This window comes from Vicugna pacos, chromosome 27 (assembly GCF_048564905.1).
Source record: "Vicugna pacos chromosome 27, VicPac4, whole genome shotgun sequence".
Classification (NCBI taxonomy): Eukaryota; Metazoa; Chordata; class Mammalia; order Artiodactyla; family Camelidae; genus Vicugna; species Vicugna pacos.
The window spans coordinates 20,324,090-20,445,985 of NC_133013.1; the positions used below are offsets into that span (position 1 = coordinate 20,324,090).

At 42.6% G+C, this 121,896-nt stretch overlaps 1 protein-coding gene and 1 pseudogene across 4 annotated transcripts; one reads left to right on the plus strand and one right to left on the minus strand.

The window, feature by feature from the left end:
• The first annotated feature begins 15,162 nt into the window (after positions 1–15,162).
• On the plus strand, positions 15,163–119,924 carry SH3GL3 (SH3 domain containing GRB2 like 3, endophilin A3). Of its 4 annotated transcripts, XM_072950887.1 has the most exons (10): positions 15,210–15,400; positions 73,245–73,313; positions 78,744–78,816; positions 81,356–81,499; positions 83,594–83,727; positions 86,964–87,122; positions 96,264–96,367; positions 99,342–99,451; positions 108,626–108,676; positions 109,797–109,948. In XM_072950887.1, the coding sequence occupies exons 1-10, from the start codon at positions 15,356–15,358 to the stop codon at positions 109,823–109,825; spliced, it is 918 nt and encodes a 305-aa protein (XP_072806988.1). In that variant the 5' UTR covers positions 15,210–15,355; the 3' UTR covers positions 109,826–109,948. The 4 variants fall into 4 exon arrangements, with proteins under 4 accessions (XP_006198462.1, XP_006198463.1, XP_072806988.1 ...); XM_006198400.4 differs by lacking the exons at positions 108,626–108,676; positions 109,797–109,948 and adding an exon at positions 119,655–119,924 and having other exon boundaries at positions 15,163–15,400; XM_006198401.3 differs by lacking the exons at positions 108,626–108,676; positions 109,797–109,948 and adding an exon at positions 119,655–119,924 and having other exon boundaries at positions 15,163–15,400; positions 81,363–81,499.
• LOC107035092 (actin-related protein 3-like) lies at positions 30,814–50,216 on the minus strand (annotated as a pseudogene).
• Positions 119,925–121,896: the final 1,972 nt, after the last annotated feature.

The window sequence follows — 121,896 nt, forward strand, 5'->3', positions numbered from 1 at the left end:
CCCCAGGCCCTCACTCCAAGCTATTGAAGAGACCAGGAGTACAGTAACAGAAGGCATTAACAAAAGGCTTTGAAGCTGAACTATTTCTAAACTATCAGTACTAAAAAATGTATTTCCATCAGGCATGCTATGCGAAATACTGAATTACTTTTCTGGTCTCTCTTATAGAAAATAATATCACAAAATCAGTGTCATATGAACAAGCAGTCAAAGTCAGAGAGTACGAAGCCAGAAAGGGTAAGAAAATGTGTAATAGGGTTGTGTCGAGCAATTAGTGGATGGTAATGTTGATGATGATAAGTGATTTTCCTAGATTGTCCAGTCATTACTTTATTGCCTCTCAGTTCCTACCCATCCTTCTTTGCTCTGCTTTGTGATACTGGGATGGGCCGTGTAAACATTTCTCCTTCTCCTGCTGGCATAACGTCCAGATTTGCCAGAGAAGAGTGCTGGAGGGGCCCTGGAGGACAAAGGTGCTTCTCTTCCTGCTGCTGGATTTTCCTGCTTCTCCTCCCTTCTCTACTCTTCTTGCTTCTGGGGCTTTTGGCCAAATCCTATAGTGCTTATCCCCATGCACATTTCAGGGCCACCCCAGTGGGTAGTTCCAGCACTTTCTGCCAGCACTGCAGCCAGCTTCTGGCAAGTCTCCCAGGCACCCAGTGGGAGGATGGCCAATAAGTCTTGCTGGTGCCCTGATGGGCAACTTTCCAGTGAGTTTCCGCTGCGGAAGCTTTTCTTTCTTTCTTTGTTTTTTTAATTGAAGTACTGACAGTTACATTGTGTCAGTTTCTGGTGTACAGCACAATGTCCCAGTTATGCATATATATACATATATTCGTTTTCACATTCTTTTTCATTAAAGATTATTACAAGATATTGAACCTAGTTCCCTGTGCTATATTACACTAGTTAACATATATGCACCCAATTTAGGAGCACATAAGTACATAAAACAAATACTAATAGACATAAAGGGAGAAATTGATGGGAACACAATCATAGTAGGAGACTTTAACACCTCAATAACATCACCGGACAGATCTTCTAGACAGAAAATCAGTAAGGCAACAGAGAAACTAAATGACACAATAGAACAGTTGGACTTGGTTGATATTTTTAGGACATTACATCCTCAAAACACAGAATATGCAGAAGCTTTTCAGCAAGTTCTCCTCACACCCCAGAGGGCAGCTTCTCAGTAAATTTAGTTCACACCCTAGCAGGTGGTTTACTGCTTATCAGACCTGGCCTGAGACCCCCCAGCAAACTTCTCCACCATCCAGTGGGCCACACCCATACTGCCTCCATCGAGGTCTGAATCTCAGCCCTGAGGGGGTGAAAGGTGGGAGGTGGGGAGTTCTTCCAAATTTTTTCCTTCCTTGGGTACTCAGCCCTAGAGGCTGCAGTTTTCCCCTTTATCCACTATTCCCGTACTCCTCAGAGTTCATCAGGGAGGCTCCTGTATTCACCAGAGAGTCTGAAGGTACACTGGCCATGGACTGTAAAAGGAGAAATTGAGGTGAATTAAACACTCCTAGCTTCTTATCCAGCTCTTCGGGTCTGGTTCATTGTTAAGGGATTTGGGACAAGTATGGAATTGGGAGCAAACTTCATATTGGGCAAAGGTTTAAGCTAATAAAATCTTTGTGACAGTTTCCCTTTTTGAGAACTTGAACTTATGCTGGAACATTACTGCCTACACCATGGTCAACAAGTTCTCCTAGATTGTGCAGGCCAAACAGTGTCTTCTAAGTTACCTTGGGAAACTACTAGGGGCAGAGCAGGGAGGCAGAAAAACTTGCAGGAGAAAACAGATGATCTACCCAGACCTGCAAGGTGACCACACGCGTTCCTTGGGGAGCATGCTAATTTGGTTTAATGAATTTTGGTATTTTCAGCATATTCATGTGTGTGCATTGAGTATCCTTAACAGGAAAGCAATTGGCTATGTGTCTTAGTTGCCCAATTCACTTTAGGGAGATGACAGAAAACACTTGAAATGGGAAAAGTAGGGCTTGGGGAACTCCCGAGGTAAGAGGAAATTGACAGTGTTGGGGAGAGAATAGTGCCATTGCAGAACAATCAAAATCATTTTTTGATGCCAGATTTTTCCATCCCATCTTAAAATTTGGGTGTCTGCACCATTTCTCTGAGACTACAGGGAGCTGTTACACATTTGAGTGAGGAGCATGAAACTAGCACCCCCTCTCCACTCAGTCTTCATTTGGGACATCAGTCTTGGGTCCTCAGAGGCACATGGGTCAGTGCCCCTGACCCACAGTCATCTGCTCACAGCACTGTGAGATCCAAGTCCAAGGGAATAGTCCACACAACCAACCACACCAGTGGCTGACCTAGAACTGTAGTTTCAACCAGAAGAACTTTCTCCAGTGGTATTTCAATGATCATCTAGACTTTCATCTCCTCAATTAAGAGCCTAGTCTCAATTTTTACTTCACTGACTCTTTTCCATGGATCAAATCTCCTATCTAAGCAGTACCTAATAAAGAATCTGTGTGTGGGATTCACCCAGATTAGGTTACTTTAGATGCAATTATATTAGCATGAATGATGGACTAATGTTGATGGATTACAGAACAGTTAAACTGGCCCTTCAGTCAATTCTTAACTTATGTTCAAATGATAGACTCAATCTGTCTGGAGTAAAAGGGGTAGTAGGGAGTAGTCTACCCAGTTCATCCTCATATGCCATTTAGGAGTGGCAGGCGCTAGTTTTAGGGGACCTTTATGGACAATCGTGTTTATTTGTCTTCTCAGAATCTCATCCATGCTTGACCTCAGTCTGTGATAACTACTTAGTGTATGAGCAGAAATAGTTTCCTCTGAAACTCTTCCTTGTCACCCCCACCCCCCATTCCCAGTCCTTTTATCCCTCATCTTCTCCCTAAAGTGGCTGCTCTTGGCCATGGCCCTGAGTGCACATTGTCAGTCTGGGGATTAGCCCTCTGGAGTGGATTTCTCTCTTTTGCTCATTGCTGGAGACAGGGTGGAGGGAGTCCCAGATCCTGCTGGAAGTATGGAAAAGGGCCATTATGGTCATCTGGTCTCCAGGTGGATTATCTGAACTATATCAGATATCTTGTGTTGTTGGCATATCTCCTGTATTTTATTATCCCGAAGAGTGTCTGCCTTCTTCCCAGATTTGGGTTATGTTATGAGCCTCCTTTTCAATTATCATGGCCTTGGAAGGCATGGGCTCTAGAAAGAGAATGGAGGAGAGAAAACCCACAAAAATATTTTAAATATATTGGATGTATTAATTAGTATTTTATGATCCCCAATCTTTTTATTTATTTATATAACTTAAAAAGCAAACTTCAGTGGAGTTGAATACACTTGTGTAATAGCTCTTGCCTCTTTTCATTCTAACCATCTGGGCAGGCCTCCCTAATTTGGTGTAAGCCCTTTGTATGCTATATAATTTGCTTAATAATTCCCTATGTTGTACCAAGTTCTGTTTAAACAGTAAAGTGGAATTAATACACTTAAAAGAGGTAAATCTGATACCTTGGGTATAAATTCTGGGAATCTGTTAAATATGTATTAGAAACATGAAAATAAAGTTGAATTATCCTTAGAAGGAGTGGCTAAAAAAATAGTAATTGATATGATCAAAAGAAGAGGAAGCAGAAAGATATTAAAATTTACCCAAAATATCTCCAATAGAGTGGACAGGGGTGCCATGGACAGTTGTGCAGGTTGTCCAGTTGAGGAAGCAAGCTTACACTTCACTCCCCTGGTTAGGTGGCCATGGGAATGCATGGATGCTGCAGGGGTTAGGGGCAGCCCTGAGAGCAGAGACTGCTTTATCATATGTGAACTAGAACAGATCATACAACTATGAGTTTTGGGGAAATGTATCATTAAGAGAATGGATATTTTAGCTCTTAGGCAAATTGGGCTTCTCCGGGGCGCTTCCAGCAGGCTGGGACCCAGATTGGAGGCACCTGGTACTTCCTTGCAAGGCACTTTATCTAGACCTTGTGGAGAATAGAAAGACCAGGCCTGGACCTCCAACTTTCAGATTACACAGCTGAAACGCCCAGTTTAAAGAATAAAAAAGTTTTAGGTATTCAGAGCAACTTGAGCATTTCAGGCCATTCAATTAAATTATTTCCAAAAGCCCGAACATCTAAGCTTCTAAAGCTACTTAAAATTACACCCCATGTATGTCTGGAAATCAAGGAAATATAAGACAACAATAAAGGGTAAGACTGTATAAAAGGTGAACTTGGATCTCAGGGGAGGATCCTGCCAGTGCCCTGAAGAGATGGGGAAGTGGCTCAGGTTCTTTTCCTGAAACTGAGGACTTTGGAAACTAGCTGGGGCCACGTCTGGAACATCTGGCATTTGCTGCCTGTGGGAAGGGGTTGCTCCACGCCTGGAGGTGTGTGTCAGGGCCAGACTTGTGGAGAGCTGGCTGCAGAGAGGCGAAGAGGAGATGGGGCTCCTTTTCCTCACCATCAGAGGGAAGCAGGGGAGGAAAACGTGGGTTCCCAGGATCACATTCAAGATGAGAGGAGGGGGCTGGAGGGAGCAAACACCAGATGGACTCAATTTTCTATATAAAAATCAGGTGAGGTCGTCCAGCAAGCCTCAGTGAGGGGAGAGCAAAAGCAGAATGGAAAACAGAAAGGAGACGGGCTGTTTTTGAAGTTTTTAGCCTTAACCGTATTGCACAGGGGTGGCCAGGATTAGGTAATTGGTGATTTGTTTTTAAGCAGAAGTGATGGATCTGCAAAGGAGAAACTTCAGGGCATTTGTTCATTGTCAGTGATTTAAGCATTATGATTTAATTCCTGTTTTTAAAATAGCTGCTCTATGTAGTCAAAGTCTTTCAGTTATGAACTTTATGTGATTCTTTGTGCATTTAGAGGAGTGCACATATTTTAAGAGTACAGCTTAGTATATTTTCACAAAGTAAACTCTCTCATGTGCCCTGCACCCAGACTGAGAAATGGAACATTAGTAACCTCCAGAAACCTCACGGTGACCCCTTCTAGTCCTGACTGCCCCTGGATCACCAGGATCCTGATTTCCTACAGCTTAGATCAGATTTGCCTAAAACTAAATGCACTTTAAAGTCAATCCATGCATGCTCTGCAAACCCATGGGTGAGATCTTCAGTCACTCATTTACTTCTCAAATTTTGTGGGGTGACAGAATTCATCAGGTTCTGTGCTGGTCGATGTGTGTGTGCATGTGTTTGTGTATCTGTACAGACATGGGCCAGACAAAGCTTTGTCTTCCAGAAGCTTGCCTGAGCTGAGCTTACAGTCCGTGAAGAGGATGAGTGACAACGTGTATGTCAGTACCCCAGTGGTCCTCCATCACTTCAGCTGCGTTGACTCTCTTGCTGCCAAGCATGAGTGGGCAGACGGTGTGTGAGAGTCAGGAAAGATCACAAGGATGAGATGGTGCCAGCCAATCCAACATATGCTTCCTAAGCTATGTTTTCCAGCTCAGAGTCTGGTAGGGAGGAGAATAAAGCCACAACTTACTACAGAAATAAGGGTCATATTAGGGCACCAAGTAATCCAGCCACCAAATGCACACCATGTGATACCCGAATGACTACCCTGGTCAGGGAAAAGCACCCTGAGGGACAGTGGTAGGGACGGATACTGGCCAGCGCACTAGGTTCCAGCCTCTCCTAAGGCTGCATGGGCCTCTCCATGGAAACCTGCTCACAAGTTTAAAATGTCTGCTCCTGCCGGACAAACAGATTCATTTCTGCTGGCCCAGCCCCCAGCACAAGGCCAAGTGCATAGCACGTGCTCAACAAGTGTGTGTTAAGTGAACGAACCCTAGTGTACTTTATTGTTTGTTGTTGTTGTTATTTGGTGGTGGGGGAGGAAGGTAATTAGATTTATTTATTTTAACAGAGGCGCTGGGGATTGAACCCAGGACCTTGAGGCATGCTAGGCATGTGCTCTACCACTGAGCCAAACCCTCCCCCTCCCCCTCCCCTAGTGTACTTTAAAGCAAGGAGTATTCAAATACATCAAAGTTCTGATTCTCTCCAGGCCGACTGGGCCAGTCACCTCTTGTTGCGGTCACTTTGTCTCTCCGAGCTCAGTCTCATCCCTGAATGAGAGATTGCACACATCTACAGGGTTGCCATGAGAGTGCATAGTGGGCCTGGCACGTCCCTTGCACACTGTGACTTCTTTCCCTCTGCATGTCCAGGGGCCTCCTGTGGCCTGGGCCACAGAAGGTGGCTGCGGATGACTGGTTCCATGCTTCAGGGGTGAGGGAAGTCTATGGTTTGGGCAAAATCTGGCAAAATCAGGCTCAGAATCCCACATCCACTTGGGCCAAGGTGATGACAAATAACAGCCTCTAAAACTTACCAGCAAAGTTGCTGAGCCACAGGAGAGAAAATCCTGCTCCACAGCCAAGGGAAACTCAATTGTTTTCCATCCATCCAGTGCCTTAAACACCAGAGCCGTGTACGGTGCGTGTCCACTGTTCATATCGTGAACATGTGTTACATTTAAAAAGCTACACCCCGGGTCTCTACAAGACTGTTGAGGACTTTTCATTTTCATTTACAGCCTTGCTACTCAAAGTGTGGTCCCTAGACCAGCGGCATTGGCATTACCTGGGAGCTTGTCAGAAGTGCAGAATCTTGTGCCTTGGGACCTACTGCAGACCCAGGGAATCAGAACCTGCATTTGAACCAGATTCCCAGGGGGGTTGTGTGTACCTTAAAGATTGAGAAGTGCTGCTCTAGAGAGGTGTGGAATCACACATTTATTTGACTTTGACTGTGTATTAAAATAAACTTCTGCTGTTTCACTTTGAGGTCCCTCACTGCCCCCTATAGACCATAATCATAACAGCAATAATGAACCTCAAAATGCAAATCAACTCAGACACTACATAAACTTCTCTTGTATGATTAGAGGCACATACAGAACAAGTGGGAAATTCTTGAAATACCACATGCTAAGTCCATTTCTGTTACATTTGTAAATGCACCAAGTCCTACACTTAAGGGGAGCCACAGTTTTTTCTCACAAGAGCAGTGGAAAGAGAAATAGAGTCAATCTGGGGATTGATTTAGCTCCTGAAAAATGGAGGCTCTTAGAAAAATGGCTCGTAGAAAAATGGGTGGAGAAAAGTACCCTTTTTAGTAGCCAAACAAGCATTCTTTCCTTGAAGTTGAATGTGTCATCCTTTTTGGATTTTCTTAGAATGATTCAATGATCTACAATTTCATAATTGTTGCCTCTAAGTCCTGAGAACTGATGTCCTAATGTTCTTCAGTGCTTCATTTAGAATGTTAAAAAAGGGGGGTTATAAAGGGGGGGAATTAACGTTTTTTCCTCAAGGGGAGTGGGGACAATGGGCATAGTCAGAGCATTAGTCCCAGCAGGTGCCTGGAGTAGAGACAGGTAGAGGATACATGCAAGCTTGGACTGATGGGGTCTAGGGCCAGAGTCTCCAGCAGAGAAGGGCCCACAGACTTCTGTGCAACCCTGAGTAGTGACCAGAAGAGGAATAAGCCATGTGTAATAATGATATTAATGAGAATGTCTCATGATTTTAACAAAGCTTCCTTGGGTCCTACAACGCCTGTGAGGTTATTGTTATCGACCTCATAGTCCACTTAAGGAGCTGGGTCAAGGGCAAGGGGAATTCCCTGTCCTCCATGGCAGCACTGCTGTGGACACCCACCGAGGTGTGCCCATGGAAAACCCTGTTTCCTGTGCTCCCTCCCTCTGCTGACCATTCTGGCAGGGTTTCTGGCCCTTAGTCCAGCCTCTGGCTGCAGAACTGACTCATGCCATTCCACAAGAGTCGGTACCAGAAGAACCACTGCTCACATCACCTAGAGTATGCAGCACAAACAGCAACCCCTCACATTTCCTTGGCCCTTTAATGCCATTGGCTTTGACCACAACTCCTCCCTCATCACCCCCTCTCCAACTTCTTGTTAAATCTAATACATTACTTTGGGTCTTCATCTTCCCTCTTCATTGTTATTTATTCCCTAAGTGAATATGTTTAGGGAGTGGCTCTAGGCCTCCGTGTCCTCTTCTGGTGCTGGGATCCCAGCAGTAAATAGAGTAGAATAATCTCTTGCCTTTCTGGAGCTACTCTGTCCAACACAGTAGCCACTAGCCACATGCGGCTATTTAAATTTTAATTAATTAAAACTAAATAAAGTAGAAATTGAGAGCCACAGCTTGCCTAGTGGTTATCGGTATTAGACAGCACAGATAGAGAACATTTCCATCATCACAAAGTTCTGTTGCCGCCTTAGAGCTTTTATTCATTCTGGCAGTGGAGTTGGATGATAAAAATAGATATTATTAAAATATCAGGTATCTAAAGAGCTAAGAGGGAAAGATAGATGGAGGAAAGGGGGATAGATAGTGATGGAATTGGGATGCAGGAGGCTGCTTAGTAAGCACTGGCTCTACTGGCCACTTCCCCCTTCTTGAAATTCCTCCTTTGGTACCATGACACTGTTCTCTATTTGTTCTTCTCCTCCCTCTCTGGATAGTGTTTTAGTGACAGAACCACCCTTCTTAAGATTCTAACACAATGAGAACTGAAAGAGGACCACTGATTAGCTAAAGTCACAGATGCAATCCAGAATCTCAAGGTATTCAAACTTCAGCAACATTTTTGCACTCAGATCATTCAGATGAGCTGCTGTGACAAGACTAGCGGTGCTAGTGTGCTCTTAAACAGCTTTGAAATACAAGTAAATGACATGCAACTGACCACTGTCTGAAAAGCTAATGGTTTCTAAAGGTTTACTTCTGCCCCTTCTCAGAAGCACCACAAGGTGGCAGCAGTAGTTTACAAAAGCCGTCAAGTCATTCATTCCTCATCCCTGGCATCTATTAGAAGTGAAAAGTAAATCTTCTGGAGTAAAATGTGAAGATGAAATCTGCACCTATGTAATTAACAAATACTAATTAGAATTACACCGTGACCTAAAACTCTAACTGGAAGATTACAGAGTGCCGAATAATGGAGTCATGTATCATGTATAACCATTAAATGCATTAACCCACCAGTTAATTATATTTGCTCTCACTGTATGTTGGTTGTAGCCTTCAACCCTCATTTTTAAGTACACAAAAATACTTCAAATTTTTCCTCTTCATTTTGAAATGGAAAGATTTCCCTGGCCTTTTCTTGAACTGATCAATTGATTTTCCATCCGCTTCATGTAAAACAATAAGTGAAGAAAATCTATACATTTGTTCCCAGTTGTGATCTTGCAAGTTCAAGGCAAATTGCCATGTTCGACATCTGGGATTCATCATGTCTGCTGTTACCTCATTGATGGGCACACATCTTTCCCAGATGTGCAAAATACACGGTCTATGAAGTTACAAGGAAAGCAAAATAATATCCATGCTCTCAACTTTCTGCTGCGACCAGGTATGTGGGGATATTAAACCAAAGGAAGGAATACTTCTAGGTCTGGTTTATCTAAATACTTGGCACACTGCACAAATGCCACATAGTGAGCCAAACCCCACCCTTTCATGCATGAGTAACCCCGGGTGTCTTCCCAGAAGGCAATCTGGGTGAGAGCTTTTTTTCAGGAAAAATAAAGCGTAAAGCTGGAAACTGAGAGGCCATGGTTAAATCAACATTTTAGGCTTGTTTAAGACGTTAGTATTTGAACCCAGCTCTCCAAAGCCTGCCAAGAACTGCAATCTGGAGCTTATATCAGGCCACAGGCTTAATGTCATGGAATTCAAGGCAAATGGAAGGCATAAATCCATGTCTCTTTCACACCCCTCCCTTTTATAATATTATTCTCTAATGACCATGGTTGATGGGAGTAGTTACAACCGTGCTGCATAAATGGCAACTTGCACTTAGAACTGTTCAGGTCTTTGATGCACTAATTTCACATCTGGGAATCCATTCTAAGGAACTACTCCTAACTACAGAAAGAAACCCTAATATGGAAAAAGATGTTTAATGTAGCATTATTTAAATGATGAAAATGGTGGGGGGAATCCCTTAAACGTGTAGTAATAGAAAATGATCAATATAATTTGACACATCTACATAATTGGTTATTAAGTTGTCATGAAAATAATGTATGTGAAGACTAGACAATATAGAAAATATTCACGTAATTAAGAGAATAAAGAAGGAAATAAAGTAGTATGCATAGTCATGACCCTGCTGGGTTTAAATTTTGCATAAGAAAAAAGACAGTAAAAGAAAAATATGCCAAAATATTGAGCAGTTGTTTTGATGGTGATTCCAAAGGTAAACCTTCCTCCTGTTTACTTTTTGATAGTTTCTAAATTTTTAAGTGTTATTGTATAGTGGATACTATATACTTACGAAAACTTTTATTTTGAATTCAAAATAACTTCACTATTCTTTCATCTCAAAATTTCTGTTTAAATTGTCTTCTCTCCATCTTTGCCTCCCTGGCCTAAAACCAGCACCCTGCACCCTGGTCTGGTTCATTTGCTGTTTCAGACAAAGGAAACTGGACCCACTCTGGTCCCTGCTGGAGGCTTCTCAGGTGGCTGGGGCCAGAGCATGAGCTGGTTTATGCTAAAGGAGATGATAAAGTGGCCCTTGTCCATGTGCCCTGGCCATGGCTCATTCTAGTTGTGGCTTCCCTACAACATTTAGTTATTGATGTTGATAGAGAATCTAAGTTCAAATATTTTATGAAATAGTGGTAACCACTGGTTGGGTAAAAATTGTGTGTATATTTTACAAAAGTAAAGAGGAAGAAAAAGCAAAGGAAGCCCTTGTAACAAATAGATGCTAGTGAGAGGAGTATTTGAAAGGGGAAAAAATGCAGATAACATGCCATAAAAATGACAAAACTAAGACCAAATATGTCCTTTTCATAATAAATGAATGAATGCTTTAAATTTCTCTAGGAATCTAGGAATCTCTCTAGGAAATCTTTGGGAAAAGACATTTAAGATAGATTTTGGCTCCACAAACAAAATTAAATTTTATTCTATTTATAAGAGCAAATGGCTAAAACAAAATGAAAGGTCAAAAATAAGGGATGTATACTTAAAATTTCTGAGAGAGTAGATCTTAAATGTTCTCATGTCACCAAAAAAAAAAAAAAAGGTCATTAAGTGAGGTGATGGAGATGTTAACTAACCTTACTGTAGCGATCATTTTGCAGTATATATGTGTATTAAATCACACTGTACACTTTAAATTTACATAATATTACACTTAATCTCAGTAAAGCTGGGTAAAAGAAGATACAAGAAGAAAAGGACCAATTAGGACATATGAAGCACAAACAAAAAGCAGGGACACAAGAAATGACACATGACAAAGTAAATTAGAAACAAAAGCCATAAGTAGGACAAAATATGTTATTTTATACTCATAAAATTCCAATCCACAAGGAAGATATGACAGTCATATCAACACAGGTAGAATATGACAGTCCTGAAATATTTAAAGCTAATCTTCCAAATGTAAGTCACTGCAGACATAATCATAATTGTAGAGAGATGGTAGACTACCTCTCTCGGTCTTGGGTAAGTGAAGTAGAAAAAATCAGGATGAAATTTGAAGAATAAACTCGGAAGATTTACGAGGTACATGATGGGATACAGTTGGAGACGTTGATCCGTATGCTTCAATCCCTGCCCAATATTCTTCTGCTCCTGCCCACCCAGTGAGATTTGTCACTCACGACAGGACCAGACTCAAGGACTGCAAGCACTAGATTCACCAGCTGGCCTGACCCCAGGACAGAGAGATGTGAATGCACACTAGCATAGCACTCTGTGGACCAGGGAATGGAAAGGGGAAGTAAGAGCCAAGGACCACAGGAAAGGAACAGAAGAGAACACCCAAACCTCTGCCAGAACATGGGCCATCTGTCCAGAGTGCCAGAGACAACCACAGCATCCTTCTTGTCATTGACCTTGAAGACCACCGAGTGCCCAGAGATCCTTCAGTTTAGAGTGATGATGGTTTATGCCTCAAGACTCTCCCATTGGTTTCATTCCATGTAGACAACTGTGAAATAGCCCAAGACATCTGTATACTCCTTCCCCAAACAGACTGAGGAGCTATGGGCTGTTGAGTCCTGGAGGGGTGACAGTGATGTAAGAGACAAGCCTTGAACTGGCCAACATGGCTCCACCTAGCATGAGACTGAGGTCTCCCTAAGCTAGGAATTTCAGTGGAACACATATTCCTATTACCAATGAACTGAAAAACTATACCCTAGAAACCAAGACTATACATTATTTCAAGCCTTTATGGTACATTTATAAAATGTAACATAATTGGCTATGTAAAAAAATTCAAGATACATTATTTGACAATAGTACCACAAGTCTAGAATTTAGGATATCATGAATTAAAAAAATCAAATCACCTAGAAAAGATTTTAAAAAGTTGTCCTGAGTAGCATTTGGATTAAAGAGGAAATTAAAACAGCAATTACAGTGGGGAAGGTATAGCTCAGTGGCAGAGCGTGTACATGCACAAGGTCCTGGGTTCAAGCCCTAGTCCCTTCATTAAAAAAAAAAAAGCCTAATTACATCCCCCACCAAAAAGAATCCCCAAAAAACAAATTCACCAAACCACATATCGAAGATTTATTCACTGTGTGTGAGACAAACCTCAGTTTAATAAAGTCATTGAATGAATAAAATTTAAACAAACTGCAGTTACAAACTTATTTAGAACACAATTAGAAGAACTATCTCACATAATGAAAACAAGATGTGAAACCAAAGCCATACCCTGGAGGGAAATTCATAGTTTTACATGTGCCGATTATAAAACAAGAATATATGAAAAGAAATAAAACACACATTCAACCAAAGAGATTAAGGAGTCCCTAGATAAACGTTAGTGGGCATTTGTGTTGCTGTTGTTTGCAGATAATTTTTTTTTGGCTGCTTAGCCTCCGAAGCTTCTTCCTCTATTAGGGAAATCCACTGTGGTGTGGGTCTTATTAGGGAAATGCCACTGGTCATATCATCTAGACTTAGCTAATCAGATGCTGCCCCCTGGAACTTTGAATCTGGAGCAAGTGCCTGAAGAAGCAGGGAAGAGCTTAGCCTCCATTCTAATGGTAGTTGCAGGCTGTGGATCAGTGGCGGAGCCAGCACATCACAACAAGTTGCCCGTGGACATGCTTGGGATCTGACTACTTGGATTCCTAGTTCCTGCCTGATCCCCCAACCTGGTTCCCCACACCCTCCCAAACCTCTGGGCTGCCTGATATCCTTGTCCAATACGTTCTTTTCCAGCTTAGGGTCAGTTTCTTTTGTGAATAACTTCAATCCCTTGAACAAAACAGAAGGAAGAAATGTATAATAAAGATAGAAATTTAATGAGAGGAAAAAAAAATCTATGGCCATGATGAATAAACTCAAGAACTGTTTTCTAAACAACCAGTAAAATTGGCAAACCTCTGATGAGTCTTACCACCAAAAAAAATTAAGAAAAATCACAAATACTTTTACAAAGGAAAAATGTATATGAAAGATTCTGAAGTTTAAAAATGATGAAAATATGATGTATAATTCTATACTTGATAAAACGAAGAGATAAATTCACTGAATTTGAATATACTATCAACCATGGAAAAAAGGCCAAAAAGTTTAAAAAAAAAAATCATCCCTTCTCCAAACAGCACAGAGCCAAACTGGTTTAGGGGGAAGTTCCTTCAAACCTGTGCTATTTAAATAACTCTTGGGCATGGAGAAAGAAGGCAGGTGAGCCTGTTGCAGGTAGCCCTGGACCCCAGTTGCCCCTGCATTAGTAGCAGTTCTCCTGGGGGGTTCTGCCTGTTGTGTGGACAGGCCATCTTGCTATGCTGTTTGAACTCAGTTGTCACCACCCTCGCACCTGCTAGTTACCTATCTGTGGTCGGTGTCAGCTGTATATAGGCCAGTCAAGCCCACAGCACTCAAGCAAGTCATTACTAATTAACCCTTTGGATGGCCTTTTATCTCCTTCACTAAGTTCATTAATTTTCTCCCATATCAGAGGAAGAATGATTCTGTTTGCATCCACTAGGGGAAAGTGAGACAACTGAGGCACAGGGAGATGTAGTCGCTGGCCCAGTCCTCACTGGGATGAAGTCAGGGACAAGGGAGTTGGGAGTTAATGGCAAAGGAGAGGCTGCATGACTTTTATTCTGGAGAAATGCAGGACACCAGAAGTGGACGCCAGGGAACAGGTGTATATTGGGACTAGGTCATCCCACATGGGATCTGTGGAGGGTCCAGAAAAAAGGAGCTTCTTTTGTTTAGGTGGAGAATGGAGGAGGAAGGTGCTTGTTTCTTTCCACGGTAAGCATTGCTAAGAGTGGGTTCTAGGTCTTGTGAGCCTTACGGACCTTTGGTAGCCAGATTCCCCTCAGATGCTGACCTGGGGGTGGGGGCAGCTCTGACACGACAATCAACAGGATGCTCCAGACCCTTGGCCGGGCCTCCGCGCACGTGGGCGCTTTGGCTTCTGTGCAAAAGGACGCTCTGTAGCGGACACAACTGGTAGGATTTACCGAGGGAGGTGGATCTCTCGTCGGGTGAATTTCTCCGGGGTGCAGAGCGCGCTGTTTAAGGCTCCTTAACACAGTTGACAGTGGGCTCAGCACTCTCTGGAGGCGAGCACCGTATTTATTAAATTGCCCAATAACTCCTGGGCTCCTAGAGGACCAGAATGTATCCAGATCACCGAGCGGAGATAAGAAGAAATAGCCCTGCCTCCCACAGGCCGCTTTCTCTTACCCCAAGTTCCGGTCCCGTTCATTTCTCTCTCCCTAGGCGTATTTCGGAGCGTCCCTTTCTTAAAACAGAAATCTACCGAAAATGCGCCTGAGGGAGGCGATATTGCCCGTGAGCAAAAGCAGATTTCGCACCAAGTCCCAGAAGAACAGAGAGGTAATACCTCTCTCCCCATCCAGGGCAATCGTAAAGCCAGATGCATCACGCCCTACGCCCAGCAAGTGGCCTTGTGTGGCTCTGCTCTCTAGACCCCGGGACATCCCCACGCCCAGCTTCTTAGGCCCATTTTCCCAGCCACTCGGGTCCTCCGGGTCTCCACGCAACAATGAAGCGTGGGCGGCCCCAGCGGCCTCATTTGCATACCTCCGCGGCTTGGCCAATGGGCTGCGCAGGGGCCTTAGAACGCAGTGTTGCCATCTGCGTGCGCGCGTGTGTGCGAGTGTGACAGCGGCTGCGACTGTGGCCGTGGCCGTGGGAGGCGGGCCTGGCGGAGCCCAGCAGCGCGGGGACCGGCCCCAGCGCCCGCTCCCCGAGCGCGTCGCGGCCGCGTGGCCCGGTGGAGCCCAGAGACCATCCGGCCCCGGCCCCGCGCTGTCGTGATGTCGGTGGCGGGGCTGAAGAAGCAGTTCCACAAAGCCAGCCAGGTAGGGAGGCACCGAGGAGGGAAGGAGGGAAGGAGGGGGATTAGGGTCCCCTCGAGGCTCCAGGGGTCTTTGCGTCTCTGTCCCCCTGAGGGGCTTCTGTTAGGGCTGGATTTCTTCCCGCCTAAGAGGGCGCGGGGGTGGAGTAAAGGGCCGCCTGCACTCTCCTCCGCTCCTTGGCGCCTCCTCCTTCCCAGCCCCCGGCCCCGGCTGTACCCCGGGCCACTGTAATTCCGAGAGGTTCTGCGGAGGAGAGAACTGAGGTGGCGGGCCGCAGGGTCTCGGGCTCAGGGGAGAGAGTGGGCGTCCCGAGGCCTGGAGGCTCCACTCGATGCCTCTCCCAGACCTGCGTGCGCGCTGCAGGAGGACCACAGAGAGTGCGGAGCCGGCTGGGCCTCCCAAAAGTCCCCCGCCTTTTGGTTGGGAGCCCCCAGGGCACGTCCTGACACCTCTGGGTAGCCGTGTGAGCGTCGGCGGTTCCGGGGATGCGATGTACTTGGCACTCGGCTGGGCCCCGCGGCGCTCCCCGCGCGCGCCTCGAAATGGACCCCGCCTGACTGCGCCCCCAGTTCCCGGGCTGGGAGAGGGTCTCCACAGTCGTCCTTCCTCGCCCCACCGTCTTCCTGGTGTCATTCTGGGGCTGGGCACAAGGCTTCTGCTCTTAAAGAGCTGTCAGTCTGGTAGGGAGATACCGAGACCTACACGTAAACAAATAGTATTAGACACACCTCAACGCACAAGGGATGGCAGATAATATAGTAGGGGCATCAAGGAAAGCTTCCCGGAGGAAGAGTCATGTCATTTGAGAATTAACAATGAGGAGGAATTGTAGTAGGGGATGTGGGTGGAAAGGAGGATAGGCATTCTGAGCAAAGGAAATGGGAAAACAGGCAGGGAGGCATGAAATTGAGGGGGGGTGTTGACAAGCAAATTTGTATTCCAAGACTGCAGTCTCTTCCAGCCATGGGCAGAGCTCTCATTGTAAAATATATCCCACATCTTCACTGCTGGATCTGTTGCTCTGTACTTACCTCTAGTTTTGCTAGAACCAGGGTGGATAGATTTCATTCAGAATTCATGTTTCTGATAAGATCTCAGCCTGCTTCTTCCACAAATTGGTCCCTGAAGAGCAGCTGGAATTAGAGGATTCTCTTCTTTTGGCAGGCTCAGGCTGAAAGGCACTGCCATCCCCTCACTCTCATCTCTTCCATGAGGAAACTGGGTGATGCCTAGTTCCCTGCTGGGATCACTGGGTGGACAGTGGTGTGGATTAGGGTGATAAGGGGTCCTGGATGAGAGGTCAATTAAGTGACCAGGGAGATGGTGGATTCACTGTGGGCTTTGGGCACTTTGAGAGGTCTGTAGGACATTCAGATGTCCACAGGCCTGGAGGGTGAGGGCAAGGCTGGAGCTATAGATTTTGGGGGTTTTTCAGGCTAAACAGAGATTTAAAAATACAAGTGCAAATGAAAGAAAATGCACAGTGAGCTACACATAGACTCTAGGGAGCACCCACGATTAGGGATAATGTTTAGCCCAGGACTTGATAAGCAGTGACCACTCAATAAATATTTATTGAATAAATGAAACTTTTGGGGTGGAGGAGCACAGAAAGGAAAGAACTACTAGAGTGCAGGAGAGAGGAAAGTGTCATGGAAACCCAGAGAGGCAGGAGCATTTAAGGGTGGAAGCAGTCAGCAGGTACTGCTGTGAGCTCTGCACTGAGGAGCAGGCAGCCCAGGGGCTGAGTGCCACTGTGGTCAGGGGGGTGCCTGTGTGATTGCTGGCTGGCTTGCTACACTAGCTTCCTTAGCTCCGGGAGGGAACTAACCTCTTTTGAAAAATATTCTTTTATTGGGTATGGACTTCACAGGAGCAAATCTCAGAGATGAACAAGACACAGCCCTTGGATGATTGAAATTGGTTTCTGACTAGTAACCAGAGTGAAGAGTTGAAATCCCAGGAAGTTACTGGCATTGGTGAAATATTATGCTAGTGATGAGGTCGTTTAGTTTAGCTACCCATAATCAGTCCGTTAAAAAAGAAATGAGCAGAAGGGCTAATTTATCCTTTTTGTATGAGCTGAAAACTTTTGTGACTTTACCTGAAAAGAAAGACATCACAGATTCTTTCTGGGCTTTATAAACCACGTTTTGTGGTCAAAGTACCCAACTGATACAATTTTATCTGTTCTAGAAGTCTTTCTAAGAAATCTTGCAATGTGACAGAATTCATGGAGATATTAGATTGGGCTTAATATAATAAGAGGGGAGCATGATAATAAAAAATGCCAGATGTTCTTCTCAGACAACCTTTTAACAGCAGGTTTTAATTCATGGAGAACTTTCCCAGAGCAGGGGAAAGGGAGTCCCGGATGATGTCAATGGCTTAATGATTCCCAGGGATCCAGGCTTGGCTCTGCCACTGACCAGCTCTGTGACCTTGGAAACATGACTTAACCCATCTGGATGTTAGTTTTCTCTCTGTATAATGAATTAGAGGATTTAGAAGCTTTGTTCTAAAATTGATTATGGTGATGATTGCACAACTCTGTGAATATACTAAAAATCATTGAATTGTACATGTTAAGTTGTGAATTTTATGGTGTATGAATTATATCTCAAGAGAATAACATCTCTATCTCTAATCTATCCCAGTTCTGAACTTGTTAAGTAATTCACTAAAGTATTTCAGAGAAAGACAAAGATTATAAAGTAGACCTTTTACAATTAAGGGAACCAAGACCATGACAAACTGAGATGATTTATCTCAGTAATAGGCAAGGTGAAATAACTTATAACTTCCTGGTTAACTGGTCCTTCTTTCTTGATATCTTACCTATCTCTGCAGAAAAAAAAGAAATCCCCTAACTTCACAGAGAATGAAAAACTGTAAACCCCAGGGATTGTGCATCATTTTGGCAGCGCATGGAGACTAACAGGAAAGAGGAAGAAATAAACTAAAATGAGAAGAGTACAAGTTGAATTAATAACAAAATTTAATTAATCCTTTCCTTCAGCATTTGGGACTGTGTAACCCACGTGTCCCAAGTTTGTAATGAAATACCTTTTTCTCTTGAAAAGGTGTTTAAATAGAGCAATTTACTCTTCTATTGGTAGGGATGCAGCTTGAGTTATTAGGGATAAATACAAATAGCTTTGAGCTGGCATTGTGGCTCCTTGCTAAACATTGTGTCTGACCGATAAAAATGTAACTTACAATAATTGTATCTCGCACTCATGAGTTTGTATTCATTGTGTTTATTTCCCCGTAATTTTCTTGACAGCATTTATTGTTGGTGCAGGTTGCTTGGGCCACATCTGTGCTTGCTCTGACTTGGACACGGTGCTAGAAGCATGTTCCTTCCCTTTCTGGACTTCCAGGAGCCCTGTCCCCCATGCCATGAAAGCCTAGTTTCATCTTTCCTCTTTTTCTTCTTCTCTCCACAAACTAACCATCTAGTGATGACAAAAGGTGGTGATGACACTTGTGGGCTTCATGTTAAATTTACTTCTTTTTGCCCTTATGTAGCAGCACCCTTTAACCTCTGTCATGTGACCCAGAAACACAATAGGGACTAGGAACCCCCAACAAAGCTCTTTTTTGTAACTTGCCTCCCTTTTGCTTTTGATGCATTAATCAGAAAAATGATGAGTGGTCATACAGGGCCAGGACATTCTCCCTGTAATGACTGCACAGACTGGCCGTTAATGGGTAAACACTTCAGAGAAGGATATTCTTTGTAAATTATGAGAATCTCAAGGGAGGCAGTGAATGTCTCTTGTTTCACTTCCTCACTAGAGAGAAAGATAAAAATGCACTTTGAAAAATCCATAATGATTAATTTTTTTCCTCTTAGATGCATCAGAAAATATATTAAGCTAAAACATTCTTACTTCTTTCCACATAGATTGCTTGATAAATTAATCCATAAATCTATGTGTTATCCACATATTTTTAAGTCAGGGTGCTAGAGTAGATGCTCAAACTAAATTGATTTTAATTCTTTTTAATATCTGAAGAATACAGTGTAATCCAAACTTTTTTTCCCATTGATGACTTTTTTCCTAAAGTAATGTCAGTTAGCCTATCACTTGGAATTTGATTAAAATGCATTTAAAAGCAGGGATTTTGTGTGTGTGTGTCCCACTTTTTCAGCTTTATTAACAAATTGACTATAAATTATATATCCTAATGTTAAATGGGGGGGTGTATCACATGTATTTGAAGGAAGCTATTATTGGCATGCTTTAGCCAGAAAATAAAACTGCCAATAAACAGAGCTGATACATGACTTTATTTGGCCAAATAATAGGTGAATGTATTCTGGAGATTCTACATCAGCAAAGCATGGATAGCTAGATTTTGCTTTTCAGTAGAAACCTGGGAAAGTGTTGAGTTTGTGGGAAGGATCTGGAGGAAGCACTGGAGGTGGGATTAGGAAAGCATTGCTGCAATTCTAACTATTCTGGTTCTTCCGAGAGATACCTTCCCAATGCACTCTACCCTTGCAGTTCCCGGGGTCATCCCCACATGTTTTTACAAAACACAGCACCAGCACCAGTGACCTTCCTGAGCCCAGTCTTGTTCCTTCTGACTTTCTTTCTAATTCATTGGATGATGCTGTCTTTCCCACTGGCATTGGACAAACCTTTCTCAAACACTGATGTCATCCAGTGCTTTGCTCGATCAAGTCATCGATCAGTGATAGGAGCTGCTGCTGTTTCAGGCTGGATGACTTGGGTACTCCCTACTGAACCTGATATCTGAGTCATACCTCTTCATCTACATCTGTTCTTTCTTCCTTCTGGGCACAGTTCAGAGGTCTGGAGAGACCTGTCAGTTAATGCACTGGTGCTCCTCTGTTTCTCCCAGTGTAACAAGGACGGGGCACACCTGGCTGGCCTCTCCACTCTGCTTTGAACCCTGTCTCCTCTCATTTTCTCAGTGATTTTTGCTACTGGGTTGCATCTCTCTTCACCACTGCATCTTCTTCTTTCCTGGATCATTTCCACGGCATATGGAATGCTCTTTAGTATCGCCTTTCTTGAGGAAAGAAAGGAAGAAACCTTTCCTTGGTCTGAGATCCCACTGCTCTTCTGGCTTATTTCTTCTCTCCTCTTCGCAGCAAAATGTTTTGAGCAAGTTGTTTGTTGCCCCATCTCTACTTTCTTTTCTCCCATTCTCTTCTCAAACCATCCTAGGTGGCTTTCTTCTCCACTGGTCCTAGATCACCTTACCTAAGTGCTGAGTGGCCTCTAAGTTGCCAAGTCTGATGGTCACTTCTCTCTTGGCAGCTGATGGACCATTCTCTGCTCACAACTCCTTCTGCACTTGCGTGGTTTTCGTCTGGCCTCAGTGAGTGTTCCTTCAGATCTTCCTTTAATGCTTCTTCTCATCCTCTTGAACCCCAAACCCTGGAGTACCCCAAGGCCGTGGCTTGAGGTAACTCCCCTTTTTCTCAGCCTTGCACTCTGCCAAGCTGTTCTATCCAGCCTCACGGATTCGTATACCATCTATACTTGATTACTGTCTAAATTGTATTTCTAGCCCAGACACTCCTCCTGAATACAGACCCGTAACAAACTCACAAGTCTAGCTGCCTAGATTGCCTCATCTTTTGGGTATTTAAAAGGTTATCAAACTTAAGCTGTCCAAACCTGAACTCTTAATTTTCTCCACCCCAACCTGCTTTTCTGCTGGTGGTTTCTATCTCAGTCAATGGTTTGCTAATATTTTGTCATGGATTTTTGTTTCTGTATTCATGAGGGATTTTTGGTCTTTATTTTTTGTATTGTCTTTGTCTAGTATTGGTGTCAGGTAATACTATAATGAAATGAATTGAGAAGTGCTCATCTTGTTTTCTGGAGAAGATTATGTAGAATTGATATTAATTTTTTGTATACATGTATTATTGAAGTATAGTCAGTTTGCAGTGTTGTGTCAATCTTTTTTGAACATTTAGTGAAGTTTTCCAGTGAAACCATCTGGGTTTGAAGAGTTCTTATTTGGGAGTTTCATTAGTTTGTGTTTTTTAAGGAATGAATCCATTTCATTTAGGTTATCAGATTCATGTGTGGAGAGTTATTAACAATATTCCCCTATTAATCATTATCATCAGTTCCCTTGCTGTAAGTGTATAGGATCTCTTTCATTTTTGGTATCGGTAATTTCATGCCTTCTCTTTTTCTTTGTCAGTCTTGCTAGAAGTTTGTCAGTTATATTGATCTTTTCAAAGAACTAGCTCTTTGTTTCATTTTCTTCATTGTTTTGCTGTTTTCAATTTCATTGATTTCTGCTCTTATCTTTCTTTGTCTTTAGTTTTTAGAAGTTTGCCTATAATGTGTCTTGGTGTGGATTTCTTTTGCTTTATCCTGTTTGGGATTCGTTCAGCTTCTTGAATCTGTAGGCTTATGCATTTTACCAAATTGGAGAAGTTTTTCTAGTGCTTTTTCATCCCTGCCCTCTTTCTCTTCTTTTGGGACTCTGATAATATGAGTGTTAGATCTTTTGTTATAGTCCCACATGTTACTGAGCTCTATTCTTTTTTTTTTTCAGTTTATTTTCTCTCTATTGTTAAGATTGGGTAATTTCTATTATTGTATATTCCAGTTCACTGACTCTTTTCTGTCTCTTCCTTCTGTGGTTGAATTGCAGGTTGAATTTTTAGTTTTGGTTATTGTATTTTTCAGTTTTATAATTTGTATTTGGTTCTTTATACCTTCTATTTCTTTGCTGAGACTGTCAATTTTTTCATTAGTTTCAAGCATGTTTATAATTGCTTCTTGGCTCCTTTAAAATCTTTGTCAGATGATTTTAATGGTTTTGTAATCTTGATGTTGACATCTGTTGATTGTCTTTTTCATTTAGTTTGAGATATTCCTAGTCTTTGGCATGATGTTGATTTTTTAAAATTGAAGTATAATAGATCTACAATACCATGTTAGTCCTAGGTGTAATGTCTAAACATTGCAAAATGATCACCATGATAAGTCCAGTTACCATCTGTTACCATACAAAGTTATTATAGTCTTATTGACTATATTCCCCATGCTGCACATTTTATCCTCATGATTCATCTATTTTGTAACTGGAAATTTGTACCTCTTAATCTTCATTGCCTATTTCACTCATGCCCCTACTCCTCTCCCCTTTGGCAACCACTCATTTGTTCTCTGTATTTATGAGTCTGTTTTTGTTTTGTCATGTTTGTTCATTGGTTTCATTTTTTAGATTCCACATGTAACTGAAATTATATGGTATTTGTCTCTCTGTCTGACTTATTTCACTTAGCATAATACCTTCTAGGCCAATCCATGGTGTTGAAAATGGCAAGATTGCATTCTTTCTAATGGCTGAGTAATATTCCATTGTATGTATATACCACATCTTTTTTATCCATTCATCTGTGAAGCATTTTGGCCTTGAAATTTTGTTTGTTGGGAATTTTAAAAAATTCATAATTAATTTCATTACTGGTGATTGGTCTGTTCGTATTTTCTGTTTCTTCCTGATTTAGTCTTGGAAGAGTCTACATTTCTAGGAATTTATCCATTTCTTCTAGATTGCTCATTTTATTGGCATGCAGTTGTTTGTGGTAATCTCTAATGGTCCTTTGTATTTCTGTGGTGTTGTAATTTCTCCTTTTTCATTTATAATTTTATTTGAGCCCTTTCTTTTTTATTCTTGATGAGTCTGGCTAAAGGTTTACCAATCTTGTTTATCTTTTCAGAGAACCACCTCTTAGTTTCATTGATCTGTTCTATTGTTTTTTTAATCTCAATTTCATGTATTTTTGCTCTGATCTTTATTATTTATTTCCTTCTATTAGCTTTAGATTTTGCTTATTCTTTTTTTCTAGTTCCTTTAGGTGTAAGCTTCGATTGTTTATGAGATTTTCCTGGGTAGGATTGTTATCACTACAAACTTGCCTCTTAGAACTGCTTTTGCTGCATCCCATAGATTTTGGATTATTTTGTTTCCATTTTCATTGGTCTTCAGGTATTTTATTTTCATTTCCTCTTTGATTTCTTCAGTGACCCATTAGTTGTTTAGTGGCATATTGTTTGGCATCCAAATCTTTGTGTTTTTTGCAGCTTTTTCCTTGTGGTTGATTTAGTTCCTTGTGGCTCAAAAAGATGCTTGATGTGATTTCAGTCTTCCTAAATTCACTGAGACTTGTTTTGTGGCCTAACGTGTGATCTGTCCTGGAGAATATTTTATGTGCTCATGAAAAGCATGTGTATTATGCTGTATTTGAATGGAATATTCTCTCTCTGTATCTATGTATATATCTGGTATATGTGTCATCTAGTCTAATGTGTCATTCAAGGCCAGTGTTTCCTTGTTGATTTTCTGTCTGGATGATCTGTGCATTGACATAAGTGGGATGTTAAAGTCCCCTACTATTATTGTGTTACTGTTAACTTCTCCCATTATGTTTGTTAATATTTGCTTTATGTATTTAGTTGCTCTTATGTTGGGTGCATATATATATTTACAACTGTTGTATCTTCTTGTTGAATTTATCCCTTTATCATTCTGTAATGTCCTTCTTTATCTCTTGTTACAGTCTTTGTTTTAAAGTCTATTTTGTCTGAATATTGCTACTCCAGCTTTCTTTTTCGTTTTCATTTGCATAGAATAACTTTTTCCACCCGATCCCTTTCAGGTTGTATGTGTCTTTAGATCTGAAGTGAGTCTCTTGTAGGCAGCATATATATATAGGTCATGTTTTTGTATCTATTCAGCCACTATACATCTTTTGATTAGAACATTTACTCCATTAACATTTAAAATAATTAATAATAGCTATATGCTTATTGTCATTTTGTTGTTTTCTGGTTGCTTTGTAGTTCTTTTGTGTTCCTCTCTTCTTTGTTTGCTCTTTTCCCTTATGACTTGATAACTATCTTTGTGTTATGTTTGGGTTCCTTTCTCTTTTGTGTATGTGTATTTCTTACAGAGTTTTGTTTTGTGGTTATCACGAGGTTTATATATAACAATATATATAAGATTACTTTAAGTTGATGATCTCTTAAGTTTGAATGCATTCTAACAACCTTGAATTTTTTTTCCCTCTACCCCCTCATTTAATATTTTTGACTTTGCATTTGCCTCTTTTTATTTTGTGTATCTTTTAACTACTTATTATGGCTATAGATGATTTCACTACTTTTGTCTTTTAACCTTCTTACCATCTTTTTAAGTGACTGATCTACTTACTACCTTTATTGTATGTTTGCCTTTATCATTGAGATATTTCCTTTCATAATTTTTATATTTCTAATTGTGGTCTTTTCTGCTTAGAAAAGTCCCTTTAACATTTCTTCTAAAGCCAGTTTAGTGGTGCTGAACTCTTTTAACTATTACTTGTCTAAAACCTCTCTATATCTCCTTCAAATCTGAAAGATAGTCTTACCAGGTAGAATATTCTTGTTTGTAGGTTTTTTCCTTTCATCATGTTAAATATATCATGCCAGTCCCTTCTTGCCTGCAACGTGTCTGCTGAAAAGTTAGCTGACAATGTTACCCCCTTCTGTATAACTAGTAGCTTTTCCTTGCTGCTTTCAAGGTTCTCTCTATGTTTACTTTTTGACATTTTAATTATGATGTATCTTGTTGTGGCTCTCTTTGGATTGATCTTGGGACTCTGTTTCCTATAGCACTCTGGCTCTCCTGTATGTAAACCAGATGTTCTGGGGGCTTGTCTTCCCAGTACAGGACTCTCAGGCTGGGAAGCCTGGTGTGGGGTTCAGACCCTTTATTCCTAGGGTAGGACCTCTGCAGTTGTAATTATCCTCCTGTTTTTGGGTTGCCCACCTGACGGTGTGGGTCTTGACTATACAACATCTCTGCCCCTCCTACCTGTCTCATTGTTTTCTTCTTTATATCTTTAGTTGTGGAAGATCTTTTCTGCTTGTCTTCAGATCATTCTCATCCATAATTTCTCTGTGAATAGTTGGGATTTTGGTGTACCCATGGGAGGAGGTGAGCTCAGGGTCTTCCTACTCCTTCATCTTGGCCACACCCTCCTGATGGTGATGTTTAAAATTGAAACTTGTGCATTTTATTGTATGAGACTCTGGGACTTATTTAAATTTTCTGTTTTTACTGGCTTTCTTTCCCATTGCTCTGGCAGGAGAAGGCAGTGGCACTGTTTCGTTACTTCTAAGTGGGAGTAAATGTCCAGGTTTCTCACTCAGACTGTTGACATTCATGATAGGGTGCCTCCTTACTGCTAAATGGGTGTTGGAGTTCTGGTGCCTCACGAGGCTTCCACTGATGCCTCCCTGGCTGGAATGGGTGGAAGTGCCTTGTTACTGTTCCCCATGTGGCCTCAACTAACACCATGGGAGGTGGTGGCCTCATAACGACTGGGTAGTGGTAGAAGTCCTGAATTTCCATGAGGCCTCCTCTGATACCACCCCAGGAAGGAGGGTGAGAGGCGCCTTATTACTGCTTGTGGGAGCGGAGGTCCAGGCTTCCCCACATGGTCTCCACTGACACTGAAGGTGGGGTGGGGTGGGGCTTGTTACTGCCTGGTTGGCATGAAAGTCCAGGCTCCCTACTTGGCCTTCTCTGGCACCACCCAGGGGAAGGGAGAGTTGTGGGGGAGGTCAGGTTACCTTATTATAGCCTGGAAAATGTGGAAGCACCTGCTTTCCACTCATTCTTTGCTGGTATGCATGGGAGTTGGGGGGGTCACAGTTCTTTCTTGATGTTTGGAGTAGAGCTGGAGTAGAGCAGGTATCATCTAGACTCCCGCTGATCTTACCTGGTCCTTTGGCTCGAGAGGGCAGGCCTTTATTGAGTCTTTATTTATGTACTTTCCTGCACCTGTTGGCATTTCCAGGTGGCTGGCTTCTTCAGCTCCAAGCCTTGGATATAAGGGGGAAAAAGGAAACTCAGGAAAGGTGGCCAAGGTGTCATGTCTTTGCTCCTGCAGTGCCTAGTCAGTGTGCCCCCTTCTTCCCACCTGTTAGGGCCCTCTTGTTTGTGTTACATATAGTGCCCAGAGTTTTTGGTTGTAGTTAGTGGGAGGAGTAGAGAAAAGTATGTGTCTAGTCCATATTCTCTGAAGAGCGGAAGTCCTTCGAGTTACCCCAGTAAAATCCCTTCTTAGCAGATATGACTGTCCTGTTTATCCCTTATGGAATTCCAAGCCTTTTAAATACTGCCTGGAACTACCTGCTAATGTTGAGTGACCATTCAGAAGGTTGTGAGGACTGAAGCCTGGATGGCCTGCTTCTGTTGAAATCCAACCTATTGTTTGCCTAGATCCCCTTGATCTTTGGGGAAGAATGTTCAAAGTCCAGATTTTTAATGAAATTTGCTGATTTTGAAATTACTGGCAACTAATTTAAATTTATAAATAGCTATGTAGGCCAAAAGAAGCATGTGTGATGAGTTAATATGGTCTACTGCCAAATGGTTGGCAACTTTCGCTAAGCATCTTAGATTAGCACATACTGCTCAAACAGTTCATCCTCAGGTTGACTTCTTCTCAGGTTTGAACAGTAGAAGGCGGCTTCCTGGTCACCTGTGCTGCTGGCAGGACTTGCTGAGGAGCTAAACGTGGTCTCTGAAGAGATTGGTCTTGGCTTTTTGGCTGGGGATGTTCCTGGAAGCCTTATTGGAAGGCAGATTGGATGGAACTGAGCTGAGCATTTGACCATGAGCTGTTGTGTTAGGCTCTTGGAAGGAACTTCGCTGGCATAATGTGGGAACTGTGGGATGATCAGGTGTGAGGGCACAGAGCTGTCAAGTCCTGATATGAATCTGACAGTGCTGAGTGGGCAGAGCAGCAGAAGGCAGGCTTTGATGTGAGTGGGCCGCCTCACTCAACTGCAAACGCTGGCAAGGAGTGAGGCTCAGAGACAGCATTGCTTGTCGTGACCTTTTGGGGACTATTTTGAGAGGAGGATGCAAGGATGGATAGTTTCCAGAGCAGTCTGAGGCAGATAGGACCCTTAGACTCTCACTGAGACTTAGCACCTTGTAAGTAAAAGTCATGTATCTTAAGATAGATGTTAATAAACTTTATGTAACTCGTAAGATTTTTTTTTAAGTTAACCAGCATCTTTGGGTTTTATTTATCCTGGATCCCCACAATTCAAATGGATGTCTTAGATCAAGTACTTTTTCCAAGAAAAGACAGAGTCGTGGTCTAAACCACGTGGTCAACCTCGTGGTCATCTTCAACGGTTGATTTCACAATATAATGGAATGACTCTCAGGACCAGGAGTAATGTTGAGATGTGAAGCAGTTAGCATATGATGGAGAAATTTCAGAGTGAAATGACCTATAACATTCCATGATTTGGCCATAAATTGCAAAGTCTTAGACCCTTGAAAGCTCAAGGCCAATTAATTTTCAGTGGTAGATTTCTTTCCTGAAGACCATGGATGGAGACCTAGGTTTATTCTGAAGGAGTAAAAGTGAGAGTAGGAGCAACTGAGAAAATAAAGGAATTTCTCTTTAAGTGTCCACCCCCCCACCCCACTCCCTGAGTGGGCATTGTAAAATCAAATATATTAAATGTGCCTTTTATTCAGCTCCGTTCTTTGATGTTTTGAAGCTAAACTTCCAGGAATTGCACCTCTGCTGCGGTTGGTGGAAAGAGCTGGGAACTGCAGAGGCTGGAGGCCTGCATTTGAATAGCGGTTGTGCCAAAAAGGGGCACATATCCTCCCCAGCTGGCTGTGAGGACTCAGTGGAAGGGTGTGGGCCAAAGGGCCTTGTAAACAGTGAAGCTCGTTGCCAGGGGAGGTAGCATGGGATACTGGAAGAAGTGGGATTTGAATTTGGGAAAATTAGGTTTCCCCTGTTTGCCAAGAAGTGTGACTGGGAGAGTAACTTAACTCTCCTTCGGGTGGATTTCCTCATCTCTCAATGGGGATAATGAGACCAATATCTGGAATTCTTCATGGGAGTTTCCATTTATCAAGTGTTTCTTGTCTGTATGGATTGTAAGTAGGAACTTGCACATATGTAGTCTTCACAGCATCCTGCTCAAGTAGTTGCCATGTTCACCATCTTAACCAATGAGGAAAGATGAACAGCCCTTGAAAAATGTGTGGACCTAATTCTTCCCTGTGTCCCAGTGTTTGTTCTGGAGTCTCATTCATAGGTGGTATCAAAGCAGTGAGGAGACCCAGAGAGGTAAAGGGATGTCCTCAGGTTCACAGAGCTTTCTCATCTTGGAGTGAGGGCTTGAACTCTGCAGTTGTGAAGGCCTCTACATTTGTTGTTCTTTCCTGTGTAATGAACGTGATTTCTCAATAATGAGCTAATTAATGCAGAGGCTGGTAAACTAATTCTTCTGTGGGACAGAGAGAAAAGGAATGTACTATTTTTGTTCGCCATCGTAATTGCTTTAAAAAGATAACTAATTAAATTGAAATAGTTAATCATATTTGAATCCATTATTTATATGTATTTTATTTTATGTACTAAGTGTCCAGGAACTGTGTAAGGAGCATGTAGGACATGTCCAGTGAGTGTTTGATACAGCAATGTACGTCACCTGCTGCTTTGGCTGTTGGCCCTTCTCTTCCACTTCTCTCCCACTTCTCTGCACATGCTTGGGAGTGTGCATTAGATGTGTGTTTTTCTTGCTTTCTTTTCTCTCCCCGTTCCCTGGCTGTTCTTGTCTTTGAGGCTGACACCTATCACCCTGTCGATTATTGTAGACCGGCAGACCATGCCACCCATCACTCCTGGAATCTACCATCATGTCTCGCTTCTTGGCTATTTTTGTGACTTCTTATCTCAGTTTTTCCTTTTTCATTCTTCCTCTCTGTCCCTATCACATCCCCCTTCCTCACAGGGATTATGGCTCTTGCCTAACTAAACTCTGTCCCTGGTTGCCACTAGCATACATTTGAACTTGTCATTCCCTTTCCAGGGACTTGCTATGGCATCTCCATAGGCACAGGGTAGACTCTCAACTCCTTAAGATGGTGTGCGATGGTTTCAGCTCCTTCTAACAACGCTCAACCTCCATTCTCCAGCAGCCTTACTCCATCCTTTGCCTGTTCTGTTACTTCTGCCTGGAAAATTCCTCTCTATCTCCAGAGCCTGGAGAGCTCCAGAGCACCCAGCTTCCTCATTCTCCTCCAACGCTGTTGCTTCCCCTCACTGCCCCCTGAGCCCTGGGTGTACATGGATCGATAATGCTACCTTTGTTGTGTTGAAATTATTTTGGTTACTTTTTGGGCCCTCCTGATAGACCTTGCAAGCTACTTCTCACATGAAAGTCTTTACTTTTTTATTAAACAAGTTTTTTTTAAGCTAATTCAGTTTTAATTTATTTTCATCACTTTTCCTTCATGATTCAGATATTTTAAATTGCAATGAAAATTAACTTTCCATAATATGTCAGGGATTCACACTAAAAAACTTTCAGACTACAAGTGAATTATACAAATAAATTAAAATATCAAATGGAGATCCAGTTATCAAAGTGAAGGCAGTCACCATATTAAAAGTTAACAGTTATTTGTTCAGAGAGCATAAAAAAGTCAACCCGCTAACCAACTGCTGTGATTTAAAGAACTGTTGCAGAGATTCAATGAAAATAGATTAACTTATAAGAACTTGAAGCAAGTGTTAAAAAGAAATATGTGCTTTTATTCGAATGCTTTTAGACTTTAAATATGCCAATTTTGGTAATCAAATTATTCATTTTTTAGTAAGTAATGACACTATAGAACCACAATACTGGTCCAGCATCTTGTCTTCACTTTTCCTTTAAAGCAATAAATGGAACGTGAGGAATCAGAAAGCACTTGCAGGCATCAGTTAATCCAAGATACTGGCTTCTTAGTTCCCAAAGCACTCGCAAAGAAAACCATCGCGGGGCACAGAGGGATGGAAGCACTTCTAATAACTGGAATCTCACGAATGTGTGTCTACATCAAGTCTCATAGGCTGTTTTTTTTAACTTATCCTTTACTTGGTCCCTTTTTATCCCTCAAATACTAGTTTTTCCTGTGATTTTTTTGCCCTTGAAGTACAAAAAGTATGAAATATAAACAAGCTTTTGCATTGTACACTTAGAAGTGTACAATTCAAGCATTATAGATTTATCTGCTTGCAGATAAATCCCATCAAATCGTGGACAATTCAGTAAGATATATAATATATCAGGGCACAGAAAGAACTAACACCTACTTCTTTTCATTACACATAAGATTCAAATATTTAGTCTAAAGAAAAACTTTTAATCATCTTGGCTCTCCTGTGCATTCTCATGTTGATAAACTTACTAAAATATTCCTCTATAATTAAGTTTGGTCTTATTGTTTCAAGTCGGGTTTAAAACCTTAAAACCAGCCATCCAGACAAAAAAGGCAATCAGAAAGATTATTTCTTCCCCACCTCCCTCACCCCAACAACTATGAAGTCAATTTTACGGCATGACCCCAAACACTGGATAGTGATGACAAATATTAGGTCCAGTTTCTTCATAATCCTTTTTGGGGAGGCATACATGGAAGAACTCAGGCTTGGAAGCCAGCCAGCATGGATCCTTCAAACCAAACTGCGTATCACTACATTTTGGATATAATGACTTGTAGACCAGTAGGTTTTGTCTTCAATCTACCACCACTCAATTCCTCACTTAATTTCAGCCTGGCATCTACAGTTCTTTTCATATCTCTTTGCAAGTGATGTCCTGAATCCTTGAACATGGTTGAACCTCCAGAGAGGACAATATTCCCATAGAGAGAACATCTGACGTCAGTAGGACAACTGTGGAAGGCAGCTATGCTCACCACTATACCACCAACGCCTCATGAACAGGACAACTGTGAATTACTCTGTCTACCACTTCCAAGATAGGTCAAGTAAAGCCTGGCTTAGCAAACTCTGGTTGAAAAAAAAAATCAGTTTACAAGAATCTCTTATAACCAACACTAATGGAAAATTTCTTTCTTTGAGATAGCATTGGTTCCAGTGTACTGTTTAATCTGCTTTGCTCCATCTGTGTCATACTTGTTAAACTCGTACTAAATCTGGGCAAGCGTAACTGTTGTGTCCTTTAAAGCTTCCAAGGATTGCTCTGAGGGATTCCCATTTCTCCTTCTCTCGGCAGTTGCTGAATAAAATATGTTATATTTCATCCTGTGTTTGGAATGTGCTTAATACATCTGCCAATCACATACCCTTCGGCCACAGAGATGACATGAGTGACACTGTCTTCGCTGTCTATTACCATGCCAGTCAGGCGCTTGTCTTGAGGTCTAGGATGCAGCTAAGGGCAAGAACAGCCTGCACAGAAGTGTACAAGCTTGGAACATAATTTCAGCAGTATATTCCCTGTTTTTTGGTATGTTCAGTGGAGGTTTAAGTAAAACAAAAATAATAGTCTTCAGGTTCTGCTCTTAAATATTTAAAGATCATTTGATCCATAAACTTCCCAGTCTTTAGCTATACTGTGACGAGTTGGCCACTTTTTCTCATAGGAAGGTTTTTCTGTTGCTTCATCACCAATGAAGAAGCCTAGGCCATCAGCACCTTTCTTCACACTCCTGTGAGCTTGCTCGCCCACTTCTGCTGACTGCTTAATGACAAAACTCCATGCCAAAATCTACCACACAGGCCGGCAGCTGTCTCACCATCACCTGCTGCTGCCGCCGCCACTGTCTGCTTGGTGCTAGCGGGGCCAGGGTTGGGCAGCAGGAGATGGAAGCTATATGACCATCCACAACCGGCTGCCCTCTCTGCTGGGGAGTGATGGGCAGAGCCGGGAAGCAGCAAGTGAGAAATCAGCAGGCTTGGTCAGTGGCTACCACTTCCACAACCCAGCAGGCAGGCTGTCCTGAAGTCTTTAGAAATGGTTGTTGAGTGACTGAATGACTGTTTATGCTTGCATTCTTTTCTCATGACTTCAAGCTTACAACTTTTATAGAAATCAGAGTTTTCCAGACCCCCGATAGCTAACTACTGGGGTGTTGCACCAAAATTAAAAATTTCTTTTGTTGTATTAGTTTTATGTTTGACTCTGGCATCTGCTTTGTTTTGAGCTTTGGCTTTCGTAAATTAGGAGTCGGAACTTCTTCACATCCAGGAAGTGTTATCTTCATATCCAGAAAAATTTTCTTGCAGTCAACCAACTAATCATTCCAGGAGTATAGTCATTATGCTAATGAGCTTTCTTTTGCAGAGATGTTGGGTACTGTGCAAAGTATTTTTAGAGGCAGCATCTCATTTCATCCTCATGATACCTCTATCAAGAAGATACTAGCCTTATTCCCCCTTTTACTAGGTGGGAATTAAGGCTTGGCAAGGTTAAATAAAACTTGTTCAAGGTCATACAGCTGGTGAATGGTTTTGTAAGGATGCAAGGACAGGCCTGTGTGATTCCAAGACAAGTACAATACAGTACTTGTCACCATTGCATGAGATAAATCTGTTGCTACTCTCCAGTCTCTTCCTCTTGATTTTTCATCTTTGCATAAATTCAAGGTGTCGCTATAATTCATTTGAGCCATATGTCACCTGTTTCGTCTCTATTAAACAGAAGCTCTAAATCAGCTGTTGGCGAACTGGCCTGCATGTCAAATATAGCCCATCACCAATTTTTTTGTACAACCTATGAGCTAAGAATGATTTTTACATTTTTTTAATGGCTGAGAAAAACAAAAGAATAATATTTCGTGACACCTAGTAATTACATACAATTAAAATTTCAGTGTCCACAAATAAAATTTTATTGGAACACGTATCCAAGCTCTTTTTTTTGCGCATACCATCTATGGCCACTTCTACACTTTAAAATAAATAAAGCAAAGTCGATTAGTGTGACAAGAGCCAGCATGGAGCACAAAGCCTGGAATATTACTATCTGGTCATTTACAGAAAGTGTTTGCCAGCCTCAGCTCTGAGCTGTAAGTCTGGAGAATTTCTCTATGCTAGTATGCACATTTCTGAAGCCCTGGGCGGAACTCTAAAGTGGTTTTGTCTGCATCTGCAATTGGGTGGTGTGTTTTTTTGGAGGCTCTCCAATCACTTAACAATTCGGATTCATCCTGGTGACCTGGGAAGAGCCTCGGTCTGGAATATATTCTTCCTTTGTAATTCAGAAGACTCTCATGCCCAAAGGCACTTCTGGTAATGCCACACTGATGGCCACACACCGATGAACTCCTTTATCCAGAGTTTGCAATGTGGCCTCATTGTAATTCCTAACCAGGGGAACCGAGCTTGCTCCCCGCCACTGATTTCCTCCACTTCCCTCATCATTCCCGTCTTGTTTTAATTATTCCAACTTTACTTTGCCTTCTCCTTTGCTTCATTTTGAATGAGTCCCAATTTGTTTTTCTTGCCAGTTCTCTACTTATTTTTCCCAGGGCTTAAGAAATGATTCTTGAGGGTGATGTCATTTTCATGTTTATCTTCTCTCTCTAGCATGACTTTGATTAAATATGTATGTTTTAATTGGTGAACCGTGTTTTAAGGGAGTTGATCATTGCAAGGACCATGGCCAGTTTCAGCCTCAGTTAACCTGAGTTGATTTGTACAATAGCAATGGAATGTTTTGGCTCCTGTTGCAGGAGGAGTGGATCATGTATGTTGTACAGGCTTTTCAGAAACTTCATGCAGAAATTATGTGAACCAGATGGTACCCTTTTGAGTTGCCAGACATGCATATTTTAAAGAAATATGGTGTATTTATTCTCCTTGGTAGACTTAGATGAGAGTTCTTTGGGAATGGAAATCAGCTGAAATTGGCCATAATTGAAAAATTCTTGGAAGCTTGTCATCAAAATAAGATGTGTAATATCAGAAGACCAGCATAGATTGTTAAGTAACATGTATTTTTGAATTTATTTAATTTACTTCCCCAAGTATGAAAAGCCTTCATAGCCTTCATGAAAAGCCTTTAGACTTCAGTAAAAAAAAAAAAGGTATACTCCATGGTATGTTTTTTCTTTGATAAGGCTATTGATTTGCTCACTGAGATTTCTTGGGGGCATTTGGGGCAGAGAGAATAGGTGGGTATGAAGTGGAGGAGATTGTGTGGGCCCAGAGGATGAATGGAGAGTGAGGGCTGAGTCATTTAACCGAAAGCTAATGGGGGTCACGACCTGGGAGAACTTGCAGGTTATGGAAGGGGCAGAGCCTTGGGAGGACGCTGCTGGGTTTCCTCTGAGCAGGCAGGAGATCTCAATCAGTAGTAGTTACCTCTAGGCACTGACTACTGAGCAGCGATTGCAGAGGAGGCTGGGTTTCTCTGCAGATAATATGAAGGTCCTAATGATGGGAACCCGGGAGCCCCAGCCAGGTAGGAAGGAGAGTGGAGCCAACTTGACTCTGCGCCGGCACTTCCTGGGGAAATGTTTCTCAGTGCCTCAGCCTCCTTACCTGTGAAATGGGGGTAATACTTCATAGGGCTGCTGTATATGTGAGACTTGCACAGTATCTGGCCCAGTTCTAAATTGGAGGGTTGTAGTGAGGGTAAGGAATTATGCATCTTAAGTGTTTTGCATATAATATGGTTCAATAAATGGTGATTTAATTGTAATAATCATTTAACAGGGAGTCGTACAACCTGCTGGTGAAGAGTTTGGGTTCAGAGTCAGGGAGACCTGGTTGGACTCCCAGCCCAGCCATTTAGTAGTGAGTGGTGTGACATTAGACAAACCCCTTCCCTTCTGTAAGCCTCCATCTGCTCTTCTGTGTGACGAGGGGAATAATAACTCCAACGTGGTAGACTCAGAGAATTAAATGACCTAATGCACGTGAAGGACTTAGCACAGGGCTCGGCACGTAATGAACATGCAATAAGCACTGTTAACTATTTCAGCTGGCACCCTGCTTGGGACAGAAAATCAAACTCTGCTCGTTAAAGCAAAATGTGGCCGAGCTTCACCCTCACAAGCTCCTTATGTGAGAACCCATTTCTGGGTCCCTGGGGAGCAAAAGGCATGCTGGGGTGATGACAGATCTCTCAGTTCCCCTCAACCCCTCCATAATGCTATGTGTTTCCATACTGCGTACATTAAGATCTGCACGTAGTAATTTATGACTTAAGGGCTAAGTGCCTATTTTCAGGATCCTTCAAAGATGAGCACATTTGGGATCAGCACTGCGGGAACTCCCCTGTTGTTTCATGTGTAGTGTTGCATTTGGAGGTAGTATAGCCTGGTGGTTAGCGTGTTCTGGGGTGTAGGATAGTGTAGCTGGACCGTGTATATTGCTTTCTTTGGTTTGGAGGTCCCCATAAGCAGACCTTGAGACAGAAACTTGTGGGGAGGTAGGTTTTTTGGTTGCTGTTGGTTTTGAGGTGATCCCAGGAAAGCCAGGGGAGGAGTGGGGAAGAGAGACGGGGAAGAGAAGGAAACCAGTGAAAGGTGTGCTACCAAGTTTGTGCCCTCTGAGGGCACGGGGGCCCAGGATTACTGGGGAACTCTCAGAGACTGTGTGGAAGCCACCTCAGCATCATCCCAACCAGAGGCAGGAGACTGGGCTGTTTATCTACCAACTGCCTGGCCATCATTGGCTGAGGGCTGCTCCTCAGTGTTAACTATTTGGTACTTCCAGGTTCCCCATCCTACGGTTTGATGTTGTTCATGTAGCTGGGAAAAAACCCTCCCGCCTGGAAGTTGCAGGTATTTGCAGTAAATAGTCTTCTAGAGATGCGTCCTGGGGGACCATGGGCGGGGCACTGGTAGCATCTATATGCTCCCTTCCTCTGATGTGCAGTGTTGCCTCTGCCACCTACCAGCTCTGTGATCTTGGGTGCACTACTTATTGTGCCTTGGTTTTCTCATCTGTAAAATAGACATAATAATAGTACCTCCTTCCTAGACTTTTGTGATGAGGATTAATTGAATGGCACTGGGTAGGATGCTTGCCACATAGTAATGGCTAAGTAAATGCTAGCTTTTATTAATATGTGATTATTTATTGAGTTTCTTCAGGTTCATTGTCAGTGTGATTAAATTTACCATTGTGATGTAAAGTGAAAGTCTTTGGAATGAAGATTAACTTTTAGTTGTATCTTCGGGCATCAAAATCATTTCTTTGATTTTTATTTATTTTAAAACTATTACAACAGGAATGAAAAAAATTTAAGATGAAAAAAACCCTTCTAATTCTACCACCTGTATGCCATTATTTTTATTTTTAATCTTTCTGTTCTTTGGAAGCCTGTCAATATAAATTTATGTATCTACACTGTTATAATAATTAGTGGCAAACTCCACTTTTATCACTGTTGATCTAATAAAAAAATAATAACCACATGCCAGGCACACTTCACAGACTTTAGCTCATACAGTTCTCACCACTCTATGAAGAAGAGGCTATTGTTCCTATTTAACAGGTGAGGAAACTGAGGTGCACAGAGATTATGCAACTTTTTTTTCAAAGCATACAGTTGTTGCTTTATGGGGTCAGGGAGAACCTGACCCCATAACCTGGGAGACCACAGAGCTCAGTCTGCCCCTCTTCTCAGGGCCTCTCGTGATGGATGACATGGGATCCACATTGGAAGTACATTCATTGGGATGTCTCTTCTTTCCTGACACCTGTTTATTTGTTCTTTATGGATTAAGGGAACTAATTCCTATCACAGAGAATGGAAATACGCTGAAATTGTCTTTCAATGGATGACTTTAGAACTAGGGGTGATGTGGCACTAGGAGATTAGGTGGCCATTGGATTTGTATTTTGACAGTAATTTGCCAGTTTTGCTCTACTGAGGTGGAGCTGTTCCCCACCGCTGCACTTTTGATATAGTTCACTTCAGAAACGGCTTAATTTATTTGTTTTTGACTTGAGTTACGTTACACCAGGCAAACATATTTTTCAAGAACTGAAATTTCAGGCTGGCAAAAGGAAACAACGCAATGCTCTTCTTTAGTCATGTATTTGAAAGCACATGATGCTGTGCTATGATGGCAGAACATTCTCTAGCACTGTATGAAGGTTTTTGGAGACTCAGGGATCGATTATTTATTTTTGATGAAAATACCTTCTTTTCCTTGTGCAGAGAAATATGTGGTTCAGGCTGCATTGAGGGAGAGCTACTCTTGCTGTTTCTGTCTTGCAGAGATTATGCTCTTGGATTTGGTATTTTCTACCTGAGGCAGTTCTACTTGAGAGAGAAATACTGTAAAAAGCCACTAGAGGGATATTGATATCTATTGTGGGGAAAGGAGTTAATTTTCTTATTGAAAGAAGACAACATTAAAGAAGGAACAAGCCATTTCCAATTTATTACCCAATTAAAAGATGGTTCTAATTTATCCTCTTACCTAGTGGAGTTTGAGAGTGCCCCTTTGCCATATCCTTGCCAACACTGGGTATTTTTATTCTTTTTAAATTTTGTCATCATGATAAATATAAAAACATGTATTGTTTTGATTTGTGTATATTGATTTCATGTGTGTGCTGACCATTTGCATTTCTCCTTTTGTAAATTTCCTTTTATTTTCCATTTTTTCTACTTGATTGTGAGTTTCAAATTTATCTTTGTATATTAAGTATATTAATCCATCATCCTGTGTCATGTAACAGTTTATTTGGGAAATCCTCTATGGTTAGACATTTGTGTTGTTTTCCTGTTTGTAATTGTTATTACAAATTGTGTCCAATTTTTTTTTAACATAGAATAGTGTTTCCTTTGACACATTCTGTCTTTTCTATCTTTATGGAATTCCTGTTATGTATATTGACTACCCCTGCCCTCCCAGGGCGTATTCTCCAAATCTCGTTTCTTTCTACAAAGATAATACTGTCCTGACTTTTTTTTCTTTTAAATTCAGTGAGGATTTTCTCCAGCTTGTCCTCTAAGTCTCTGATTTGGTTTCCTTTGATATACAAGCTGGCTTTTCAGTGCTATCATGTGTTTAATTTGACAGTTATGTTTTTTCTAAGGATGGAAATCTTGATCTCAATTTGTCTCTTTCCCAGAGACGCAGTGTCCCACTTAGGAATAGGAATAAGTGACCTGCTTTCACGTTTTCTTCTGTCACTTTCTGATTCTTATGGGTGTACTTGCTTTCATTTCTCAGATTGGTTCCGTTAATTTGAACTATCAACTTTCTTCCTATGTCAAGTGATTTTTTTTCTTGCTGTTAAAGAAAGTGGCCTTATTGTGTCTAGTTTCAGCAAGCGAGATGTGCTCTGTCAGCCCAGAAGAGGTGAAAAAGGAGAGGCTTAAATTTACAGTTTCACTTTCTCCAGAGAAGGTTACTGTTACTCCCTGGAAGCAGGGAGGGCCTTGCTCTAGACCAGTGCTGCCCAACACAACTTTCTGTGATGATGAAAATGTCTTAGGATCTGAGCTGCCTGATATGACAGCCACTAATCACACGTGGCTATTGAGCATTAGAAATGTGGCTAACGTGACTATGATAGAATTCTAAAGTTTTATTTAATTTTAATTAATTTAAATTTAAATTTAAATTTAAATTGCCATATGTAGCCCTTGGGTGTGTACTGGACAGCATAGCCACCATGAGGCTAGAGACCATGTGTGTGTTGTTTACTGCTGTGTTCCCAGCCCCGGTTTCACATGACAGGCACTTAATATTTATGGAAGCAATGAATGCAGCTGGGGGAAAACTCTGGCGGGGTTTTCTTTAACTGCTGTGTCAACAGTTCCTTTTCTCTTCGTGTGTCTGCGCTATGTAAGGCACTCTGCATTCATTAGTAACTACCATGAATGCCCTTTTAGGGGCATCTGTGGGACTTACACCCTATGGCCCTTTATTTATCCCATTATGTGTGCCATTCTGACCAGTGAGTGAGGGATCATCCATCCTTGCTTCAGGCATTCTTGCCTGCTTTATGTCTTTCAGAAATTTCTCAAAGCTTTTGCCAGGTAGATTGGAGTTGCCTCATTTTCCAAAGTGCATCTAGAGATTCTGAATTTTATAATCCTTGGTCATTCTGGTTATGCATTGAAGAGACTGTCTTTGCTCCATTGTATTGCCTTTGCTCCTTTGTCAGAGATCAGTACACCGTATTTATGGGGGTCTATTTCTGCGCCCTCTGTTCTGCTCCGTTGATCTATTTGTGTGTTCTTTCACCGACACCACACCACTTATTTCACTGTAGCTTTATAGTGAGCCTTAAAGTCGGGCAACATCAGTCGTCCAGCTTTGTTCTTCTTCAGTATCATCTTGGCTGGTCTGGGTCTTTTGCGTCTCCATATAAAACTTCAGAATCAGTTTGTCAATATCTATGAAATAAGTTGCTAGGATTTTGATTGGTATTTTTTACCTTTTATTATGAAAAAATTTAAACATATAGAAAAGTAAAGAGAAAAATACAATGAATACCCCTGCCCCCATCACCTACATCTCACAATTGTTAACATTTTGCCACCTTTGCTTTATCTTCTTTTTTTCCTGAAATATTTTAACAGGCATCATTACATTTCATTCCAAAATACTTCAGTATGCATGTCTGAAAAATAAAGGCATTTTCCTGCTTAACTATGCTACCATTATCACACTTAATAATGATTCTTTATATCATTCGATGCCCAGCCTATATTAAGACTTCCCTAATTGTTCCCAAATGTCATTTATACCTGGTTTGTACAAACCAGGACCTAATCAAGGACCACACACTGCCTTTGGCTGTTATACCTCTTAAATCTCTCTTTTTAAAAAGTTGAGGTGAAATTCACATAACATAAAATTAATCATTTCAAAGTGGTCAATTCAGTGGCATTTAGTACATTCACAGTGTTGTACAACTACCACCTCCATCCAATTTCAAAACATTTTTTCACTCCAAAAGTCCAAAAGTCTTAACTCCAGGATCAACTCCAAAGTCGGAAGTCCAAAGTCTCCTCTAAATACCCTCTAAATCAGATATGAGTGAGACTTGAGGTACTGTCTATCCTGAGGCAGAATTCCTCTTCAGCCGTGAGCCTATAAAACCAGATAATTTACGTGCTTCGAAAATACAACGGTGGCACACGCATAGGATAGACATTCCCATTCCAAGAGGGAAAAATCAGAAGGAAGGGGTGATGGATCCCAAGCTTGTCCAAAGTCTACCAAGGCAAATATCATTAGATCTTAAAGTTCAAGGATGAATCTCTCTGGTTTGATGCTCTGTCTTTGGGACCCACCTGGGTGGTGATCCTGCCTTTCGGGTGGCAGTCCCATCTCTGCACCTCTGCCATTTGGAGTCTTGCCCCCAAGGCTCTGGGTGGCTGCCATCTGTCCTGTTGAAACTGAGGTGATGCACCCCCTCCCCACCCCAACTACAGACTTTGAAACCAAGGAGGCAGCCCGATCATCTCTGAATCGGCTTTGGGATCATTCTTCCCTTTTCTTGAAGAATAGTACATGTTCGCAGCTAAGTAGCTCTATGATCCAGTTCTGTAGGAGCTAACAAATTCCTGCATTTTATCCTGTCTTAGTCCCTTTCAGTTCAAACTGGCAGTGTTTCCGCTGGGCTGGCTGAGTAGGTCCGTGGTTCACACCTACTCTAATCTCCTAGTCAAATGGTTGCTCAGCCATATCCTTAGTGATCTGTTCAGAACTAGAGTTTTCTTTTTCTTTCTTTCTGCTTCTTCTTCTTTCTTTTTTTTGCAATATGGATAGGCTGAGAAATTTCCAAGTCTTTAGGTTCCAATTCGTTTTTGCTTAACAATTCCTTCTTCAATTAACTTCACTCTTCTCTCATTTTACTATAAGTAGTCAGGAAGAACCAAGCCACTTCCCCAACATTTTGCTGAGAAATCTCCTTGGCTAGATATCCAAGTTCTTAAGCTTACAAATTCTATCTTCCACAAAACACTAGAACACAGTTCAGCCACATTTATAGCAAGGATCACCTTTCCTCTGTTGTCCAATAACATGTTCCTCATTTTCATCTGACCCCTCGCCAGAATGGCCTTTGCTCTCCCTATTTCTACCAACATTCCGGTCATGAGTATTTATGTGTTCTCTGAGAAGATGGAAGCGTTCTCTCTAGGTTTCCTCTTCTCTCTGAACTCGCCCCAGAATCGCCATGACACCCGTATTTCCAGGATTCATCTCACATCCCTCCAGCCTCTACCCGTTACCCAGTGCCAAAGCTGCTTCCACATTTTTAAGTATTTGTTACAGCAGCAGCCCTCTTCTTGGTACCAGCTTGGGTTGCCTAGCAAGATACCATAGACTGGATGACTTAAACAACAGACATTGTTTCCCTCGCAGTTCTGGAGGATGAGAAGTCCATGGTGCTGGAAGATTTGGTATCTGGTGACAGCCTCTTCCTGGCGTGTAGACGGTTGTCATCTTGCTGTGTCCTCACATGGAACAGAAAGAGCTCTAGACTCTTCTTCATCTTAGAAGGATACCGATCCCATTATGCAGGCTCCACCTTCATGACGTTACCTAAGTGTAATTACCTCCCAAGGACCCCACCTCCAAACACCATCACATTGGGGTTTGGTGCTTCAACGTACGAATTTTGGGGGTGGTGGGGACACTCAGGACATAGCAATACTGTGTACAGAGATTTGAGTACCTTTTCAGTTCTTCCGGGCTATGAGTGAGTGGAATTGCTGGGTCATTTTTAAATCTCTTACAATCTAGAAGAGTTTTCTTCACCTGACTTTTTTTTCTTGTTCTTTTCTCCCCTATGCCATCAATTTGTTGAAATGACCAGTCCCACCTTTGTGCTGTGTCTAATTGGCTCCTCATGCTGGTGTTCTAGCATGTTCCATTCGGCCTCAAATGTCCCATAATTTGGCTATGATGTCTTCATTTCTGTGGTCTCTTCTTTACTCAGTTCATTCTGTTCGATATACTGGCCTCTTCTATTTTGCATGTGGCCTATTTTGGAGGAATGTGCCCTCATTTCCTATTGTGGACCCAAAGCAGTTTCTACTCTTCCCTGCAGTAAAGCTACGTGCGAGAAGGTCTTTGCTCTTATTCCTCGAGGAACTATTTTTGTTCTCTTACGCTTCAGATTCTGGTCTTAGGCCTCAGACTGTTGTCCTTCTGTTTACTCATCCATGAATGAGCCCAGTGTTGGCTCATGGCTGTGATATGCTGTTCACTCACAGTGCCCTCCCTGTCCTCGCCGACTGAGGCCAGCGGCTGAACCGGTGTCTCCAGAGGGACAGTTCTATCCTGTCACACATCTTGGGCAGCTCTTTTTGGCTGACATAGCTTCTTTTTCCCCCGCACCGTACTTTTTCTGACAAGTGATAAAATGGATGTCGGCCCTGCAGGACCTGAGGCCACCTCTGATCAATCTTTCATCCCATGAAAATGTGTGTCTGCCTGCGGGCACTATTCCCGGGTCACCCAGGAAGGCAGTTAGTCTGGTCACCTCTGCGCGGTGTGGGGTTGCTCCCTAGGAGCTGTCAATTCAGGATGGATGAGGAACAAAAGTTACTGATGAGACATAGAGACCCGACTTCTTCAGAAAGTGGTTCCCAGAAGTGTCAGGGAGTTATGTGGTTGGATTGAATCCCTTGAGTTTTGTGTAGGAGCAGCCAGTGGGGTTTGAGTATTGATGGGGTCACTGCTAGCCCACATGGTGCTCTTCATGAATTAGAAAAAGGTTTGAGACCCTTGGCTTCTGTGATCAGGAACATTGTGGTGCTATAGATACTGAATTTGTTAGAGCAGGTCATTGGACTGATACTGCTAGAAAATTGTATGGTAAGTACACAGACCGATAGCGTCTGTGATGGAAAGGGCCTGCTCCCTTGGACGTGGCACAGTTGTCACGGAACCACGTGCTCAGCTGCACACTGCAGCCACCTCGGGTTTTGTGCTGATGTTCACTGGTCAGTGATTATATACTTGAATTCCTTCCTGTCAGTGGAAGAGCCTTCTGATTTTGGTATATGGAAAATGACTCTTGTTCAGATCTCTTGCTTTTATTAGTTTTCATGGGAACTTGGGTGATCATCTAGGCACTGTTAGTTACCTGCCTCCCCTGACCCAGAACACTGATGTTGACTTTTTAAGCTGTGTACCAGGGTTGAATGGGGGGCCCTGAAAGTCCAGCATGGCTTGCGCTAGCGAAGCGGGTGCCTTGTAAGTAGCGGGTCTGCTTTGTGGCTTATGAGATGCTCTGTTTCTCCTTATGGCATTCTCCAGGCAGATGTTACATCTTGTATGACTCCCAGGAAATGAGGTTGGCTCCTGAGTGTGACTTGAGGAATTAGACTCTTTGGTCTACTTTCCCCAATTATGATAATAAATACCTACATGAGAAGAAAATTCAAGCAGCACAACAAAGCTAAAGGAAAAAGGCTAAGACTTTTTACTTAAATTCCATTACCCACGGTTAGCTACCATTACCTCCATATCTCCATCCCTGCCCCATTCCCTTTTCCCACATTCATCTAATTTGCTTTTCCAGGATGTTTATTGCTTCCTTTGATGAGGGGGTGAAGCCTCCCCCTAGTTCCCCTGTAGTAGCTGTTCTATTACCCAGTCCTTCCCCAGGGTGTGCTAGCACAGGGGCAACTTTATGCTTTTGGAAGCTGCATTATTCTTCTATAACTACAAACACAAGGTTCCTGTCCTGCTGAATGGTCCAGTAACCCTGGAGCACAGCAGATTTAGATTTCAATCTATCAGTGCTTTGTGATCTTGGGAAAGTCACTTAACCCCCCTGGCCTCCATTTCTATTTAAAGAGAGGCTGAACCAAAATGCAGGGGAATTAGGCCTATCTGAGGGAGAACAGCCTGTGGGACAGGTGTGTACCTGTTGTCAGTGGGATGAAGTGGGAATTCTCTAGAGATAAAGGAGATGGCCGGCTAGCTAGGCAGGTGAAAGGGAACTGAACCTGTCTCCGGGGCCTGGGCATTTTTTGCCAGGCTTGGGGAATGGAGTCACCAGGGACAGAATTGTTTGGCCCACAGAGGTCACAGAGGTCTGCTAAGAGATTGGGAAGAGATTGATGACCTTGAGTGAGAGCTAACTTCAGGGAGGACGAGGTTGGGACCCTCAAGACATCTCCACGCTTGGATATATATATAAAAATATAATATGTATTTTATATATTATATATATATATAAAATTTTAATGTTTTATTTATTTATTTTTGTTGGGGGAAGGTAATTAGGTTTATTTATTTATTTAATGGAGGTACAGGGGACTGAACCCAGGACCTCCTGGCGCGTACTCTACCTCCCCTCTCACCACTGGATATTTGACCTCCCCTTCTCTGTGGCGCTTGGCTGCCTCTCTCCCCCTGTGGTATTGTGTTAAAACTGCCCCATTAATAGATGCTCTGTGATGGTTTGTTGTTATTTTCTGAGGACCTTGATTAGCAGAGGCTTTGCTCTACACACTGCACTGTCCCAGGTGACTCTCAGATGCTGGTCACTTGTCAATAAAGGCTGGAAGGACTCTGGGAGTCAGTAGGATGGCTCAGCCTCCACGTGGAGAGGAAGCCACTTGGGAGGTCTCCCAAGGATAAAAGTTTGTGGGCTGTTTCTGATAAACGCAGTGAGTAGAAAATGTTATTTGTAGCTTTTGAGATATCCACTGTAGGTATAGTGAGTAAGGAAGGGAAGGGAGCTCTGACACCTGGTTCTCCGTTCCTGGTTCCTGACACAGCTCCCCAAACCGCTGGAATCTCATGAGTGATTAGAGTGTCTTTTGTATGCTAATGAGACGGCTGGTGGCTGAGGGCCCCTAGATAGCTTTAGGATGGGGGCGGGTCTCCAAAAAGATTAAGGCAAGATTAGAGAGGTAGAACTTTTAGCCCTGTCTCCTGACTTCCAGGGAGGGGATGGTTGGGGATTGAGTTAATCACTAATGGACAATGATTTAATCCATAATGCCTACTTAATGACACCTCAGTAAAAACTCTTAAATGAAGAGGTTCAGAACTTCCCAGTTGGTGAACACATGGAAATGCAGGGAGGGTGGTGTGCCCAGAGAGGGCATGGAAGTTCTGTGCCCCTCTTTAGTTCTTTGCTCTATGCATCTCTTCCATTTGGCTGTTCCTGTGTTGTATCTTTATAATTAAACTGGTAATGATAAAGTGCTCTCCTAAGTTCTATAAGCTGTTCTAGCCAATTGTCAAACCCAAGGAGGAGGTTGTAGAAATCCCTGGCTTTGTAGCCAAGTCGAACAGTGTGGGTAACCTGGGGACCCAATGCTTGTGCCTGGCGTGTGAAGTGAGGGCAGTGTTGTGGGACAGAGCCTTTAACCCTATGGAGTCTGATGCCAACGCCAGGTAATTAGCGTCAGAATTGAATTGTAGGGCACTCAGCTGGTGTTGGAGAGCTGAAGAACTGGTTGTCGACCCCCACGCATTTGGAATGTTTTGAGTAAAAACAGATCACTATCTCTGATGCCTTTAAGAAGATGAATAGGCTGGAATATTGTTAGTCTGGGATGATGTTGAAGGAATTGGCATCAGAGAGGAGATCAAGAGAGACTCCTTCCCACCAGAGGCTGGCACCATCCCTGAGCTCACAGTCAGTGTTTCTCGAATGAGTGAGTTGACAACATGGAACCTAGTCTGGAAAAAGTTTGTTGGAGGCAAGTGGAGATGACCTTGTATACTTAAAGTACAGTGAGGTTCTTTACCAAACAACAACAGCCGAAGATTTTCAACTTGTCAATGTTGTATGAAACGTTGCTTTGGACTAGATCATTCTCTGCATTGAATTTTAGCATTTCCTCAAGAGCCTTAGCCTTTTTCTTTAGCATGTGCTGTATGTGCAATACAACACAGTAAGGCAGACTTTTCTTGTAAAATGGTGTAGATGAGAGGATGTGAACGTCTCTCCGCTTTGGAATTTGTTGGAGCTTAAAGTGTAAGCAGAGTCACACATTCAAAATTCAGAGTCAGAGGGATCCATGCAGTGCTTGCTTGGTGCTGGTATGGAGGCTGGTTTCAAAAGGAGCTTGGTATTTGTAAAGGTGCTCTAAGGAGTGGCAGAATAAATGACATCTTCAGATGCGCGTTCCAAGTCACAAGCAAACCCAGCTTGAAAATTTCCAGCAAGGCCTTTGAATGACACAGAGCCTGACTTGTCTTCTTCATATTTGCTCAGCTCCCCCAGCATTTGGAAGAAGTTAGCCTGCTTGGGAACATACTGAATTAAGGAACATAGCCAACCAACAAAAGGGGAGAAAATTTTATTTCAAGCTAGACAAACCTTTAGTTGTTAGAGGCCCTTACTTCCTGATGTAATGCAGTTGGAAGGTTAATGATTTCTGTTGATGGTGTGAATTGGCCCTTTTCTCCTGTGTGCTTTTTAATGCATGGTTTCTCCTTCAGAGATCAAGGGCTTCTAGGAGTGGCTGAGAGGCTGGAGAGCATCATAGCTCTGCTCTTATCTGTTTACAATAATAGGTTTTATTTATATAAATAATTCTCCTGTTTAAAATATGTAAATTTCCTGACTGGTTATTATTGAAATTTGAGAATCTACTTTTGTGTATACTTACTTGTAACTAATGACATTTACGGATATCCTTCACTGGTTTTCATTTCTTTTTATTGATTCATCTTGCATCTTCAGAGTATTCAGTTATTCATTTGAAACATATTTATTGAGTACATGCTATGTACCAGACACTTTTCTAGGTGATTGGAGTGTAAACGTGTTTAAAACTGATGAATATATATATGGTAAGTTTAAAAGTGATAAGGACTATGGGAAAAAAGTGTAGAACAAAAGGAAGACGGATTGGAGCAGTAGAGGTGGGGTATGGGACAGTTGCAGTTTTAAATAGGATGGTCAGTGTAGGTCTCATTGAGAAGGTGACATCTGAGCAAAGACTTGGAGGCGAGGAAGTTGGCTGCGCAGATATCTGCTGGAAACGTGTGCTAGGCAGGGGGAAGAGCTGTGCAAAGGCCTTAGGGCAGGAGCCTGCTTGAGGTGTTTGAGGACCCAGGAGGGGAGTGGAAGGAGCAGAATGAGCCAGGAGGTGTAGGATGGTCAGGAAGGATTCGAGGCCGCTTCTCTGGGGCCTTGCTGGAAAGACTCTGACTTTTACGCTAAGTGGAAAGAGGAGCCACTGCAGGGTTCTGAAATATTGGACTTAAATTTTAGAAAGATCATTCTGTGTTGCTCTTTTTGAGAATGGACTTTGGAGGGGCAAAGGTACGACCAAGAAGTAGGCTGTTACCAAGGCACCTTCCCCAGGATCTTAGGGGATTAAGCACTTGGCGAGCCTTTATGGAATGAATGTTTTTTAATACACATTGAGCATTTTAGTATGCTTAAAAAGAAACCCCACACATTTAAGAAATACACATTTTTCTTAGGAAAGGAGGGGACAGAAGTAGGAGGGCTGTGGAATTGTCTATGGAACAGGACATTTTGCTCAAGAAGAGACAGGAAAATGAAGGTTGACTTGCTTTGGAGGTGAGGAATGGGGAGGCATGCTCTTCATGTACTAAGACCAGAGTCCAGGCCTCTTGTTACCGGGTGAATCCCAAGATTGGGGTAAATCTTGCTACTGGGGTGAACTCTCCGATGAACATGTAGAGGGCAAGGGGGTGGCAAGGACGATTATAGTATTCATGTTTTACTTCCAGATGGTCACTATGGATTCTAGCTTTAAATTAGTTTGTATTTTCTGATCTCTCACCTCTTACTAGCTATTCAGCTAGGAGACAGACCTTCTCAGTCATTGGTTGCTCAGTAGTGGGAGCAATGAAGAATTTTGTTTTTAAGTTAAGATTTCATATTTCAAATCCAATTTTATTGGTGTAATAAATGTTGATTCCTGTTAAACTTGACAGGTTGGTCAGTGTTGATTCTTGTTAAATTTAAGAACTCTGTTTACACTTTTAAGAAGATGACTTAAACTTTTGGAGAAGAAAGAGAGCAAAGTTCTTTAAAGAATATGCTATTTTTTATAAGCCTCCCTAATCATCCTGAAATATGAATAATTCAGGGATTTAACCTTAGAACAATTAGCAACTATCCTTTACTGTCTTTTATATATATATATATATATTTTTTTTTTTAATTGAAGTATAGTTGATTTACATATTATCTTGGAGGAGTTTGTGATCACTTAAGGGAGATTCCTCTCCCAGCCCCCCACCTCTCACCCCCAACTTCACAAAATGTATTTAAAATTACACCCTAGGAAAGAATTCAAGCGGGAACAGTGCTCAGAAATACTTGGTATGAAGTTTCATGTTTCTTTTATTTGGTCCTTTCACTTTGGGCCCACACACTTTCCCCATCCTTATGGAGCATGCTCAGTGCTAAGGAGTGAATGCATTAATGTATGGGTTTGCCCATCAACGCCTTGTGTTGAAGGAAAAACAGAAGAGAGTGTCATGGAAGGCTCAGGGATTTTTTTTTTTCTTATTTGGTAATACAAAGTGCTTTTTGTTATTAATGCATGTGCAATTAGACAACTCCATCCAGAATCCACAGCAGTTCTGTAATATGGCTCTGCCTGGTGCAAAATACCTCATTTTGTATAGAAATGCAGAATTGCTTCATGTAGACAGAATAGAAAGAATCTTTGCTTTATTCACATATGAATAAAACGTCTTTGTCCATGGAAAAGAAAAGTGCCTCTTATTGTTTAGAAGCTGTGTGAATTTTAAATTAAACTGGTGGCCCACTATATTATATCTTTCAGGGGAAAAAAAGTTAGCTTTGCTTGTACACGTTTGGGCCTGATACCTCATCTGGTGGCATAAATGATTTTTGCTTGGCAGGTTGGTTTTTATCTAAAAGATATCGTGTTTGCCTCAGCCATCAGTGAATTGCTTTAACAAATTTTTACAATTTTAACTTAAAAATGGGGGGGGGTTGTATTATTTATATTCTTTTGTACCGCAAAGGATTTGAAGCTGTTTACCAGAAATTTAAAGTATGGTGAATCATGATCAGGGAAAATATAAATACATTGTGGTAAAGTCAAGGCTTGTGGAGATCTGTGGGAGTTTATTTACATGTAAATACACTTGTAAGAAGGTCCATGGAGTTGTTATTGTCGATCTTCAAATTTGATGCTGAGCTTCCTGGCAGGCAAAGTGAAAAGAAGGAAGCAATCAGTTAATCTTTTCTCTGAATCTGGGAAGGAGTACTTAGAGCATGTCCATCACAAAGCAGGAGTATGGCATTTAGGCTTTCCCAAAAGAAAACTGACCAATCAGAAGAGTGGACTGAATAAAAGGATGCTGGTGGGCGCTGGCTCCCCAGTGTCTGTGCCTTAAGCCTTACTCTTTATAGAAGGCAGCTCCTCTGCAGTGACACCTGTAGGACCACACGTAGAGACAGGGCTGGAGGAATGCCTGGTGTCCAGTCACACCACCTCTTCAACTCCACATGTGAATGCCTGGCTGCCTTTGAGGTGTCCTCTGGTCCTTAGCAAAGTGAGAAAAATGTAAGGACAAATAAGGGAAAATAGTTTCTATCAAAACTGAATTTACCCAATTTCAAAAATTATCTTCTTCGTATAATTTTAGTATTGAAAGGTCCTTAATAAAATGAAACAGCAGTTAAAAAAAAGTTCTTTCCCAAGAAAATGAAAACTTGAAAACACTTTGTTATATGGTAACAATAATAATATTATAATATTATTATTATATTTTATATCTGTTATTTTATTTTAAATATATTATAATGTAATTACAATTAGATAACTAATTTATAATAATAAGTATAATACTTTACATTATTATTATTATTACTTCTACTGCCATTATTGATATTTACTGCCTGTAAAATCCCAAAGTCTGGGGACTCCTATCTCTTGGACTGTGAACATCCCTATGAGCTGCTTGGTCTCTAGGGTGCCAGTGAAATGTCCCAGTTTGCTCTCCCAGTGTTCTGTGCATGTCCTCTTCCCCCTGCCCCACTCACCTTGGCTCCTGAGGAGCCACGCATTTGACCGTTACCATCTCTCCTGGGATTTCCTCTTAGCACCCCAACCCAGACAGGACACCTGCAAATTAGCAGGAGTCCAGGGTCAGAGGGGAGTTTGTCACTTGGGGCAATGCTGAACCTAAAGGGAGCCAGGCTGTTGAACGGACAGTCATTCGTCATGTGGTTCTGCGTGGTGTCAGTAAGTGTCCTCCCTGAGGTGGGAGTCTCCCAGGGAAAACTGGGTCCCTTGAAGAGACCTGGGATGGCCCTGACAGGTCCTCTCAGGGGGACAGATGCCACCTGTTACTTCAGCAAACTTGGCCTGTCCCTGCTTCCATCCATTGGTGGGGATTGAAACAAACACTTCAGGAACTCCCATTGCCAGTACCTTGATGGGACTGGGGAGGAAGCCTTTCTGAAACCCAGGTGCAGTGACATTAGCTACAGAATATTGTAAGAGAGAGAGATAACTAGTTCAGCTGGCAAAAACAAACAAACAAAAAACAAACCCAAAACAAAAAACAAAACTCTTGAGTAAAATGTGTTTAATACTCTTCATTTTCTTAACAACTCTACATATATTTAATATTAATCTAATCCTTGGCTTCTCTGAGGTCCAAATAGTTTTCATTTCAAAGCTCCTCCCAGGGTCAGAAGTACCAAGCGGTACTTAGTTCAAAGAATTTGCTTTTGAGCAGCGGCCAGGGCTTGAAAGCAAATGCTCTCCTTGTTACTGGTGTCTGAAAAGCTGCTCCTGGTTCTGATGGGTTCGCGTTAGGCTCTCCCGCAGCTTAGACTTAGAAAGCCCCTCTAACTTCCCTCTCTGTGAGGGAAGGCAAGCAAAAGGCGCCCAACAGTGTAGTCGGACACCAGCACCCTCTCCCTGACCTTCACGCCTTCTCTCTTCTCCCCCTCCCCTTGCCTCCTTCCCTCCCTCCCTCCTCCATCCCCCTTCTCTTTCTCCTTCCCTTTGTCCCCTTGCTTGTCGCCCCCAGCCTCTCTCTTTCTCTCCCTCTCTCTCTCTAGCTCTCTCGTGTGCGCACACACACACACACACACACACATGCACACACACACAGTCACAATGTAATCAGCATTGTGTTTCCCCACCTTTGCCTGGCTGTCACCTCACTCTGTCTCTCTCCCCACCAGCTCCCTCCAGATAAGGTGTTATTCTGCAGAAGAACACTCAGAGAATCCTTGTTAACTAGATCAAGGAGCAGCTGGCAACATTTTCCCTGCTTCTCACATTTAACAAAGGTTTTCTCTCCTTTCCTTCTTAACTTCAGAGCAGTTTGAAAACATTCCTTTAAAAGCATGTCTCCGTAGCATCGGTCCTCATGACAAATCCAGATTCTCCTTTTCAGACAGATTTCAGCCACTGCGTGATGACAGTCGGAGTTTGACTTGCACAACAGTTGTACTTTCCCTGTTGTAAATCTGTGCTTCTCTGCTGGGTGTGTTTGTGATGTCTTCCCAGTTCTGCTTTCCACCCAGGTCCATTAATCCCAGCTTAGCGCTCAGAGGGTCTTTGAGAAGCTGTGTAATTGAGATAGAACTAGGTCAAGGTTTTGAACATTAAATGTGTGGGATGTTTGTTACTTGGTAATGAAAAGGAATTTGTTTTCTGAAAGATCACTCATGACTAGGGAATAAAGACTAGGCAATAATATGACATGGTGTCAGAGCTTTCATGATCTTACTCAACCTCCCCTTTGAGCCCCACATCTACCTAAACTGTTGAGCCACGCTGGATGAGTCACCTTTGTCCTTCGACAGGCTCGTATCTGCTTTTTGGTACCTTAGCTCATGCTTTCTTTCATCTGGAAACACCCTTTCCCCTCCTCTTAGCGCCTCCAAATGCTATGAATTCTCCAAGGCAGAATTCCTACCCTGCTTCCTTTATTAAGTCTTTCCTATCTGCCCAGAGCCCAACCCTCTCACTCTGCTGTAGACTTACTTTTCGCTGCTCTGCTCTTTGCGGTTTACACATCTGTCACAATGGGCTAAATCATTGGCCATTAATGATTGATTCTAACTCCAGCCCCCCTCCCCTCCCTTGGAGATCAAAGGGTTGGGATGGAAAATTCCAGCCTTCTACTCACTTGGTCTTTCTGGTGACCAGCCCCATCCTGAGCTGTCTAGGGGCCCCACCTTAAGTCATCCTCAGCATAGACTCAGATGTACTCAAAAGGGACTCGTAAAGAATGACAAAGGACAGTCCCATCACTCAGGAAATTCCAGAGGTTTTAGGAAACCAGGGACAAAAGCCTTGCATATTTCTTATTATACCACAGTAATTTAGAATCCATTCACGTGGAAACAGATTGCTTTTAGGTCGGGAGTTTGTGTGCCTCTTTTGAACCCTTGAAATGTAAGCAGAGGAGAAGTGGGCTCCTCCTAGTCACAGGTGTCACGGGTCAGACTTCTGCTACCTGAGCGTGTGCCAATGCCTGGAGCCTGTGAATGTTACTTTCTCTGGCAAAGGGACTTTGCAGTCGTGATTAAGTTAACTGTCTTGAGATGAGGGCATTACCTTGGGTTACCTGGTTGGGTCTGATGCAGTCATGGGGGTCCTTGGTAAGACAGAGGCAGGACAGAAGAGAAGGTAAAGTAAAGATGGGAATAAGAGATTTGAGTGAAGTGAGGAAGGGGTTGGGGCCAAGGGATGCGAGTGAAGGTGACCTTCAGAAGGTGGAAAAGGCAAAGACATGGATTCTCCCCTAGAACCTCCAAAAGGAACCAGCCCTGCCAGCACCTAATGTGAGCCCTGATTTTTGACTTCTGACCTCCAGAACTGTAAGGAAATAAATCTGTGTTGTTTTAAGCCCCTAAATTCTTGGTAATTTTTTATAGCAGCAATAGGCTTCCTGCACTTGAGTTCATCATTTAGCAGCAGCGATGCCCAAGTGTGAGCTGTGGATAATTGTTTTTAGCATTTCAAAGAACTGTCACCTGGCCCAAATAAACTGTTTTCACACTTTGCTTAATTGCTTGTGCTATATTTTAGTCCCTAGCTTTGATCACCTGTGTGACAAATGGAATCAGAATGAATTCCAAAGCTAACAGGCAGAGGGCCTGACATAACTTCACAGAGATGACACGGGTGGTTTGGAAAGTGTTTTGCTTGAAAGCACCTGGCTGTAGGTAGCAAGCTGTGTGTTTGTCTTGGGGTGAGGGTGGGGTAGGGTGCAGGTAGGAGGGTGAGATGGAGAAATGAGAGTTAATTCCTAGGCAGGGTTTCTCAAACCTGTGTGAACTAATGTCCCCCCTTTTATAAAAAGCTTCTTGTGTTGAGTTAAATTTAGCTTTGTTATATTGTTACTTAAATATGAATGAACATAAAACTAAATGTTAACTTACGCTTATAGCTTTAAGACAAGTATAAACTCCAAACTTATTTCAAACAAAACTACTAACCCAATAAAATTCAAATGAACACCACTGAGTTAATGTCATGGATAATGTTCTTTTGCTTGATCTAATTTGGCGTTCTCATCATGATTTCACACAGACTTGTAAAGTTCTAGTGCGTTATCTCTGTTTCAACTGAACCATGTTTAATTCACTATATGATATTGTTATGTTCAAAGAAGCAGACACATCACAGTAATTACTTGATTTATCAGGAACAGTTTTCAGACTCAAATGCCAATATTCAGTTGAGTTCATTTACGTAAAGATCAAAAGCTGACCAGGGTAAACCGTAGTGTTTAATAGTGTACACGTAGGGGTGAAAAGTGAGGATTGTGACAACCTGTGAGGGGAGGGACGAGGTTGTGTTGGAAGGGGGTATGTGGGACTTCTGGTTTGCTGGCAGTGTTCAATTTCATGACCTGGATATTGTTTCTTCAGTCTTTGTGTGTGTGTGTGTATGTGTACTAATTTTTAAGGATATAAAACATAAGTGTGCAGATTGTTGGTTTATCTATAAACTGAACACTCGAGTAATCCCATCAAGGACAAGAAATAGAACATTGCTAGCGCCCAGACCCCCCCTTTCCCCTTGTGGCCTTTAAGACAGATATACTCCTCTCTCCCTAGCAATTACTATTCTCTTATATAGCAGTCACTTACTGCTTTTATTTACAATTGTATAACCTAAAAATATCCCTAAATACAATGAATTACTCTCACCTATTTTTTTAACTTATAAAAACAAAGCCACGTTCTGTATTTTCTTTTATGTTTGACTTCTTTTCACTCACGATTTATTTTTTCAGAGCCATCCATGCTGTTCTGTGTCGCTGTAGCTCATTTTTATCACGATATAGAATACCTAATTTATTCGTTCTCCTGTTGGTGGACTTCTGGGTTGTTTTCCATTTTGGGCTGTTACAGATAATCCTGCTGTGAATTGCTTGCTGGGTCGTATGATATACGTTACTAAATAATGCCAAACTTTATTCTGAAATGATTTTCCATGGTGGTTTTCATTTTAGTTTGTATTTCTCTGATTTTGAATGAGGTTGAATGCTTTTTCATATGTGTATTGGCCATTTGTATTTCCTTTTTTGTGAAGGGTCTACTCAACTGTTTTGCACATCTTCCTATTGGATTTTCTGTCTTTTTCATATTGATTTATAGGGTATATATTCATTCTGGATATAAGCCTTTGTCAGTCGTATCTCAGTGTTATTAATTATTGTGACCATCTTCTCCACTGCCCTAATAGTGTCTGTTGATGAATGGAAGTGCTTAATTTTAATGTAGTCAAATTGATCTATTTTTCCCTCTGTGGTAAGTGCTTTTATCTATTCTTTTTAAGACATCTTTCCCAATTCTAGATTACGAAGCTATTCTTTATTTCATCTTTTAAAGCTCGATGGTTTCTGTTTTCGCACTTAGTCATGTATGCTAAGAACGGTAGAGGGCCTGAAATTTTACCCCGCTTGTAAGCTAACAAGTTACCCTGCTCAGTTCCATGAGTGCTGCAAAAGACACAAGGCTGCAGGGTCAGAGACAAATGACTTTATTCCTCACAAAAATAGCAGCAGCCAGAGTAGCAGAATTTTCTTGTGCCAGTTCCTGAGTGCAGAGTCCCACAGGACAAATGTGAAGAGGCCCAGGTGACTCCTGTACATGAAGGAGGTTGTCTTATAGGAGAGGAACCCCAAGCCCAGGCGAGCTAAGGCTTTCCTTGTGGGCAGTAAGCCTGCCTGGCTTTTGCTTCAAAGGGAGACCTCCTCTTTATTTTCCTGTCCTTCTCCCTGCAGAGAGACATCATATCTTCTAAGACAGGTTACTCTATAGACATCTTTGAAAAGATAGTCTGGAACAAAGGGAGCAAAGCCTCTACTGACAAGACTTGTAGAAACATGAGAGACCTAGGGAAAGTTATCTCCCAAAAGTGCCGTCCACCTGTTACTGATGTGTCTGTGGTGGGAAGTAAGTTCTGTCATTTTCCATGTTGATTTTTAATTTCATGCAATTATCCCAGCATCACGTACTGGTAAAGTGGGAGACTGCTCTCTTCTAGGGGACAGGTGCTGCTGAGTTAGACTGGGGTTCCTGCAACTGGAGGCAGAAAGGACAGCACTCCGTAGGATGTGTGTTCTTGGGGAAGGGGCCAAAGGAGGGAGAGGGGTCTGGGGTGGTCTTCTTCATCAGATCTTAAAATATGTTTGTGTCCATAGAGAGACAAACAGGACATTTGAAATAGGCCTGTATTTCTCTTAACCTGTTACATATTCAGTATAAAGTTGAATTTAGAATCTGAAAGTTGAGTTATATGGATCATGGACCTAGAATTATCTGCACGTCCAGCTGGCCTCTTTTTGAGGTTTCAGATTCCTCTTACTGATCTGCGTTCTTCCATTTCCACTCTGAAAAGTAGTCTCCTTGGCAGAATAAATGGTAACCAAATGTACAGACTTCTGGGTGGAAAGTGCTATTTTGTGAGCAAAGTATAAAATCTGTAACAAAAGAAAACAAACCACAGAGCAAAAGAAATTTTGTGTCATAATTCAGGGTCCATTTAAGATACAGAAACCATGCTAAGTGTTTCAAATAAGAGGAATTTCTGACTATACAGGGGTTTGAAGCCTGAAAGAACAAAAGTGGATACTGAAGTAATTCAGAGATCGGTAACTTCAGGAAGCAGCTGCTACCTCAAGGTGCTGGGGGACAAAGGGAAGAACTGTGATCTCAGAACCTGCGAGGTCAGAGGAGGGACTGCCGTGGGTGGGCTCTGCCCTGAGAGGGTGGGGAGAGCTGGGTCTTGAATCCCCAAGATGACACCCCAGTGCTGGTGCCAGAAGTGCAAAGATTGGGTGCTGGGGCTTTTACGATGCTAAATGGATGCTGACAGAGGCGGAAGCAGGAACAGAGCCCTTCCCCACTCCTCCCACTTTCCACTGTCAGAACCTAACTAGAAGCCAGCGACATGGAAGCCTGAGGAATGTAGATTGCAGAGCAATAGCCCCAGTGTCACCGAGTAGACGCAGAGGGGTGGGGTTGCGGCTGAGAGACAATAGACAACCGGCACAGATTCTGAGCAGCAGATTGTTCAGATTAGAACATCCTACAACAGTACAAAAATTGTAATGCTCATTTTATTGCCGATTCTGGGTCACTGTGGAGTGGTGGTCAGCTCCCTGGTTTCTCTCTGTGACGTCCCAGCCCCTCAGCAGGGGCTGTGTCCAAGCTGAGGCTAGTGGAGGCCAGTGGTGCTGACCCTGGAAGGAGGTTCTGGGGCAGTGTTTGCTGTTTGTTATCTCTCTGATTACTTTCCAAAGTCAAGTTGAATTAGTTTGGGATGTACATGCACTTTTGAGGTCAAAGCCAGAAGCTGTATCATCTGAGGTCTCGTTGTAGCCTCTCCTCTCATCACCTGGGAAGCTGGGGCTGTCTGGGCAGGTGGGCAAGGAAGGAACAGGTGCAGAGGGAAAGAGGGAAATGATGCGCTTAGTATGGAGCGTTTGGGGATATTCAGGAGGCAGCTGGATATGTGGATCTGGAACTCCAGGAGAGTGAATTGGGGCTAAAGATAATAATTTGGGTGCCTGATGCAAGGGACGCTTTTGAGACTGTATTTAATTTCCCAGGAGAGAATGGAGGAGTGAGAAGAGATGAGGGAAAAGTTGAAATCAGTCCTTGGAGGGGGCTCCTCAACATTTTCAAAGTGAGAGGAGTCTGCAAGGGCAGGAGAGACCATTCTAATAGAAAAAAAAAAAAAGAGAAACATCCTGATGGAAAGCTCTTTTTTGAGCTGTTATTTGCTTGCAACTTTCATCTCGGTGTTACTTAATTGTGCTGTAGTGGAACGCAGTTGCAACAACCATGATGCAAGTTGAAACTGCAGATCCCAAAGTGCTGCTTTTTAGGGGCAATCTCCCCCAAAGGACATCTTCCACAAATGTGATTCGGGCAGTCAGTCCACACTCTTCCTGTCCTTTGCTGCAGGGCTGGTGGAGGAGGACGCCGGTTTTTGCTGTCCTCGTCTCTGCAGGTTTCTTGGACCTGACTTAGGCATTGCACATGTGCTGTGATCACACTAGTGTTGCTGCCTTGATTTGCCTCTGGAATTGAGTTTGATCCATTGAGTTTCTTTTCTTGCTTTGTCATTATAGCTGCTTTTTAAAAAGCAAGATAACTAAATTTTCTGAGCCAGTAATTTCAGTCTGGCTGAGAAGAGGCAAAATATATGGAGCCTCTGAAATCTGCTTTGAGATCACAGAAAGGTCTTTTCCTGATTAAAGTATCCAATAAAACCTCCTGCGTGCCATTGTTATAGGAGATTATTGGTTAGTATGTAATACATTATCTTATAGCCGAAGAAAAAAGGCTGCATGACTGTAGCCTGTGCGGGTAAGAGCAAGTACAACTGAAAAAAAATGACTACTGGATAAAGTAAGTAAGCTACAAGGATATATTGTATGGCACAGGGAATAGAGTCAATATTTTATAATAACTGTAAGTAGAGTTTTTTTTATTTTTAGAAGAGTATAATCTTATAAAAATTTTGAATCACTATGTCTTACATTTAAAACTAATATACTATTGTAAATCAACTGTACCCCAATTAAAAAAATTAGTAAGTGAAAGAAAAAAAGGAAAGGCTGTGTGCTGGGGCTTTTGCTGCTACTTGATGGATACTGACAGAGACTGAAAGGAAAAGGAAAATCTGAAGAACTGAAATAGTTTCCTTTCTTTCCCTCCAAACCATAGATATGGTCCACGTTTTGAGAACAGCTGATATACCCAAATCTAAATTTATATGACAAATAGATGTAAGGGAGATTTTTATATCATTAGCACTTTTTCATTTTACTAAAGGGGTTCTTTGAAGATGCCTCTAACAAGATTCTAAAGTAAATTAAAAATGTGTTTTGAATTATGAAAAACAGATTTACACATAATTTTTTGGGAATACACATCCCAGAAAGGAAGTACCGTTGTAAAGTGTTGAGCAAGGTTGTGAAGGTTTTCATGGTAAGGCAAAGAATGTAACATTCATTTCTACCTTTTCTTTTCCCTTATCAGCATCTCAAAATAGACCAACTGTACATTGTATTGTTACTATTTATTTGCTACAATATCAATGACGTCTCACTTGATTTTAGTCCTTTAGCCTTGAGCTCAAATGACATCATGGAAATAAGTGAGTACTTTAAGATGTCCTGGGAAGAGTTTGGAAGGGCAGAGTTGCGTGGGAGGGTTTGCTGAGGAAGTGCAGGGTGGGCGCCCAGGAGGGGAGCGGAGGCCCTTTGGAGAAGAGACCAAGGTCGTGAGTTGCGTGGCCCAGGAGCCTGCCTGAGATTGGCGTTTTTCATATGAGGGCACCTTGCTGAAGAGGGTGGAGGAGCCAAGCACTCTAAGCAGCAGTGAAGCCTTTCCACCTTAGCTTCTGCATTGTGAATTCGTCCATGTTAGCAGGTTTTTATTTGCTCCCTGTGGCCAAGCTTTGGGAGCTTTTGTGAAATCCTGGGAATGTTCTGGCCCTCAGCTCCCGATACAGACCCGACCTTAATTTATGCATCTGGTGGGTTTATTTTGCTTTGTTTTGGTTTTGTTTTGCTCTTATCCTTCTCATCTCTTTGTGACCTCAGATCTCCAAAACCAGCTGAGTGTGAAATCAGTCAGGATTCTCCTCCCTGAGACCCACGTGTGGGCAAAAGCAACCACCGCCCCGGTGACCACCAAAACCTTCCAGAACAGTGACTGGGGAAGGTCATATTTGGTCTTCAGCGATGTTAAATTTAACCAAACAGCAAAGGCCAGGGGATGTGAGAAAGACTATGGAAAGTGATTACACTATATAAGATGATTTCTTCTCCACCTGTTTTGAAGTTTCACTCAAGTTTGGCTCTTCTTGAGTGTCAGGGCATGAGTAAGGTCAGCCTGAGAGGAGGTGACAGTGGGTCACGTGCACAGCTAGGGAGTTCTATGGGGCCTTTGTGGCCTGGAGGCTTTTATTTGCAAAATTGTGGGTGAATCAGCCTTTTCTCCTTAAAGCTTCGGCACTTACAAGCTGCTGACCCACTGGCTTAGAAAAAATCTAGATGCTGTTTTCTTTGTTGTTTTGTCAGGAAAGATGTTATGTCCCCATTTCCAAAGAGAAGTCATATGGATTCATGCCTTTCACCTGTAACTTTCTGTTCAGCTGTTTTGTTCTTATAGGAGGATTTTTTTTCAACTTTCTGAGACTGTTTCCCATATAACTCTTGGAAAGTGACCCAGACAGAATCATAATGTTACTAATTTTGTGCTTTATTCCCTTATCTTGAAGTTATGAAAAGAGCAGATTTGCTTTCCTTCAATTAATCATCATGCTTTTCTGTTACTGCCATCCAGCAACTGTATGATGATTTTTTTTTTTTTAAATCTTCTTAACTTCACTGAAGGTCTCTAGGCCAAGAGGTCACATGTTTGGAGATACTATGGTTTATTTCCTTGCTATCATTCAGAACCAAGTTTTACTGTACTTTTATTAGAGAAGTGTCACTAATAGAAATTCAAACAATATCCTTAACATTTCCACAGATGATTTCAGTGGCCTTCAGTACATTTTGTGGGGGCAGTTACTTGCCAGGAGGCCTCCTGTTTGGTGTGCATTGTTCTAGTGCTGGGGGTACCATAACGAGTAAGACAGACAAGATCCTGCTCCGAGAACCTCACAGGCCCCTGCAGGAGGCTGGCTGGGAGCACAGCATAGTAGGTGCTGTGTTAGCGCGTAAGGGGATCCACGGGAGAGGCGCCCAACTAGGTCTCGGGAGACAGGCAAAACGTCTCAGTGAGACACTTGAACTAAGCCTTGAAGGTCTTGTTAGGGGTTAGCTAGGTGGGAAAAGCCTTCCAAGGCAATGGGAATAGCATGTACAAAGGCAGGAAAGAACAGGATGCTTCTGAGGGACCAAGAATTTAGGGGTGGAGGCATGGCTCTGAATGGGGTGGGAGAGCCACAAGGGGCAGCCAGGTCACGGAGGGTATGGTGCACTGTGTTAAGGAGTATGGGTTTTATTTTAAAGGCTGTAGGGAGCCATTGAATCAGTGTGGGGAATGACATTATTCAGTTGGTGCTCTGGCTAGCTCCCCGGCAGCAGTGTGGAGGAGGGAGTTGAGGAACCCAGGTAGGAGGCTGACAGAGTAGTTCAGGGCTGAGATGCTGGTGGCCTGAACTGAGGATGTGCGAATGGGAATGGAGAGAAGGAAATGGAATCAAGACATATTTGGGATGTAGGATGATAGGACTTGGAGGCTGATTAATTAGGGGGTGGGGTGGAGGAGTGTGTGTTGGATGAGAAAAAGAAATTAGAGTTAATTCAGGAGTGTCCAGACAGGAAAGGGAAGAGACTTACGTCACACAGGCCAAGAAGAGAGGTACTTTGAAAAAGAGGTTGGTCAATAGAGTCAGAATGCCCAGAGAGCCCATGTAAGCTAAGAGCTGACATTTATTTGGGGGATTTAGAAAGTAGGTCATTGGTGAGAGCAGTTTAAATGGAGCCTTCTGGGGACACTAAACTTCTTTTTCAGGATCCTTTTGGGGAGGGTCCTCTTCATACCTTGGGCCCTACTTCTGGTCCCCGCGTGTGCTGACCTTTGATCTGCCCTGAGTTTGGGGGTGCAGTCATTTCTCCTCTCTCTAACTTAAGCCAAAATGCTCTGGTTCTTTGCTTCTGTCTGTAGATTTTTAAAAATTCGCCGACCTGTTGACCTGATTCTGCAACTCACAGAGGTTTCATGCAGACCAAGAAAAACTAATGAGGAAAAGAAAAACATTTGACGTTATAAAGTAGATACTAATTTTTTTCTAGGATAAAGAATTCTAAAAACAAGTAAGTCAGAAAAGAGTTACCGAAAATCCCTCTCTCAGACTTTTCTCAGCAACATTAAACAGTGAACTTGCAATATCTCCAAAAGACTGAGAAGGGAATAAATTGACACCCAAATACTATATTTAGTTTGGTGCCTAGAGGGCACTCAATTTTGCCCGAATGCAAAGGTCTCCTCTCTGGGGGTGGTTGCAGACATTTGTGTATAACTTATTGTTACTTTTGTAAAACATACTTTTGTGAAGTGTGTGTGTGTGTGTAAATTTAGGGAAAAGATGGGGAAGAATTGTCCTAGGCTGTTAACAGTGATCATAGCAGGAACAGGGGGAACCATTGCTTTCAATTTTTATAATTAGGTGAAAATTTTAATAAGATTTGGTAATATTTTACATTTTGTATTTTTCATTTTTTTCAGTTCTCAAAAATGCAGTTTATATGAAAGAACAGAAGCTATCATAGGTCAAGTCTGTTATACAATTCTTTATTTAAAACAAGGAGTTCCTGCTTATACATTAAAAAACCCGAATATATCATTTATCTTAGAACTCTCTTTAGACTGCTATTGCTTGGTTAGCATTAGGAATAAAACATACTCATTGTCAACTTCCTACCTCCTTTTGAAGGTGATGAAATTTTCCTAGAACGGGCAGTAAGATGGCTTAAGGAGAATGGAATACATTTTTCCAGCCCAACTCTTTCTTGTGGGTCAAAGCTCATTTTATCATTCTCCCATCTGACCTTTTATAATTCGCCTTTTATAACTTTTATACTTGACATTGTCCTTAGCAGATCTTTGTGTACCTAGGTCAATGAAAAGAGTGCCCAACGGAACAAATCCCACAAAGGAAGAAAGGAGAAGAGTTATTCCTCCCAAACACATTGAAACCCTCTCTGTCCACCATGCACGAATGGGTTCTGGGAACAAAAGTTCCCAGAAAGAGAGTGACCTTCATGATGAATTACATTCCCCCAAAGACTCTGTCTTAACCATGCAGGGTCTCTACAAAGAGAATTTTACATTTTTCTGTGAAAGGATCAAATAGAAAATACCAGTTAGAATCAAATTTTTAAAAAAGTCAGACTCATAGAAGCCTACAACTAATAATCATTGGCTTGAGTACACACTGGCAAACTTTTAAGAAAACATAAATTATGGGGGGAAAATGTCAGCCTCCTCCATCAGCCCTCATTGGAAATGGCCAAAGGAATATAAAAAGGGATGGAAACCGACGTTAGTGCTGGAAATTAGAGAAGTCTTGCACCCGCATGCCACCAGCTTGGAGGACGTTCTGTTGGATGTGGTGCAAACTACAAGAGGCTACCTCGGCCAAATCACAGATAATCTTTTCCAGAAAAAGGTAGGGTGTGCAAAAAGTAAATAGGAGTGATTCCGCTAGTCCCCACCCTCCGTAAGAGCCTCCAGTTTCCAGATGTGAGAGCTGAGAGGGGTCAGCCTTTGTGCAGACTGGGAAGTTTTGCTCCAGTTGTCACCTTGTTTCCCATAGTGGACCCACAGTTTAGAATCAGCTCCTGCGGAAAGCCCAAAGCCAGGCCAAGCCTGATGACATCAGACGTTGCTGATACACAGCGGGTGGGGCATCCAGAAGGTGGGTGGTCCTGGGCATGCTCAGCCAAGAGAGGGTTGGGCCAAAACTGCTTCTTTCTGCTTCTCATCTTTTGTTTTCTTACTGTAGAGTCTGGGACTCTGTCTTCCCAATAAGCAATTCATATTTCAGCTTTGTCCATTAAGTGCTCATACTTTTTTATTTAGTTTTTTTTCTTTCTGATTGCTCCTTTTTCATTGTAGCCATTTCTTGTTTAATGCATATGCTATCTTCTCAAATGTGTCTGTGGGCATTAATGAGAACTTTTAGAAGTTGTCCTCTATGCCTTGATTATCTCTATTTCCTTTGGATCATGTTAAAGTTTCCTCTGTGATATTTCCTCTTACTCTCCTTGTTTTCCTCCAATTTCTGTGATTCCTGGTTGTCAGTCGATAAGAAGGAAGGACTAAGTCCAGCTTGGTGGGTGGCTGGCTTAGGTTTTGTCTGTTTGCCTAAGAGTCTTCTTATTGGAAGGAGTGAGTGTAGCTGGGAGGTTTGTTACTTGGTGGGTTTTACGATAGAGTGAGTAGCCGCAGGGGACAAGCAGGAAGGTTGTTGGGATGTTTGAAAGGTTCTATAGCATATCTAGGATTTTTACACCCATTTTGGGGCCCATCTGATTATAATAGTCCACTCTCTCGAGTGTAGGTGCAGAACAAAAATTCTAGCTGCGTGTTGGTCAGTTGATATTATTTATGGCTAATATTTAATGGGACTTAACAGTGTCTGATGCTATTCTTTCATGTTAACCCTAGTATATGAGTTATAATCCATATACATAATCAGCAGTGGGGCAGGGGTGTGGACCAAGATGGTGTAACTGCAGAATCTCTGCCCTCCGGTGTACCGGTGGGCACAGGGGTGGAGCTGGAGGGCGTCCACTGATCCTTGTTGCTTTCTATACAGTTCTTTTATCAAGTCTCCTGATGATTCCCTGAGGGCTCACTCCGTTCTTCTTATGTTCACTTTATTTAGACTCAGAATTTCTCTCTATTAATTTTTATCTTGGAGCAGTTTTCTACCATGTATATATTGCTCTGCTATTTCCTCAGCTCTGATCCCATCTGCTTTCTGTCTTCTAGGAATTTCTCACCATTTCTGATCTGCTGCTGGCACCATTTTTGTTTTTCAGCACTGTTATGCATGTGTCATATGCCTCTTCTCAATATGTATATATTCAAGTTTATTTAAAGATATTTGGTACAGTGGAGAGGAAGGGGTGGGTATTCAGTTCACCATCTTGATTCAATGTCTGCGACATTTTCTATATGTTATCTATCTACTTCCACTTATTGACATTAATTTCTTTATCCTGCTGCTATAATGATTAAACTTGAAGGGGCATTCAGGGTACAGGAGACATAGTTGCCACATAATAACCCTCGGGCTTTTTGTTCTTTTGAATATAGACTATTTGATTCTGTATAGTTTAGTCACAATTCTACTTGCAGATATGGCTAGTCAGACATGAACATTATTTCCACTATTCAGACAGGGGAGGATGAAGTGGGCCAGCTTTGTTTGTTAAGCTTCCTGTAGATAAATAAATCATGATAAATACATATATGCAAATGTTGAAAAGATTGAATGCAGGATTCACGGGAGGGAAGACTAAACATTTTTACTGAAATAAAACATATGGACAGGGAGGTGACAGGTCATACATACACAGCTTGATGTATTTTAACAAAGCAAACACTTCCACATAACCAGCTCACAATACCAAACATGAACAGCTCCCTGGCAGACTTCCTGGTAACCCTAACTTAAAGGTAACCGCTACGTTGACTTCTGTCATCATGGGTTAGTTTTTCTTGTTTTTAAATTTTATATTAATGGAATAATACAGTATGTTTTCTTTTATTTTTGAACTTTATGTAATTAGAATCACACAGCATGAACTTCTTTCATTCAGTTTTATGTCTGAAATCTACCCATGTTGTTGCATGTGGCAGGTGTAGTTCTTTGTTTTTAACTGCTGTACAGTACTGCATGAAAGAAATAATTGGGTTGTAGTTATTGATCCTACTATTAACATAGACCTTTGAGTTGTTGCCAGTTTGGGCTTATTATGCATAATGCTGCTTGTACGTGAATTTTGGTGCACATAGGAGGAATTTCTGCTGGATATTTACCTAGGAATGGGTGTGAGTCATAGGGTATGGCTATTTATGTACTCAGTTTTAGTAGATTCTGCCAAACTGTTTTGCAAAGTAGTCATACCAATGTATACTCCCACCAACAGTGTGTAAGTGTTCTTGTTGCTCTGCTAATCCCCAGAAGCACTTCTGTGTTTTTGTTTTAAAATAATTGTAGCCATTCTGGTAGAGATGTAGTGGCATCTCATTGAGGTTTAATTTGTATTTCCATGACGATAATGAGGTGGAAATATTTCCATATACTTATTTGCTATTTGGATATCCCCTTTTTGTGAAGTTGTCTCCACGAGGCTTTTCCCTGTTCTAAAAAATATTGAGTATGTTGCCTTTCTCTTAGTGACTAGTAGGAATTCTTTTAAATACCGGAATGTGATTTTTTTGTCAGATAAATGTGTTGAAAATATCTTCTACTCTGTGGCTTGATTTTCCACTGTCTTATTCTTCTCTTATTTTTAACGAATTATGACGTATCAATCTTTTTCTTTATAGTTAGTATTTTGGGAACTGGTTGAGATATCTCTTATCCCAAGGTTATGTTAATGTTTAGAATCTTTTAAGGTTTAACTTTGACATTTATTTTAAGATCACTGAGGAATTGTTTTTGATCTATGGTATATGGCTAGGGATCCTAAATTATTTTTAAGAATATAAGGGGATTCTGAAATCAAAGACTTTGAGAACTAGTGATTTAGAGCTGGAAAATCTCCTCTGAGAACACCTTTAGCTCCATCCCACAAACTTAGATTATATCTATATATTGGTATTACTTATTTAAAAATACTTTCTAGTACCCATAGTGATTTCATCTTTGATTCAGGTTAAACTTGTTTAATTTCCAAATATTTGGAACATTTTTCAGATATTAATTTCCATATTAATTTCACTGTGGTCAGAGAACACACTCTGAATGGTTTTAGACTTTGACCTTGTTGGAGATGTGTTTTATGATTCAGCATATGGTTTGTTTTGGTAAATGTTCCATGTTTACTTGAAAACACTTTTTATTCTGTCGTTTTTGCTGCAATGTTTTACATCTGTCCATTAGATTGTTCAAGTCAAGTCATTCTACTGATTTTTTTTTGTTTGTTGTATCAGTTACTGAGAGAGTTGTGTTAAAATATAAAAATATTTGGAATTGTTTATCCCCAGTTTTAGTTTTAAAAGACTTTGCTTTATACATTTTGAGGCTATGTTATTATGTCCATACAGATTTAGGATTGTTAGAGCTTTCTTTTTAATTGACTTTTTATAGTTTTTAATGTCCTTCTTTATTCTGGTAATAATGTTTTTGTCTAAAAGGTATATTTCATATAATATTACTATAGCTTCTCAAGATTTTTTTGTTGTTGTAGATGTGTTTGTCTGATATATCTTTTAACATCTGTTTATTTTCCTTCCATATCATAGTTAACGTACGTGTCTTACAGGTAGAATATAGTGTGTAATCTCATATTGTATAGTCTTGGCTAATGCTTCTTTTAATTAGAATAGTTAGTCCGTTTACATTTAAAGTAATATTTTTTCATTTAAATCTGCTATGTTATTGTTCGCTATTCATCTCATTTATTCTTGTTTCTATCTCCTTTCTTCTTTTAAATTAATCATTTTTATTATTGCATTTTGCTTCTCTAGCAGCTTGCCAGTTATATATTTATCATGATTGTAAAAGCAATCCTAGAGATTACAACATGCATTTTTAATGTGGTGGTGTCTTCCTTAAATCAGTGCTTTATCATTTCCAAGCAACAGAAAACTTCATTACAATTTAACTCTTGCCTCTTCAGTGGTGGCTTTTGTGCTGTTTTCATGTTTTAAAATTCTGCGTGTATTTAAAACCTCATAAGATACTATTATTGCTTTAAACTGTTAATATGCATTTAGATTTAACTTTCTATCTAGTTCTCTTCATTTCTATCTACACTTTATTGTTTTCCTCTGAAATATTTTCCTTTTATTGGAAGAACTTTCTTTAGTGTGTCTTTTGGTGTTTTTGGTGAGGAATTATCTCAATTTTTTTGTCTGATTATTTTTAAAATTTTGCCTTCATTTTTGAAGGATGTAGTCACTGAGAATAGAATTTTAGGTTGGCAGGTATTTTTTCAGAACTTTAAAGATGTGATTTCATTGTCTTGTGGCTTCCATGACTTCTGTGGCAGAGTCAGCTGACAATCTTTTGTGTTGCTTTTTTGAGTGTAAGGTGTATTTTTCTTTGATTGTTTTTAAGTTTCCCTGTCTTTGGTTTTTAGCAAAAGACTTGTACCTACATATGGTTTTCATCATATTTATCCTTCTTGAGATTCATAGAAAAGCTTTAATCTGTAGCTTGAGGTCTTTTGACTCCATCAAATAATTCTTGACCACCTTTTCTTTAAATATTGCTGCTTCTCCATTTCTCTGTTCTCTCATTCTGGAACTGTAAAATACATGTATGTTAGATGTTTCCCCTGTCTGATATGTTTAAGTGCTCTTTTTTTTTTTTTGTATTTTCCATCCTCTTTCCCTTTATGTTTCAACTTGGAATGACATATTCTCCAATTCCAATTCATATATTCTCTTCTTTGCAGTGTTTAAGCCCTCTTTTTGAATTTTTAATTTCAGTTATTTAATTTTTTACCTATAATTTTCATTTGTTCTTTTTTTGTTTTCCAGTTCTTTGGTGGAAATCTACTTTGTCATCTATGTTCTTGAATATATTAGTCATAGCTAACTTTTTAAAAAGTCAGGTAATGTTGTTTATAACATTACATGTTTTATGTGTACCACATTATATTTCTAGTTCTATATACCCTACAATATGCTCAACACTAAAAATTTAGTTTCTATTCATCACTATATAGTTGATCTCCTTTACCCATTTTGCCCTCCCTTCCTGCCCTTTCCCCTCTGGTAACCACTACTCTATTCTGTGTATCCACAAATTTGTTTTTGTCTGATTTGTTCAATTATTTTGTTTTGTTTTTGTTTTAATATTCCACAAACGAGTGAAATCATACAGTATTTGTCTTTCTCCATCTGACTTATTTCACTTAGCATAATAACCGCAAGGTCCATCCATGTTGTCACAAATGCAAGATTTCATCTTTTTTATGGCTGACTAGTACTCCGTTTATTCCTAGTTATTTTATTATTTTCCTTGTGATTGTAAATGGGGTTGTTTTCTTAATTTCTCCTGATAGCTCATTGTTAGCACACAGAAATACAACAGATCTTTGTATGTTGATTTTGTACCCTACAATCTAAACAAATACAATATTGTTTATTATTTCTAATAGTTTTTAAGTGTAGTCTTTAGGATTTTCTATATATAAAATCATGTCATCTACAAACAGTGACAGTTTTCCTTCTTCCTTTCTAATATGGATTGCTTTTGCTTCTCTTTCTTACCCAGTTACTCTGGCTAGGCCTTCTAAAATCATGTTGAATAAGAGTGGTAAGAGTGGGCATCCTTGTCTTGTTCCTAATTGTAGTGGGATAGCTTTACATTTTCTCACTACTGAGCATATTGTTAGCTGTGGATCTGTTAATCATAGTTATTTTAAAGATATTTTTCAATGTCAGTATTGAAATTGCCTGTTGGATTATTTATTTTTTTCTTAGTTTTCAGTTGTTTGGTTCAGTCTCCTGGCACGCTAGGTGATTTTTTATTTTAATGGCAGATGTGTGTCTGAAGTACATGAAGACTTGTAGCAGTTCTAGGTGATGTTATCTTCATCCAGAGAGAAAGTTTTATTCTGGCACATAATGAGGGTCAAGACCCATAACCTTGATACAAACAGGGAACAAAATGATTTCAAGTTTGCATTTCAGCCTCTGTGCGGGCGTGTCTCTTTCTACCTTGCAGTTGGTCCTAGGCCTTAGGCCTTCAGGATCTGAACCAAAAGCCCAGGGTGTTTACTGAGGTACCTCGTTATAGCACATCCTGAGCGCCAGTTTTGTCTCTTGATCACGGTGATAATGCAGGAATCTCTGCTTAGATCTTTAGCCTCCTAGCAGCCTCTTTGTACTGGTAACTTAGCATCTTGCCTGGTGTATATGCAGCTTCGAACTGTCGAAAGCCTTGAGAGGAAATTGCACATAGTCTGGCTGGTTTACTTCTTTATATTTCCGTTTTTTCCCTGGAATTTTGGCCTCTTAGATCCTGGTTTCCTACGTTACAGTGCACTTCAATTTTCCTCTTCCCAGCCCAATGAGACTGCTGCAAGTTCTTGGCCGATGGTTTCTGTTCAGCTTTTGCATCCTGTGTTGCAAGGCTGGAATTTCCCCAAAGGGAAAAAGCAGCTCTGAGTGTCCAGCTCTTCTTGGTGCATTTCCCTTCTTCATGATTTTGGCCCCTCAGGTCCTGATTTCTTTGGATGCTCACTGATGCCTTTAGAGATTTAAAAATTTTTTTTTAAATTTTGAAATAAACTTAGGCTTACAGAAAAGTTGCAAAATTAGTACAAAGAGCTCATAAATACCCTGTGAACAACTTTAACAAATAACCTTCATTATTTATATTTATAATTGAATATTGCCATCATTTCCAAGCTGGCAAGAGCAGAGCATGACTACTAACTAGTTGAAAGAAAAAAATGAAGGAGCCAGTGGATAAGATGATATTTTTGGTTCAGTGTACACTATTCCTCTGAGATTTTCCCTCATATTAGGTATCTCCCATGACAGATAAGGGTGAGAAATGCTCTATCACTTACTTTTCATACATTAATGTAACAATATCTACAGTTACGCCTATTCGCACCTGCTCCTGAATGCAGATGCCCCTCAGTGTGTTCAGAACGTCCATGAACATCCTTCCCCCTCCCTATGCTGCTATTGGTCCAGAATTCAATTTTATCGTTTTGTAAACTCACATATTTGCTTTTGCTTGTTTGTTTTTAAATCAGTAGTGACATGTGCCGCCAGCACCAGAGCCTACCAATTCCTGTTCTCACCATTGTTTCTTTGGTCCTTTCCATCTTGGTTCAATTTTTACCTCCTTGGTGAAGTAATTTAGCATTATTTTTATTAGAGGCTGTGATGGTCTGTATATATCTCTATTTTGTTCTCTCTTTCAAACAACAGTTTACGGAGACATAAAATTCCAAATTTTCACTTATTTCTTCTCAGCACTTTGAAGCTTTTCCTTCACTGTATCCTGGTATCCACTGTTGCCACAGAGAAATCTGCCAGTCGTATTGGTGCTTTGGCTATTTGTTTGTTTTTCCCCCATGATAGTTTTAGAAATTTTTATTCTTGAGATCTTGACATGTCTAGGTATGAATTAGTATTTATCTAGCTTAGCACTTGAGTGCACTTCCAAACCATAGACTCATTATCTTCCTTTAATTGTAAGGGAAAAAAATTGCTATTAACTCTTAAAATATTGATTCTCTTATATTCTGTCCTCTTTTCTGGAGTGCACATTGGATATTTCCTGGAGCCTTTCACTTATGCTCCATACTGATTGATTGATATTTCATAAGAAAAAAATAAAACCCTTTTTTCAAAAACATTTTTTGTTCTTTGAGAAAGTTTCTTAATGTTTTCCAGTTTACCAGTTCTCTTCCTGACTAGGCCCAGTCTAGAGTTCATGCATCTCTTGAATTTTTCATTTTCAGGACTACGTGTTTTTTATTTCCAAGATTTCTAATTTTGTAGAGCTATTTAAGAATTTCCCCCCTTCTTGTGTAACCACTTGCTCTTTATTAATCGAAGTTATTCCTTTGTTTATCGTATTGATAATGTCTAAACACACATATCAAGTCTTTGTCAGATTATTTCATAAAATTATTTTCACCAGGAGTGAATTCATGTTGTGATCTGTGATATTATTGGCTATCTTACTTGGTGTTATACCGATTCGTGTGCCTTAGAATTTAGGTTTATAGACTTAGTTTGAATCAGGGAAGATGTCTTTTTGTCACTTTTAACCCCTCTGTGCACGCTTCTGTCTAGCGGTTGTGATTTCTTCCACCTGGCTTCCCGAGGCCCCGATTCTGAGTGTTGGTTTCTGTTCTCTGGTAATATTGGTGTAAATCTCAATCTAGCCACGGAGCTGGGGGTAACCTGCTTGGTCCTTGGCTTTACGGCCACCCTGAGCCTGCAGATCCCCAAACACACTAACCACAGACAGCGGCTCGCATCTGGACATTTTTCCCGGCCTCTCTTTCTTTCGCGTCCCCTGGCTTTAAGCAGAGCTTGATTCTAGGCTTTCGTCTCATAGAACAGTTTAGATCCCTTTTTACCCAGCGGGAGCCAGACTGCTGGCTGCCAGAGCTTGTAGCAGACAAGTAGCCTGGCAAAACTGACGCTTCAACCCTGCTCACCGTACTGTATTTCTGTCCCTTTTCTGGTCCACCCAAAAGTGTCTTTTCTCTTTCTAAGCACTGCTTATGTTTCTGGTTTTCTTTTTTGATACTTCATCTGTGATTGTGATGTATTCAGTCTTAGGGAAAGTATCAGAGTTGAATTTATCTAGTCATTTTGACCAGAAGTAGAAGCTTCAGTATTTATGTATAGCTTCCAGCACTTAAATAGGACTGCAGTTTTTGCAACTCTGGAATGAGGTCAAGAGCCCTATGGTGATCAGCCCTATCTTTTTCATCTTTATGTCCCCCTGTCACATAGTAGATGCTCAATAATATTTGTTGAATGATGGTCAAGTATCAAATATCGTCACGTGATCTAGAGAGTTAATACCATATGTGTATTTACTCTTACTCTGGCAAAACAGCTGAACATCACTGGGGAGTTCAGGAAAAGCAGAAGAATGATCATGACTCTTAACCATGACACCTGTTGAGAAAAAAATCCCATATTGTTGCCTCCTTCCAAATAAGGAACAAATATTAATCACATTAGTTTCTGTTCTTTGAAGTGGGAACACTCATTCTACTGTACATACCGCTTTCTGAAAACAGAACACTGCCTCTGCCTACATTTCAGCTTTTGTTTTCCTTCCTTCTCCCTTGAGCACTGTTCATTATGGTTAAGCCAAATTTCTCACTGTTTCTTGAGTACATTTGTCCTACACCAGTGGTTCTCAACTGTCTGGAGACTATTGGTTTTCACAGCGGGTGTGTGTGTGCTGCTGGCTCCTAGTAGATAGAGGCCAGGGGTGCTATTAAACATCCTACAATGCAGAGGACAGCCGCCTCCACAAGAAATTATCTGGGCTAAATACTAGGGTGCCAAGGTGGAGAAGCTCTGCCCTACAAATTTGCTGCCTCTGGGTCTTTTTTCACGTTGCCTCATGCCAGAAGACTTCCTTCAGTCCTGCCTGTTGAAATGTCCCCTGTCCTTAAAAAGCTAGTTCAAATGTTAAGCCTTCCAGGAAGCAGATCTTGAATGAACCTACCCTTACCCCTCACACCTTAGCCCCTCAGAATTCTTTATGTGAATCACTAAAATGCCTGTCACTTAGTATGTTTACAATAATTTGTATTTAATAGTATTATTTTGTGTTGTTTGTATTATTTCTCCCTTATGTTTTAGTTGATTGTTGGTATATGAACTCTTTTGCTGAAATATGGGTTCCTGGGTGGCCAGGATTAATCTTACTTATCTGTTTCTCTCTTTTTTTTTTAACATTTTTTTATTGAGCTGTAGTCATTTTATTATTTAAAAAATTTGTTTAATGTTTTATTTATTTATTTATTTGTGGAGGAGAGGTAATTAACTTTTTTTTTTTTTAAAACAGATACTGGGGATTGAACCCAGGACCTCCAGCATCCTAATAAGCACACGCTCTACCACTGAGCTATACTCTCCCCTCTTGTTTATCTGTTTCTGCTACAGCGGCTTCCATGTGTTTTACATATAATAGGTGCATAATATCTATTGAATGAGTGAGAAATGTGTAACTTCCCATGTCCTTGGTTATGGTTACTCTTTTCAACAATTTTCTTAAAGGACTTAGTCTAAAAAAATCCAACAAGCTGAACCTGAGTTTTTGTTGTTGTTTGTTTGTAATAATTTGTGTCAAATACTGTGATAGCAAATGACTAATACAATAACTTGTGTTTATTTCTACAGCTATTTAGTGAAAAAATAAGTGGTGTAGAAGGAACGAAACTAGATGACGAATTTCTTGACATGGAACGGGTAAGAGAACATTTTAATGTAAATTGTATAATAAATATGACTTTCATCGTGGTAGGAAATATTATCAGAGTGGCGATCTTGGATGTTTGCAGTCAGGTGTGATTTATGGAATCTGAAAAAGGTCAGTTCTTTCACACTTCCTAGTCCAGATGAAGAGCCTGGATCTCGGAGGCGGGATATGGCTAACTAGTGCCCTCTCGTGGACAAAAGTCAGAATGCGCACAAAAGATGGTCAATCTTGGGAAACAGTTTAGGCCTAAGTAATTGGGACTATGTATCTTGGAGAGTCAAAATGTATTTCTGGGACAAGACTGTTCAAATATATAAATGTTGATTCAGTGTGTGGAAGACTCTGTTCCCATGTGTTCAAGTTGCTGCATAACAAACAGGTTTTATCCTGGTTCTGCCCCGAGGACCAGTTGGATAAGCTGTTTCAGTCTTTTCTGAACGTGTGCTCTGCTTGCTGCACACGGATGCTTTGAGGATCATGCAGAAAGTTACTGTGTATGAAAGCGTTTGGAAGAATGCAGCGCGCATGGTACAGAAGTGATTGTTAACAAATTCCGGAGGAAGACTGTAGATTCTTTGTCCCTAAACAGTCTTGCTGGTCAGCTGTGTGAAGGAGTTTAGGTGGAGGTGGTCGTGGGACCACCACTAATTACCAGCTTCCTCAGTTTCCTTCCCATTTGTTTCGGGCCCTTTAAGCATAGCCTTCTTTTAGTAATTAGACTTTCCAGATGAGAGAGGGCAGAAAGGACAAAGCATCTTTCCTCAGGTGTGACATGGAGGATACGGGCTGTCGCAGGTAGTAGAGCGTTCAGCCAATGCTGGGGAACAAGTCCCTTGGTGGCGGAGAGGGAGGTGGTTTCTCTCTTCAGGATACCCTAGACCTGGCCACGCCGCCCTCCAGGGAGCTCCTTGTTTTCTGGATGAGCACAATTAATTTTCTAGAAATGTTAATGCCTAGATGGAAAAGCTTACTTTGTTTTGCTTTTGAAAAAGTTCATTTCTGAAGATTGAAAAACATAGAACATTTAAACATCATGGCATGCTGGAAATTACTTTAAGAATCACTTGATAAAGAAAGACATTTTGTGTAATTTTATCACTAACAGAGTGATTCCATTGAAATGTTAAATGTAAAAGCACATCTCAGGAATTTTAGTTTCTGCTGGTAGACTGAGACCCCTCTTGTTTACTTCCTTTCTCTCCCAAAACCTCAGTGAGTGACAGAAGAGATATAAAAATAAAATCTATTATCTGCTTTATTACAATACTGGAAAGCACAGGAGTATCTAATATGTGACAAGAGGTTTTAAGAACTTTCTAGAAGAGGTGAATTAGGTGCTATCAGACCCACGTAAAACAAGACACAGAAATGACAAAGTAATGGAGAAAGATATTCCATGACAAATGCGAACCATGCAGAAGTGGAGGAGCAATAGTAATGTCAAAATAAAATTTGATGCCAAAAGAGTACTAAGTGGAGAAAGACGTTTTTAAAAAATTATGGAAAGATGTAGTCTATCAGGAAATTGTAGCAGTTATGAACCATTATACATCACACAACATGGCATTTAAACATGAACGGTAAAAGCTGTCAGAACCACATGGAGAACTGACAAAAATCAGTAAAAGATTTCACATACCTTTCTCATAAAATAATAGATTAAACTGACAATAATAGGCTCATAGAGAATTTGCATAAAATATGGTTAATAACTTCCATTATAACTAAATATAAATATCTACATTCCTCAAATGGACAATACATACTCATTTCAAACTTCTTTCAAACAGTTTCAATAATCCAGTCATATACTGGGCTATAGAAACAAAGCTCAACAAATTTCTCAGACTAAAATCATAGAACACAAGGATTACAAGGAATCCTGTAATTTCCAAATAATAATTTCCAAATTCTGGATGTTTGGAAATTGAAAAACAGGTACAAATAATTCTTATTTCAAGAGGAAATGAAAAGTAAAATTAAAGATCATTGAGTCATGAGAACCCTATATATCAAGACATGTGATACATGGCTACATCTTACCTGAATTTAGTAGGAAATAATTGTTGGAGAAGCGTGACTCATTGAAGCCAAAAAGCTATGAAAATAACAGCAAAGTAAATCACTCTAGGTGAAAGGAAGAAATCAATACCGATAAATGAGAGATTAATAAAATGAAAAACGATGACAACAAAAAGATAGAATCAATAAATAAAACCAAGAACTATTTTTTTTGAAAGTCCACCTCTACTCAAGTGTGAGCAAGAGAGGCAAAAGGGGAAAACAAACTACATGAAGAATAAGGAGGATATAATGACAGTGTGGATTCTTCAAAAAAAAATTTTTTTTTTAAAAGAGAATACGACAAACAGTTATCAGAAACTAGGGCTGCCAGCGGCTCTCTAACTCAGGGACTGAGCTGTCAGTGTGTCAGTGGCACAGGCTTTGGGGAACCTCAGGGGTGGAGTACCAATACTAGATGGAAGTTCCAGAGTTAACTGACCAGCAAAGATGCCTTCACACTAAGTGGACTTTACAAAAATAATTTTCACTTCTGTACTTTCCTCTATTTGTCCTGATGGTGTCCCGAGATACTTGCATTGTGTTTAGTTAACCTGAACACACACCCACCCACTCCCCAATATCCGCAGTTACTCTAGGAGGGAGGTTTTGTTTTTATTTTTTCAGACTACATAAGTTATTTTTTCATTGTTCATCTTGATTGCCCACACTTGCCAACATGTTTAGTGTCAGTCTCTTTAATTTGTAAAGGGTTTATTCCCAGTTTAGATTCCTGGGCTGTCCTGGAAGCAGGTCCAGCATGTGCACATCAGTGCCTGGGAGTTTTTGGCCAAGTGTTTCTTGACCTTTTTCCCCCCAAAGTTGTAGAAGAGTCTGAGTAGAAAGTATCTCTGTCTTCTCTCATCCTCACCCTTTGGAGGTGACACCTAGCTTCCTGATGGCTTTTCATGTCTAAAGAGGGTTGTGTACATGGAATGGAGCACTCTAAGTTGCGTTTTAATTAATACTGAATTTATATAAAGTTATGAATTTAAAACTGAGTTCTTCTTAAGCCTTAAGCTGAACTTACGGATCTTACTTATAATTTTAGTAATTTCAGTATAAAGATGGTGATAATTTTTAGTTGATAATCATTTTACTTAAACATTTATCACTATTTACATAATTAAACAAATTTTCTTAGACATTTCAAACTGCAGTACAAACACAATGCATAGGATTTCCTCAAATTTCACATCAAGTCTAAAGCAGGATTTTTCTATGTGCTTACATTTCTTGTAACTCTAATAAAATATAAACACTGAGGTTATCAAATTCTCTTAAACAATTCAAAGAGCTTCATAAACAATTGAACATACTGATGGGAGTTCAAAGTTTACAAAACTTGTTACCAGGTCAAATGCACGTACACACACGCCCACTGGCACACACGGCTAGCTCACTGGTATCAGTAATATGGGTTTGATTCATTTCTTCAATATCTTTCCTGTGCAGTCTTTTTAAACCTTCCTGGGGCCCCAGATTTAAGCATTCAGCTTAAGGGGAGCAAGTAGAATTGCAGACCGAATGAAATTGCTTGTTTGAAAGCTTCTCCCCCTAAAGAGATCACAGGTTTTCCCCAAACTGATTTTGTTTGTGTTATAAATCACTGTGAGCTTGTTTTTCCCCTAGCAATACACAATAAACGTCTTTCCAGGACATACAGATCTTCCTTATTTCTTTCCCCTTGTGATTAAAGAGTATTCCTTTATTTGGGTGTTTCACAGCTTATTCAGTCAGTCTCTTATTGATTATCACTTGTTTTCAGCTTTTCACATGATATAAATGGTCTAAGGGACATCTTTTTACCTCAGTGTGGTTTGCTCATGTGTTTCTAGGTGATAAACCCCTGGAAGTATGATAGCTGGTCCATCAATAGGTGCTTCCGCCTGGATCTCAAAAGGGTTGTATTATTTTGTATTCCTGTTGTATATGAAAAAGCCCATTACGCCACAGCAGTATAATACCCTGTATTGGGTCTAATCAATTTAAAAAGATTTTTTTTTAAGATCAATCAGGTGGGTGGGAAGTACCTCCTTTTTATTTACAATTTTTCTGAATCTTTTGCCAAATATTCATAGGCAACTTGTATTTCCCCTCTCTTGTGGATTGCTGGTTTATTTCTTTCCCTTCTTTCTAGTTGGATTGCCTTTTTTTTTTTTCAGTGGAAGTTCTGAGTATAATAGATACTAACCCTTTATTTTTTTACATGTTACTTTCTGTTCACCACTTTTCTCAAAGTTTATGTGTTGTGTCTTTTCACGGTTCCACTTTTAAATTTATGGAGTCAGGATTCTGGTCTTTTTGTTATGATGCTTAGGTTTTATGTCATGCTTGGAAGATCCTTCCACGCAGTATTTCAGAATATTATCCTGTATAATTTAGTACTTTTACAGTTTTTTTTAGGTCTATATTTTTAATCCTGTATGTAGTGTGAAGCATGAAATAACTATTATTAATTCGCCAAGTTTTAACAAAAAAGAAAAAAACATCAAAATTGTGATGGGATTTGAATCAATTTTACATGTTAATTGGGGAAGGATTTACATCTGTCCAAACTGAATTTTCCCACCTAGGAATGTGGCCTTTCAGGTAGGTATTGTGCATTTGTCATAATATTTATTCCTTGTTATTGCTCATTTTTAAATTGCTCTTATGTATGGGATCTCCTTTTTCTTTACATTTTCTTTTGGGCAACTGATGGTACGAAGTAAAGCTATCAGAATGTGTACAGTTAACTATTCTGTATATTCTCACATTCTTTTTCTGGTTAACCAACAGCCAAGATTGCCCAAGAATGGTTTTGCAGAAGGAGAGATTAAGTCTTAACCTGGCAGGGAAGCCTTTGATGTTAACGTCTTCTGCCCACAGAAGGGTGTTTATTTTTGTGATAATACTAGTGACTATGATTCTTGCATTATGGGTTTATTGAGGTAGTTTCTCATATGAATCCTTGTTATGCCATCCTTATGTAAGTACAGAAATTCAGGTTCACCCATGGTTGAGGAAAGTTTGTCTCAGAAGTGTCTAGTCTTGGTTTTGAGAGACCTTCAAATATATCGAGTAATTTAGTGGCGCATAATAGCTTGTCCAAGTTTTTCTAAATATTACATTAATATTCATTTTAATGTTGAGAAAGAAATTAGTGTTCTCCACTATCATTGGGAAGAGCCATCATTGGAAGGATGTCCCAGAATCAAAAAGTTAAGAAAATATTGCCTTTTTCAAAAGTGGTGAAAACATTCATTTGGATTAAAATCATTATAATGGTGTTATAAGTATTAAATTAATGAAAGTCATTTCTCTGTTTGTTTTTCTGTATGTCGTTTACCAATATCTTATGTGTTTTTTTTTTTAAGAAAATAGATGTTACCAATAAAGCTGTTGCAGAAATTCTTTCAAAAGCCACAGAATATCTTCAGCCAAATCCAGGTAAAGTTAGAAAATGTCTTGGAATATTCAGTTTTTCATTCGCTGTCACAGATTCTAATAACCCAGCATGTATAGCTGACATGATCTGGAAACAATGTCCTCTATGTCCAGATAATGAAATTCAGTTTTTTTTTTTTTTGAGTGACTGAAGGTAGTTGTGGTGAATCTTAGCTGATGACAAACAGAGCAGACACTTCTGTGAACTATGGTGACACTGTTTGGATGGGGTCTTGGTCTTAGCAGCAAGACACTGCTAAGCAAAGACATTTTTAATGATACTCTTCAGAAACCTACTAAGTACTTTGTAAAGGTTTTCTTACTCAGTTGTTTCCTCTTTAAAAAAAAAAACCCCTCTGCTCTCCTTTTCTAACGGTGTATATGAATTTTAAATGGCTTTCACTTCATGGCTTTTGAGCTGATGAAATGAGGCATAATGCATATGAAAAACAGTGTGAGAAGGTCCAGTGTTACAGTAGCTTCTCAGCGGGAGGTCTCTGATTCCTCGGCTCTGAAGCAGCCTCCCTTGACGAAGTTTTCCTAAGTTCTAGATGATAGAAAACCAACAGAGGGCGTCTGAACTTTGAGTTCTGCGGGTTTCCAAATCTGCCTTTACTTTTCATGAATTCATTATTTGCACATAACCACTGTGATTCCTTTGGCTGTAGCAATCAGCACACACACAACCATCTGAAAATCTAGAAAATAAAACCTTTAAAACATAAATTTAAGAAAATATCATGGCCCAGGGAGGATGGCAGGTATACAGTTCTTTAGAATTGTACAGATGATTATGGTTTTAAAAACCATAATAATATATTTCTTCCCTGGCCTCCTCAACGATTGAACCACACAAGTCCCTTCTCCTGATAAATCAGTCAGCAAATATTTAGCAAATGCTTTCTCTAGGCAAGGGGCTTTCCTGTGTACTGTTAAGTTGGACAGGGAGCCTGCCCTCCATGAGCTGATGTTGGAACGGGGTAGGGAGGTGTTGACCAACAATGGAAGTGTCCACTTGACAAGAGGCCTCTGGTTATTCCTGGAGAAGAAGGGGGAGGCCTAGCAGCCTCTAATTCAGTTTAATGAACCTCAGTAACAGGCCTGCTTACATCCCACATCCCGCCCTGACAGTAGGGAAGAGGAGCAGAGTGTGTGTGTGTGTGTGTGTGTGCATGTGCATGCACACGTGAGCGGTGGGAGTGGATCCTGTGTGCCTGGGGACCAGGAGAATATAAGTGCTTCTGAGGCTGAGGTGGGCAAGATTCAAAAAGGCTGACACCATGAGTATCTGAAGTCTTGCTACTCAAAGTGTGGTCCATGGACCAGCAGAATCAGCATCCCCTGAGAGACTGTGAGAAATGCAGAAACTTGGGCTCATCCCAGACTGACTGGATCAGACTCGGCATTTTAACAGGAACCTTGGGTGGTTTTGCATGCACATTAAAGTTTGAGAAACACTGGTTGAGAACACATTAAAATAAATATGGTAATTATTAAAATAAGAGAAAATAAAATTTATCCCTTTACCAGCTGAAGTTATCTCAAACACCACCTAGCCTACAGAATAAAAGCCCAAACCCTTAGCTTGGTGTTCAGTTCACAGTCACATTTTCCCATAGGTATTTCCTGACTTGTCCTGTGCTAGTTTCTTCTTCAGTCTATCCAGCATCCTCTTTATCTGCTGGTTATGTACCATTAAGCATTCCCCTTCTGAGCCTCACACCATTTCTGCACTTTGGGAGACACCTTTCCGCCTTCATTCAGCATGTTGTTACGTTTTCCTTTCCCTACACCACCACACCAATAACTAGGTGTGAGCTCCTTGAAGGCAGAGGCTGGCTTAGGTCTTTCTGGAGTTCCAGTAGTTAGCATGGTGTGTCGCACAGAGCCAAGATTCGTGAACATTCCTGGCCTAAGTCACAGAAAAGAAGGTCCCAAGCAGTGGCCGCCTATCATTTCCCTTGGGTCTGGGAGCTGAGCTGCACCTGAGGGGCCGTCAGCACAGACTCCCGTTCATTCTGGGGACATCTGTCTCCTCCCGTAGGTTCTGCTTCCTACATTGAAGTGTGCAGCGGCCCTCCCCCATGATACTGAATATAATCAGTCTGGGTAATGCTTGGGGGATGGGAGAGTGGTGTTAATGACCAGTTGGTAGTTTGAAACATCCACCTCAGCAGTTCTAATGTTAGTTTGCAATCGGTTCCCAGGAAAATTTGTCTGCCCAGGTGCCAGCGTCTGACAACGTGTTAGCTGTGGGTGGGGTAATGATAGCCCCGGGCACTATTATTTGGAGTCAACAGCGTGTGCCGTAATTTCTATTTCCCATCGCGGCTGTGCACCGGTGCCCTTAGCTCCCACCTTGGCTAAGATTCCAGAAAATCATGTGAGAACCTAGGTAGTTCACACATGGTCCCCTCACGTCTCAGGTCGCTGATATTTTGCCCAAGGCGACCTCGATTTCATCGGCCACGTTTGTTAAAAGCTATGCACCCATCACTCCACCTTGCCACTTTAAGGAATTACAAATGATAATGTTTTTAAGCATACAGAGCTAAGCTAGGAATGCTGAACACTGTGTCGAAGATCCGAGGACAGGTGAAGACCACCGGCTACCCGCAGACGGAAGGCTTGCTGGGCGACTGCATGCTGAAATACGGGAAGGAGCTCGGGGAAGGCTCCGCTTTTGGTGAGTGCTCCCCCACCACCTGCGAGAGCCGAGAACGCGTCCTTTGTCGATACTGTGTTATGCACAAGACTTTCATTTTAACAACCCTTATTATTTTTTCATATTCTCAAAGTAATACATATTCAATGCAGGAAGTTTATAAAACACAGGCAAGTAAAATGCCGACATCACCCATGACCACTTACCCAGTGACTGATCCAGTCACACTCTCTGTTGTGTATACCCTGTGCCTTGTGTTTATTCTTGTTTATATTCATGTAACCTTTAAAAGTTAAAGTGGAGCTATAAGATACATACCTTAATACTCTTCTGTAACCTGCGTATTCCCACCGACAATAGTGCAATCCATGTCATCAAACAGTTACTCTTCTACAATAGTTTTTAAAGGCACTCCAATGTTTCAAGTATCATAGTTTGTTCAGTCAACCCCATTTATTGGATATTTAGGTCCTTTTCTTTATGTAGCTGCTGCCGCTTTGGTAGCTTCCCAGGTGCCCTGTGACTCGAGGGAACGTGTGTTGAGAAAGAGAGCTGGCGTCAGGAGGGCGTTAGCAGCAGGTGGGCTGCTTGCTGTCCCGAGGGAAACACTGTGCTGTTGGATACCCTCTTCTTGGGGCCACAGAGGGGAAACTTCCTTAAATGCAGAGACCTGAGTGGGTGGAGGCAGAGCCCCACGTCCTTGTGCAACTGGAAACGCTAATCTTGGGGAAGGAGAGGGGATGTCAATCCATGGAGGTGCCGGCCAATATTCAGAATGTCATCTTTGGCGCCTTCAAAGAAACATATTTGGAAATGTTTCTGTCAAAGCTAAACTGGCTGACATTCTGTGGTGTGGGCACTGGAGACAGTGAGTGATGGGGTCAGAGGCAGTATCCTCTGTTTCTGACCAGTTGGGCAGGAGAGAGTCCCCAGGCTCAGAAAGGACATCTCATTTCCATCTCAGAGCAAGTTAGGACCGGGCTCTGGGGAGTTAGGGAAACCTAGCCTCTCAGGAGGAGTAAAGCTACAGTGGGCCAAAACGGGTCTTGGCCGGCTGTGGTCTAGGGTAACAGTTTCCACTTAGCTTTGCAAGGTCCTATAACACACACTATCTAGTTTATTTCTTTAAAAAAATAAAAAGTGAGGTGAGGTGATATTGCTATCCCGTTTCACAGATGAATAAACTGCACATGCCCTTGACTTGTAGGGGAAACAACTCGAAGGTCAGAATTTTCTGGAAATGCACATTCTTAGGCTGGGATTTCAGGTCTTCCTCAAGCCTGGGAATTAAGAGACCCCAGGCTCTACCTTTTTATGAGATCAATTGGAAAACCCCAACTACAGGAAAAATAGTTCAGTCTAGTGCAGCATTTCCCAGAGGCGTCTCCTAGGAAAGCTGCCGCTCTCACTGGGCACGGCTACCAGGACACCTGCTTGCAAATTACTGCAGGGTAGCTGGCGCCGAACACTTGGGTGTCATCCGGCGAAAGCTGCCCATCACTGCCCACGCCCAGCGTGTCTGGCCCTGGACCTCACTGCAAGAGCAGGCCCTGCCCACCCTGCTGAAAGGCTGTCCCATGTGACGCTGCCAAGCTTTGTTTGACATCAGGAAGAGTAGGGAGCCTTAGAACCGTCTCAAGGATACAAGGAGTGGCCTCAAGAAGACTTAGCATTTAGAAGCTGAGGTTTTGTTTATTTATTTCTATTGTAATCTTTACTGGTTAATACTTTGCCTCTGATGAATGAATCCTTTTATTGTTTACAAAGAGGGATTTTGTTTTGGAGCTTCTAAGGAACCCTTGGTGCCAGTTCACAAAACTACTGGTTTCAAAAAAAAAGCTTTGACCCCATCTAGTGGCCGTTATGGTAGTGCCTCTGTCTGTCTGAGCCTCGGAGTTTTTTTCTCTATAGTGGAGAAAGTGCAGAAGTAAAGTAGAAAGACTTTCCCTTTTCATTTTTCTCTTTTCTGGGTCAAGATTCAAAGGTCCCAGACTAAGGACCTTGTTACATACCATTGATCATCACAAACTTTTGGGAAAGAGTTCAATGAACGTCGCTGTTAACTTGGAGTTGGATCACCTAAAGAACCTTTTTTATTTGTATTTTCTATTCAAGGCAATGCGTTGATAGAAGTTGGTGAATCCATGAAGCTAATGGCTGAGGTGAAAGACTCTCTTGATATTAACGTAAAGCAAACGTTTATTGACCCACTTCAGTTACTACAAGACAAAGATTTAAAAGAGATTGGGGTAAGTTTTCTCGGCTATAAATCTGCCCGTTGCTGCTTAATATGATGTTTATATTTAAACCCTTTAGAACATTTCTACAGGGACTCAATGAAAGCTTCCTCTTATTGTGAGTGGTAAAAAAAAACAACTCAGTTATGTTTACCTGGCTCACTGGGGAAGAATCCCAGGATCAGTTAGCCCTTTACTCTGTGTCTTACTGAAGCCAGTAGAAGCCAAGCTCAGGACAGATGTTTCTGCAGTCATCTCTCACATAACAAAATGATTCCATAACTCCCGTTCTGGATTTTTTTGATCGTCAAAATCATACCATCTTTTGATATGTTGGTTATTGTTTTCCATTACTTTTTCAAGGAAGTAAGGATCTCGGAATCAACATTTTATATTTGGAAGATGTGCAAGTTGGGCCTCCAGAGCATACGTGGGAACTTTCAGGGAGCTGTAGTCAATCACGTGCCACTTGCTTGGCGGTGTTTTTGTAGATGTGCAAAAACAGCCTTGAGACTTTTACCCGGACAGAGACTTCTACTCTAGAGGGACAGCCTGTGCTGAGAACTTCTTTGGGCGCCCTTTGTGGAGCTGACTGGAAGACCTTCCCCCCAAGTGCCTTCAGGGTGACCTGGAGGCAGCCCCAGCCAACTCGCAAGTCGGCTGAACCTCAGGGATGTCCCCTCTTCCTTTCTTCAGGCCCAGTGCTTCTCTTGGTGGGGTCCCTGCACCAGCAGCAGCCTCGCATGTTAGAAATGCAAATTCTTGGGCCCTATTCCAGAGCTTCCCTTCAGAAAGGCCTGGATGCCCGTAAAGGCATTTAGAATTTATGCTGGAACCGAAGGGGAGGGAAATTCGGGAAGGTTGAAGGAAAAATGGAAGCAATCATTCAGGAACTCCCAGAATATCCCTCTGCCCTCCCCACAGCCCGCATGCCCCCTGCACCCTCCTCACCTCTTCACTCCTGTCGTCCACTTTCTCTTACATCTTGGGGAAGGTGATGTTCCTCCTGCTCCCTCAGGACGGTCCTCCACTGGGCCCCAGAGTCCATCACCCTCACCTCGCCAGGTCCTTTGCTGCATCTGTCAGTCATTCTCTCTCCTGAATCTCCCTTTTTCCTCTTTCTATCTGTTGGCTTCCTTTGGTTAACATTTAAACACACCAGCACAGCAGCCCTTGACTCCTGGCTTCACATCTCACCCCCTCCAGTCCATTCTCCACACCACAGCCAGAGCAGTCTTCCTAAGATACCTTCCCCCTGTAGCTGCCCCATGACGTGGGAATAAAGATCCAGTAAAGATCCCCTAATTACTGGCCCCTCCTTCTTTCTACTGGTCGATCGCTCACCACTTCCCACTTGAACTCTCAGCGCAGCCTCACTGAATGACTTGCAGTCCCCAGGGGATGTTTTGCTTTGTGCTCTCCCTCTGTTCTCTGTCTTTCTCCTTTTCCTCCCCTCTCCTGGCTAAGTCATCTCACCTCTCAGATCCCAGCTGTCCTGTCCTTTGGGAAGCTCTTGTTCTCTCCCTGACTTCATCAGGGGTTCCTTCTGTGTTTCCTGTGCTGTGAGCATCACTATGCTCTTTCTCTGCTGTTGGGGAGTGAGTGCCTCAGGGTAGGGAGTCCTGTTTTGTTCACTTTGGTAGCCACAATGCCTAGTGTGGGGTTCGTGCTCCCAAATTCTTCCTGAACAGATGATTCTAGGGAAGAAGAGACACTCTGAGTTGTGGGTATGCCAAAACATCTTTCCCAGATGTGGAACCTTAAAACCAAACATCTCATTTGCCGAAATACATAATACGGCATTTTTTCTTGTGCTGTTTTCCTTGAAGAAAGTCATACAAAAAGCCCACTGGACAACGTAGCTCTTCCACTTGGCCTGGTCCAGTAGGGTAGCTAGCCATGGACACCAGTGTGGAATCTGAGCAGTGAGTGGGAGAGAGGTACAAAATACACATATACTTAAATGTTGCAGTTCCCTGTGCAAAAAATAATTTTCTAAATGGCGTCTCTTGTTACTCAGCTGTTCTTTGATAGAGAAACCATATAAATCTAAGTGTAAATCCCATAGATGGTCAAGAATTAAGAATCTAATATTCAGAGGGCTTTTCATAGTCTCAGCTGTGCACTATACGTACCTTGGACATTTAACACGTGACTGACGTATCTGTAAAAGCGTTTATGGACTCAGACGGCTTTCACAAACATTTCTTTACCCATAAACAGTCAGGCTAAGCCATTCTTGTCCTGGTTTTACAACCACACATGTGGAGGCTCGGAGGGATTTAGAGACTTGCCCAGAGTCACAGAACATATGAGAGAGATGCTTCTGACTTTTTGTCCCAAATGCTCTTTTCACCCAATCATCATGGAAATTAGAACCAGTGTTTTTCCACCAGAAGGAGTAGTCAAGTCACCCTCGTACTTCAGTGGGACAGTCTGTTTTCATTATACAGTTTCGACATCAAATATTCCAGGGATTATAGTCATACACTCCCTTGCCCTGTGCAATTATCTGCTCTACAGAACTTCTGATGTGGGATCCCTCTGCTTGAACACAAACTGTGATGGGGAACTTACTACCACACAAGGCCGCGCATTCCATGAACGGGCAGCTCTCATGTTTATAATTGTTTTATTTTGTTAAAGAGATCATATTTTAAAAAAGAAATCCCACCGTTTCAGAGGTTGCCCGTGATCATCTGTCCTCTTTGTGCATCACGTTCATTGATGGCATTTATTCAACTTGTTCTGTAATTGTTTGGGAACTTTATGGAAGATGCCAAAGTATTCTAGAGGATACTAGAAATTTGTGTTCTTATAATCTACTTCTTAGTGAGGAGCTGACGATAGTGCCAGAAGAACCATCCTTATTTTTGGCATAGTTAATTCGGTTGGAAATTATCTGGGCATTAATAGAGTCTCAGTGAGGGGTCCTAGAAGGAATGTTGGAAAATTAATCTCAGTACTGACACTGCGTCCTTATGTTCCATGTAGACACTCATTCGTTCTATAATCTATACGCCCATCCATCTACCCATTCATTCATTCCACAAATATTCCTTGTGGACCTGCAGCGAAGGGAGCCTCTAATAGATGCTTGAGTGCATGCAAAAGAAGTGGAAGGTGGGTTTCTTCCCTTTTGACTTCAGGCTGAGAAAAAGCAATGACTATTTTCATAGCAATGATGAAGATTTCTTTACGCCGTGTTTGAGTGTGACAGGTCTCTGATGAACTCCTTTGTCCCTTAGCACCACCTGAAAAAGCTGGAGGGCCGGCGCCTGGATTACGATTATAAAAAGAAGCGAGTAGGTAAGATACCAGACGAAGAAGTCAGACAAGCAGTAGAAAAATTTGAAGAGTCAAAGGAGTTGGCTGAAAGAAGCATGTTTAATTTTTTAGAAAATGATGTAAGTATTTAAACCAAACAGGAGACTTTAATGTGAATGAAAGCATTGACTATATGACAAGGGTCAGCATGTTGAGAAGCTCTGGAGCCTTAGTGGTTATAAGTTTTTGGAGTTTTCTGTAACCGTTATCTCCTGCCTCAGAAATAGCTTCAGACATTTGGCAAGTCCCAAGTCGTATCTCTGATCTGGAGAAGTCCTGTTTATCCTGAATGCTTCAGAGATGTGCTCAGATCGGTCCCGGGGAGGTGGGGCTGTCTGGGGGGAGGTGCATGGTCGACTAGCCTTTGTATTTGAGACCATAGCCTTAGCGGTTTTGCAGGAGGATGGAAAGCCCGTGCCATGTGGTAATTTGCAGTTTTGCTAAGACCGTGAAAAGCACTGTGGGAGGCAGATGTTTTAGGTGGAGCAGCTCTTGGCTGGTGGGAGAGCCTCACTCATCACCCAGCTCTCTGATGCCTTCACTTGTCATAGTGAACCTTTAGGATCTAAAAGCATGACGTAAATTTCCAGCTGTACCACAGTGGTGCTTGTGAACTTGGGGATGGTGAAGGTGTCGACACGGATCCCTCAGCGGTGCTGACGTGCTGTCGTACCGTGATTCTTGCCACCAGCTCTTATTTTATTTGCCCAAGTGAAGTTAGATTAAATGAAACTAAAGAGGATGGTGACCCCCAACTGGGCACCGTGAAGGCCAAAGGTCACCCTTCTTTGCCTTGGTGATGAGGACTCGTCTGGCATTTTTCACTGCCTGATGAGAAGAACCCTTGGCACCTGTCCCCTCTGGAGGTCCTGCCCTAAGGCCGGCCTCAGTGATGCCAGGAGTTATCTCAGCCCAGCATTCGTTTTGGACCTGTCTGTTGAACTTTCAAACCTATTGGGACAAGTCAGATGAGTTATTTATCTGCAAAACTATGTTCTACTTATAATAATTTATTAAAAAGTACATTGAGGTCTTGCATCTTTTGAGTCAAGTCAGACCAAATGTACTGAGCACCTTTGATCTGCCATGGGGTGGGGGGAGTTACATCCAATGTTAACAAGACATGAATCCTGGAGGAAACAGTTTGAAAATTCCCATGTTCTGAGTACCAAAAAGTACACCCTGTTTCTCCTTTTAAATATTTTATCAGGTCTTTTACATTTTATGAGAAATAAGAAGAGGTGTTACAGTTTTCCCTATTTTGCTATGTTGTTTGTTTTCCCTTAAAAAAATATTAATTTCCTTGAAGTTGTCCCCACACAATAGGCCATTTTGCTTTTGTTTTGTTTTGGATTGCCTTGCTGATTGAAGTCTTTAGAAAGTTTTTGCAGTGTGACATATCAGATGCATGCATTCCTTATCAGGCCACAGCGAGTGTTGCCCTTCCAGCCCTGCACTCTTTAAAGTGGATTTAAACTCTGAGGTTGAGTCTCATGTGTCAGACATGCTGTCTGCCCCATGTCCTTTATTCATGATCTTCATTTGTCATCTGCATTGATAAGCTATTGTGAAGAACTCCCTTTCGGAGGCCTGTCTCAGTTGCTCTGGCCTTGGCGATGGACCAAGAGACCTTAGTTTTCCCTTTAGTGTCAGTCAAAATCAGGAGTGATCCCTTCCTTATAAAAGCTCAGTCATTTGTCCATTTGTTGACAATGGCAGTATTCTGCTTGTCACAAATAGGTTACCCCCTCCCCACCCCACCCTGGCAGAAGAGCAAGGTGGAGTGTAACCCAAGCCCCCGGGGGCCTTGGCGTCGGCCCTCCAGAGGCACGAGCTGCAGCGTTTCCCCTAAAGTTTTCTGGGGCGGGAGGCACCTCTATTCAGCTCTGAGGGGCCTGGGCTGCTCCCTCGTTTTAGGGCCTGGACCCACACCTCCGCCGGCAGCCAGGGGAGCCGGCCGCTGAGAGGGGAGGAGACCAAAAGGACGAGCTGGTGAAGAGCGCCGCAGGCCCGGGCTCCTTCTCTCCCTCTTCCTGCCTTTCCTGCGCCGTCCTGAGCTGCAGCGGTCACCCTGCATGCTGTGGCTGCTGATGCTCACGATGATGACGGCGGTGCTAAAGGGGCTCCCAGTGGTGGTGGTGGTGGTGGTGGCGGCGGTGGCGGCGGCGGTGGTGGCGGCGGTGGTGGTGGTGCGGATGATAGTGAGGAGAGCTCGTGGTTGAGAAGCTGCTTTCGCCCCTTCCCCGTCCCAGGTTTATGGCTGAGGAGACTCCAAGTTACTGTGGAAGCTCCAGAAGACTGCCTTCGTTCTCTTCTTGGGGCAACAGAAATTAGACCTAGAAAGGGACAGCCTTGTCCTCCCCATGACAGTGTCTGGACCCTGCCCAGACGGTCTGGCAGTCCTCTGGATGGGGCAAGGTCTAGAAAATCTGCTCCCTGTCACCCCTTGGACCTGCCAAGCTAATACTAAAATTGCCTCGTGCTTGGGGTAAGCAGTGGATTGTTGGGGGAAGACAGAGAACCAATGTGTGGTGGGATGAGGCAGACTTTGAACCCTCAGCCCTGTCCTTGGCCCTTCCCCAACAATCAGGCCAGGCCTAGCGGCTCTGCAGCCCACAGAACCCTGACTTCCTGCTCCCTCTGGGTCACCAACCTCATGTCCAGCCTTCGTCACACAGCCTCTTGTATTGGTGTCTGCTTCCTTTCATGGTGAAAGGGCCTAAATGAGGAGCCGTGCTTCACGATGGCTGGTGATGACTGGGTTTCCTTCCAGGAACTGATCCTGGAACTAAAGCTGGCAGGGATCTGTCTAATTCCCAGATTAAATGCAGTAGGTCTGCAGGCCCTGCCTTTGCCCAGTGGATCGGATATTCTATTTGACCTGGCACCTGCTGGACACTAGGTACATGCCTGCTTCTTGAGGACGGACAGACTTAGTCAAACATGTGGCCCCAGGACAGGGAGGCAGGTGGCCTAGGCCCTGGCACTTCTTTCAGACACAACTGGGAGAAGCTTATAATATTGTGGGTTAGCAGTTGGGGGTATCAGAGCTGTTCACCTCAATCTGACAGATTGAGGAATTGACACAAACCAGACTGAAATCAAGGCACAGTGCTTTTAACTGATGGGAACGCCTGATGATTATAAAATACAGGCTCCATGGCCACCTGTGTTGGAGGGTACGCCATGGCCGACCCACATCCACATCGCACTTTCTGCTCCTTGCACCCCCGTTGACGAAAGCCTCCTTGGCAGGAGCCAGCCTGACTCACCCACCTGCACACTGTCTGAGACAGGCGGCCTCTGGTCATGTGGAGCCGGGTTTTGAGGCAGAGAACCCATCCTGCTCATTAAGGAACATTCCCCAATCTCATCCACAGGCGGAGGGGTGAGGAAGGCCGGGGGAGAGGGCTTGCAAGTGCTCGCTCCAGGGAGAAAGTGGAGAGCAGAGCAGCGTGCAGGAAGGGAGGCCACTTGAGGCGGTGTGTCTGGTGCCACCTGCCCGTCTCTGGCACTAACGAGGCAGACCCCAAAGTCTCACTCTCCAGGGAGCAGGCAGTGTCTTCCCAGCCTTCATGTGCCATGGCCCTGGCTAAGACACACTAAAAGCTTCACCAGATAATGCCTAAAAAAATTACTTGCCAAAGATCTGCCTGATTTGAGGAGAGCTCTGACCTAACAGACTTGGTCTTCTGTGGGTCTCCAAATGCAGGTTAGGCAACTCTTCCTAGGATTTTCTGGCCAACAGGCCATTTGTACAGGTTTCCAGGGTGTGGTTGCTCATCTGTCCTCAAATCTACCTTCTCCCAACTGAAGGACCGATGGGGCAGCCCAACAAGGATGACAAGCCAGCCCCTTGCCTAGAGGACAGGCTGTCTCTGTGGGCAGGGGCAGCTCCGGCCTGGGCCCGTGGTGGGCCTCCCGCTACCTACGCCAGGCCTAGTCTAGACCTCAGAGCCACCCTCAGGGAGCGTGGGGTGGGCAGGGAGGAACCTAGATGTAGCCACCAGCTCTTGGCTCCTTCACAACCTACTTTCTTAAAGAACACAGACCCCAGGGCCAAGCTTCCCGTGCAGGGTCCAGTCACCCTGCTCGTCAGGGCCCCTTGATCTCATCCATCAGAGATCACTCCTCCTCCTGTGGTGCGGAAGGAAGGAAGGGGTGATGAGAGGGACCTGAATTGTTTACTCTGCGTTAATTCCTGAGGGAAAGTGGCTTCCATCTTCCGACCTATTTCTGGCAGAGCTGGGAATGGGAGAATCAAAGGCAAGCGTCTCCTTTGGCCCCACACTGTCGTCCTTGGGGGTCTTGTCGGTAAGAGCTGGATTGGAGACCTTGAGCATCACTTCATTTCTTGCTTGAGGCAGAGGACCCTCATTATTCTACATGCAGATGCAAGCCAGGAGGTGTTTTGGTCCACGAGCTTTCCCACAAGCTCAGAGGGGCAGGTCTGTGGCTGATTACTTCTGCTGTGCCAGGCTGGGACTGGTGGGGCTCCCAGAAGCACCCAGAACAGCCCTCCCCTGAAGAAGGGCCGCTGTGTCCACTACCATTAGCTCTGAGGTGGGGGTGCAGGATATTCAGCAGGTTTTTCGCGGTCTCCACCGCCATTTCTTGGGAACACTAAGTCACCCACAGGCCCACTAACACTCTCCTCTGCTGTCTTTGCAGAGAATTTTATTCCTCACAACCTGAAATTATGGAATGTAGGTTTTTGACATTGGCAGGAACCAGAGCTATCAGCCAGAAGATGCCCATTTCAGTCTGGTGAGGCCAGGCACCTGCAGTCCTCTCTAGATCTCCTGGTACAGATTCCCCACCTGGGGATCCTCCCTCTGTCCACAGGCTCCCAACAAGGACAAGCGGCATTACTAGATTCCAGGCTCCTGGGTTCTTTCCATTGGTTTAGGGTGGCGGTTCCCAAAATTCATTTCACGGGGTGTGGTATCTGTGACATTAATCATGTCTCTGTGGTCAAGTAAGTTTGGGAAACCCTGAGTTAACCAAAACTGTCTGGGTTTTCTTTGTCACAAGACTTTTCAGTGTCTTTATATGAATGTCTGAAAAATTAATCTCCAAGAGATTCCTATGAGAGGATAGACAAGGCGGTTTCTCAAATCTTTCAACCATAGAACTCTTCACACCACTATTATTATTATTATTATTGGCATGACAAGGCACTTGTGACGTATGAAATATGACATTTAGGAAGCACTGGACTAGCAGAGAGAAAGCACGCTGAACCAAGCGCGAAAGACCTGAAATACGGTTCTGGTCTTGCTTCTGCACAGCTGTGCGCCTCTAGGAAGACACCTTCACCTCAGAGTATCAGGCCCATGAATGGCTGCACGTGAGGAATTCTTTAGAACTGTAAAACGAAGAATAAAAGTGTCAGGGATTATTGTCCGTGTTATTAGTTTAATAGGAATTTAATGGCCTTCCTCAGCCTTTTGGCTTTTGCCTTATTGGAAAAAGCATCTGTTTATGACCAGACTGTAAAATTCATGAGAAAATTTCCCCCAGCTTCTCCGAGGAATCCACAAAGAGTGGAGGTCTTTGATACGATAGAGCAGGAAATCATTTGGATTATCACAATTAAAACTGAAGATGGTCTCCATTGGAAATGCATCATTTCAGTTGTGAAAGGGGAGGGCTTGTCAGGGCCCAGAAGATGCACGTTTCCTTATTCTTGCGTGCCAAGTACACTGCACATTGCAGGGATCTGGGCAGGGCATTACCTGTTCACACCAAGTTATCTCTGTTCTCGCCGTGGTCTTCAGAGTGTGCCTCTCTGCCCACAGACCTGACTGCTGACCAGTCCCTTGGTAACCGATTGTTGGAGGGTCCGAGGAGGAGATTTCACAGCCCTGCTCCTTCTCAGCCACCGCAGTTTCCATATCCCTCTTGCACAGAGTTGATCCAAGTTGATCTTAGCCTTTACTACAATATGTAGTACCTTTGAGCCATTCTTCCTTTGGGTATAGCCCAAATCCTCTGCTGTTGGTCCACAGGCCACCCAATGCCTCAGATCCCGCTCAAGTGTCCCTGGAGTTTCCACAGCTCCTGGGAATTTCTCTCACTCTTAGTCCACAGCAGTATGGGGGCATCTACGCTCTGCCCCCATCCCCTGGGCTAGGGTACCTCCAACAGCCTCAGTGGGTTCATTACCCCCATGAGTTTGTTTCCTATAAGTCTCAGGGTAATAACTCCCACCCCTATAAGCAGGGGTGCCTGATCAGAGCTAGTCCCACTGTTAAATTTTGCTCCATTTGAGAATGAGCAAAGCAGCTCTGAAATAGCAGTATCCTATTGCTGCTGAACTGCCACAAGTCTGTGGCTTAAAACAACACGAATTTATTCATCTTAAAGAGTGGAGCTTGGAAGTCCTAAAATCAAGGTATTTGCAGGGCTGCGTTCCTCCTGGAGGCTGTAAGGAGGAACCCATTTCTTTGTCTTTTCCAACTTTTAAAGGCCACCTGCATTCCTTGATTTCACAGTCCCTTCCTCCACCTTCAAAGCCAGCAGTGGGGCATCTTTAGCTCTCTCCTCCTGACCCTGCTTCCACCAACACATCTCCTTTTCTGACTCTGACCTTCCTGCCCTCCTCTCATTGAGCCTCCTCCTTATATTGGGCCCACCCGGATAGTCCAGGTAATCTCCTAATCCCAGATTCTTTACGTAATCTGCCATGTAAGGTAACATTTGAGCAGGCCTGGGGAAATAGGACTTGGACCTCTTCGGGGCTATTTTTCTGTCAAAAGCCTCTTCTGGTTTCAGGGTTCCATGAATCTCCCAGGCAGCATCCAGGTCCCCACTCCACCCACTTGTCACCCAGCAGTGCCTGTGTTCGGCCTCTGCTTCCTTCATCTCTTCTTCTGGGGAAGTCTGTTGTGTTTTGAGTTTCCCACTTTAGGCATCGGAGCTGCATGTGAGCCCATCTGTAGCAGCAAGTGACTGTACTCTCAGAGACGGGAGCTGCTTCTCTGGCAGTTCTGCTCCTCTGTGTATGTCATGTGACCCCTTCCAGAGTGCGAGGTCCCACTTTACTCCCAAGATGGCCCCAGCCAGGTGGCAGCTCAGGTCTCAGCCAGAAGTGGTCATCCCCAGTGACTTCCCCTGATTCAACAGGTGAGTTTGCCAAATTGAGTGGTGTGGCCAGTGGGAGAAATCTTTCACCTTCTGGACAGGCTTTGGCTCTTGCACGGCCTGGGTTTATTGCAGCCTTGGTTCTGCCAGCTCTAATTGGGGTTTGGGCAGCAGAGGCCACCTGCACACAGCTCACTGCTCACCACCTGGGGGCAGCTAACACCTCCATTTCCTGTCAAGGAAAGGCAGATGATCCACGTGTGGCACCCCATGGCTTCACTGTCCACAGAGACTTCTAGCTCAATGACCATCTCCTCAAGAGTTGCCTTGAGCACCTACTATGTGCAGGCACTGTATAGCACTACTATTGTCTTCCAAGTTTTAAGGGGCCCCCAGATCCATTTCCTTCCTAAGGTCAGCCATCAAATGAATAGTTACAAAATCATCTCCAGAAGACATGATCTTGTGTTTTAGCCACATCAGAGAGGACAGCCAGCCATCTCCCCCCTCCCCTCCCAATTGCACATGTGTTTCAAAGAGTATTCATTCAACTACCTTTCCCTGTTCCCTTAAAAATTATAAAATGTCAAGCATATTTCACAGTGGGCCTTAAAAATACAAATCCGCCTTACTGAAGACAGAGGAGCGTGGTGGAGACTTTACCCAGCACACAGCGTTTGCTCTGTGAGGAAGGAACTCCTTTCTGTAGCAAATTCTGCTGTGATCGTGTTAGGCCGTGGTGCTGGACTTATTTAAAAGTATGTGTGAAAGCCAAAGAGGTGAAACTTAAGAAATCCGTAGGCTTTTGTAGGGGCCAGTCTGTCTTTGTTTTGTTTGTTGGGTTTTTGGAAATTTAAGGCTTGGCTTGTTGCTGTTCCAGCCACAGAGCAGAGTCAAGTAGCTGTAATATGACGGGATTTCCTCGTGCGGAGGCTGATCCCAGCGCGGCCCACGGGGAACTCCGTGCTCGCCTGACATGAGCATCGAGCCCATGTTTAAAGGGGTGCAGGTGGGGAAGGAAAATGAAAGTGCAGACAGCTAAAGCATGGATTATAATAGCAAACGCAGGCAGCTTGGATCTTTGAAGACAAACGAACCCATGGTTGCTTTTGCAGGGTGAGTGTGTAAGGCTGAACGAACATGCAGGGCAGGCTTGGCCCTAAACTGATGAGCACACCGAGGGAGGAGATGACGCAGAGGCTTTGGGGAAGCTTGGGAGGAGGGGGTTGATTCTGATGTGTGCCTTTGTCTGGTTCCAGGGTTCATGGGATTCATCCTGGGGCCCCCACCACCTCCACCCAGTGGTCCTGCCTCTGAGGCTGGCGGACGTCAGCTTAATTAATCCCTCATTCTGTAGCAGCCCCTCAGCCACGTGGGGAAGCAGGGAAGGGGGCTCTCAGGCCCTACTGGAGACATCTCTTCCACAAATTATGCATCCCCAGGTTTTCTAGGCTTTCTTACATGACATAACTTTTTAATTTTATTTTTTTACATCCACTGTAATTTGGTTAATAATTTCATAAATGTCTTGGTTCATGGGAAAGAGAGATGCCAGAGTCTTTCTAGTTCGTTCCTTTGGGCTGTATGTTTCAGGGAAATGATTGTGTTCTGATAGCAACAAAGACAGGTAGGGGCCTGGCAAGTCTTTGCCCTGGTCCATGCCCTGCTCCCTGGCTTCCCTTCTTACCTGAGAACAGCTTCCCTCGCTTAGTTTCTTTATTTGACGTAGCTAGAAAATGCCTGTAGAGAAGGAAGCAGTTCATTTACTAAACGTTGGCTTCTCTTGTAATTGGAAAAGCTTTATCTCTCCGTTTTCAGATCCATGAGCTTTATAGCATAAACATCTCCAGAGAATATCATCTAATTGGAAAAAATAAGCTTTTTTTTATTGCGTTAAATCAGCTTCATAATCACAAATAAATTTGAACATGTTTTTTCCCCAGCATTTATAGCTCTATACCACGACCTGTGTGATTATTATGCAGGGCTCCGAGATGAAATTAAATGAAATGGACCAGAGCCGAGGCAGACAGGGGGCTTCCCTGCAAAGCTGGGTCTTTGTTGCTGGTCTCCTATCTCTCTGAACGTTACCCAGGCTCTGGCCTCCATGGAGTAATTTTCCACTTCTGCTGCAGGTAGAACAAGTCAGCCAGTTGGCCGTGTTTATAGAGGCAGCTTTAGACTATCACAAACAGACCACAGAGATCCTGCAGGAGCTACAAAACAAGCTACAGATGCGGTAAGAGCCCTCACGTTCATTACAAGCCTGAGGCCGCGGAATTAAAATCAATCGAAATCAGTATCCCTGCCTGTCTCTCCATCTCCCCCCCACCCCGCCCCATTCTGTTTTGAATTTTCTTCAGCTGGCGCTCTTGGTTGGGTGTGGGGTAGCGCCGAGATGATAAGTACACAGCTTTGGCCAATAGGACAGAACTGGGAAAAGGGATCTGGCAGCTTTCCCCCTTGTTCTTTTCTCTAAAGTCCTTTTTCATGACCTATGTTTAGGGCAACTGGGCAAAGCTGCTCACTCGCCTTCGAGTTGAGCCCCTACAGAGCTGTTCTGGATTCACTGCCGGCTCAATGAGAGTTTAGCTGAGGGTGCTATGTCATATACCTCCCTCTGCAACGTCTAGGGGTGTGGAGAAAAGTGAGATCATATTCAGAAAGTATGTAGTTATCCGGAAAAAAAGATAGGTTTTTACTTCACCAGCATAAATCAGCCTGTGTTCATAACATTGACTCTGGGAGATACTGAAAGAGTCAAAAATATCTTCTGAATGATCAAAGATTGCTGTGTTCTTATGACTTTAATGATAAACGTATTCTCTATTTTTCTGAAAATTACTGATATATGTAGCATGCACGGTAACCCTATTAATTAAAATGATGCATTAAAAAACTACACTTTTTAAACCAAGTTTAATAACAGAAAATTGTTTTATACAGAGGATTTTGATGATGAATACATTTGGAGGGATTTTTGCTTAAATCAATAAAGGGAAGACAAAAGGTGTGTCCAGTCTCTGAAGCATCCACCTTTGTAGGTGGGTGGTTCATTGACTGCTCGCATGAGCATGCTTTCGTAATTCTATCTTTATATGAGGAGAAAGAGAAGGCACCTAACATTGTTGAGTGCTCAGTTCATTCCTGGTACTTCCTAGATGCCTCAGAGACTTTTTGAGAGACAAATACTTCACAAATATAGGCATACCTCGGAGATATTGCGGATTTGGTTCCAGACCACCATAATGAAGCGAGTATTGTAATAAAGTGAGCCACATGAATTTTTTTGGCTTTCCAGTGCATATAAAGTTATGTTTACACTATACTGTAGTCTATTCAGTGCACAAAAGCATTATGTCTAAAAGAACAATGTACATACCTTAATTAAAAACTACTCTATTGCTAAAATGTGCTACCCATCACCTGAGTCTTCGGTGAGTCCTAATCTTTCTGCTGGTGGAGGGTTTTGCCTCCATGTTGACGGCTGCTGACTGATCAGGGTAGTGGTTGCTGAAGGTTGGGGTGGCTGAGGCCATTTCTTAAAATAAGACAGCAATGAAGTTTTCAGCATAAATGACTCTGCCTTTCACAGTTTTTCTGTAGCAGTCGGTGTTTGATAGCATTTTACCCACCACAGAACTTCTTTCAAAATTGGAGTCAGTCCTCTCAAACTCTCTGCTGCTTTATTAACCGAGTTTATGCAATGTTCTAAATCCTTTGTTGCCATTTCAACAGTCTTCACCAGGAGTAGATTCCACCTCAAGAAACCACTTTCTTTGCTCATCCAAAAGAAGCAACTCCTCCTCTGCTAAAGTTTTATCGTGAGATTGCAACAATTCAATCTCATCTTCAGGCTTCACTTCTAATTCTAGTTCTCTTGTTAACTCTTGAGAGCTCTAGGATTTTCAGAATGGTAAGTGACTACTGGCTTCAATTTCAGATCACCAACTGCATTAGCCTCTAACACAGTTAGCTTGTTCTTTGAAGCTTTGGAAGCCAGGCATTGACTTCTCTCTGGCTGTGAGAGTCCTAGACGGCGTCTTCTTCCAACAGGAGGCTGTTTCGTTTACACTCAAGATCTGCTGTTTAGCATAGTCACAGCTTCATTCGTGGTCTGAGCTTGGTCTTCTGGACAACTTGCTGCAGCTTCTACATCAGCACTTGCTGCTTCACCTTGCACTTTGATGTTATGGAGACGGCTTCCTTCCTTAAACCTCACGAACCAACCTCTGCTGGCTTCACTTTTCTTCTGCAGCTTCCTCACCTCCCTCAGCCTACACAGAAGTGGAGGGAGTTAGTGCCTTGCTCTGGATTAGGCTTTGATTTAAGGGAATGTTGTGGCTGGTTTGATCTTCTAACCAGACCACTCAAACTTTCTTCATATCAGCAATAAGGCTGTTTCGCTTCCTTATCATTCGCGTGTTCACTGAAGTAGCACTTTTAATTTCCTTCAAGAACTTTTCCTTTGCATTCCCAACTTGGCTAACTGTTTGGTGCAAGAGGACTAGCTTTTTGCCTGTCCTGGCTTTCGAGGTGCCTTCCTCACTGAACTTAAAAGATTTCTATCTTTCGATTTAAAGTGAGAAATGTGCGAACTCTTTCTTTCACTTGAACACTTAGAGGCCATTGTAGGGCTAATAATTGGCCTAACTTCCATATTATTGTGTCTCAGAGAGAAGGGAGGCTGAGGAGACGGAGACAGACGGGGAAACGGCAGGTCAGGGGGAGCAGTTAGAACACGCACAACATTTATCAATTAAGTTTGCTGTCTTATATGGTGCATATTATGGGGCCCACAATAATTACAGTAGTAACATCAAAAGGCACTGATCACAGATCATCACCACAACAAATGTAATAATAAAGAAAAAGTTTAAAATATTGTGAGAATTACCAAAATGTGACACAGATATAGGAAGTGAGCGAAAGTATTGGAAAACTGGTGCCTATAAACTTGCTCTACCAGGGTTGCCACCAACCTTCAATTTATAAAAAACACAGTATCTGCGAAGTGCAATAAAACAAAGTATGTCTGCATACAGTTGAAAAACTACGTGTGGCATATTGCAGCTGTCACTTTGGGCTACTCAAGAATCAACATGTAAAAATCATCTCCTTCATGACCGTCACCTAGAACCTAGGTTTGTAGGCTCATCAAGGCTTTGCTTTCTTCATCAGATGTCTGACTGATCTTAAAATGTGTGTTTCAGAATATCGGCTGCGTCCAATGTCCCCAGACGAGAGTACAAGCCACGGCCCATAAAAAGGAGTCCTAGTGAGCTCAATGGAGTGTCCACCACCCCTTCAGCAAAGACAACAGGTGAGATGACCACTCTGTGAGTGCTGTGTGCCCTTCCATGAGGCTCTGGTGAGATGACCCTTCTGTGGGTGCTCTGTGCCCTTCTATGAGGCTCTGCTGGAGGCATTTGCTTACTGCTTATTGCTGTATCCTGTGTGAATTCACTGAGACCCTGGGTTTCTGTTTTAGGTTATTTGGTGAATTCCCTTTCCCCCTAGTAATGCCCCCTTTCCGTCTTCCTTATTTCGAGTACTTATACCAAGGAAGAATTCCACCACTTTATTTATTGCCTTCTCATGTGTTAAACCTTAGCCATAAAATCATCATGCTACATTGTCCTTTATATTTACGCTTTTAATGCTTCAAAATATCTTCTTTGGTCATGGTTTTGTATAGTCTGGTTTCCAAATCATGATAGTCCTTATAGGTTCTAAGGACACAAATTAAAATAGTCATATATATACGTATATATGTAAAAGTTTGAATTAACATTTGTTGAGCACCTGCTATATGCTAGGCACTGCCTTAAGTGCTGCCTCATTATTTTTTAATTAGACAAATGGCATAAATATATTCCTGAATAAAATGATCAAACTGAGAAAAATAACATTCAAGTGAGGTAAATCATGCTGTGATCACCCCCTCCATCCCAGCCCCCTCCCGAGACGTAGCCACTGTTAACAATTCGGTATGAACCCTGTCGTAGCTGTTTACGTGCATAGATACATGCACTGTGTACACACACGTTTTAGATTATTTTCTGTTTTTCGAATACAAGATCATACTAGCTCGACTGTTCTGCAGTTACCTTTTATAAATGTATCACGATTTCTTGGAGTTATTTCCATGTCACGTATATAGCTCTATCCCAATATTTTTTAATGGCTTCATAGTTTTCTATTATATATACGATTTTACTATTAATGGACATTAAGGTTGTTTCCAGTTATTTGCCAAAAGGAATGTCCTTTGTTTGCCTCCATATGCTGATGGGCATGCCTTTCTTGGAAAAGAAATTGCTGAGTTAGAGTGAGTGCACAGTGTAAGCGGTAGTAGGTACTGCCAGATTACCCTCTGAAACAGGTACACTACTATGAGCATAGCAATGCCTGCTTCCCCATACCCATGCCATTAGACTTCAATTCTTGCCGCCTATTAATGGGTAAAAAAATGATTCTTGGCTCCGTGCACAACTTTTTATTTGAGATTCCACGTTAGTGGTGCTGTGACTCTTACTGCTCCTACTTGCCGTGGTTGTGAGGAAATAGGGATGCTCTGCTGAGTGAGGTGAACTGGCTTTTAGTTTTCTGGGTGGTTGCATTCCTCATGGCACTGTTTCAGGTCCCTGCACTCAGTACTCCTTCCTTGAGGCAGATGCCTCGGCTCCCAGGTACTTGGTACAAACTCAGGATAGGAGAACTCAGCAGGCTGCTCTGTTTGTTCCTAGAATGCCAGCCAGTCATCCAGCTTTCAGTTTCCACTTTGAGTTCTAGACATCCTCAGAACCCACTTTTGGTGCATCTGCCTTTGGGAACCACTTTGAACTTCATTTCCTCCATCTGCTGCTTTCCAGTTCTCAGGCATTTCATATATTCCTCATAATTTATGGTCTACTAACTGTGTTCGTTCTTGTTTTCCGACATTATTTGGAACGTGAAGACATACATATTTTGTAATTAGTAGTGATTCGATTCGTGAAAGGAAGGCTGTGGTCTTGCACTCAATCTGCTGTTTGAATGCAAACTTCCTTTAAGTCCTTCAGTGTCATATGTCCCACTGGTTGCATCTCTCTGCTGTTTGCTACCCAACATGGCTTTAGGTGCCAAATGGATACAGACCGAGAGAACCTTAAATCACGTCTTGAGAAAATCGTTCTTTCTTCGTTTCTCTTTTAGTCATTCTGATTTCAAGGAGATAACAGTACAGTTTTGTGCCAGAATATTTTTAATGTCTAGTTTTAGTGGAGATGATAGGCCTCAGGCTAAAAGTCTTTTACAGGCAAGAGTACCTAGCTTGAATTTAATAAAATGATCTGTTTTTCATCGTAATTATTCTCATGATTATAGTCGCTTTATAGCATGTAGTTCTACTTTTCAATTTACATTTTGATGGAATGTTTCATTTAAAATTATTTGAATAAAATTGATTTCATTAAAATATTATCAAGAGGATACTCAGGTATAGTTCTCTGTTAAGTCCTTTTGTATTGTATTAGGGTAACACTAGTTTCTGTTTTTTTTTTTTTAAAAAAAAAGACCCCCAGAGTGCAACCAATGCTCAACAAAATAAGATTTTCTCACTCAGGCAACAATCCAGGGAGAACATTCCATGGTTCCCATCTATGGCATCACTCAGGGGCCTAGGCTGATGGCAGCTCTGTCATCTTCATTGTCCTGGGACTTCCAAGTTGTCCCAGTTGCAGCCAGGCCAGCAGCAGGAAGAGAAGAAAGAACAGAAGGCTAGGCTAGACATTTTGTCTTAAGCCAGCGAGGCAGAACTGACATGCTCACATACCAGAAAGGGAACTCAGATCCAATGACCACGGGTAGTGGCACAGCAAGTTGGGAAGTGCCGTCTCTGGGTGGGCAGCCACAGACAGTTAGGATGGGAAATACACAGCAACCACCAGTCCGTAAAAATGATGGAATTCTGCTGGACAGGAACTGTGAGGACCCCCTACTGTGTCAGTGAAAGAAGATTAGACCTGGTTGTGCTCTTTGGAAGGTGTGGGGAGGAGTCTGTCTTATCCTGTGGGCCCCCAGGTTCGTCTTCTCAGCAGTCTTCCGGATCTTCCATATCTTCACTTCACATCTGCTGTGGGCTTTGGAGAGCTGCCTCCTTTGGGAATTACTTCTGCTTAGGGGCCTTGAGGGTTCTTCAAGGTTCAATAGATGCAGATGTTTTCAGGTTAGGCTTACACTTCCTTTCATAATTCAGCGCCTCCAAAGATGTAATAGCTTCTGATCTGTATCTCCCAGGCACTTCCGTGTGCTGGCAATCACATCCAAGTTTCTTTCTTAGAGCAGTTAAGACTGCCTTATTTCTTTGCTTTCTTGTCTAACCTTTCTCAACTTATGGAGGCTACCTTGAGGCCACCTGAAACAACAGACATGGGTGAGAAGGCAGTGCCTTTAGATTAATCTTTGCTGTGGAACGGGGTGCCTTCATTCGGTCTAGAGAAGTTTCTGAGAACGATTTGGAGCAACAGCCTGCTTACCTTCTGTTATTTAGGGTACAGAAGCAGTTAGCTTTTTAATACTCTGTGACCCAGCCTCTGATTTTTCTCTTGTCCCTTTTAATTTTGCTTGCAAACTGGGCAGTTCTTGTCTTTCTTTATAATAACTTGCTAGATTTATCAAGAAGGAGCTAACATCCACTAACATTCTGTTTTCTCCAGTTTCTTTCTCTAGAGCTGCTGGTATGTGGTATGCTTTTGAAGTTATCATAGGCAAAAGTTTTACCAAATGTTTTGCCACTACCTAACAAGGGCTTTCATGCCTGCTGTATCTGATTCTTCTTCATTACTAACTGGCCACTGAGTCAATGCCACTAATTTTAGCTTTTATCATGACAACACTCCACTTCTAGTACCAGTTTCTGCATTAGTTAGGGTGATAGTAGTTACTGTTGTTAACTCAAGAAAGCAATGATTCAAACAAGATAGAAATTAACAATGGAAATCCAGGGCCAGAGAGTTCCTCTTAGGCAAATGAGTCAAAAGTGGCTCACATCACTTCCACTCCCATCCCATTGGGAAGAGGTTAATCACATGACGACAACTAGCTGCAAAGGTTGGGGGGGCAGGTTGCTAGAGAGCCACATCCTACCATCATATTACTGTGGAAGAAGGAAAGAGTGAGTTATGGTGTCCAGCTAGCAGTTTCTACCTCGTACATCTGCTACAAATGTGTTGTGGAAGAAAATGTCTGAGCTCCCTGTAGGGCCCCACATAATTCATTTCTGTTAGAACGTGGTACCCTGTGCATTCCCACACTGCTTGTGGGAGTGTACATTAGGAAAACCCAGGGATTGACAAACTTTTTTTGTAGAAGGACGGATCATAAATAGTTTACACTTTGTGGGCTCTGTGGTAGCTGCTCAGCTGTGTTGTTACAGTGTGAAAGCAGTCGTAGATGACAGGAAAATTGCCATATGGTTCGCTGACCTCTGGGGTGACTCACTGGGAAATCAACTTAGCAGTAGCTATCAAAATTAATAAAATTGTTTATACACTCTCAGTGGCTTCATTTCTGGAAGTGTATCCTAAAGAAATAATTTAAGCAAAAACATAGTCCTGCATCTATTATAGCACTATATAAAGAAAGAAAAACTTGTAAGTGGAAACAGCCTAATGATCGATATTAATTTATATACATTTGTTAATTGTAGGGTAATGGTTAAGTAGATAATGATATATCAAATGGGCTATTATGCAGACTTACTCACATGGAAATTATGTAGAAACATAAAAATGTTTGTGATTTGATACTAAGTTGAAAACAAAGGTGCAGAGTTATAAGTATACTATGATTACAACTTTGTACATCAGTATCTGCCCTCAGGCTAAATGGTAGAGTTATGGGTAATACTTTCCTTTTTTCGAGATATTCTTTAAATTGCATTTCAGTAAGGATATTTAAATAAACAAAAATGTATTTAATAATGGAAAATGGATGGCTTTTGAAAAAATGGTGTGCTTCCTTCTGTGAAGAAATTGTGTGTCTCATTCCATTCTCCATTCTCCCGGGCCCCTAGGAAGCTCAGGGCCAGATAGATGTGAAGTTCAAGCACAGCAGTCATTAAAATGACCACAGCTAGTACGCGTGCTCCTCCCCTCCTTTGTCGAGGGTGATCACGCATCCTAGTTTGCTCGGGGCAGTCCCCGTGTCCATCTGTTGCTCTAGTATCATCGTTTATAGTGCCCCTCTCCGCTTACTCTCCACAGTTCTCTTGTTTGAATGAAAATGTATTGTTTCCTTACTTTTTATGGCTTTACTTTTCTATTTCTGATCTATAAAACCTGCAGTCTGTATTATTGTAAGCCATTTCAAAATTCCTGTTTAGAAAGAAGCTGGATATAAACAAACTATAAACTTTGAAAACGAGTCCAATCCCAGCCTGCTTCCCTCTCTATATTACATATGAATGAAGCAAAATCGGCAGACCCCAGGATCCCAGGACTCAAGTCCTGCCCACCTTCTCTACCCTTCCAGCCTGCCTCCAAACAGGGGGATGGTTCTTAGAGAGGGGACCTCCAGTCGAGCTCCCAAATGCCATGTTCTCATTTGCTATGAGAGAGAACTCAGCTTTCCTTCGATGAAAGTGTCTTCATCTACCTATAGGGACATTGAATTTGACCTCTCAGACTGGTATAAAATAAAAATGAAAAAGTATTTTAGTTAAAGTATCACTTTAGGGCATGAGGATGTATGTTTTGAGTGCCAAAAATAAGCCAGGGATGATTATTTGATGCTTTACATACGTAACTCATTTCATCCTCATAACAATATTGAAAGGAAGTGATAATAATAAAAACAGTAATAAATAATACATTTGACAATATAACAGTTACACTTATTGGGTACTTACTATGGGCCAGGTAATGTACTAAATACTTTATACACGTTTCTGGTTCAATTATTACGTCCATTTTGCAAATGAGTAGGTGGAGGCTCAGAGAGGTTAAGTGAGGTTTCTCCAAGGTCACAGAGCCAGTGAGCAGCAGAGCTGGGCACTTCACCTTATAGATGCTTCATTTTATATCATTGAGAAAGAATACTGAGGAATGTCAGAAAATGTTCAAGAGCATCGGGAATGATTCATTTCCAACATTCTCAATCAGAGGGAATCCAGCCAGCAAGTGGTTGCAAAGGGAGTCTGTTGTATACATCTGACTTGGAAGAAGAAAATACTGATAGGACAGTGAGTTCCTTGGCTTCCTCATCCAGACTGTGCATGTCAGTGCTTGTGTCCCCTCCTTCTTGGCCAGTAGCTCAGTCCCTAGGCAGATTAAGTTGTTAGAAGGATGGTGGTCAGCCAGAGATCACAGATGTGCGAAAGATGGCTTTTAAGAAGGCTCGGTGTCCATAACTGGATTCTCCACTGTGCAGACTCCTTGATGGGCCACTGTTTGACGTTTGCCGGTGCCGTTCATGGGCTGCCTCTTCTAAATTTCCCTTGGCGGTAGTCTTAGTCCCTAACTCCAGCACTGGGCTTCGTTGATTTGTAGGTGGAATTTGCAAGTGTTAAGGGGTCCTGTACTGTTTGTTTCTAAGGCACAGTTTCAAAAGAAAATGGCATTTTATAGACTGCATTAATGGGAAATTACTTTCCATTAGGATTCTGAATGATTTGCACATAATGTTTATAAAGTGAAGGAAAAATGTCAAGCATTTCACTAACAATTTAAAGCAAAGCTCACAGGACTCTGCCAGAAATGAATTCCAAGAACATTTTCTTCAACATTTCTTCTTTCTAAAGAAAAAAAAAATGCGAGATGAAAGGACGGAGATCAATTAGGCAGAATCCATTGTGGGACTGAGATGGAATCTTTGATAATACCACTTCTAGGTACTTAAGAGAATGAATAAAGTGAGCCAAAAATGGAGAAGAGGAGGTGGTGGTGGAAATCACATCTTGAAATGATGGATTGCAGACAAAATCCAAGTTTAGGCCCTGGCTAGGAGAAACCACTGCCTGTCCAAGCCCCTGAGTGTGGGGTCATGACGCTCCATCAGCATACGCTGCCTCTGTGTCCCCAAAGAGAAAGGGAAGCCAAGAAAAGTCTTCCAGCTCAAACGTGTGCTTGGGTCGTTCCCAGAAAACCCTTGGCTTTGAGAAACATAGTATAGGAACTTGTGACCTATACTCAAGTACCTCCCCTACCCTGGGTAAGGTGTCATTTGCTGAATTATAAATGTAAAGACTAGAGGACAGAGTGTAATTTATGTTTTTTTATCAGCTCATGTATTTATGAAGGCTTTTTCTTTTCCCTGCTGTTCTTAAAGAGGACACCACTTTATATAATTACAACTAAGGGTTAATTGGGCCCAAACTGAGATCGGCTTTAAGAAAGTGAAAGGCTGAAATGAGTGAGCGAATGTGGGTTCCAAATGTGAGCCCCTGGCATTTCAGAGCGAGGCAAAATCAATCTCTCAACTGGCTTCCATTAAGACATTCTAACTCCCTTTAGGTATAAAAGAAACTTTTATAGACTTCTTGACACTTCTGAGGGGGCTCGGATATTATGTCTAGAGCCGAAGTCATTCCCCTCATTGCAGTGAAATCTCTAGGATTACACTGGAAAACAAACATTTATTCAAAAGTCAAGTGTGAAATTTGGAACTTAAAGGAGAAGAGCACTCTGCAAATAGAGATATATGTATTTTTAGCCTAAATTTCCAAAGAGGAAATTAAAATTTCACACAGCAGTGACAATGGGGATTGCCCAGTCAGCAGGTTTTCTGTTTTTTCACTTTTTCTCTTCTGTCCTTTCCACTCTTTTCTTTTTTTCCCCCTGCCACAAGCCCTCCCCCGCATCCATTTCTGTATTTATCAGTAGTGCTTCAGAGTCAGAGTTACTGACAGAAAAGTAAGCAAGGAAAAGAATTCCCATGTTGTAATTCAGATACTGGCACTTATTTGCTGTGTGACCTTGGGTGAGTTTCTTAACATCTCTGGACCGACTTGTACTTGTCCCTAAGCGAAGTGATTGGACTCAATACATTACAGGTTTCTTTTCCAACTCTAAATTCTGTGGCTGCAATATTTATCTTTTATGAGTACTCAGCATTCTTAAAAATTTGAAAAGTGCACAGATTGAATGTTTTATATTTTCTGTATTTTAAAAAATATTATTAAAAATTAAAATGTGAACTATGATTATTATTGTTGCCCAGTAGTCACTGATGCAGGGAAGGAGAAGGGTCCTTTTCCCATTTTTCATCTCAAGGACACTTTAGAGGGAAAGGTTTTCTCACTAAAAGAAATAGTTTCCTGTAATTCTTCTAAATAGTCTGTAAAAAGAGTTTTTGAAAAGCCTATAGGAGGTAACTTCTAGTATAGTTGTAGGAATTTTAATACTACTTGGCTAAAATGGTTATATTATCTCAAATGCATATTTTAAAACCTTAATATATTTTCTATAATGATATGTTTGGTCTTTAAGCTAAAATTTAAAATGCCATCATCTAATTATTAATATATGCGCTTCTGTTTTAAAAAATGGTGTAGAAGTTAGGGATTACAAACAGGGCACCTATGCAGCACAATTCCAGAGGACTTTATGTTTGAATTCACATGAGTGATGCCCCCTGGAGCTGTCGAGTGGGTGCGGCCTCGGCTACAAACCCTAATGCCAGATTATGGGAATGAGAGACTTAGGGGAAGTGTAAGAAAACAGCGCCGGGCCAGTGATAGAAGTCTGACGGCAGACCTCCACGTCAGGAGCACGACAGGCAGAGGGAGTCTGTGGCCAGCTTGAGAACACGTGCCCTGTCCAAACAGCGGCTGCTTGTTGTCCAGGAATGTGGACCTAGGGTAGCCAGCCTTTATGATTTTCCAAGAGAAGCCAGAAATCCTATATTTGTGTGCCATCTCCTGATTTTTAAATACTGGCAACTAATGCACCCTGCACAAAGCAAGGAGGAGGCCAAGCAAAACACCATCTGCAAGCTGGTCCCTAGGCCAGCAGCCAGGAAGCCAGCTCTGATTAAGGCTGTCATTTGTCCTCCCTCTTCCCTTAGCGCAGAGTGGCAAAGGCAACCCACAAGCGCCGGACCTGGTTGCAGCAGAGGGCTCACCTCCCAGGAAGCTTCGATACATAAATGGGCTGTGGCTTCTGAGAAATCTGTGGAAGTTCATCTCAGTACACGAGGGGAGGCTTTGTAAGGGTGGAGGGCACAAAGTCTGCTAGTTAAACCCATCTTATATAACCCGCGTAAGTTGTGGAGGATTGGTACTAAGGTTAAAACAAATTACAGGGGCTTATTTTTATAGATTATAATGAGTAAGCTTGAGTTCCATTGACAGGTCATTTTAATAAATCGCATCTCTTATGGATAAATACCGGGTTCTTATTTCCAGAAAGCTAGTTCATAGACTTTTACTAGACTTTACTGACTAGTTTACTACTTAACTGTCTTAGCTTGAGCTGCTACTAAGTGGCTTAAAACAACAAACATTTATTTCTCACAGTTCTGGAGTCTGGGATGTTCAAGATGAAGGTGCCGGCCGATTCAGTGTCTGGTGAGGGCTCTCTTCCTGGTTTGCAGATGGCTGTCTTCTCACTGTGTCTGCACACATTGGCACTAATCCCATGCATGTGGGCTTCACCCTCATGACCTTATCACCTCCCAAAGGCCCCACCTCCAAATACTATAGCTTTGGGGATTAGGACTTCAACGTCTGAATTTTGGGGGGGGACACAAACATTCAGTCCACAGTATTAACCACAGATTAATATTTAAAATTTGCAGGTAAGGAAACCAGGGCCCAGATTTGATCTAATCCAGAGCTAGAACCCAGGGATCTGAAAATTCTATCCCATATGTTCTTATCAAGTAGACAAAACCAGTATTTTAGTATTTATTTAGTATTTAGTTGAACAATAGATTGTATGGTATTTATCAGAGTTATGCACCAATGCTGTGACTGGGTCAGCTTAAAGTGTTAGCTTCAAAAATTTTTTGTTACAAGAGCTTGCGATTTTAGATCAGAAAAAACCAAAAAATGATAATTTTTGATGGAAGCTTGAACCAGATATGCTCGTTCTAATTCAAAAGAGAGAGTGTCTATTGGGTTGGGGGTGGTGCCTGGCCCAGAGTAGACACTCGGTGTTGGAGAATGGGTCTGAACCAGAAACAGACTTGGAAGTTGCAGGTCAGTTTTTGCCCCAGCATGGTAAGAGGCGAACTCTCTAGTTAGAGGGCACAGGTATAGTGAGTCTCAGGGGGATCTCGGGTCCCCTTCCTAACAGGGCTACTGATTCTACCTGGCATCAGGCGCTTCCCTCCCTGTTCCTTAGCTGCCCCATGGGTAGCAGAGATAATATGGAAACACCTCTGAGCCCTGGACTTGAGACCAGGAAGCGAGCAGAACACAGGCTCACCCAGCCAAGACAGGTGTCACCTGCAGGCCTTACTGTTAAGTGGGTCAGAAGGAGACCCTGGCTTTCACTCCATACCTCTGGGTCTCAATTCTGTCATCAAAAGAACGGGAATTATTGCCCCAACTGCACAGGGTTCTTCGAAGGATTAAATTAGATCATGTAAATAAGAGGTGCTGGGCAGGACTGGTACTTCTACAGAGTAAGAGCCTTGAGCACAGCGGCTGTTAACACTACCTTATTGGTTATCTGATTCCCCAGCCTACAGCAGATTGGAAGCAGCAGATTAGAAAGGCCTGAGGGACTGCTTCGGGAAGGCCCACTGACAGCAGGAAAAAGTGACAGGTCGCAGCCTGACTACAAGGGAGGCAAGAGAGAAACTATAAAAAGCAGGAACAAAAACTCAAAAGGCACAGCAGTCTGGGGCACTTACTAAAAGACAAAGAGCCCTCCTCAGGTCAGTAACTTCCAGTAGACCCCATACCTCGTACCCTGATGGGCACTTATGTCGACAGCAGTTGTGTGAATTACCTCTTTCCATCCCCCTTCTCTACCACCAAAAAAAGAAAGAAAGCAGGAGCAGAGGGGTGTTGTAACTGGCCTTTCCACTGGGATGCTCTGACCAAATGCTTCTGGGTAATGAAATTCCCAAAGTCAGGACCAGCAGAGAAGAAGAGAGTATGGTGGGCTCCTCTGGTGGTCTGAAAATAAGCCGAGGTCAAGGACAGCTAAAGAGCTGTGATTTTTAGTGCTACAGAGAGAAGGATGCCCCCTGCCCCTCTGACCACGCCTTCTCCCTCCGCCTCTATCTCCTTCAAAGTCGGGATTAGAAATACAGCCTTTGAGAACAGGCTGGCAGATCCTGGCATGTGGCAGAGAGGGAGTAGGGAGGGAGCACATGAGGTGGCCAGGCTGCAGGAATGCCAGTCCCGTCAGGTGGCATCTCCACTCTGGTGTCTAATCCATTACCTGGAGTAGACACGTGGTTTTGTTTGGTTATTTATGTACTTATTCTAATGGAAGCCTGAGATGCTCACTTTGAAGCAGGACAGAGAATAAGCACCTGAAGGACATCCCTTGAGTGACTGGCAAGGAGAGATGGGCTGTGGGCAGACCCCCCGGGATCAGAGAAGGACTTAGGGGGTGAACACGCCTAAGGAACGTCCCAATGCCCGGAAGCTCCCAGTGCACGCCCAGGTGAGGATCCCCCAGCTCACTCCGAGCCCAGCTGATGGGCCACCCCCTCGGCCGGGGTTGGGTCAGAAGCTGAGTGGCATGCATTCACTAGCTAATGATTTTCAGAGCGGGCACATGCCATGGTGGTCCAGAGCACAGACCCTGGACCTAGACGGGGGTCACGTCTCAGACTGCTGTTTAATTGCTTTGAACCTCAGTTTCTCCATCCATCAATTGAGGGAAATAGTGTTATCTTATCAGAGGGAGGGTTTCTCTGAAAATTGAATCTGCTGATATCTCTGAGGCATTTCGAATATTGTCCTGGCACATGGTAGATACTAAAAATTGAGAGTTATTATTTCATCCCTGTGGCTGACTGGGACTGCAGAATTAATTGTGGGACAGCCGCTATCGGAATAAAATGTGCCTGGCAGTTCTGTACATGTGAGTTGTCCTTTGCAGCAGGGACTTTGGGAAACAAAAGGTGGGGTCAGAGGAAGGGCATCCAAAGAATTTTCCTGCTGTTAAAATAAGAGGGGACTCAATATTGTTAGGAACTGGACCACATTATTGCCAAGAGGGAAGGGAAATTTATTTTAGGGAGAATGCGATTTCCCTGCTTATTGTGTGTTGCCGATGCAGTACTGACTGACCGGCTACCTTAAAATTCTCATGGTAGGGTCTCTCTTTTTCTTTCCCTAATGATGTGGAACAGAGCTTGAATAATAAATATTTAACAGGGACACTCCCTTTTCTCTGTTAAAATAATCTTTGTTTCAGCGCTTTAACAAGGAAGACTGTGTTTTTCCCACCTCTGCTCTCATGTTACGTGAAGCCAGGTCTCGGGAGTGAGAGAAAATAAACATGGGCGACCCCGCCAGGGCAGGAGGAGAGGCGGCCTCCTCGCTGGACGGCTGGGGCTGGGGATTCGGCTGCCTGTTCTAGAGCGCGCACGGCCACGGCCACGGCGGCCGGCCGGGAGCTCACATGCACCAGAAAGCGCAGAGGTGGAGATGGTGGCGCGAGACCCCAGGGGAAAAGGGGGTTGCTGTTCAACAAAGACGGGGCGCCAGGTGGGACCCATCCTTTCTGCTGGGAAGATCTGGGCAGAGACGTGGCTTCGGATCCTGGGAAGCCAGGCACTCGGGCATCTAGCGCACGTGTGTGCCTCGTCCAGTTGGAAAGATCCCACTGACGATATGTCGCCATTCTGCCTGCTCTTTTGGGTTCCACCTCTGGTGACACTGACTTACCCTTTGGGGAGAGGGAAAATTCACGCACTGTGACTCAAGTGGGCACGGACTTTATTTCTTTATCTGAACTTACTTATGAGCCTCCGTTTAGACCAATGGTGGAAACAACTTAATCTTTTTTCCATTTCTACTGTTGGCCAAAAACAAAAAAAAAATTAATCTTTTTTCCATTTCTTCTAATGGTGGAAAAAAATGTAATCTTGCCATTTCAAGGTAACTCCGTCCCTTCCAATAGAAAGCACAGACTGTCCACCTATTGCTTCGTCAATTCGAGATTTAAACCCAGTCAATTCAGTTGAAATTTGCTGTCAGGACTATTGGTTTTTCCTCAAAGGTTCTCTCCTACCTCCTTCTCTACCCCAGGAGGTTGCCTGGGCGCACGGGGGAGTTGAGGGAACTTTACGGTGACAGGTGAGGAAGCTTGTCTCAGTCTCAACTGCTCCCACAGCTGAGATAACTTGTCACTCAGGGCTGGCCTGGGTCTGGGGCCCAAGCCTCTACCTCTGGGTTGCCAGATCTCTGCATTCGGAGCCTGTGTGCCCACCCCCAGGCCCTCTCTGGTCCACTTGCCCCCTCGGCCCTTCCTCACTTCATGCTGGGACTTGAGGAGATGTGTTCACAGTTCATGGGGAGCCCACGGTTGCCCCCCCACCGCTCCCTCTCTGTTTAATTACACCACCTGCCATTTCCACTGTGCTCAGCGCCCCCAGGTTGGTAGGTCACTTGGATAGCCTGCTTGTCCCAGAGTTTCACGGGGAAGTGGGGCTAAGAGACCCGAACCCAGGGGTGGACTCCAGGGAGCACTTCAGCCTTCTCGCCTGCCATCGTCTCTCTCCAGGCCTCTTCCCCGACTCCAGGAAGAGCTCCTGTCTCTGGATGGCAGGAAGCAGCCCTTCCCTCTCCACAACTTGTGATACAAATCTCTGTGCTTTGAGTTCTTCAAGCTCCTTGGAACCCAAAAGTCTCCACCCCCACCCCTTTGCCTCTTAAATCTCATAAAAGCCTCCCTGACTCTGGCATGAGAGCCGGAAAGCCTTGGCATCCACACCATTTCACAACTGAAATGGCATCATTTTTGAACTTCCAGGCTGAACATTGCTTGCTAGTCTGTGTGCAGGTCCACTGTTTCCCTAAAGTAAAGGGGCCACAGCTACTTGGGTTGATGGTCCCAGGCGGCAAAAACAACCCAGCCTGGACAAGTGCATCGGGTGATGTTTCAGAATATCGTCCTGCTGCGCGTGCCGTGCAGGAGCGCCGGCCCGGGCTCTGGTGGGGGTGGGCGTACCAGGCGCCCCTACTGTTGGGGCCTGTGCTCTGTGCAGGAAGCGGTGCAGAGGCAGGTGGAGAGTCAGGTGCTCGCACCTTCCCTGAGTCGGGGAACTCTTGCCTGGGGACTCTCCACACAGGGGTCTCAGGAGAGATGCCATGTTTTGGGTTCGTTTGCTCATGGAGTGTGCTGTGAGGATGGTCGGTTTCTAGCTCTTAGAAGAGCAAAGCAGGCAGTGTGGGCAGTGGCCCCTCGCCTGGAATGAATGAAGCGAGAAGTGAGTAGCGTGTCTTTCCCCTGATTTGCTCAGTGTGTGGGGGCAGGAGCGCACACACAGGTCGTGGCTGGGGTGAGCACATGCCTGCCATTTGCTATTTATTTTAGTCATTGCAAGTGGCTTACAGGGTCAATGGGAAGAAAAAAAAATATATATATGTACATACACATACAATTAGGCCTGTAGTCGGTGTGACAGTCTGTGAAATTTCTTGACAACCTATGGCAGTGGTTGATCTATGGATCATGTAGGAGCTACCATCAGGAAGGCGGTCATAGGCTGGGGTCTGGAGCCCTGGTGTCTCATTCTGGCTTTGCCATTAGCCCTGGGGCCAGGATGTTGTGACCTCTCAGAAGCACTGATGCCTCTTTGTCAAAAAGAGGAGGGTTCACAGCATAGACATTTTGTGTTCAAGGAAATGCTTCCCAAGACCACCACGGGGCATGGCACCGACTCTGTCTCTATTAAAAACTGGTAGTGGGAGAAATGATAAAAGAATACTAATCATTTATCAGACCACATTAAAACAATTATTCATTAATAAAACTGACTTTGACTCAGTGGCTTGAACTGCCACAGGGATTCAGTGCCCAGCCCTCATCCATCTGCACACCCAGATGTGAGCTGTATTTCCAAAGGGAGATGGAAAGTTCTGTATCGCGAACACACGACTCCCCAGTGCCTTGAACTCATTGATGGTTATTCACTTCAAATTCAAGATAATGAACTGGGTCCCCCTATTTAAATCCTTCTGCTCCCCAGTTCACATCATGATATACAGACCGAGGGTGGGACAGGAGTCTGTCGTGGAAGGAGCCATCTAAATGCTGGAAACATCAGGTAGATTCTAGAGAGAATAGTGCAGGGTTGGGGGGAGGTCCAGTTTTTAAGATGCTGACCTACCTGGACGCCACCACCTGGGAAGGTGCTTCCAACCTAGAGAGGAAGAAGAGGTCCGCCCTCCCCGACCGCCCCCTCTGCCCTTTCCCTGCCAGCTCCCCCAGGCTCTGGTCCAAGGAGTTGGAGGAAAAGAGGGCCATTAGGCTGGTGGTTCACACCCTCTCTTAGAAATTGGAAACACCTGAGAAAATTTCAAAATCCTGACGTCTGGATCCCATTGCCAGAGCTTCTGACTTAATTGGTCTGGGGTTCAGCCTGGCTTTTTTAAAGTGCTGCCAGGCTGAGAACCCCTGCAGCAGAGGGAAATAGCGTGGCCACCTTAGTCCAACTCGGGACTGCCCTGTTGGAGAAATGGGTGCTACTCGGTGAATTTGCTTCCACCTCCCGGTCTCCCCCAGGACCAAGGGGCTTCTCATTTTTTTTTAACTGAAGTATAATTGACTTACAGTGTTGTAAAGGGCTCCTCATTTGACTAACCCAACTTTGTCTTCTCTCTTTAGTCGGATGTAAAAGACTTGGTGAGGAAGGAACTTGGTCTCGCAGACCTTGTTTGAACTCTCAGCTGAAGTCTGGACAGAGAGAGAAATAAGAATGTTTCATAATGATAGAGAAAGGGAATAGAAGGGGAAAACATAAAATAGGATGGCAGAAGTGAGATAACATATGCAGATATTTCAGTCATGGGAAAGCCCTCTTCTTAAAGGACAAACCCCATGAAACTGGCATGGTCTTGCCCCGGGATGCTGCCTCCCTGCCTCTGCAGACCTCCCTCTCTGGGGTGATGTAATGAGGACATGAGGTGTCTGCCATTGGTGGTATGCAGGCTTCCCTGGTCTCCCTCTGGGTGGCATGTTCTGTCTACTGGGATGGCCTGTGTCCATGTGGTGGTCTCATGTAGATGGAGCGTGTGGTTTTCCTGGGGTAGATTTTAGCCCCTTTCCAGCCCCATCTTCACTGGGACAGTCAGGTCTCCCTCGGAGCTCATCAGTGATGCTTGCCTTCCAGCCGCTCTGTGGGGCATCACCGCACTAGGCCAGGGCAGCCCCTCAGGCTCCGCACATGCTCTCACTTTTGGCTCTTCTACATGGAACCATGGGAACCACTGAGGCCACGTGCACCCTAGACTCTATAGGGAACTGGAGTGGAGCGACCATATGTCCTTCCCAGACACACCAAGCCACTGTCATAAGCTATCCTAGAAAGCATTCTGTCTTCAGAATCCCATAGGCCTAGATAATTGTGGGCATTTAAAAAAAATCAAATCTTCAAGTTGAAATATTTAAAAAAATAGAAAAACAGAGTTTATTTTATAAATTCTTTGACACCAAAACATGACCAGAATGTAAAAAGAAGTCATTTTACTTTAAAATATAGGTGTAAAAATATAAAATAGTAACAAATCCAGTCTAGACATAGGATAAATGTATAACACATAAGTATGATTTCCTCAAGGCATGCAATGGCCATTCATTTTAAAATAATCTTATAAAATTAATCTTATTATTACTCAAAAAATATGATCCAGTTAAAATGGAAATGAGGTTTTGTGGGAGAAACTCAATACATTGATACTAAACTTTACCTGGTTGAATGATTTCATGAGAATAGGAAATTTTGAAATATAGGCATACCTTGTTTTCTTATGCTTTGCAGGTACTGCTTTTTTTATATATAAATAGAAGATTTGTGGCAACCCTGCATTGAACAACCAAGTCTCTTGGCACCGTTTTTCTTATAGTATTTGCTTGCTTCATGTCTCTTTGTCACATCTGGGTAATTCTCACAATACTTCAAAATTTTTCATTATTATTATATCTGTTATGGTGATGTGTGAGCTGTGATCTTTGACGTTATTATTATAATTGTTTTGGGGCACCACACATTGTGCCCATATAAGGTGGTGAACTTGATAAATGTTGTGTGTGTTCTGACTGCTCCCCTTGACCTGCCGTTCCCCCATCTCTCTCCCTGTCCTCATCCTCCCTAGTCCCCAGGACATGACAATAGTGAAGTTAGGCCAATGAATAACCCTACGATGCCCCCCCCAAGAGTTCAAGTGAAAGGAAGAGTCACACATCTCGCACTTTAAATCAAAAGCTAGAAATCTTTAAGTTCATTGAGGAAGGCATGTTGAAAGCCAGGACAGGCACAAAGCTAGTCCTCCTGCACCAAACAGTTACCCAAGTTGGGAATGCAGAGGAAAAGTTGTTGAAGGAAATTAAAAGTGCCACCCCAGCGAACATATGGGTGATAAGAAAGGGAGTCAGCCTTATTGCTGATAGGGAGGAAGTTTGAGGGACCTGATTAAAAGATCAAACCGGCCACAACATTCCTTAAACCAAAGCCTAATCCAGAGCAAGGCCCTAACTCTCCCCACTTCTGTGAAGGCTGAGGGAGGTGAGGAAGTTGCAGAAGAAAAGTTTGAAGCCATCAGAGGTTGGTTCGTGAGGTTGAAGGTAAGAAGCCGTCTCCATAACATCAAAGTGCAAGGTGAAGCAGCAAGTGCTGATGTAGAAGCTGCAGCAAGTTGTCCAGAAGACCAAGCTCAGATCATTTATGAAGGTGGCTGCTGTAAACAACAGTGTGGATGAAACAGCGTTCTGTTGGAAGAGGATGCCATCTTGGAATCTCATAACTAGAGAGGAGAAGTCAATGCCTGGCTTCCAAAGCTTCAAAGAACAGGCTGACTCTCTGTTAGGGGTTAATGCAATTGGTGACCTAAAAGTGAAGCCAGTAGTTACTTACCATTCTGAAAATCCTAGGGCCCTTAAGAGTTAACAAGAGAACTTGAATTAGAAGTGGAGTCTGAAGATGGGACTGAATTGTTGCAATCTCATGATAAAACTTTAACAGACGAGAAATTGCTTCTTTTGGATGAGCAGAGAAAGAGGTTTCTTGAGATGGAATCTGCTCCTGGTGAAGATGCTGTGAAGGTGGTTGAAATGGCAACAAAGGATTTACAATATCACATAAACTTAGTTGATAAAGCAGCAGAGTTTGAGAGGATTAACTCCAGTTTTGAAAGACGTTCTACTGTGGGTAACACGCTCCTAGACAGCATTGCCTGCTACAGAGAAATTGTTCATGGAGGGAAGAGTCAACTGATGCTGCAAATTTCATTACTGTCTCATTTAAAGAAATTTCCGCAGCCACCCTAGCCTTGGACAACCACCACCCTAATCAGTCAGCAGCCGTCAACATTGAGGCAAGACCGTTCAGCAGAAGGATTAGGACTTGCTGAAGGCTCAGATGATGGTTAGCATTTTTTTAGCAATAATATATTCTAAATTAAAGCATATATGTTGTTTTTTAAGATACAATGCTATCGCACACTTAATAGACTACAATTTAGTGTAAACATAACTTTTATAAGCACTAGGAAACCAAGAAATTTGTGTCTTGCTTTATTAAAATATTCGCTTTATTGTGGTGGTCTAGAACCAAATCTGCAATATCTCTGAAGTCAGCCTGTAGAAAAGTAACAACAAGGAACTTGCTTTACTAATTATTAGCATTTATTTTAAAGCTATAGTATTTAGAATGATCTGATTAGTTACCAAAATGGGTCAGCGGAGCAAAGTAGAAAATCCTAAAGTAGATCCAAGTGCATATGATAATTAAATATATGATAAAGATAAAAGTAGCATTTGAAATCAGTGGAGAAGAATCAATTATTTAATAAATTGTGTTGAGATAACTGCTTAAACATTATTAAGCATAAATAATACCTTTATTTGTCAAAATCCAGGTGGATTGAAAGAAAATATTTTCACATTAAAAATTAATTTTGAAAATTATTGGGATAAATTTAGTTCAATATTTCTATGTGAATGTGGAAGGGAAGCCATGAAGTTTTATCAGTTTGACTGCTTATGCTATTTAACCTTTCTGCATGGACAACAAAACAGATCAGAAACCCCTCTTTCCTGCTCCGTCCCCAGCACGCTCTCCAAAATGAAAAAATCAGATAAGCTAGGAATGCTGCTTGTGTCAAACATGACAGATATGGGATTAATATAAAAGTTAGTAATAAAAGGGGCTCCTGATACTTAAAAGACAAAGAATGATCAAAAAATACATTGGAAGTGAATGTTGAAAGTTCTGGAAAAATGTATGTCTATGAACAGCCAGTTTACTTCTAGAAGTTTACCCTCAGGAGTTAATTGCACGTATTTGTAAATACACATATCTTAGGCTATTTTTCAAAGAGTTATCAATGAAAGCCAAGAGAAAACAAGAAGAAAGATGAAAAGGAAGGGATGAAGAAGGGAAGAGAGAGAAAGAGGAACGAAAGAAGGAAGGAAGGAGAGAAGGAAGGAAGGAGGTCCTTTAAATATGCAATAGTAGGAGATAGGTTAAATAAATTGTTATACTGATCTAGTTGACAACTGGTCAGTAATTAAAAGTAACCTGGAAAGATGTTCACAATAATATATACAGGAAGATTCTTTTATGAAAACAGCTATATGTAAATACGTAAATATATTCATGAAGGTATCTGGAAGCTTCTGTGCCATGATGTGAATTTAGCATTGGCTGTCTCTTCGTTAGTGGTTTACAGCTAACTTTTCTCAGTTTTACATACACCTATTCTTTCTCTCTCTCTTTTTGAAATTAAAAAATAATTAAAAAATATTATGAAGACTTCTGGCTTGCAGCAACAATCCCAAGACCTCAGGCTGGTCTGCAGAGACTCTGCTCATCCCTCTCTGGTCTCACAGCCCGCCATGTTCCAGCTCCTGGTCACCAGTTCTAGGAATATGTCCCTAACCACTCCGACCTGCCCTGCTTCCTTCTCCTCCGAGCTTCTGAGCTATAAGTGATACACAACCTCATCTTTGTTCTTTGAATGTTTCCTGTGTGTTGTGCGGTCTCCAGAAAGAAACTCTGAGCTCCCTGAGGCCAGGGGTTGGGCCGTGTAATTCTGCACCTCCCTTTGGCTCCAGGCAGAGCTGAGTGAGTCGCTGCTTCCAGGAGAGGGGCTGGACCGGCATTCTCCAGCTGAGAGTCCTGATGAGAAAAGCCATGGGCCCAGGGGGGCAGCGAGGGGCGAGGGGCAGCTGGGGGAGCTGAGGAGGGCAGAGGCCACAAGCACAGCACCCGTGAGGCGGGGTGAGCCTGCCTGGTCGTGGGAAGGCAGGCAGGGGCCCGCTCTTCACGGTTCTTCCAACTCTCCACCTTTGCAGTTCTCCGTGGATAATTAGTCCTGTTAACCTGTACTTTTTGTCTTCACATGATGCGGACAGGTTCTAACATTGCCATGGACCAGCCCTGCTGTCGTGGTCTCTATGACTTTGAACCAGAAAACCAAGGAGAACTAGGATTTAAAGAAGGGGACATCATTACACTTACCAATCAGATAGATGAAAACTGGTATGAAGGAATGCTCCATGGGGAGTCTGGATTCTTCCCCATTAATTATGTTGAAGTGATTGTGCCTTTACCTCAGTAAATGTGTAACTCAGACTCTGGACGAACTTTCATAACCGAAATGAATTTGCACCAGTGTTCTCTCAGTGTGGTGGTATGTGGCATTCTTGCTCTTTGACCAACTTAATGACTTTTGTATGTGTGCTCTCTTTATAATGTATTTTGTATCAATTTAATTTGTATGAGTTTCATGTCTTAGCTACATGAAAATACCTATTTCCTTTTTTTGCTGACTGTCCTAAAAGTCATTGGTTAAATAAATGTACGTGCTTCTTGTTGCTAAAAATAAAAGGTACCCCTTGCAGTTTTGTCCATGAACTGCCCATGTTCCTCAAACTGTGATGGAATGCAACACTTGAAACTAAGAATTGCTGAAGATTTTGTTTCCTGACGTTACTGGTGGCATCTGGTCTTTTCCCTTCATGGTGTTTTAGCTGACCTGTGAATAGCCCAATAAATATGACACACTGTGTTGGCAAAAGGCCTTGGTTATTCTTAATGTTGAATTGATTTTTAAGTACAGTCATCCAGCTGCAGATTCCTGTGCCCACTCTGACTCCGAGCCCAACCCTGTGACCTGTTTGGCCTGTGGGGTGGTAATAGGCTGGGTATAAACAGAGACTTGAAAAAGCACTCAGCCTTTCCACCTGCGCTCCTGCACCTCCATCTTCACCATGAGAACGTGCCCAGGTTGCCTGCCAGAGGGAGACGTGGACCAGAACTGAACTGCCTTAGCCAGCCTCCAAACTTGTGGGCCAAGGTAAGGGAGCAGAGACACTATCTACCACAGTTCTAAACATAAATGGGTACAAGATCTTCGTACGTGGATCAAGTTTATTTACCTGGCTGCTGCTTCCTTGAGGATATGTTCTTTTCTTCCGAGATTTCGCCATCACTCAAACAAATGGACGCCTGATGGGCGCATCTCCCAATTCAATAGGTGTTGTCAGGTGTGTTTGACCCTCAGCATGGACACTGCTTAGCTTCAAGCTGGGATCCCACCCTCACCTTTGCCTTCCCTACTCCTCATCTCTTATTTTGCTATAGAGGCCAATGGATTGGGTCCCAGCAGACTCACCTGGTGTCCGTCCTTATGACAGCCAGAGATCTGGCGGCACCAAGGGTTGGTCTCCAGGGGCTGACGAGGGAAGTATGAGCCTACTCAGTGTGAGTAAAAGTACAGAGAGCAGGAAGGGGGAATGAAAAGTCATGTCTGTGAGAAATAAGAGATCAGCTAAGGAGACCAAATGCTCACCTCGGGGCCAAGTCCAGAGAAACACTAGAGAGATGTCAGAGCGCAGTCAAGGGAGTGTTCGTGAACAAGGCCTAATGAAGTGTGTCCAGTAGAAAGACGCACCGTGTTTATGCACGTGGACTCATCTGCCTGGACGAGACCCCAAACTTGGGCCAAGTTCCCTTAACATAAGGGTCTTCTCTGCCTCAGAGGTAAGCCATGGGGAGGGGCTAGGAATCAAAGTGGATGTTGTGGCTCCTTTAGGAAGATTTGTTCCAGTTCCTGAGATTGCCCTGGGACTGAGGGCCCTTGGGGACTCTCCTTTGGGCTTGGAGTAATTCAGGCCTGAATTACTGAGCAGTTGCCCCCTCCTCTCCTGCCCCACCAGCAGGAGGTGCCGGTGTGTTCCCCTTCGTGGAGGTGGAGGAGAAAGCACCTTCCTGGACCAGCTGTGTCGTTTGCTTCATGTGCATTTTCTAGTTTAATCTTCACAAAAACACTAAGACAGTTGCAGTGTTCCTATTTGCAGATGAGGAAATCAGACTTGGGGAAGGTAGGTGACTCGCTGAATGAATGCCACAGAGCTCAGCTCTCAGGGCCATGCTGTTTCTCTGTCTGTCGTGCTACCCTTTTAGAGTGTCTGCCCCACATGTAATTTCTACAGGGACCCCGTCAGCCTGAGCTTTGTGACCCTACCCACTGGTCACAGTTGATTGGACCAGGGGTATGCATCTAAACCAGAGAACACCTATCAGTCTCTTCCCTGGGAATCTGGAATTTTCCATATGCTTTTGGTGTTACAGACACTCCTTCCACACTTGGTC

Excerpts from the sequence above, each read along its gene's own strand:
- SH3GL3 (XM_006198400.4), top strand. The coding sequence starts at position 15,356 with ATGTCGGTGGCGGGGCTGAAGAAGCAGTTCCACAAAGCCAGCCAG. Across the intron at positions 78,817-81,355 it reads ATATCTTCAGCCAAATCCAG|CATACAGAGCTAAGCTAGGA; the intron begins GTAAAGTTAGAA and ends AATGTTTTTAAG. Across the intron at positions 96,368-99,341 it reads CAAAACAAGCTACAGATGCG|AATATCGGCTGCGTCCAATG; the intron begins GTAAGAGCCCTC and ends TGTGTGTTTCAG.